The following is a 144179-nucleotide window of genomic DNA, read 5'->3' on the forward strand; positions in this document are numbered from 1 at the left end:
AGGCCTACCTTTGTTAAACTGAGATAAGGAAGCATATCTCCCCTGCCTGAGGGATGTCTTCCCTCTTCCTTCAGATTACCTCCCAGATCAGTCATTTGACAAAGTCTGAAATCCTCTGTCATTCTGCAACTGAGAGCCAATTACATACAAGTTCTACCTGGATGTCTCCAGAATGTGTGCAGGGGCCGATATCAGGAACCCAGCACAGAGTGTGGATGCACTGAACTCCAAGCAAAGGACAGCAAGAAATTCTTTTAACAAGACTAAGAGAATGAAGGCAATGAATTAATGAAATAAATGGATGTAATTAAGGAATAAGGAATCAGGTGGGCAAAAACTCATTCTTGTCCAAATGGACATAGAATAAGAGTTATTTCTCTGTTCTGCAAACATTTCAGAAGCGCTTAAGTGGAATGAGATAGCTAAGTAAAACAAAAGCAAAAGAAATGCAGAAAATGTACAGCTGGTGGGAAAGATTTCCACATTGCTTTTGCCAGGAAAAAGATGTGTTCTCATGTGAAGACCAGGGGACAGAGTTAACACTGAGGCACAAAGATTGCAATGCATATTGTACAAAAGACAGTGCTACAGTCTGTGGGTAGTGGGGACAGAGCATGACTTGTGAGCTCCTGCGTACCAGGTCCATAGCAGAGTCAAACTTGACTTCTGTCTGCTTTCTGTAGACAGAGACTTAGAATCATACAGCACCAGGGTGCAGGTTTTGTCATTCAAAAGCTTGACACAGAGCCATCTCTAGCAGGATAAAGAGCCACAAATGATGTGGATGAAGATGAATCTCCACAGCACGGTGGAAAGGAGAAAGCCCCTCACAGCTGCCAGAAGGGGACTCCCAGCCCTAAACCCACACCAAATGTCACAACTGAATGCTTCTTCCCTGAACCAGTTCTCCCAAACCCAGAGCATTTTCCCCATTCTCCACCGCAGACATTTCCCCATTCTGAGAGTCTGCTTCTGTTCAGCACATTTCACTTGAATGCAACACCTTCTGGCACGAGCCTTGGTGTGTGTGTGTGCATGGATCTGTACCCTCACTTCATTTGCTAGCTGTGAGTCACAGAGAAATAGAGCACCCTCTGGTTTTAATGAAAACAAAAGGTCACACAAAACCCAGGAAGATGTCAGGAAAGGCTCGAAACAGCAAAGCTATTAACAAACGCAACTGGATTAGTAGTTCTTTTCCCAAGGACCACACAATAAGAATTAAAACTACCGCAACAACAGAAAACCCCAACACACTGCTCTGCTTCACTTCTGTCTTCACACTGACTCACAGCTGGCTCCCACTGCCAGTGGAGTTCCGGGATGCATGTTAATCAAAACTTCTGTTGGTAATCGGCTGAAGGTTACATCACTTTCTACAGACACCACTGATTGTGCCAGGTTACCGGCAGGTTGACAGATGGCTGCTTGGGAACAGCCTTATAAAATACCCCAACCCTGGCAGTTTGCTTTGACAGAGCATTATGGGGTGCAGAAGGCAGATTCATCCCGGTCTCTGAATATCAGAGCAGAGATATCAGATTTCCATATTGATTTTGCCATCTCTGATCCTCGAAGGTCAGACCACCCATATGCCAAAAAAAAACATCCATTTTGTCAGCACTGAAGTGGCCAGTAGAACCAAGGCGACTGCTCTAGCCTTTCCATCCCTAGTAGCCTGGGTGATGAGCCTGATGTTAGATACAGGAGTTAACAGTCAGCTCTCACAGATATTTATCCTGCACAGAACTCAAGAACTGGAAGCCCCCAGCAATGTACTGTATGTATTACTCAAGAGGGCTATTGAATAAAGTCATATAAAAATGCAAAGGGTTACAGCTGGACTGCAGCTCATTTCCCCTAACCCCTGCAAACCAGGAAAAAACTCTCTGTGCAACTGGAAAGTAAAAAGAGGGGAAAAAAAAATTATCAGAGATTTATACTGGCACTGAGAGGCTCATGGACATCGTTCAACAATATGAAAAATAATGTGCAAAATTCACACAGAGGCAAAAGGGACCCTGTCTTAACCATAAAAAATGTCCGTGCAATTCCACAATTGCAATGTATACAAAGTGAAGAGGATGAAGAGGACACTCTGGGAAACCGAAGAGGCCACTGAGTGGGGATGGGAGAGCTGGCTCCAGAAAGCATCTAAAATTTATACAGCTGATGAGAGAGGAACCTTCAGCACTTTGCTTATCCATCTTGTCACATCTCAGAGGTGCATGGACACTCAATAGAAGCACCGGGAGCTCCTGGTTGATGAGTCATGCATCAAACCTCTGGGCAGATAGCTCCAGTGGAAATTTACCTTTGAAATGTACATTTAAATTACCCTGGATTGAGTCACTGAAATGCCCTCACGTTGATGAGCCATCAGACTGCTAGACGACACATCCACAGACACAAGGATGTTCAGTAACCATCTCACAGTACACTGTGGCACATGGAAGACTTATTTCCTCGGGTAAAGAAGGGTATTTGAGAAGAAAAAAGAAGAGTTAAGGAAGAAGCCATATCCTCACTATTCTTTCCTCACTGGGAAGTCATGGAAATCCCCTAAACTTGTCCCTTCTCAGTCACCCTCTTGCCAGGAAGGCTGCTCTCGCTGCCTGGGAGTCCCGCAGGAAATCACGATCATGTCCCAGGGCAACTGCCAGTCTGGGCAAGGGATAAATTAGGCTAAACAAGCTCAAAGCAAGAATCCGTGACCGCATTACATTTCCAGATTGACTGCCAACGTGTTCCCAGAAAGGTGCAAACGAGTGAATCGCCCATCCCTTGTGGGTTTTTTTTAAGTGCATCTGAAGACAAGTACCAGTATTATCTGCTGCTCACTTAAGATGGATGTTACAAAAAACTTTCCGTTGTGAATTTCTTTTCTTTCCAAGAGTAAAAATATGTTTTTGATAGAAAACAAAGCTTCCAAACTAAGATTTCACCCTGGACAGAGCTAATTCAAGTGCTTTCCGACTGTGAATTCACAGTGGGAGAGAGAAAACTGCTGAGCACAAAACTACAAGAGCTGTTTAGCTGAGACCTCTTCAGATTGCTAAGAAGTGAGTCATAGAGGCAACACCACTAAGCTGGTCATTCATCAAAACCAATCTGGCCACAGACACCACAAGCCCTGTTATCTCGCTGCCAGACACTACATTTTCCCATATCAGTCTGCCTTGCAGCCTGGTCTCCTTGCGGTCTTGCAGTCTTCATCATTTTGCCTTTGTATGGATTTCTTTCCTTTTTTCAAACACTTTAATTTTGCCCCCAGGTAAGAGGGAGAGGCTCAAACAGAGCATTGCCATATATATGTGTGTGTGTGTGTGTGTGTGTATGTATATGTATATATACATATATATGTATACATACAATATCTGGTAGGCATAAAGAAAGAAATATTCTGCCTACAAATAGCAATGAGGTTTGTGTTACTAACTTTTCTCCTCATCTATTAGAGAAAAATACAAGGCAGAGGGGAAAAAAAGGAAGAATAAAAAGCATCTTTTAGCCAGATCTCTCATCTGAAAGCGAGCAACGTATGAATTTGGGGAAAGAAGTCACACTAAAATTAAAGCAGTAAGCAGATAGTTGCCCCCAGATGAGAAACACATCAGATTGATATCAGCCATGTCACTTAGTGCATGATTAGTGAGTATTACAGTGACGAGACAACTGCAATAACATACAATCAGGAAGTGAGTGTATTTTTTCCCCTGAAACAGACCTAAATTATATAAGTGCCTTCAGAAAGAACCTTTGCAGAGCATCCTGGATTTTAAGCTGGCCAGTAACATGTGGGCAAGCCATTATTTGCTTGCACTGTGCAAAAATCAGACATCCTGAATGGCAGCTTTGTTTCTCCATTTTTAGATTTAGGAACCAGTTCTGCATTAACTTCTCATGCATGACAAAGCCAAAGTTGCTCTGTGCACACATTAGGCTGCCACTCATCCAAGATGGCTCAGCAGCTCCAGGCACATGTCTTCACTGCACCCCATGATGTGCAACACATTTAGGGTACCTGCTCACTTTGAAACCTCACACTTGGAACAACCACAGTTTCTAAACACTGCTTTTGCTGAATGCAATAGAAATCAAATAGCTCCCTAAACATTTGTACCAGTGCTCCTACTCAATTTGTCTTGAATGCATGAGCACCTGTTATACAAACATGCCATCTTCAGCTGGGGAATGTGAACATGGCTCCAGTGACAGCACCGTGCTGAAACCATCTCACACCCACCAATACCCAGACCCAGTGCATTTTCCACCATGTTACAGAAATTGATTCAACTTCCACTCCTCTTTATGGCATCTATGCTTGTCTGATTAATTCTACTTTCTTACAGGAAGTCCAGCAGCTGTCGACTACCATTCTATTTGGTAGAGAACACACAGATGATTTCAATAAAACACTTTAAAAAAAGGAGTCTAGTTTCCTGGTATTACAATAAAAAATTACTCGGAAGGAATAATTTCAGATGATAAATCTGCTGCCATTCATCAACTTTTGTATAGCTGATTAGAAACAGTCCATTGTCCAGAGCGTGCCCTCTCCACCTCCTCAGTGCTGCAATGCCCATAAGTATAGACATGGAACATATGTCTGTGGGGTGGATATAACACTGCTGATAAAATGGGAACACCTACAGCTTTGCACTAGGCTTCCTTGCTTGTTTGCACATATCCATTTTTACATATAATATTTAGGTCCCAATATGTTGGGAAACCTCCTAACATCTTTTTTTTTTTTTTCTTTGTGAGTTTTTATGAATCAATACATCAAATCTGGAGACATTAGAACTACCCACTGCCTACATGGAAACCATCAAAAACCAACAGATTACATTGAGGACAATGACAATAGTGTCAGTGGTGCACACAATAGAACCCAATTGCATCCACTATAAATAGCATATTCTGGCCTGGGTCTAACTTTTCATTACGCACTGAAGTACCATTCTGCCACAGCAGTACACAGGAAGGCACACAGGCAGTAAAAAGAAGAGCATGAATAAGGAAGAGGAGGAAAATGAGCAACAAAACCCGACCAGTTTCCTGCTTTGACCCCCTTACAGCACAGCTGATGCCTCTATAACCACACATTCAACATCCAGACCCCAAATATGAGTTAAACTGATGAGAACTGGGTGATTGAAACCTCATCGTAAGACTAAGCACAAATTTGGAGTCAGAAGTCTGTGATTAAGTTCAAAAAGACTTTTAAATGCTTATTACAGAAGTTATTTGTACGGCAAGAAGAAGACAATCTGTCTGCCCATAGATGTGCTTAGAAGAGAAAACAGAATAGATTCTGAAATAGGAATCTCTGCCTAGCTAACATAATAAAGGCTAAATTAATGGGCAAACAATTGACATAAGTCAGCTTCCTGGTTATCCAAAAGCCTGTAACTTTTGAAAGAACACCCGGACACCATAATCTATAATCAGCCTGCAGTAAATGCATCTCTCTGGGCAGAAGCCTACACATCATCCAATCTCATTTTAGCATCAATAACTGCAGCTAACAGTCAGAGTGAAATCACAACAATGATTTTCTATCATATCTTGGAAAGCACTGCTTTAATTAAGACCTGAACTAGATCACTGTGTTTGTGTAGGTTGCAGCTCTGGGCCATCCCTGTAGTGTTGAATGTTTGTGGTCTGTTCAGCTTCCTGACTCTCAGTTGCTTCTTGCTTGGTGTTTGCCATGAGACGTGTTGGATGCAACATCTGTGCACGTAACATCAAAGATCCGCTCTAGTTTACATTCTGGTGAGATGAAGTAAATGCAAGTTGTTTGAGTCACTTTTTAATTTATTTTTCCTCCAATTTTTTGCTCTTTAGATAAAAAAAAAAAAAAAAGCATGTCACTGATGGGTCTGAGTCCAGCTCCAGACAAACACAGCAAAACGTTATGGTTGCCTGCCAAGGTTCTTGCATGTTCTCCCCATGATATGGGGGGAAAAAAGAAAGTGAATATACAGAAACACACACACACACACACACATATATATATGTCATACATTCTGGTATAGGGGGCATTACAGGAAAACATCATCTATTCCAACTCAAAAATGAGAACTAGATTAGCTGTAGCACTTCTACTGTTGTCCTTAATTAGGGACTAGAATATTTTGATGAATCTGGATGCGACTCCCAATTTGATACTCTACTGTTAGAAAGAAAACAGTACTATTTTACTAATACACGCATAGAAAAAGCGTTCATACTAGGATATGCTTTCCCAAGGGCAATTTCTGGCTATTTCCATATCACCATGCACTGAAAAGTAAGAACTGCAACTCCTAAGCTTGGTAAGGCTCATGTCCACATGGGCAAAACCCCTCGTTTCACAGTAAGGAAAAAAAAAAGCCACAACACCCTTAACATCTGTTTTTTCTTCTTTGAAATGTGCATATCTCTGCACTTCTTCATCATTCATACATACATGCATTTATTTCTATATCCAGTTATAACCATCCCTGAAATAGTCTTTTGAAACTTAAGGCAGGAAAAAGCCACTGATTCAACACAGAATATTGACATTTTATTCTTGCTGGCCTGGATATCTGCCCAAACAAAGGGCTGGTTAAAGGCAAAATACAAAGAACTCTTTTGTGAAGGGCTAAGTTCACCTGGGAGAAGTATTAATGAAGCCCCACAGGGGTGGGGACTCAAACTTCCTAGCTTTTAAGTAGAATAGAAACCAGGCAGAGAACACCAGACTCCCCTACCTTTCTCACCTCTCTCTTTAAATGGCGAGAAGGAGGGTTAATGTAATTGAGAATTAGGGGCCTTTCTGCCATTAATCTACAGGGTTTGTGGTGAAAGACGCTGGATTTTCAGATGACATGCCAACTACATCATAGCAGCAGACAGCCTAAAATAAAGTTCATCAGCCGGTCACGACAAGATGGCTGTTAGCTCAGACAGAAAGACCTTTTGAGAAATCAATACCATAAGCAATAATTACACGCAATAGCGGTACGAATGACTGAACTCGGAATATGGATGTTCTGGGGTATATTAGGTCATTGGATCAATTTTCCTGCTGTTACAGAAGACAAGAGTGTTGCTCTGTCAGATGAACATCTACTCCAGCCAAATATAATCTACAGCATCACTGTGCAAAATAACCCTCCTAATTAAGTGAAAAATAGGATAAGAGACTGCTCTTTTTTTGTGCAGTACAGTGAGATTTATGCAGTGCACAAAGAGAAGCCTACAGAAAATAAGATGCTTGCAAAAGATGATAGAGGTTAATTAATTCCAAGAGCTGAAGATTTACATGCCTCTTGGACTGGAAGAAGTGGTTTTCAAACACAGCCATTCTTATCATCGCCATCCCTATTCTATGGGCTTTCTCAAGAGCTTTCAGATACAAAGGCACTACACTAGAAATACCATCTCGCAAGGCTGCAAGGCCAAGTCCTCGACAGGTTGGATACCAGGAAGAAATTCACCTCAAAAGGAGTGACAGTGCTTTGGGTACAGGCTGCCCAGGGAGGTGGTGGAGGTGTTCAATAACTGTGCAGATGTGGCACTGTGGGATGTCATGGGGATAAAGTGACAGACAGACTTAGTGATCTAAGTGGTATTTTTCAGCCATTCTACTTCTATGATTCTAAGACTTGGCTACGGGAATAGCAGAGCAGCCCTGGGAAGAGGGGCTGATACACCCTTCTTTGCTGAGGCTGAATATATCGGTTTCAGCTGTGACAGAGTTAATTTTTTTTTCCTTTGTGGTGTCTGTTATGATGCTATGTTTTGGCTCTAGGAGAAAAACACCGTTGATAACAACAGTTTTTTAGCTGTGCTATACCAAGCCAAGGCTGCTTCAATTCCTCAGCCTCTCATACTGTTCTGCCTCCCAGAGGGCTGAGGGGACAAACTGAGCTGGGAGGGAATAGTGGACGTAAACTGGTCCAAGGGATAACCCATGCTATTTGACATCATGCAAATAAAACTTGAAAACAGTGGCAAGCTGGCAGGGCTGGGTTCAATCACAACAAAGAGCCGGGCTTTCAGCTGTTGGTGTACCCACAGGAAGAAACCATCCCTTCAAAAGAGAAAGGAAGAGATCTCCATACAATGTTGTCACTTCAGAAATGGCACAAGAGGACAGCCAGGCTGATAAGTTTTTCCTTGGAAACAATAGACTGTGGTGTCTGAGCTACCAGAAAGCTTTGAACCAGCTTCACCCACCTGTGGGACAACCATACCACCTACTGTGCATGAACGCAGCCCAGCTCTCAGAGACACAACCCACTTCCAAAGGCCTTTTGTAGCATAAGTTCAGCTCCTTAACAGGAGCATCAAAACCACTCCCTGCAGCTCTTCACCTGTGCAAAGCATAAAGAAATCCATACAAGGCTTGAGGATTCAGCTACTTCTGCAGCAGACACAGCTTTAATGAGAAGGGCACGTTTCCAGGTCATCTCCTTCATTCTGAAATCCACCACTTCAAACTGCCCATCTCTGGAAGTACACTCACATCACAATGCACTGAGGAGGGCTACAAGACAGCCCTGACAGAGTCAGGCATGGCTCTTACTGAAGCTTTACACACACACTCCTCTGCTGAGCACAAGCTGAAGATACAATCGCACATCTTTTTCATAATGGCTAAGTATCACAACTGAATGTTGTTAAGGACACGTATTTTGAATGAATAAGTCAAAGCTAGGAACAATTAAGACAGGCTGCCAAAGCAGAAAGATTTATGGCATTCAGGAAACCACTATTTTGCAGCAGACATTTTTTAGACTTGCACTAGAAAATAAAGCAAAATGGTTTTGATGAGCCAATTTCCTTTTCTCTTTCCATACATTCAGACCATACACTACTGAGTTTTTTCTATTATTTAACTTCTAGCAAACTCAGAAATACCAAGAACATAGCAGCACTTGACACTGATGCACTGTCATTTCAAGTAACCCTCATCACTCAAGAGAAATACTACAGCAATGAGCTTGTAACGTGCTATTAAGTGAGACTCTCACTGAAGAAGCACCATAAAGGAGTTCCGACTGGACTTCAAAAAGTGAAAATTCCATAGCTGGTAAAATGCTTTTGTTCTGGGTAGCTTATTTCATTCTGACTGCAGACCTGAATCAAAATGAATCTGGTTATTGTTCCTAGATAAATTATTCTGTCATTTAAAAAACAAGTCTGCAAAGGTAACTACTTTTTGAAATTTGATAGAGGTTACAATGACACCATTCTAGCTACACTAAACAGGCAGCCTGTTACAGTAAGTCAATATAACATTAAACAGGATGCAGTATGCTGCCTTTGTTATAAAAAACCTATTACGAGGAAAAAAGAGGATTTTCCCTTCCCCCCCCCCAAGCACAATCCAAGACATGCTGCAAAGAATCCATGGATATCACACAATCTTCCAATTCCATCAATATTCTAGGCTAAATTGTGAGCACAAATTCCTTACCATAGATGCACACTCACATGCAGATCTCCCATCTTCACACGAAAAAGGGCACAAGGTAGATTTTCGTTTAAACCGTGGCACCTAGAGATAAGCTTTGCTTCTGGGAACACAGAAATCCCTTTTCCACTCCAACCCCAAAGGACTCACCACAAGACCAACTAGTTTCCCCCCTCCTCCCCTTAGAGAAGAATGATGGATATGTACTTATCCCCAGAAGAAAACACCTTGACTTCCTTTGAACCTGCAAAGTTCACACTTGCTCTATTAGAGCTAGATTGCATAGAGAGCTGAGGGGCTACAGGTGGGCAGTGTTACCACCATGACTAACAACCCCACCACCACCTGCAAGCACAACTTGAATGATGACACTTTAGCTACCATATATAACGCTGTCCTCAAAATTCTTACAAAACCAACCTGCATAGATGCATAAATATATATTAGGAAAAAAAAAAACAAACACACCACACTGACCAGATTGGAGATACATGAATGAGAAGCTCTACGTGTATCAAAGTTAACAGGCATCCTACTTATATTGTCTAATGGGATTTGTCTCACAACCGCTTCTTAAAAATTTCACTGTGTAACTGTTGTAAGTAATAACAGTATCAGTACAAGTTTGGCTTTCTTGGTTTAATCTAAAGACTGATGGATATTCTCTGGACTCTTGTTGAAAGACTTTATTTGATTAGGTCATTTGCAGAACTGTCTTGCTGGAGAATGATAGAAATTCATCTCCTTGGTGATAGCATGCATGACTGACATGATGCATTCACCAACATCTTGCAGACAGCTGTGAACATTTGCAGTGGTGCCAATTAATCTATGATAGCATCAGTGAAGAGAGTGAAACAAAGGGGCAAACACAAAACAGCTCTATTGGATAACATAATAAATGAGCGATGCAGGTGTTCTGTGACTTGGTTTAATTTTTTCCATCTTACCAAAAGATAATGAGTCAGCACTGGTTGTGGTGTTTCCCAGTCATTGCCTTCTATCAAACAGCAATATACAGCCTGTGGGTTTTACATACATGTACAAAGGTTGTAGCTATAAACACTGTTTTATTCATGGCACAACTGGATGTACATTGGTTTCCTGAGCAGCCCCCACGGCTCTGACTTTGATGATTTTCAAAGGATATATAGTAACATTAAAAAAAAAGTAATCTGCACTAACCATTAGAAACAGCTAAAATGTCCAATTAAAAAAATAAAAGGCAAAATGCAAAAAGATGAACCTAAAACTCACTGAATATAATGGGACATAATGGGATGTACTTTTTGCTTTGCTGAGTGGGGACCTTACGGTCATAGCATAATGAGTTGCTTTGTAAGCTCAAAGCTAAATGGAGCTTGGAATCTTTAATGACCAATCTGTGTAAACAGCAGCTACTAAATAACATTTTAATGCCCTAATGATCTTTTAATTCAATAGACAAATGATGAGACAATTTTAACTAGCATCATAGCATTAGTGCAATAGGGAATGCACACTGGGAAGAGCAAACAGACTAAGAAAGCACAAAGGATGAACAGTATCTGATACAACTTAAGTACTCTGATCTGCTTCCCAGAAATCAGATATCCAACATTTGTCCCAGTTCAGAATGCTCATATATTCTAGCAGAATTGCGGTAAGGTGGTACTTTAATCATGATGAACACTGGGTCAAGGTTTTAGAGCCATGTTTCCACTAATGCTAAAGGATACAACATGATTAAAGCACAGCATTGAGAAACCTCTTGGCATGCTCACAGTGAAAACTGAGATGCAGACTGGTAATATCACAACTGTGTCAGGCAGGGCTGTGCAAATGAGGAGTAATAGAGCAAGGTCATGATGATCGGCACAGTCATTTACAGCTCCAAGTGCCTCTGCCACAAGGACTGGGTTAGTTGTCAGTCAAGCAGTGAAATAAACTCTTCAGGAAAAAGGTGTGGTTGAGTCCACAATGAAAGCAAGGCTCTATGCTTACAGTGTATTGCAATGTCTTTAAAGAAATGCTGACCATTCACCTGGAGTGCCTGAGCCAAGAGTACACCTAATGTCTGCATTTAATCTGCTTATGTGCAAACGGAGACTGCATGTGAAATAAGCAGACTGCAGGTGCAAGTGCTTTGTCAACCTACGCTTCTGAAACCTGGCTGCAGCTCTTTTCTCTTTAAAATCCATTATGGTCTGATCCTATGGAAGATGCCAGCTACCTACGGGGTCACTTGGGTTGGATCAGATAGGAGAAAACACTTCCAATACATACTGGAACGGCCTCTCAGCTCAGGCTGTTCCTTTTTTCTTCCCAGTTCTGCTCCCTCTCCCCAAACTCTTTGAACCCCATTAGACTCCCTGGTGCCCATCAGAGTGGTCTCATGGGCTGGTGCTGACAAAGAAGGCTCTAGATTCATGGAAAATACACTTTCAGGCTTTTCAATGGAGCTTTTCCTTTGGAGAGCCTCTCCCCAAGCTGTCCACATTGCTCCCATCTGGCTTAGGATATCAGCATCTACCTGGATCTCCCAGCTGCAGGATGCTTGTGCTCCAGGTAGATGAGCTGGCCTGACCCAAAGCACAGACAGTGGTGAGAAATTTCTTTCCAAAACTCAGCTAAACAAGTAGATAAGCTGTTCTTTTACATTTCCATTTTGTGGCTGCTGATCCATTCTATGTTAGTTTTTATGGGTACATAAATCCTCTTCTTTGAAGGCTTGCCAGTTCATTATTTAATGGCTCCATCAAGACTAAAATTCCCTCTCTGCAGAATAAGGTCTGGCAAAGCCTTTTGCCCCAGACAACATGCAAAGGGATGGTCATCCTGTACTTAAGCCAAATGTGCTGTCACATCACTCTATGGCCATGCCTACGCCTTATCTGTACTGCTGGAGGTGGCAAATCTCTGTGCCAGCAGCCAAGGCAGCTGTCCTGGGGGCTTCTTATCTCCAGCCTACATTTCCTCATTGCCCTCAGGATGTATTTCTGAAGCCTTATTTTTTCTACTTATCAGATGACAGCCCAGCTGGAAGGGAAGAGCCTGTTGATTCCATAATGCAAGTGAAAAAGCAGCTGAATGATTGGCAGTCCTTTCCTACCTCTTGACTTACTGAGTTCATATCTGACAAAATCACACTGCAACATCTTCCTTTGCATTGGTTTCCTCTTTAGTTTTTGCAGTTACTAAAGCTTTGGGACAAAGAAAAGGTGCTTTCCATGCATGCTCTTTGCACTGCAGCTCAGAGATTTTCCATTCCCTTCAAGATAGGGTTATTTACGGAGTGAGGGACTTCATCAATAGTTAACAAAACTTCCTGTCTCCAAACTTGCGGTTCTAGACCTTATTTCTCCTTGACTGAAAATGAGAACATCACTCACCTCCTCTTTAAGACTGATGTGCTTATCAATCACAAATGATCATGGACAGCAGATCTGGACAATAAGGCTCTCCTTATCTTCTTGTTATGAGATAAATGCAAGACAATAGCTAGGACTTTTCTACCACCCCAGGCTCCATTGACAGTTCTGGATACAAACTCACCTCTTACACAAAGCTCACACAACACTAGTCTCGCTGTCTCTAGAGGCCGAATCCCACCAGACTGCCTGTTTCCTTCCCATCCTGCCTTTTCCCATTCTCCAAGCCTCCAGGCGCTGCTCTGTGTTTTGACATCTCTCTTAGCTGGGGATGTGCTGACTATTAGTCTTCAATAGTCTCTGATGGACAACACCAGCGACTGTCTCTAAATTCTCTCCCTCCCCCATATTAATCCACATGTGTATAAATATGTTCTTACTTACATCCTGGCCTCAGGAAAGATTCGCTTCCTAAAGCTATTCAGTCTGCCAAAAATCATCCCCAAATTTAAGTGCTGCTGCTTAAAATGTTTTGTTATTCATCAAAGGCTACTTATGACAGCGCATGATAGAAGAAAATTATGTGTCACATTCAGAATTATCATGTAAAACCCTCTGTAAACCATCATGTGGATGTTTTTTAAACTGCTGGCAGACTCCATCAGAACAGCTGTCTATCGACAAATCCCCCACCAGCAGAGCAACAACTAGGGGCCACCACACCACGTGCTCTTCATGAATTCTGCTGCTGGGAACACAGTACTATTTCTACTTCTAAATACAAAAAGCATTCTAAGAGGACATAAGCTCGTTTTACCTGGCCATATGTACACACAACTAGTATGCACAAAGAAGAATGGAGGACTGGCAGTCAGCATAGGACAACACTATGATTTAATTTTGTCAGAATCTGTCTAGTCTGCTGACTGCAGTACAGAGAGCTGGGAGCTTTCCAGGACTTCACGTGTGACAGAATTATCATAAAGCAGACAAGCACTGAAAGTGAAATGCTCTGGGAGGCTGATCAAACCAAAGGCAACATTAATAGCCATCTCTTTCACTGCGATCAGCATTCAGATTGAAGGTTTTGTTACAGGATGCTTTAGATATTTTCAAACAAAGACAGCGATACTTCTTGGATGTTAAGTAACCAGTTCCTGTGCCTCACCACCATTATTGTAAAAAAAACCTTTGTCTTAAGCCCAACCTAAATCTACTTTTTGTTGTTGCTATAATATAGGTCCAAAGCTTTTAAAGCAAAATCCTGAGCTCTTTCCATTCCTCCTGATACCCATAGCAGGCAAGGATGCTAGACCTGCACTTACATACCCATCACAGAGACTCTGGGCATCACAACTCCCCCTGCAGCACCTCCTAAGGTCCAGGTCTCTCCTGGACACTGAGGTCAAAGCAGAAGGTTCTCCCATTTCTTGCTTGACCAATCTGGGTTCATCTCTGATATAACAGTAGCTAGCAAGAGAAAAAGCACACTTGTATTTTTAATGACTGTATGTGGCCAGGGAGTTTGGACTTTGGAACTCAGTTTTCATTTTCCAAAAAGCCATATGTTTTTTTCTGCACTTTAAGCAGCCTTATTTAATATGGAAAGTAGAATATCTTTTAAAACAGAAACCAGCTGTGCAGTTTATGGGTATCATCACATGGCTCTGCTTTTTGTTTCTTTACTTAACCGGAGTTTGGGGTTTCCAAGTTGCCAAGCTGCTAACACTAGTAAATGGAGTTTATTAGAGACAGTGTTTGTTGAACAATAACATTTTATATAGTCTGTCACTGTCTAGTACCTTAGATGAGTTACACATTTCTGGTCTCTATTTTTGCCTTGATTGTTTTGGCGCTTTAGATTCCATTTTCAGCTGTGCTCACTGAAAAGCAAAATGAAAGTCCTGATCTCGTGCTTAAAGCCGTTCCCAATGGAGTCACCCAAATGACTGAAGAGAATCAGGCCTGCAAGGGTTAACCCTGCAGCGCCTTTTGGCTGAGCTCAGCCAGCAGGAAGGGATTGGATGGCAGAAGAAATACCTCCCCGGGAGATCTCTTCCAGGAGAGGGGCCCCATTGCCCAGTTGTAAAAGATAATGGGTCCATCAAAAGGCTGTGGGCTGGGGCGGGTGGGAAGTCTGGGAGAGATGGGGACTGTCCCCACTGCTGCTGTCCCCTCCAGGGCCCTCCCAAACACTGTGAGGGTGCAGCGTGTGGCCAGCATGCAGAACAGGGTTACACAAAGTTCCTCCCGCTCAGGAATTATGGCTTCTTTGACTACTGCTAACTCAGCTCTAAAGGAGGTGATTTATCTTCATGGTTCATAAAAATACTTCTTGAGACATTTCCCTTTTCCTGTCTCCTTTGGAATAACCAGACTGCAGCATGCCTCAGATTTAAAAACAAATATGGCCTGAAAAATTGTATCTTTGGATTTCCCCTGCTCATACTACACGATGGCTTCGCTCCCAGCTTCGAATTAGATGAGTCCTATGTTAGCAATATACTTCACATAAGGACTGAGAGCAAGGCATAAATAATCCCAGCAAATGGGCTCAGCAGACATTTGTTTGCCAAGGGTAAGTTGTCACTAAAAGGTAATTTTGATTCCCAATTTTTAAGAGGCCCTTACCAAGAATAACAATAAAAGAAGTTTTACAGCTTTAGTTTCTTTGAATTATCTTTAAAGAAATAGAAAAATTACTTGTACTGAGAGGAAGCTCTGACATCTGGTGAAGTCTGTTGAACTGATTCAATGTATTTATTTTATCCCATGTACCTTAATCGTGGTCTGTGCAGGGATTGGAGTTAGTCACTCTGTTAAAGGAGCTCTGGATCCTTGTGCACATGGAGCGTGCATCCTTGGGTGCTCTGTTGCTTTTCTATGTTGCCATTTAGTACAGAATTCATGGGTCAGGAATTCATCACTGTTCAGGCACAGCACAAAAGGGATGTCTCTGTCCTAAAGTTATGGGAGAGGTTTTGTTTTTGCTTTTTACTTTTTTGGAAAGATCAGAATACGTTTCTGATCCTTTCAAAACCAGACATGCCTTTACACCATGCTGTGCACAGTCCAGTGAGACGCATAAAGGCAGTATCCATACAAAAAGTGGAACATATAAACACACTTCTGCAAGTCTGAGGAATAGCAAATGTATCCCCCTGAGTTTTAGCAATCAGATAGCATACATATTAGTGATGTGCAATACCCTGTGTGGTGCATGGAAATCCACAAAAATGTGGACCGCTGGAGATGAGTTCCTGCAGACAGAATTCCCATGCTCTCAGAGGTATATCCATTGATATCTACACACAAATCAACTGCAACAGTAAGAATTTGTTTGGCACAGGCTTCCAGCAACTAATGGATAACACAGACCACAGCACTTCCCTGGCCTTTTGTTTGCCCTGGAATGTTGCTGTCACTGGAGACATCCACAGCAGAAACATACCCTGGGGCTAAACTGGGAGGGTAGCTACAGTTAGCCCATCTTTGTCTATAGAAACCTTCGAGCCACATAAATGTGTTTTACAGATGTCCAGTGGTAATTCACTCAGCTCAGAAGAATACACTCCACAGCACAAAGAGGGATGCTGGGTTTAATGCGCAGCCAGCGAGCTGCATGTCACCACCACCTGCAGCTACAGCAGACGCTGGAGACTATTTTATAGCCAAGGGGCCTGATCCACTCCTATTGGCACAAGGTGGTGCCAGCTCCCCGTTCCCATGGAGCCGAACATCAAGGGGTGACCCTGCCTTCTGTCCTGCACTGCAGGTGCTGCTGCTGGAGCCATCACCCCCTTCCACTCTGCTTTGAAGCAAACAGAGCAAAAGCGATTTGGACTAGCATGTTCCTAGCAAAGAGGATGGAAAAAAAGAAAAATAGATATAACCATACTGGGAACTAGAGAAACAAATCTCCCACTTTGTTCTTCTGCATCTAGTTCAGCTCATGTTGACACACACATTTGAGCCTTGCAATTGATCCTGTGCAAGCATTTGTATCCTCAATCTGGCACTGAACATGGAAAAGGAAATTACTAGTCCTTTCCTGAAAGTTAATTACTGCTGGTTAAATCTCAGGTAAACTGGAGATCTCTCAAGTGGCCATCAGTACATCCAAGGCCAAGTTTCTACAGGTGTCCATGCATTTACAGTCAACTCGAACTTCTATGAACTTTGTGTCATCACAAAGATGCAGAGATTTAAAAATAAAGAAATAAATATTAAAAAAGTATTAAGGAAGCCATTATTTTCTTGTCAATTTCCTGAAAACACTGAATGTGATTTGTGAAAACATCCTTGATACCAGTTGGAGCATAAGGGGTATTTCAGATACATGCTGAGAAGTTGGATGAGTATCTTAACTTCCCCTCAGTTTCTGATGTGGTTTACAGATCTTTCTTGTAAAGGACCCAGAGTCATCTGATGGGGAGTAAAAAAAGACCTCTGTAAAGGTTGAAGAAATCACTGAGCCTACCAAAGCTGACAGGAGGACTCAGAGCTCAGCTGCTCCCCATAGGAAGGACAGATCAGACCCCAAGTTCTGCTTAATAAAGGAGTTCACTTACAGAACCCTCCCTTCAGCAGCTGAGCCAAAATCCTCTGCAGGAAGGAGATACCAACAAACAACAATTTAGAAAGGAAAAAGGAACAGCTTAATGGGCAAAGCTCCCTTTGCCAAGGCATGCCCCCACGCTCACCCACCAGAGCTCTGCCATTGTATCCAGCAGGGCTGGTCCCCCACACACAGTCACAGGGTGGGACACACAACCACAGCAGCCTAAAGGGCTCCAAAAACGTTCCAGTATTGGCAGCTTTCATTTCCTTTGCCCATTCCTATTCAAAGCATCTCAGAGAAAGATTTTCCATCCTCAGGCTGGCTTACATCACCCCCTGCAGCATCAGACATTGCACTGAGTGCCTTTATGGTGATACATGTAAATACAACCTTGTCCACTCTTCATTTTTTACAGCATTAACACACTTAGGACCAGCAGATTTATTTTTTCATAGAGAGCCTTGAAGATCATGTTGAAACTCGAACCTAACCGTAAAGATTAAAAATTGCATATTGGAAATGAGATGCAAAGGTTTTTAAGGGAAGCATGAACACATTGCAGAGGTTGAAGTTATGAGCAAGAACAGCATTGAAATTGCATGTTAACAGCACAGTTCTGATAATGCTGCAGGAATCATTAGTTTATAATGGAGCTTATTTCAACCTTATGTGAAAAGATTCAGCAGCAGAGTAAGTGCAGCCATACGTTTCTAAAAGAGCTACAGGAGTTCCTTTGAGAAACTTATCTATTGGTGAGCTGCTCTTCCAGAGCTGCTATCTGGCTGAATAAATTCACTGGACGCACTGTGCGTGGTACAGACGCATGAGGCAGAGCTGAATGAGGGTATTGGAGCAAGCAGGTTTCTGTCTTAATGTATCTCTCAATTAGATACAAACCTTAATGCACTGCAATCAGTAACTGTAGGTGGTAAAAAGCTCAAGCAGCACAACAGCAATCTGCTATTTTGCTTTATAGGATACCATGGAAGCATCACTAGTGCTTGTGAAACAATATTAGAATAGTTGTTTGGACATCATTCATCAGAGAAGGCTTTAAACTGCTGCTAAACACCTGACAGTCTTTTATTTAGAGGAGGCTGGGAATCTGCCAGAGAAACATCTACACTGCAAAACGTCAGCTCAACAAAAACCTTTGGGACAACACATTGATGCCAGTGTGACTTAGATCAGGAAAGGTTTCTCAGCTCCTGGCCAGTATTCTACAGCAAAAAGCCAAGAGAGACTCACTGCAGAGCAAGGAACTTCCTACTCATTGGGCAGCTCCTCAGGAACGTGGGAGAACCAAACTCAAGATCCTGCACTGTGACTCAGAGTAAGCTGCACCTCCCCAATCCCACGCAGCTGGCCCTGCCCTCGGGCCCTCCCTTGCTCCTCAATAGGCCTCTTTCAAACTTTTTGTTTTCTGCAGAATCATTCGGGATGCCTTGACTTTGTGTTGAATCAGAACGGGAAAAAAGAAATAAATAAATCTAAAGAGTAGAAAAACTTTGTGCACAGATCACATGTTTCTCTCCCTCCTCTTCACACCAGCTTCTTTATCCTTAAGCTATTGATTCAGTAAGCGGAGTCTGCAGAGAACATCATCACTCCTCAGCTGCAGTCATTGCCAGCATCTCAACCAGATCAGAGCTCTAGAGCAACTGCTTGATTCTCAGTTCTACATTCACTCACCATCTTAGGATTGTTAGAATTATTAAGGTTGGAAAAGACCACTAAAATCATCTAGTCCAACCATCAATGTCAGATTCATTTTCTTCCACCCCAGCCTTCCTGAAGGAACGGCTCAAAGCTGCTCAGGGTACACTGCCTGCAGCCCACTCATCAGCCAGCCCTGACTGGGTCACTCTGCACATTTGCAGCCCCTGGCTTGGTGCTCTGTCAGCAGCTAACAGCTTGGCACACAGACCCAAACCTCCTCCTGTTTATCACTGTAGTTGCCAAGATACACTTTAGACATGCCTGGCTTCTCTGTGGAGCAGGGCATGACCAGACGTCGCAGCCATAGAAAGACAGGCGTGGGGGAAGGCAGGAGAGGGCTTGTTGCACATCAACAGAGGGTAAAACTTTGTAATTCATTAAAAATCTCTCTGGAGGACTCTACTTGGATAATTCCTTTCAGCACAAAACCAGCATCCAAACTCCTCGTTCTCTCACCTGCTGAAAAGATCATGGAGGGATAAAATATAACTAAGAAGCCAGCTTTCACTTCATTTTCCACTTGAACTTCAACAATAAACTAACAATGTTTGCAGGAAATGTACCTTTACAGCTGCAGTATCTGCAGGTATGCAGCGTCTAGACCTGTAAAAGCATCTTGGGTTTGTGCATTGCCATGGGAGCTGAACTACCAAAGAGTTCTTGTGGCTCTGCCTTGGTATTAATAAAGAGCCGTGATCATTTTAGGAAGCTCAAACGAAATAGTTAAATATATATCTAAATAAATATAATATATATATTAATACACTTTATTGGCTGTTTTCCCCTCAGCAAGTGGGTTTTGATCTCTAGGAAGTTTTATCCATTTCAGAGGTTGTTTCAGCTCAAATCCTTGGCTCTGTTAATGCTTCACTGGCATGTACAATTGCAGCACTTGCAGACATGATTGATGGAGCTTTCCACTTGTACAGTCCCACAGAGAGCCCAGACTCAGACTTAGAGGAGGTATTAGCTCAGATACCTAAACCACATGCTTACCACCTAAATCTGGTGTCCCGTTGCCATTTGGGCACTATTTCAGGACAGTGTTTTGGCTCACTTCAGCTCAGATCCTACCTGCCACACCTTAGATTAACAGATTTTCTCCTCTATGGATGGAAGGGCAGCAGCATTAAACCAACCACAGTAGCACACAGCCTTCTGCCACACCTCCTACCACATGTCTGTTACCAGCTTGCCATCCATCCCACTTGCATCCCATGAAGAGGGGAATGCATGCCTTGAGCCTCTTGCATCTTCCTCCCTGTGAAAAACCCTACGCCTCTTTTCTAGACACTACAACTTTCTTGGTAGCTCCCCACATCCATACACACATTTCATTGCACTACTCCTGACACAGGGAAGGAATGAGAACGGGTGATAGTAAGATATCCACGTTTTCTTTTGCTGACTCAGAAACTGGAGAACAACAAGAAGCAGCAGCAGACAGCATAACCGTATAATGCTGGAATCCAGTTGTGTGGCTCGCACGGAGAATTTCCAAGGCAGGCCATCACTCTTACTGTTTACATTGCATCACAGAAACAGCTGGAAAAACTGTAAACTCCTTCGTTTTCCTAACTGTATAGGATACTGGTTGTTTCACTTCAGAGTATTACACAACGGTGGCAAATATTCTTCTTTATATTTTTTAAGGAGGGAGAAGAGGTGGAGAAAACTGTTTTTGTTGTTGCAACTGCTGCAAAGGTTCAGACTTGTTTAAAAAAAAAAGAAAGAACTCTGATGACTGCCAACTATAATTGCCAAAAATGTGCTTTCAGTTATTAAAGTCCTAATGAAGTAAGTAGGGGAAAGGACAGTTTCTTATTTTTTGTTTAGGAAAAAAAAAAAAGAAAAAAAAAGAAAAAAAAAAAAGAAGAGAAAGAAAAGCAATAAATAGCTGAAGAACTTTGGGGTGCAGATAAGGCCATGACCTATTGGTCAAAGCCATAGGCCCATTGGTGCTGCAGTGCCAGCCAAGCCATTTTTTTCCTAAGGATATATCTCTACTACCTAATAGCAGTAGTGAGGTATTGCCCCACCTCCAGAGAGCAGAACCATTTTTCTGAGGCCACTGATTACCTCCTGACATGTTGGGAGAGACTGGAGCATAGAAGGGGGGAAAGCAGTGAGAACACAGGTGAAGGACAGACACATTTTCTCATTTCTGGCCAAAACTCATTCCCAGCAGCTCCAGTGAAATAAGTAACCTCTTCTCCTATGTGACTAATGCAGCCACAGCTCAAATCAAACGGCAAGGAGACTAGACAGCAAATCTTAAATCTCTACAGCCAGGGAGCCCCCATGATGAAATAGGATGTAGTCTTCCCCTTAACATCTGTAACACTTGTGCAGCAATAGGAGTGGGGGTGAGAAATGCTGCTGAACATCTTTGTGTGGAAATAACGCTGTTCTGGAGACCGTGTTAGCTTTTAAGAGTCAATGAAAGGACAAGGATTGTTTGGTTCAAAACAGAAACAAAAAAATCATCAAGGTCCACACAGTTCATCTCTACCTATTGTTTTCCTGATCCAAACATTTGCTCCACTGAAAACCCTAATCCATTACCTGCCATGGACAGCCCTCTTGTAATGCCCTCAACCATACTGCAATGCTTTGCTAAGCTTTGATATTTTGGAAAGACCACGAGGCTCTGAGATTTGGGATTCACAAACACCCACCAGGCACAGTGCAGACAGCCCAGCATGAGCTCATGTTCCAGCATCTGAATCTAATAATATCGTGCCAACATTTGCAAGAGGCAGCAGGGTGATTCCTCTATTTTGGGTGGCCAGGAGCACTACTTGAAGCCAAGGCAGGCTGGAAACATGCAGTGTTATCTGCAGCTGCTCTGCCAGAGGGATGTCATGCACCCTGCCATCATCCATGAGCCTCCATCCTAGGGATGCTCAACATGGTTAAACACTGAAATTGATTCTGAAGAGAAAGACATTGAGCCTTGGGCAATGCTGCCCCAAAGAGGCAACACTTTGCGTGTGTGTGTCTGCAATGGTGTTTCTTAATCCCTGTGCACATACTATTCTTAAAAAAAAAAAACTAAAAAAAACCACCAAACTACAGTATTTCCAAATGGTGGCTTACGTGTCTCAGCCATAGGCTAAGAAGACATACTTTCAGCACAGCAGGCTTTGAGTTTAGCTAGCTGTTTGCACCAGACGAAGCAATAGCTCCAGCAGGAACAGAATCTAGCTTGCATATACAGCTAGGTTGAACAGCAGTATCAAAGACATGGAAAAAAAAAAATACATATCACACTAATCCCTTAAACAAAGCATTCAGCATCCTTTGCACTAAAAGGAAACCCTGGAGATCCAGACAAGAAATCATAGATTACTATTTCTCTCTTAGCTGAGAAGGTGCCCTAACTGAGCTCTAAGGCTGGCATCAGATATGTTGCCTCATACCAGGATAGGGTCTGTTTATAATGTTCAGAAAGAGCAGGAGTAGGTAGCGTTCCAATTTTGGGATAAACAGCTGCAAACTAAACAAAAATCAGTTTTGGTTTTTACTAATATGTATTTTCTGAGAGCATGGGGCTCATTCCTGTTGTTGCAGCTGGAAATATCAAGGCAGCTGCAAGGTAAAAAAAATTAAAAACCAACAACAAAAAAAACCAGAAACAACTGAAATTGTACAAGCAATTAGTTCACGGTAATGTCTAATCACTGCTGGCATCTAGAAAATACGAAGCAGCAGGGATAGTTAACATTGAAAGCCAACTACTACACAGATGCAGGAACTTTGTTCAGGAAGTTTTACTTGGCGTATTGATGCGAGCTGTAAGAATTGGCTCAAAACACAGTGATATAAAGGCCACAGATCTGTAGAAGAAAGTATCATGGCTAATCGCATCAGCATTTCAGGGCAGCTCCCAGGAAAACTATTCCCAAGGATCAAACTGTTCCTAAGGGTCATCAGCTTCCACCACATCAGTCAAATTATTCCCAGCTGTTGTGAATAAGCCTTAACTTTGTGCTCTTCTGAGCCATGAAGATCAAAGGTGTGACCCTGCATTTGTCCCTTCCAGGGACAGGTCCCTTTGCACAAGCTCTGCAGCAGCCTCCAGGGGAGATGAAGTTCACACCATGGCAGCAGTCACTCTGACCCATGGGCACGAGTCCTGTTGCAGTGGTGCTGACTGGGAGAACCAAAACATCCCTACATTTTTAACGTGGCAGAAGGCCAGTTTGTTTTCACTCATTCAGTACTTCATGACTGCTGTGTGATCTCCCAGTGAGCAGTGGGGTGGGTGTTGAGCTCACCACATGAGGATGCTGCTATTGTTTTTACTCCTATAGTTACTGCTGTGGTTTATTGCTGTTTCCAGAAATGTGTGTCCTAGAAGGATGGGCTGCAGGATTCAGAGGTGCAGCAGTTGATACCTTATTTCTCCAAATTAACTCAACTACTAGAAAACACTGGAAGAAACAAGGATTTTCTAATTCCAGACCCAGAAAACACTACATCAATATTTCATTCTCACATAACCCACACAAAGCACAAGAAAGATCTACATAGCTCTAGTGACTGCACAAGAACCATCTTCAAGAAGAGAGACTTATCAGTCCTTTCCTCTTGTGATCCAACCCAACACCAGCACCCAGCTGTATCAGAGCATGTCATCTTACATATCACACTAAATCCATCCTGGCTATATTATTATTCGTTAAAAACCTTCCCTGCTTTGAGTTAAATCAGTACAAACTAATGAAGTCAGTGGGAGTGTTATAACACAACTACACCAACTACTAACCCCACATTTTCAGCCGAAGCAAGAAAAAAAAAGCATCACACAAAGCCACTTAGAATTACATTAGAAAGTAGAGAAGCAGTTAAATACACTCCACAAATCTCCTACCTGATGCAGCCACTTTGGTCAAAGCATGTGGTACAAGTCATCTGAAGTGTATCTCCTTCCTCCCCACGTGGGACCATGTGGTACAATGGAGGACCTGCTCCTGCACTCTGGAATCCTCAAAAGTAGAGAAAGGAAAGGACCAGCAAGTAAGGCAAGCTCAGGCCTTAAAGCTTTTAAAGGATTTTTGTGAATCCCTAATGCTCTACCATGAGTGGCTGAGCTTCAGGCTGCTCCCCAGCTGCATTGTTCATCAGGCACAGGTGTACATCATTTGAGCAGGTGCAACATCTTAGTAATTGGGTTTAGAAGGCACATTCATTTGTTTTCTAGTTAGAGGTTTATTTTCCTCTTATTAACTCCCATAGTTTTCATGACCCAGTAAAGATGAAACTGGTATTTAACTTGTGTATTTTATGTGTCCATCAGAAAAATATATTGGTAGTATGTGGACAGCTAGACTAGATGATCTTAGAGTTCTTTTCCAACCTTAACAATTCTATGATATTATGAGTCTATGAAAACAAAACTGGAGAACCATCTTGCAAAAACTGCATAAAGAGCCACTGTGTATATAGTATTAACTTTCTTTAATCCACAGCTGGGCATGCTTTCAAGGCAGAGAAAAGGAGATGAAGACTTAAGTACTTTTAACATAATCCTCTAACATCACATAAATCATGGAATTAAAAACCAACTCCCACAAAACACCAACCTGAAAATGTACATAGGTAAATCTGGTGGTTCTACAGATCTGATGGAATTTTGCTGAACAAGTCAAATAAGCAGGTTCAAGGCTGGCTGAGCATCAGTATTATGTTCAAGTCTAGCCCCACCATCATATATTTAATCTTCAGTAATTAAACTTCTAAGTGAATCCATTTCACTGTGCATATAGTGAATTGGTGAGTAAATGTTTGTAACCCCCTGTTTGACCCCAGGTTGGGCTGGAGCTGCTCTCTGCAACAGTCTATGGAAGAGATTAAGTGGTAATTGGCAAAATAAAGGCAAAAGAAACAATACAAAGAACTCTCGTGTCTCAACATTTTCAAGTTCTTCCAGAAAGGGCACAGCCTTCTTTAGGTGTGTGTGAGCAGCAATGCGATGCTACCAACAGTGCTGGTGTTTGTCTTCTGAAGGATGCAGAAAAGCAGGAGGTGCATTTTAGTGACCTGAGCACCAGGGAAATACTTGTTCAGTCCGTTCTTAGAGAGCTTGTTCTTTGCAATAAGAATAGGACAGAAAAAACCTTTGGGAGAAAATACTAGGCACTGAAAGGCTATTCAATAATGAGGGAAGACAGTGAGAATGACTGGGCAGGGACTGAAGCCAGAGAGATTCAGATGAGAAATAAGGTATCGCATGTTCAGAGTGAGAAGGATTAACCTTTGAAATGAAATACTCGATGAAGTGATGGATCATCTGTCTCTTGGTATCTTTAAACCCGGACTGGATGCCTTCCTGGAAGACATGTGCAAGCCAAATTTGGATTTCTTGCTTTACACAGCGATAGATGGGTGAAGTTATACATCCTGAGACACAAGGAGGCTAGTTTGAGTAATCTAGTGGTCCCATCTAGTCTTTAAATTCTCCTAATGTGTGGCTCAATGAAACATGATGCAATGCAGAAAGGCCCTCAGGTCTTTGGATTACTGTTTGCTACAGGTTGCTGTAAATTGTCCCTTGCACAACAAGCAGTCCTACAAATCTTCATGGCACTGCTTACAAAAGAAGCTGCTGTGCCACATGGACAATGATGGTTCCATCTGGACATACGAGATCATAAAAATTAGTCGATTCTCATCTCTGCAGGACAAAAAGAGCTAATGAACTGCACAGGTCATCAAAACTTAATCTTACTGTCCTTACCTTCTGGCCTATTAGGCTCAGAAATACTTAAAGCAGAATATTAACAGTCTCATTTTAAACACATCATTTCTAACAGGGAAAAGATTCTTTCCCCCACTCCTTATAAAGCATGCCCTGATTCCAGCAGACACCTAAGCCTCATTGATCCCAAGGGGTCACATACCTGTCAGCTCCCCCACAAACTTCCCTACCTGCTGTACAGGTGCTAACAACTCCCTGTAGACATTCCTACTAAGAAACAAATTCATCCATAACAACACTGGTAGGAACTCCCAGGACTTCAAGCAAAGTTCAAACTTCAATGAGAGAATAATAAGGAGACACATGAAACATGAGGCTGGCAGCATGCCCCAAGTGTCAGACCTCTAGGCTGGCCCAGGAGCAGAAGGGATAATGCTTCCATCAGCGATGAAGGATGGCAAATCCAGAAACTCTTCCCCAGAATCAGCAACATGTGGCAAACAAGGCCACGCAGTGCTACCCTTCTATGTTTCACCTCAGTTTTTATCCATTCCATGTGTTGCTTTCTTGCCATTTAGAGGCTTAGTTCTCATTTGTCAGCATTTTCACATTTCACTCCTGGGCGCTGCAATCCATACATTAACCATCCTTTTTATCTCGCTGTTTGAACTGTGTTCTGCAGCTCTGTTTCAGTTTTACTATTCATTCATCAGCATGAAGTTAAACAATTACTAAATGACTTGGGTAGCTGGCAAGCAGCGAGGAAGCAAGATCCATTTCTGCCCAGAGGGAAGAAAGATTTTATACAATAGCATGGCCTTTGTTTTGCATCTCATGGGCGACGCTATTGATGTGAAGGTTATATCGCATTATGTGCCAAACCGCTTGAGCTAGTTTCAGATTGCAGTTCCCCTTGGGGTATTTCCACTTGATATATAAGAAGATAACCAGATCTGTTCTCTGTCCACTCCTAGCCTGGACAGTGCTTAGTCAGCTCCCCCAGTCTTGGCAAGACAAAGCAAGAAAGTGGAGCTGCACTCCCCCAGTTATTACCGTTTTATCAATGATCATTCCTCTTAATGCTTTGGAGCACAACACAAAACAATGAGCAAATTGCCTGTTCTCTTGCGGTGAACAGAAAGCAGTTATGTGACCGTAAAATACAATACCCCATACGTGTCAACTTTTTCTGCTTATGTCTGCAGAACAGTAATACTTTGTTTCAGCTTTAATTTTTGACCACAAAACTGTTTATTTTCTTGCTGTGAAGAAATGGATTTCGGGTGCACAGCAGAGATGCAATTCTGCTTCCCACGCATTGAGAACATTAGGATTTGGAGAGCTGATCTGTGTCACTTTTTATTTTTCTTATTTTTTTTTTTTAATAGAATTACATCAGTTAGTATTTCCCACTATCAGGATATACAATATAGATAATAGCAATATTCGCTTTGTTTTGTAGACCTTGATATATTTTTTTCCCCCCTGAACCTTTCTTTCATATTGTAATTGCTGTTTTGCTTTGTTCTTTCACTGTGCTACAGTGAAATATCAAAGAGATTTTTGCAGAGTTTAATACCTCGTGGAATAACTGCCACTGGCTTGCTTGGAGTGAACCATCACTCCAGAAATGAAGCATGAAGAGAGGCCACCCAGCTAAGGGCACCCTATGGCTCCAAAGAGCTGCAGTGCAGGAGATGGGATGTGTGCTTCAGCCCAGGGACGCTGTCCAGACCATGTGCTTGGAAGGAGAGGGGAATGGGGTTGAGATTTTTGCTGATTTAACCCTCTCAAGCTGTTTAAAAATAACATTTCCTGCACTTAAAACATATCTCTGCTAATCCGGCGTCCCTTGGTCTTTTATCACATTTTTTCTTTTTTTGGGTTAATGAGCTCTGGAGGCACGTAGCTGCTCTAGCAAAAAAGCTTTGGGCTTAACGGTCTGCACCTTGGGGCCCATCTGTCCAGGAAAGATGCCAGATATGGGACTTTGCCTTGAAGGGTGTGCAGAGGTAGTTACAGGATCAATAACTAGAGGGGGTTTCTCCAGCATGAGGGACTGGGCCAAGGTTAAGCAGTGCTGGAAACAGCCAGCATATCTAGTCAGAGTCTGGTGGCAGTCTTAATGTCAAACAAACACCATGAGCACAAGGGCAGTGGGTCTGCAAAGGTCTTATTCTAGTGCCCTGAGTCTGGAAATTTAATAGGTCATTGGGAGACTACAAAGGGAAATGCCTTAAAACTTGAAGCCATTACTAAAAGGCTGAACTAAAAACCTCCCTAAAGAGCCTGAAAGCACTGACAAATCCATCATCTGAATACCGTGGGCTGGGCTTCTTAATGGTCAAAAGCAAAACCTCCTCTTTCATTTGAAAAATATGCATGCAAGTACTCATCTCAGAGCAGGAGGCTCAGGTTCACTTCCTATTTTTGCTCATTACAGGCTTTTTTTTTTTTTTTTGCTCCATCCTGTTGAAACTGCTTAATTTGTCTGAACAGTGAAGCATTCACCGGATTAGAGCGCCTGCCAGCATAATCTGGTAGTCAGGACAACACCAGGGAGATGGAAACCCCCATGCAGGTCTCCAAACCAAGCACAACAAGGCCTCTTGCATTGCAGGGAAGCATTGTAGCTCTTTCTGAACCCCCAAACCATCCCAACCAAATGTTTCCCACCATCCCATTATTGAGCCTGGCACATTTCCATCGATCAGCCTCACGCAAAGCAACTCCAGTGCAGGAGGACATTTCTCACTGGCTCTAATCAAGGTCAGCAGAAAGGGGATGGTGATTTCATCCCATTACAAGTGCGAGTTCAAAGGCACCTTTCACTTTGAGTATTTGCTACATGTAGACGTGGCCAACATTTGTTAACAGTTAAGCTGTGTTGCTTATCAGAAAATAGAACAAAACAGATTCACTCTGTTTTCTCGCCTCACCTAATACAAATCTATTGTTTATTTTGAGTTGAGAGAAGAAACAGCAGAGGAAAGTTCACTAAAAAGTTCGCTGACATTTTTTTACAGAAATATTTTCCACTGGAGGTCAACTCCACATTTCCAGCAGTAATTTAATAACCCAAGGCCATCGTATTGAAAATCCCTCTGGACTCGTAACAAACTAGACAGACATCCATAGGTCATTTTCGAAACACTTTGAAGACGACTCCAGAATCCATGCTGCACTATGGATCCATGTTGGACAAATTGTCCCTGAATCTATTTATATTTGTTTTGTATTGTTATGAGGAAGCATTGGCTTATCCAGTTAGAAGGGTCTAGCACTGGTCGCACAACTTAGCTAAAGTCTGGCAGAGCACAGCAATGGTGATCGAGAAAATGAAGGAACATATAGGAAGGCACCGAGGAAAGATTTCTTTACTCATTTTTTTTTTAGCAGAACTACACAGTTTAAAGTCACTCAGAAAGTGAAAGAGATACTGACAGTGGCTTAACCGAGTCCCACTGCTTGTCCTTCCTGAAATGAAGATCCATTCATTATGTCAGTGTTTTTTGAATCTTCAACATGCATACTTCTGTGGTGGATTTCCTTCTTTTTTATTAAAAACAATATAAGGGAATTCAGGTTTACTCAAAAACATGATGTACTCAAACCTGAAAAAAAGCCCTGCTCAAGGCTGGATTTGCCAACCTACAGATTACACTGAGCAGCAGCAGGCAGAAGCTGGAGTCGATCTGTGCTTTCCATCAAGCAGCCCTATGCCATGGAATGCTTCTTGCTGTGTCGGCCAGGCAGAGCATCCCAGGTCACTGAGCCACAAAGGACAGCACAAAGTCCAGCTCCAGCCTTTTACTCTGTGACATGGAAAGAACATGAGTGAGAAAAACCCTGATCTAACCCATTTTGTTTTTCAATCAGAGGATTCAGGCAGGAGTCAAGCACTGGCCAAAAAGGAGATGAGCAGCTTTCCTCCTCCCTCATACCTGCACCATGAGTAAGAGTCACAGTTAATATTCTTTGTCTGCTCCTGGAGCAGCACACGCATCTAATATATTTTTTCCTAGACCAGAGGGGACCCTATAAAACAAGCATTTCCTCTAAAAAACAGCTCCTTCCATGGCTCCGGATAATACGCAGCTGATGTGAGATGATCTGGCTGCAGAGCTTGGCTGGAATAACACTAACAAACCCAGAGTGCAGGCATCCTCCGGCTGCCCCAGGAAAGCTGTCAGCAGCCAGAGGAAAATCCGGCACCTTCAGATGCTGCCTGACCAGTGTCTGCGGTGGTCTGTCCATTCATCTACCCATCCACACATCTGTCCATCCATCCACACATACATCAGTCCCTGACTGGTGAGGAGATCCATGCAGGGTGCATCTCGGTGTCTCTGCTAAGCAGGCAAGGACACACTGGGTTTCTCCAGAGGAAAAACTGGAAGTGTTTGTGTCCCTGGACAGAGTCTGGAAGAGCGTGGGTGTTTCTGCTGGCTCTGAGGGCCTGGCCCCACAAAATACTTAGGCACATGTGTAACTAGAAGTGACGTCCAACAGAGTGCTGCAGACACAGGCGCTTCCAGATCCAGCAGGATCCAAGCAGTTTCCAGGATCCCAACTTTCCAAGAAGTTTTAATTTGCTGGGTTTTTTGTTTGTTTGTTTTTTGTCCAAGACTTCTTTCTGCCTGCCCATGCAGCAGCCAGATTGGACTCCCTGCAGGGTATGGCAGGTCTTACCCCTCATGAGGAAATACATCCACAGAACAAGGTACAAGACTTTGCACTGCTGAACACTAGTTATTAATGAGAAAACCAGAATTAATTCTGGACCAGAAAGCTGGGAGGAAAGCAACAACAATGATGGGCACCATCTCATACCACAGCTATTTTACAGCAATTCCACTTTACATTTTCTGGCCAGCAGAGCTGCTTGAATAATGACATAGCCACATGACACACAAGCAGAAAAGGCTTGAATGTGAATGAATATCAGTTTTCCAGTTCTGAAAGGAATTTAATCATGCAAACTTTCTACCATATTCCAGAGAGCCAAAAAGCAGTGATAGCCCTGAGCTCATCTTTGTGGCGCTTTCTCCAGCACCAGAGGAAACCAGAACTGTTGCCTTGTGGGGAACCTGTCCATGGGGTACAGCTCCTGAAGACCTGGGGGGAAAACCCCTCATGAAGATCTAAGGGGAGACTTCTTTATAAAGGAGATACCAATCACAATCCTGATACAAGAAATATTGTTTCACCTAACAGTATCCAGCATGCATTGCATTGCAAATGCTGTCTGCTAATCATCTTATTTGAAGACACAGCATTTCTCAGCATATAAAACATCTAATTGCGATACTGACTCACATTTGAACTGCAAAGTTAGGCATGCATGTTTTCTGAATGTGCCAAATAGGCCAAACACCATCTAGCCTCCGTATGTAGTTAGAACATGCTTACACCACACGCTGAAGGAAACATGAAAGCCGAACTATTTCTCTGTGTGTGCCCTAACATTTTCAAATGGAATCAGACAAGTATGAAAGTGAAACCATGGAAGATCTCCCATTTTGTTTTGAAAGCTGTCAGAAGGGGAGCTGCACAGAAACAGTTTGTGATCTGCACTGACTTAAACTACACAGTGTTTATGGGAACCCCACTTCTCATCCACAGCATTAATTGTTATCTGCCAAGTTTTTAAACTGAGCACATTAAAACTTTCCTTGCTGGATCTGCATTTTTGTTCATGTAGGACAAAATTCACTGTATTCATTCAACTGTATCACATCTGATAAACATACTTTTCCATCATACCTTCTGGGTCCTCCTTAAAGAAACTACTGAATCAATGCCCAGACCTGTGAGTCACTGCATGAAAGCTGTTGGCGAAAGGGCAGTAGGAAAAGAATTTACAGCAGCTGAATCTTGTGGCAGATCAGTGACTGCATTACGATGGTGTGACATAAACAGAAAAGGTATTTCCAGTCTTGGATTATAAGGCAAAGGATGGGAGATCTGACTTATGAAGGGAGAATAAAATGGTAAAGCCCCCAGTTACATATAACTGCAAGAGCATAAGCTCTGGTTAGAAGTGCACATGGGGATCCAAACTTCTAATGAGTCACTTCAAAAAGAGCAGTTTGCACATTTGTTGCCATACAGCCTGGGACGGCCTGCAGAACAATAGCTGTCTTCCAGCCCTTCCAGGCATCAAACACAGGGCTTCAGGTGGGTGTTAGCCAGTGGTGCATCTGCACCCACCTGCCAGCTGCCTCTGTTTTGAGAAGATCTGCTCCTGTCAAACATGATGTGGTGGTGCTGCTGTTACACATCTTGGGTTAGCAAAGCCAGCATGAGCCTTTCCTGCCTCTCCATCACTCATGCCTGTCAGAACACCTTCATCTGTTAGCCCAACTGATGCCTGTTAACCTGCTGCCCCAAGTCCAGATGCACCAGTGCAATCCACAGGTGAATCCTTGCAAGTCTTCCTAACGTGTTCTGACCAGCACCATAGAAAAGACCTGGCAGGAGCCTTGTGAAGATAATATCCAGGCTTCTGGCTGTGAAAAGGCTTGCAGAGAAAGACCAAGGAAGAGGATGGTGGTCAAAACCTTCCCAACTACATTTCTGCATAAGGAGGCAGAAGCATGAGACAGGTCCACAATAGGGTATGTGGGATCCCTGCACAAAAGCTCGTTGGCCTGAGCTATTCAGTACTGTGAGGATCTTCATTGCTGGGATCTGGTCTGAAGCCTGCCTCTAGGATTCCACTTAAAAAATCTGTTTGATTCTCATTTTGTAGATGTAGCATCTGTCCCGCTTTTTCTACTGGGAGGAGGGAAGGAGTTGTGTAATTAAGTGCAAATAGGGTTCTCATGATGCAATACAGACCCATATAATACTTCCCAGGTGCCACTGTCTCAAGCAACTTGGCAGGAGTTTCCCAGTTGTGAGGCTCGGCTTAAGAATAGCAGCAAACTTGTGTGGTCCTGCAGAAGTGCTCCTTACGTGCGGTGCTCTGATAGTGCACTTGGGAACAGCTGTGCAAGTCCTTGCGTATGGCTGGGATGGTGTTTGGAAGGGAAATCTGGGTTACTTCTTGTGCTTTCCCATCTCCCTCTTCCCTTACAGCCAGCCTTCACTGTAAAACCAAATCGTGTAAGTTTATCACAGGGTGATGGTGCTGTGCAGCTGCTGCAAGTGGCTGGTTGATGTGGTGTTCAAAAAACAGCCAAGGACTTAAAAAAAAACCACCCAACAACAGTAGAAAGAAATCAATGCAATCGCTTTATATAAATAATCCTTACAGGAAGCAAAGTGTGGTGGAGTACAGTAAGTTGCATCCAAATACAGGATGGCAATTTAGGAGACCTGACTGGTTTGCCAGTTGCAGACATGAAAGAAGATGGGGAGTGGACTGGCACCAGTGCTGTAAGTGTTGTGATTCCTGTGCCCACAGAGACTCTGTAGGGCCATGCTGAGATTTCCATCTCCCTCAGCACCACCATTTCCTCTCTACTGTGACCATGCTGGTTGAAATAGCCTTATTTTTCTGGCAAATTCTCTGCTGATGGATTTCAGCTGCTTACCACATTCTTTGCCTTTTGGCTGGATCCCAGAAGCATTTAAACTTTTGGCAATGGAAATAGACAGGTACTATTTTATTTATTTATTTTATTAAGTAAAAGTACGAGCCGTTATTTTTTCTCCAAAGTGATGGCTCATCCCAGCTTATGTTCTCACTGCTGCTGCTCCTGTCTCAGGCATGGCAGGTGGCACAATAAATAGATAATACACTGCACAATCTGACATGGAGCTTTATCAATCAAAACAAGCCTTGCTTTTTTGCTCAGCAGGAAAGTTCAATCGCTCTCCTCTGGTGGAATCAGTCAACACATAATGCTTTCAGCCCAAGATAATGTCAGACTGCAGATTTGGATCTGCTCTCTTGCTGCTTCAGGGCTATTTATATCTTTGTGCCTTGAGGGCTTACTAATTAGCAGCCTCCTTCCACACCCTTTGATATCATTAACGTAATCTCAGTGTAAGTGACTGCTCTCTGATGATATCTCTGGGGGAGTGGAGAACAGCTGGAACCGTTCTACATAGCAGAGCTGGAGCATTTCTCCCAGAGCGGTGGTTGAAAGACGGCAATAATTTTTCCTGTGCAAGCAAAGCCAGCAAAGCACCCTGCCCTGCTCAGAGCGGCTGTGGCCAATGGGCTATCACAGAATCATTACGGTTGGAAAGGCCATTAAAATCATCTAGAAAGACTATCACTCTATGGCAGATGTCATCTCAAATTGAGTCCAGAACTGGGAGGTACTGAGGAGGCCAGTGTGGGTTTTTCAGGCCGTTGCCAACATTATCAGGTAAGTGCCTTTCAATACAATTGTTCTTCTTCTCTTGCTCTCCCTCACCTGCTTGTCTTGTCTTGTTCGTTCTTTTATAGTCAAAAGACCCATCGTGTATTAGAGGCAAAGTAACAATGGAACCAAGACGTGAAAATGAGGAATTTGAGACAGCAGCTGAGAGCTCAGTGCTGGAATTACTCAGCATTTCCCAAACTGTTCAACCCTGTGGGGCCCAGATTCTCACTTGGGAGAGCTGAGGACAAATGTAACACCGCTGAAATCTCAGCTCAGGTAGTTTCTAATAATGCAGTGGATAAGGTTTATTTAAACCATAATTGCTTCCATTCTTTTTTTCCATATTACTCGCTCTGCTGCTCCATAACATTAGTTAATTTAAAGGCCTGTCATTAACTTAGCAACTCGTCCTACAAAGAACAAAACTGGAGATGGGAAAAAGTTTTCTCCCTGTTACAAATGCACTTCAGACCAGAGCAACATTGCTGCCTTCTGATAGCAGCTCCTCCTCAATAAATGAGCCCTTGTAGGAAAACATGCGGTTTCCAATAGCTGCTTTGATATCTGCCATTAATTCCCTACTCTTGCTTGCATGGTCTCTTAGCAACTTCCTGCCCTTTGCTCCTTTTTATTCTTGTTCCTGTTCAAGCACTTCCTTTTGTCGCCAGTCTTTTGCTCCTCTTCAGACTGCTTTAGAGAAAGATAATAAAATCCTTGTGCAGATACAGAGAACCAGCTACAAATGGCTGTGCTAGTGTATTTATGTTTATAGTACGACGCAAAAGAACAGGCTGTCCTGGGTTCTGGTTTCCAACTACAGCGTAAATCCATCAGCAAATATGTTACAACTCTGAAGAAGGGAGCAGAAGCATAACAGCAGACACTGAAGGACTCCAGCAGAGTCGTGTCTTCCAGGACTCCGTATCTCTTAACTCCTCACAAGTGTGAAAAACTGAGACTTTCACCCCAAATTAAAAGAGCAGCCATCTTCTGTTCTCTCATCCTAAAGCAGTTGTTAATTCAGTAATGTCAGCCCTCCCGGTCACTCAGGTAGCAGCATCCATTTGGTGACTCCCCTTTGCCAGGCTTCATGCCCACTCTGTTTACTGCTCCGTGACTCTGTCCCAGGATGACAATAAAATAGGGAGAACTGGTACAGATGGGTTTGAAGGCTCAGAGTAAAGACATGGCAATGCTTTATAATTTTTTACTTCCTTCAAATGTTTCGTATGCAGAGCCATGCTAAGCACAAACCCAGTGACAAGGTAAGAGCATATTAGCGAGTCTGCCTCAGGAGTACATCCCTGTTCTGATGCAGGGAGATGACAGCAACATGTGCAAGAAAGGCTGGCTGAACTGGAGCTTTAATGCAGGGTCTCCACATCTTAATAGACTTTGAGATAAATGGCCTTTTCTTGTCTCCCATATGGTTTTGCTTTCCATGTAACGGGGGAATCATTACTCTGGCTGAAGGAAAGGAGCTGTCTGGAGATGGAGCTGTGTGTGGAGGGAAGAGGAGGTGAAAGAAAAGGAAAATCTGAAAAGGAAGAGAGACCACGTCTGGAGAAGTCATTGTGCAGATGGGGAGTAACAAGATGAGAATGATGCAGAAACTACAAGCAGCCGAGTAGAGGAGAGCCAGCAGTTTGGGTACAGAGTGGTGACTCTGGCTGTGTCCCTGTAGTGCTTCACTCAGAAGGGTTTGCACCAAACACCCTCACACTGAGGAGCAGAGAACAGTGGCTTTCCAGTCCCTATTCTTACCCTACACTTTTCTATTTTCTCTGCTTTCCCCTAAACTTCTGGTTAAGGAAAGAATTTAAATACTGGCTTTCTTAGCTCTAAGTATATACATAAATCCTGAAGTGCTCAGTGTGCTTCAGGCAAAGTCCTTGCTTAAGCACTTTGCTGGTTTGTGCTCTCAGAAAAACAGTTGAGAGGATCTTATTGCCACCAACAGCATTACAGGTTTTTCTGTGCATGTCACTGGTACCATGATCTTGCTGATGCTCTTGAAGAGATGGTAGAAGCAAAGTATGAGTGGACTACGCTCCAAGGCTGTGCTTACACCATTAGCACCTCATGCACAGTGTAAGTTGGGAGCTCCAAACACAGTCTTTTACCCTAGCAATATTTTATGCTTTAACACATTATTTGTCGACATTAAAAAGACATAAAACATATTAAAAGTCAAAGCTAATGCACTCAGTGAGAGGGCAGATCCATGCTTCAAGAAGTCTTCAGTTTTATAAACCAATTTAGCCTGGGTCTATTAAGAGCTTTTCCTGGTGACAGAGTGAGAGCATTTTCTCCACTATAATCATATCAGCCTATATTCTGGGTTAATGGAGATGAATATTACTGCCAGATTTTGTTCTTTCCCTGCATGTAATCTAATGCCAGATGGTTCTGAAGGGGTATTAAATCTCCCATGTGCATGACCTCCCCGAGGTTTTTATCATTACAACCTTAAAATAATTCAAGGAAAGCTTTCCCAAAGCCTGATCATAAACCTCCTAATGAGGTACTGAAGTCACAAAGAAAATCCTCTTGTTAATTCCTGTTTGGTGTTTTTTCCCCTTTATGACAAATAAGCAAAAATCACAGCAGCAGAGATGCTTTTAAACAGTTTCAGCAGAAAACATATTAAAATGAGCATTCAGGTTAACAGTTCAGGTTCCCAGCAGGGTTGGGAGCTGCAGGAATGGATCAGCTATCTCCAGCCTTCAACACAGGGCCCAGCAATGCCACCATCCCTCACTGTGAGTACAGCTTAACTCTGTCAGCAAGTGTCTGCTTTATTCCTAGTGCAACATAACGCCTGGTGTCAGAATGAATATGACCCTATGTCAGACAAGCAGCTGAACTCAGACCTCATCTATGCAAAAGTACAAGGATGTGCACGAGCACTGTAACTTCAGTTCAGCAACAGCAGTCAAGTTTCTAAGAAATTCCTTAGAGTTTTCCTAAGAATTTTCTGCTCCTCATCTGCACGGAGCAGATGGCACATTTTTAATGACTTTATGTTTGGTTTTCTATTTCATGTTTACTGCATGACACCATGCCTTATTTCTGAGATCAAGTAACAGCAAGACAGGACTGTACAGAGCCTCGTGGGCTTTCTGTACTTCTCATTAACGGGTCATCCAAAAACCAACATAAGTTTTCCTGCAGTCATATCACATGTTCTGAGAATAGGGACAGATGAAATATAATCAGATTAAAATAAAAAAGTTCTTCCAGTCTTGGGGTATCCAGACTGGCCAGAAATCTTGTTTCTCAGAGACATATATGTTTTGCTTGTAAAACCCTAATCTCATGAATAACTACTGTGACTGGGAACACTCGATGCCTTTGAAAAGCAATCCTTTTCTCAAAAATACAAAAGTAAGCTTCAGGTAGCTGAAGAAACTAAACCCAGTTCATCAGGATGACATTCATGTGCATGGGAACACCCTGCCTTGCCCTGAAGCCCCAGACTCACCTCTCAGCACGTAGGAAGTATTGGTCACTACTTAGTACTTGACTTTCAAGGTCAGACTGGATGGGGCTTCAAGCACCTGATTAGAGCACTGCAGGGCAGTTGGACTAGATGAGCTTTAAGGGTCCTTTCTAAGTCAAACAATTCTCTGACTATCACTAAGGCTTGACTCACTGAGCAGTATATGGTTCCCTACATCAGAGATGTTCTTGCTTGCTTGTTATCACCTCCTCTATCCACATGGTGCATGTGTGCAGATATCTGACATGTCTGCTGGCAGACACAGGTAACCTTTGGGAAGGTTAGATCTGAACCATAGGTGCTGAGCTCTGTACAGGTACTGGAGAAAGCACCATCTCAGTAGACAGCAGCTCAGTTCCTTAAACATCTCAATGGGAGTCTATCCCAAATACCTCAACTTGACCCTTTCCCAACCATGACTTCTCCACCCTAAGTCTGTCCCTGTCACATTCATTAACATCCAAGCGGACCTGAAACCACTTCCTTCCCTCTCACAAGTTCCTTATTAGCCTCATTAGCAGCACTTTAGATCCCAGCACCACCACTGAGCCCTAAGCTCACTTTGTATGGCTCCACCACACCTCATTTTCCCTCTGCCTTGCTAACACATCTCCATCGAGTGCAACATGATAGCAGCCTGCCCCATACAAAGCATCATCTCACCTGGAGGGGAAACATCTTGATTTGTAGGGATGACTCCTGGCAAAGGTTTTAGGGCCAAAACCTTCTCTGAGGCTGGAAAAGGCCAGAGCATGCAGGGCCAGTAGCAGATTGGCATCATTTCTCTGGGTCTGTCTGTACCCCAGTGGCAGCAGCACAGAAAAGGCAAAACTGAGTATGGAAGAAACTGATGACAGAACACAGAGCCTGCAGCCTGTGACATCCTGCCCTGAGCTCAGTCTTTTACAGCTGCGTGTGTTATTTGCTATCCCGTGCCAAAAACCAACCAAATAAATAAATAAATAGTCTATGCTTTCTGTCTGCTGAACCTTCAAATGAATCTACGAGCAGTGCTGCCACCAGCCCTGGCTGGGAGGGACCTGATGGGCTGGGTGGACTGGGGCTCGGGCAGGGCCACGGGCTGCGCGTCCCAAAGGACCGCGGGTATTTCTGGCACATGGTGGGGCCAGCAGCACTTGGACAAGGAGTGATTTTACTAAAAAAGGAACTTGGTGAGCACTGCGGTCCTGCTCTGCCTACATCAGGAGGGACATGGAGGCAGATGCCTTTCTGCATCCCCCTGCGCTGCACAGAGCCCAGCACTCAGCAGCAAACTTCTACATGGAAACTATTAGCAAATAATAACACTTCCCTTTATAGCTGTGCATTTCCACATTGCTGCTTTCATTTTCTTTCTTTTTTTTTCTTTTTGTGTTTGGTTTTTCTTTCTTTTTCTCCTTAACACTTGGGTTTGTTTTGTGTCACCGTGCACTAGCAAGGACGGAGAGACTTTTAAATTGCAGTAATCTGAATTCTATAAATAACAAAGCGACAAAGGTCTGTGATGAAACACAGCGTACGCCGTATCCACAAAAAATAAGTACTCTGTGTTCCTTAAGAGATCATTGAGATAACAGTGACACAACTGAGTACCTGCTCGCGTCCACTTAAATCAGCTAATATGCTCCCAGAGCAGAACTATCTACCTTAGGAAAAGAAGCAGCAGAAAAGAAGCAGCAGAAAAGCCCCTACCAGTAGGAGAAATTATTGCATTCCACTTCGACAGAGATTGATTATTATGAATCAGTCTAAAAATACGCTTGTCCCGTGTGGGAGTAAGCGCTCTTCTATTCATCAAGTTGCTTTCAAATAATCATTAAACATCTTAAGGCAGAAGACAATTTTGCTCATGCAAAATAAATGCTGCTTATAGTTATATGACAAAGACCATCTATTTTTTTTTTTTCTCTTTTTATATTTTAAAGCATCTGCAGCATTTTTGATCAGGAGAAAAATGTACAGGGGGCTCTGATAACTGCAGTGCTGTCTTTTCCAGTTGCATATCACAGCTGATTTTTCCCAGTAACTTTTATTGAATTAAATTAATATTTGGTAATAATCTTCTAGTCTCAGCTATAGTCTCGGTGGCTTCTCAAATGGAAACAGATCAGATTTAAAGGCCAAAAGTCACTTTTGTGGTGTTTTGGGGAAAAGAGCATGAGTAGGTTGATGTTTTTTTTTTGGCTTGGTGGGACAAGTACTTGCAGGTATGAAATGATTTATTAACAGAGGTGCTGGCTCCCCTGCACCGCTGCTTTCTGGCACTTGATTTTCCAGGTGTCTCTGGGCGGACCCTGCAGATTCATCTTGGTGGCAATGCTCTGGGAGAAGGTTCCTGGCTGAGGAAATGTGGATGAACAAGAAGTTAGGCAAAATAAAAGGGCTTAACCATTAAAAATGATGATAATACAAAGATGGAAGGACATCAGGAAGCAACAAGAGACTATTAAACTAAATTCATGTATACAGAAAATTTATCCTGTGAATCATTCCCCAAAACTTTGCTCTGCATTTAGAGCTCAACATTTCTGGTAGAAGAGGAACAATAAACCTTTTCCCACCTGCTCTGCAGGGCAGGTGAAGCACAGAGTGGGCAGATACTGCCCAGTACTTAGCCAGCAGATCTGGTGTTACTGCTGAGGCTGATTCCACAGATACCTTTATTTGGAAGAGTGAGAGATAGGCCTCTTAGCTGCAGCATTTCCAGCAGTCCTCCTTTTCTTCAGCAGTACAGTCATAATTTAAGGCTTAGCACTCATCCAACCCAAGCAGCACTGAGAGGCGGTGCTTCCACTGATGCTTTTTCCATTACAAAATAGCATTCTACCCAAACATACTTTGTTTGACACCAATAAATCAGGGCAGCTCTTTTAATCAGATCTGAGACTGAACGAGGCTAAAGTTGGTTTTTGTTTTTTGCTTGCTTGGGTTTTTTTTTTGTTTGTTTTTTTTTTAAGCTTATAAAATTTGGTGACTTTTCAAAGAAAACTCTTTCTGTTATTGTTGAAGTGGCACAGCCCAGCACTCCCTGTTCCTGGCAGCAGCTTAGAAGGTCTCTGAGAAATGCATCTCTTGTGGCAGCTCTGACCCAAATGAAATCAAGAAACCTTGGAAATCTCCCAGGAGATGGATTTCTGTGGGTTTTCCAATTTAAACAGGTGCAGATAAGCGAAGATAAGTGTCTGAGAGAGATCTGCAACATATGGAAGGTTAATCTCTAACAGAAATGTCTATTTTTGTGATCTTCTCCTCCTTTTGAGATGTGCCTACAGACACCTGATTCACGGTGGAGAGAGTTATGTAAATTAATGAATGGGTAAAATAGATACAGTAGAGTGGAGCTTTCATTCTCAGCTGCAGTTAATGCTTTCCAAAGGAGATATTATTTTAATTGACCAGTCAGTGCTTCAGGATGACAGGGAGAAGATCTTCAAAAGCTCAGCACTTCTGATGCTTTTCCCAGGAAACAAGGACAAAGGGAAATAACGCTCTTGTTCTGTTAGTTATGTATTTTAAATGTGCTGCTTCAGATCAGATCTCAAGTTCTTCTACCATGCTTTCTATGCCAAAAAGAGAAACAGACAGCTTTATTTGCAGAACAGCTTTCACAAGTTGTACCACAGTTTATTTTATGATTTCAATATCTTCTGTATTTCTTTAACTCCATTTCTTCATGACTAACTCAACGACACCAAGTGTTGCTAAGTAACATCCTGTAGGCATCTATAATTTTCCTACATGACTGCACTATAACTGAATGTTAATACTTTGCAAGGCAGTAACTACCAGCAATAGCCAATGTCTTACTTCAAGGCCAGGTTGTACGGGGTTCTGGGCAGCCTGGTCTAGTATTAAATGGGGAGATGGTGGCCCTGCCTGTGGCAGGAGATTGGAGATTCATGACCCTTGAGGTCCCTTCCAACCCAGGCCATTCCGCAATACTTTAAGGTGAACCATGGTACATTCTTATTACAACAGTATTATGCCTCCAAATAGCACCCATCACCAGGGTAATTAACCATTCACCTCCTGGAGCTTGATGTCCTAGAATGTCCAACACCAGAGGAATGCACTTTTCTTGAAGAAGGAGCTGAAAAAGACATAGACCAAGACATATTTTAGCTTAACTCCTGCCTGGAATGATTTGCTGGTGTTAACCAGCATGGACAGAGTGAAAAATCCATGTCTCAGACAATAGGTGATGATGGCACTGTGGTGATGTAAAGCGAGATGCTATGGTGTGGGTCCCAACACACACTGAGTTAAGAGGGAGTTTTCTGCCCACATAAAATTTGAGAAGTCAGCTACATAATTAATTACTGGGGAAATACATCATTTTTCACCCTTTTCATTCTGTGGTAAAAGAAATTAAAGGAAAAAAAAATTACCTTTAATAATTTCAAAATGTGTTTTCTCATCAATCTCCATTTGGTGTAACCAGACTTGCAGGAAGTTCTAAAGCTGCAGTGGAACAGAGGAGGGCTTTGGGAATTCAGAGCATTTCAGAAACATAGCTCAGATTGTGCCAGGTGATGTCTGCCTGTCTCAATCTTAATGATACTTTACAGTAAAACTTATGCTAGAGTAGAGACGCTTTGCATGCATGAGAACCTGTGTGTTCAGACACGCACAGGCTGTACATGCACAGGCCGTACATGCATGTGTGTGCTGCTGCATACATGTTCACACATGCACAACCTCATCTAACAGCAAAGGGAATGGAGTTCATCAATAATTGTACAAATTGTACTTTCCCCCTTTTCTCGGTTGAAGGTCTACCATCGACATGTTTTGTTATAGAAATCAGATTCATTCCATCTCAAGAAACTGTTTGCTTTGCCATGCAATGAGGTAATGAAAAAGTGAATAAATCTTTCCAGTGGAGTAACTGCATGATACTAAACCAATGTTTTATCTTATCCTCACCGTGTACTTCGGTTTCTTTAAACGCATCTTTGCAGCAACCAAACGAGCCATAAATTAGTCATGATGATATTACAGCTGAATTTAATTTAAAGTCTCTCAGCAAGTTGCTAAGGGTTTCTTGCCTAGGTCACTCCTAAGGAAATTTGAAAACTCTGGTATGATTTATGAATATTGCTATATTACTAGAGTATAAAGGACTATGGGGAATACAAGCACATAAACCTCTGTTTAATTCAGCTCCAATAAAAATTTCATTCCTTATAGCAAAATAAACACGTAAATCAATGTTTAATGATTCTGTTGTTTTATTATGTAACTTATTATTTGCCTTTAAACATCCAAGCCAAATAAAATCTGGGACCCTGCTCATTTCTGTTGAAACATAATTAGTTAACAATTGGATCTGTTCTGCAGAGGTTGCTTTCTTCAGTGGAAATCATAACACAAAATAAGAGAAGACAGACCAGGAAAAAAAGGCCTGGCTTCTCTTTTTCCCCCATGTATAAACACATTAGCTCTGTTATTAGCCAGTTCCTCAGTGTAAACATCTTTTTTTTCCCCCCCTGGAATTTACTCATCTGTCTAGGGGATAATTACTTCTCTAAAATTACCATGCATTCAGTATTCAAGTTCAGAGGTGCTTTTACCTCGAGACTCCTGCAGGTTCTCTGGACATGCAACTTCTTTTGCTCCTCTCATCTTGCAGTCTCTCCTTGTATATGGGAAATAGCCCCATTGGTATTAATCTCCTTCAGGTAATGGGACAGCGGCTGGCTGCAGGTGACAACGGGAGAGAAAGGGTTAATTTCTGGATAAAGGACTTGAAGCTTTAGCCACTTTTTCCCCCAGACTTCAGGATATACCTGAATAATGTATAATTCCTTCCGAAAGAAGTCAAAGTCACAAAACAGCTCATCACAAATTTAGACTCATTTTGGTCACCTGCTGATGTTCTAGATCTCCTTTAAAGAAGTAAGGACCATGGGACTTCCACAGGCAGTAACGTGGGGATGTTTTTCATCACCTACCCATTGCCATCCATAAGCACAAGGATCCGCTGCCTTTTGCAGTACTGTGCCATCTCTGTGTACTTGCCCTGGTGAGTATGTAACTTTGCAAGCTAGTGTCATTTCTGACTTACCATAGGGACATGCACCTTAGTTTCTCTGAAATACTGCACACAATCCCACAATCCTTGGTGACTGGGACACAATAATTCCCCAGGATAAACCAGATTTTGTCTTGGCAACGTTGCTTGACCTTAGATGAGCCACTTAATCTGCCTCTTTCCCTATTTAAGTTGGATAATATTGGCACAACTAACCTGCTGAAGAAGGTGACAGTCTACACAAATAGTTGATGTAGGTTTAATATTTCTCAAGTACCAAACTGCTGAAAAATACTGTCAGTCCCAAGCGTACGCTGCTGTAATTACAGTATATGATGGAAATGGGGCAGCTAGGCAAATCACTTTGTGCCAGCCTTTTTCTTTCCTGCTCAGCTTCGCATGTACATGTTCAATGGAAAGGAAATTTGAAAATTTAAGTGCCCTTGAAACTAGATCAGAAACTTTCAACCAATGGAAGATATCTATTAACCACGTCTATCAACATCGACCTGGCTGTTTCTTCTAGCTGACTGTGTCTGATCCTCTTGCTACATGTGCCAAAATCCTCTATTCTTACTGGTAAGGGGAGAACATTTGGAGGAAAGGATTATGCTAGCTCAGGGGTCACCCCATCTCTTCCCAACACTTTGCTCTGCAACCTGCTTGTCAATGAATTCAGATGTCATTATCCCATTTGGTTGGAAATTCCCAGCAGAAGAGTGCCAGCCCCATATTTCTTCCATCCTCAGAATAACAATCCAGTTTTCTGAGGTTAGTATTACATTACTTGTACAAACCTTAATGCAGTATATTCTGTTTCTTCTGCAGGAGGAGCAGGAAGGTTTTCAGTACTCTGAAAGAAAAATGCTTCTTTTAGTGTATAAAGTTATCAGAAAGGGCTGAAGTTTTCTGTGAAGACTGTGCACCCACTAAATACATGCTGTCTTGAATCCCTTCCCTCCCTCTCCCATATCTTCAATTGTAACTTTCTTCTGTTTGCAAAACACCTGGCCCATTTTTGGGCACCACCAGGAACAAGAACAACCTTTGTACATTTCAGTCACAGCCAGTTGGAGGCATTTTAGATAAACAATCTACTTTGTCCTCACTTTGGGCACAAGTTTGACTGGGAAGCAAAGAGGGCCTTCTCATTTTCTCAGTGCCACATTCCCACAGGGAATTCCTGGGATTTCTCAGTATCCACCTGAATGATTCACAGTGCAGCTATACCACATTATGTCAACCAAGTGTTCCACTGCCCATCAGGTTTGTGCATCTTCAAGCAGAATAAAGCATGGAATAATTTGATTGCATGCTATTTTGTTATGAAGATGAAAAAACTGGGGCTATTCTCTGGTAAAATTGCCAAGAAAAGAAAAAGCAAACAAAACAATAGCCTAGAGATAAAAAACCCCAAAGTCCCAGAAAATGTCAACTCCAAGAAATGTGGTGGGTGTAAAAACCACAAATTAAGCTTTACATTCATATACAGCATCAACACTTGTTCCAAACAATGCTCAATGGTGAGAGCTGGGAACACCGCAAGTGCTGCCTCCCACTGCGGACATGCCTCCCATTCCTTGCTCTGTGTGTCCCACGGCTGCTCCTTCCCACAGATCCTTCCCATGGTCAGCCCTGCACAGCCACCATCTGTTCTGCACTATGCCTGGAGCAGTTCTGATTCCTCCTTGTGACACCCTTTCCAGTAGGATGGAAGTGGGGTTGCTCCAATAGCTGGGGTAATACCTCATGGCACTGTGCAAACAGGGATTAGAACAAGTCACTGGATACAGATCTACCTTTTCCTCTGCATAAATTTTTGGGGATCTGTAAGCAGTATTTATAAAACTGTAGAATGGCCTGTGTTGAAAACGATGTCAAAAATCATACAGTTTTAACCCCCTGATATGTGAAGGGTCCAAACACCAGACCACACTGCCCAGAGCCACATCCAGTCTGGCCTTGAATCCCTCCAGGGATGGGGCATCCACAGCCTCCTTGGGCAACCTGTTCCAGTGCATCACCACCCTCTGTATGAAAAACCTCCTCCTGTCTTAGTTTCATACCATTCCCCCTTGTCCTTTCTCTATCTACCCTCATGGATTTCTGGACTAAAAAATAAATCACATCAGAATATTCTTTTTTTCCCCAGCAAAATCTCCAAAATTTGACCAGTGTTGTTTTCTCTTTGTTTGCTGAGCAAATACTTACTGTTATACTCACAGAACAAATACACTAAATCTGTACAGCATGAACATCCTCAGCTCTGCAAGACCTCAGTAATTACTAACGATATTATGGAAGCTATAACACAAACTGCTTCGGTGGAAAAAAAAAGTACATTTCAACAGGCTGTGTTTTATTATGTACAGCCAAAGCATCAGAAACTATTTTAAAAGTCTTTATAAATATTTGTTTTAATGCAGTTGGCATAAGTTCTCACTGAGTGGAAAAGAATATTCTTATATAAATCTACATTTTCTCTGACCTATACATTTTTTGGAAGTTAATCTAGATGCTGTTACATCATGCAGAGAAAGCAAATACACAGTAGGACTTAAAATCTTCAATCAAACTCACTTGTGCTGTGGTATTTGTCAAAAATAAATGCTTGCCCACCTTCAAGACATTCCCAGAGAGTTTGCTTGGTAGGTGTGCTCAAATTTTTCGAGCGTGAAGGAGCTGCTGAATTGCTGGCAAAGTGAGCTAACGTTGAACTAACATGAACTTCATGCAAATTTTTGAGATTGCCAGAGCTGCTGGTTGGGGTGAACTTGTAGTAACAGGCTTGTCGGAGAGCTGCCTGTCTGGCAGGCTGCATGCTGCAGCTGGAGCTGTCTTGGCTTGATTCTGCTCTGAAGCTGGGACAAGCTTGTCCAGCCCAGCCATAAACATCGAGCTACAGAGCAACTCAATAGCCCCAGAGCAGCTGAATGTCAGGGCAATTCCAGAGCCAAGTTGAACCTTCAGAGAAGCTCCGAAGTGGAAAGTTTTTTGAGACCAGATTGGGTCAAAGCCCATTTCAGCTGTGCTTAGGAAGCTGTGGTCTTGGGAGAGATGACTATCTGGGATGCCTATAGCTGTAAAGGCATCTCCGTATTGAAGCCATGGAGCTGGACAAGTGGAAATTAGCTCCATTCAGCACAGCAGCGAGGCAAGATTTCCAGGGAGAAATGATACCTTAAATAAAACCCAGTATAAAAAATGAAACAAAAGCCAAAATGGATAAAGGGGATAAGACAAGGGGGAATGGCTTTAAACTTAAGGAAGGGAAATGTAGGCTAGATGTTAGGAAGAAATTCTGTACTCAGAGGGCAGTGAAGTAGTGGCACAGCTGCCCAGAGCTGTGGGTTCCCATCCCTGGGGGTGCTCAAGGCCATGGGGCTCCTGGGCAGCCTGAGCTGGTGGAGGCAGCCAGCCCACGGCACAGGGTTGGAGCTGGGTGGGCTTTAAGGACCTTTCCAACCCAAGCCTTTCTATGATTCTCTATGGACAACCTTCACCAGCTTCTGTTGTTCTTTTCCCAGCTCATTGTCAGAATGACTTCGCTGATATTTCGCCAAATGACATATAACAAATGGCCAACAAAGCAAACAGTAAGACCAGGCCAAAAAGAAAAGAGGAAACATCTAAAAGGAGGAAAGGGACAAATGAGTCTTCAGAGAATACGAGAAGCATAGAATGCACTGACTTTGTGTCTGGTACATTTTGCTTCATTTCCAGTAATTCACGCCATGTAAGATTTCTAGAAACAAATAGATCAAACATTTACAAAAAAGAAAAAAGAAAAAAAAACAGAAAACCAGCCCAAAAAACAAGTTGAGCCACTGCAGCCAATGAAAAAGTGGATCCAAGATGAGCAGGGAGAAAAATACAAGATTTCCAACAGTTCTGACAGTCAAAACTGACTGTCATCAGGTCAGCAACTCAGAATTCTTCCACTTCTAATTTCAGACGGAAGAAGTAAATAAACAAGATCATTTCTTCTGTCCCTGAACTCTGTCATTAGGATTCCTCCCACCCCTACTGCTTTGCACTAGATGGACTGCAGACCTCAGACAACTTTGGGCCAAGGTCTGTGTTTCCTTTTTGGAGCTGACCACTGTTTAGCACACTGCTGGAGCTAACCAAGCCTCCAGTGACAAAGCCAGTGCTATGAAGGCAGCAAACCTTCCAATATCACCACTAGGTACCTCAGTGAGTCGCTGCTGTCACCAGTGCTGGGTGTTTTAATATACCCTTCAGGTGTGACACTGGAAAGAACTTTGGAGATCTGAAACAGGAAACAAAGTGGGCACAAGGTTGAAAAAGACAACAACAACAACAAAAAAACTGTAAAATTTGTATATAAACACAAATACACAAATATAAACATATATATGTATATATATATATATGGAAATAAAAATAAAATATAAAAATATGGTTAAATAAAAATATAAATGAGAAATGTGCTGGAACAGGCTGCCCAGTGAGGCTGTGGATGCTCCATCCCTGGAGGTGCTCAAGACTAGGCTGGATGGGGCTCTGGGCAGCCTGGTCTAGTAGCAGATCTGGAGGTTGGTGGCCCTGCCTGTGGCAGGGGGGGTTAGAATCTGATGATCCTTGAGGTCCCTTATAACTCAAGCCATTCTATGATGAATTACAATAACAAAATAAAGCTCGTTCATATCCTCATTGTGAACAAGCAGTAGCTTCTTATGGGCAGAATCTTCATAGGACCACTTTCCACATCTTTATTTTCCATTAGGACAGAGGAGGTGTCTCTGAAGCACACACTGTTTATGTCTCTCTCTACCCAGTGAATGTGAAAATCAAAACTGTGTCTGTTACACAAATATTGGGAAATAACTCCCTAGATAAGCTGTGCATGTATTTGCAAGTAAAATATGCAGCCATACCAGTCTGCGCACACAAAGCACACAATCTGAACGTGCAAATAGGAGCTCCTGGCAGGTTAATGCTTTACAGGAGACCAAACTCCCAACCAGAAACACAAATCCAGAGGAACTGTCACTACAGCCACGCCACCAAATGACAGCAGAACAATTACCCCTAATAGCTGTGTCTTCATTTCTGTTTGAGCTTCTTGCATGATCCTCCCTCAATTCCCTTATCCATGATTATAGCTCAGATAAGAACTCTCCTAACCTCACCATCTAATATCTGTACAATCTTACAGGCATGGATCAGACCGAGAGCACTTGGCTACTAGACAGAAAATTGCATTTGACTTCTGGTTTTCCATTTCTCCTCTGGTTTTGTTTTCTCTTAAGCTTAAAAACATTTTCCATTAAAGAAATCATTTCCTTTCTCTGGGAGGCTGAACGAAAAGCTACTAAAATCTCTGACAGTCTTTTCATTAGGGTACCAGGGCTTTACATTAGAATTTCAATTAGAAGTAGTGAATGTAGAAGCATAAAGAAGTGAAAGATAAAGGAGGGGAAGGTAGGAAGTTGAAAAGTCCCACCAACATTTACAAACCTCTAGGGTTTCATTTGGCTTTACCTTAAGTTTAGGTCAAAGGTTTGGGACAGCTTTTATTCTCCTCATTCCCCATTTGCTCTGATCTTTTCCAGAGGGAGAATCCTGACAGATGAGCTGTGAAAAGGGAAGAATCGATCTGATAAAGTGGGACTCAGAGCTAAGTAATGGAGCAACCATCACAAAACCAGGGCTTTGCATTGCTCTGAGCTGAGAGCACAAGATGAGGTTGCTACTGGGAAACAGTTTGCTTGGGGACAGTATTTTATAAAGCCTCAGCCAAGGGAATAGGTATTTTATCCTCCAGAAGTGGAGGGATCCAGGGTGACCCTGCCGCTGTCTTGCCAGCCTTGGCTTCATAAGAGGGACAAGGCAGAGAGAAATGGATTTTGGTGGTCAAGACAAGGAGATATGAATGATACAGGTCTGTAAGGAGAGACTGTATCTTCAGGTTAACTTACTGGTTTCAATTTTCAGCTGATACAGTGTGAAAATCAGAGCAGATTCTGGCTTGTCTCCTAGCTAGCTTCAAAGTAAGTACAAATGAATTTAACCAAATTAAGCTAACCTATTGGATTTAGAAAAGAAAATATAGCAGGAACATGGGAGGAGTGAAGGATGTTCACAAAAGGAGCTGATAAAAACCTGTCAATAAGGGGGTGCAGTGAGGGAAACAGGGACCTTTCAGACCATTTTCTAACTATCAATACTATCTAATAGTCCATCTTCTGAGAAACTTTTAATATTTTGGGAGCTGATTCTTTTCAGACGCCTGGTTTACAACCTGATGGAAGCAATGCTGACTCCACGGGACAGACAGCCCTGAACACCTGCACCTTCAGCTCTTGTTTTCTCCTTGAGTTTGCTTGTACAAGTGTGGTGAAGCCCCTCTTGGAGCAGAGGGACCAGATGCTGCTCACACACACATGCAAGCAGCTCCATTATAACCAACCATTAAGATGAGATAATTTAAAAACAAGCCTTCCTTTGTCCCGAACAAATAATATTTTCATTATTCACGTTCAAGTAGCTAAGCAGCAAAAATGTGACTTTCTTCTTAATAAAAAGCTTATGCTTTAAAATCAAACAACACCAAACTGGGGCTGCTGGAATTTTGCTCACTGGGGAAGGCACAGCAGAACTGATGGGGAGCATTGCATGGTAACACACCCTCAAATCTCTTTGGAATAATTAAAAACACCATTTAACACAATACTTTCAATTTGTTCCCATTCATACCTAGGATGGCATTTCCCTAGGAGTGAGCCTCTGGGCACTGCATTATCTCACCTCGATGCGCCAAATCCCAGTAGGTTTCTCTTCATTGGGGCGCTGTGCTGCTCCGTACACCCACTCTGTAAGCAAACAGGTCATTGCAGCAAACCATAAGATACCTGAAGCCCCACTTGCACAACCCAAGTGGGATCTTTTTTGCATTAGGGGTAATCAGAGAAAGAAGCCTCACCCTTCCTTTGGCTGAGAATCGCAGTTCTTATATGTCCTACAGACACGGCTGTTTAGGGTATGCAGGAAAGACCCTGGTATGTCCTTAATGCATTTCCTGAGCCTTTTTACCTTTAAAAATTTGCACACTGCCACTGATATTGATGCCACTTAAGCTCTGATTTGTGAAATATATATAGATATGTATATATTTTCTTTTCCATTAAATAAGTACCTACCTGTACATACTCACACTTCTCCAGAGGTTTGGGAGAATTACATGTAAATGGCTGCTGCTGAAACACGAGCACTATGTGCTGGTGCAGGAATTCAGAGCCAGCTTTCGGGGATTAGATGTCCCTGGCTAACCTCAGCTGTTAGGAATTACTTTGGAGCTTGGCCCTAACAGGTGAGGGGGAACCACCAGGAAGAGAACAAAAGGGTTTCTCTCCCTTCTGCCCCTGCCTCCTCCCTTCCAGGCCTTGGGCAAATGTGGTTTTAATTCAGAAATACAAATGTCACCTCCAAAATCACTCCAGGGAGGAAGGAGAGCTAAAGAAAATTCATTTGGATTGTAATTTATCAAGCTTTTTTTCTTGTGAAATTGAACTGGAGAGTCTTAACATCTGCAGCAATGAGAAACAGGGGAAGCTGGAGCTGGGCTGTTCCACACTGGCAAAGCAAAGAACTTCTCTGCTATCCAAAACAGCCTCTAATTCTTGGTTTTCTTCAAGGGCAACCCTTTCCTAATGTAAATAAACTTGTCATCCTATGTAGCATAGGGAAAACAGCTCTACCTTAAGTGCTGCTTTTGGAACACTTTGAGCTACAGGTGGCACTGAAAGCCGTTTGGGAGAGTAAAGCAGTAAAGAGCCACATTCTTTTTTCCTACATTATCCCCCACCTTGTGCTTTCAGAGCTCTCCAGGCTGGGAGCTATTTTTGTTTCCTGCAGGTTTGGACAGCCACAAAGCTGGGGCTGTGTACGTGCTGCAGCTCTGACAGCAGATGTGAATAATAGAAACGGGCTCTGAGCATAAGAAGCCATTCGGCGCGCTCGCTGTACTTTCCTAATGGATATGACATTGACATAATACACCCCAGGGCGTTTTGGATCAGACGGCATTTTCCTGTTCCACGTGCTGGTTTTATGAACAGCCATCAGGTTGCGGAACACATGTCGCAGCGTGGGTGGCGGGCGGCTCTCCATCCCGTGTGCAGGGCGTGGAGCTGCAGCATCACTCCACCTGAAATCCTTCTGGCATTAGGGCTCTGACTCCATGGCAGGGCTCGTGGTGGATGCTGCTACAGGCTGATGGGTAGATGGGGCCATACTAAATGACCATACCTAGAAACACAGAAGTGTAACCAAACACACCCCAGTGGGGCTGACCTGTGAGTTGAATTTGCTCCTCATTGCTATAAAATTATTTCCCAAGCACACAGGCTGGGCAGGAGCATCACAGTTCAGCAACGATCAGCCCAAACCCCTCATCTCCAGGCTGTGAGGCAGCATTCCCCCAATTAGATATGGAGCTGCAGTGGTGAATCACCAGCATGGAAAAACCTCTCCCCTTCCACACCCCCACTGTTTGGAAGGAAATATCCATTTCTGCACAGGCAGGAAGCAGGACTAATCCCTTTGTGATTTCCTTCTCTAGCCCCTTCTCCCTGACACCCCATTCCAGCTTTCATCCTCCTATCTGGGCTATTTAGTCTAGAGCAAGGGAGGCAGAGAGGAGTTGTGATAACGGTCCTCAGTTATGTAAAAGTCTTCTCCAAAGAGATAGGCAATAAATTGCCGTCCATAGGGAAAACACAAAAAGTAATGGGCTTAAATGCAGCAAGGGAGACTTAAAAAGTATATAAGTATATAAGTATATATATATATATATATATATACACACTTATATATATGTCTATATATATATATACATATACTTATATATATGTCTATGAAAATCTTCCTTGTTGCAAAGACCATTGAAAATTACCTGGGAGGCTGGGGGGACTCACTGCTGCTGGGAAGGTTAGGGAAACATGTCAAATAAACAAGTGTCAAGAACTGTTTGCATAGGGTCAGACGAGATTACCTCCTTGGGTATCTTCAAGCCCTGTTTTTTTCCATTCTGTGGTAATAACAGTCCCAGCCTTGTTCTTCGTTAGCCACAACACAGCCAAAGAGATGTCCGTGATGGAGGAAGGAGTGAATACCCTACCATGGCAGGCAATGGGCTTCCTTCCCCCTCATTGTCTCCTGATGCTCTTTGTGCTTTTCAGCATAGGATAGCACTGATGCACGTGGTTCAAGGTACTCCAAAGCCAGAAGATCTGATGAAGTGTCCAGATGTCACACAGCGAACACAGCTGCTGGGTCCTGCAGGACTCAGAAGATTCCTCTGCCCACTCCTAGATTATTTTGTTGTCTCTTTGATAGTCAGCAAAAGAAACTCAAACGTACTAAGAGGTGTGCAGTCACAAATGTGCACTTATGAAGAAGTCACAGTTCACCAGCCTCCCCTGAGGCATGGAGCCATCACTGCAAGCAATACTGTTGAGCAGAGTTGCTTTGATGAGTGCAAGACAACCAGACAATTTGGACTGAGATTGCATTTGGTGCTGGTGAACCTTGGTCTTACACAGCCCTTCCAAGAAGCAGCGTCTTCCGAGATGCTCCACTCCAAAAAGCACTTCTTGCTAAATCCTGCTAAAAATGGGGCTCATCATATGTTTACTTGAGGATATCCTTAAGTACTTTGCTGGACTGGGTCCTTATCCAGCTACATTTCAGATTCTTGGAGATCAGTAGGGACTGATTAAACTCTCTGCATGACTGGGGCCTGGACATCTGCGTGTGTCAAAATAAAGACATTATCCTGAAGATATTTTTTCCCCGTGTTTCAGCTATCCCAGTCAGAAAAGATGGTCAGAATCAGAAAACAGTCATTGCCTTCTGATCAGAAAAAAGATGCAAGTGAGCCTTAACAGATGTAATTTATATCATTACTGCTGATGAAGTTAGTAACCTTTAGCAAGGAGACATGGATCAATAGTTATTTGAGAAGATGCAGCTGCAGATATCTAAATAGGCATGGACCAGGGAGCGAGGTGTAAAAGGTAATAGCAGAATATTTAAACCAGATGAGAGCTATAAGGTAGGTTAGTGACCTTGAAAGAACCAGATAAGTAAAAAAGTAGAGAAGGGCAACTATGATTTATATACTTGCCCTGCACAAATATTACAATGCTTATTGAATGGTATAGTAAATTATGAACAAAGTAGTGTCTTATTAGATTAATGACAAGGGAATTAATATAATAAGGTATGTTCTTTTGAAAGTAGGCAAGAGAAACGAGTTTTTTATTAACTTATGTGTTTCCAGGCTTGAACATTTCTCTTTCTGCCACGGAGTAATATGACTTACACTTGGCCATTGCACATCCATTTTCAGATCCTTGTAACACCGATAGAGCTCAAGGCACAAAGAGAAGTACAACACCAGGAGGGGACACATGGAGATAGGAAGTGTCACAATCCAGAGGCTCACCAGAGACCTGTTTCTGCCACTGCGGAATCAGGAGAGTGTAGGGCTTGCCCAAAGGCTCCCATTAACTCCCAAACCATTCTGATGATTACTATAGTGATGTCCTGACTCATCTTGGTCTTGTATCGTACCTGTATCTAAAAAAGACAACAGAAAGCATCCACCCCCCATAAATATTTACATCTAGGAAGGTAGGGTAAAGCTTAGTAGGAGACACCACAGCACAATCACACATAAAGATGGGTCAGCATCCCCAAATCCCACTTTTCCCTATGAACCCTGAGTGAAACTGGTGGCCAAATTCTTGCTGCTGTCACCAGGATCAGGCCTGAGGAGATGGCACCAAGTGGTTTGCTGCTCATTATTCACTCCTTACTTTGTATGGGTGACCCAAAAACCTGACCCACAACGCAGAGAGCCCACTTTGGGTTTCACTGCACTCTGGATCAAGCCTCAAGAGGACAATTAGAATGTATGAGCTCAAGTAAAAATGGATTATTGTGCAAGTATTCTTATCATTTCCATATGCTTCTCTTTGCTCTCAGTAAGAGCTGTTGCCCAGGTATAATGCAGTCAAAGTAAGGTTTAGCTAAGAGGGGTTAATATTCATTCCCTAACAAGCTGCTTACAAGGGAAAAATAGGATAGCTAAGAAATAAAAATATTCAACAGCATCGCCACCAGCAGAGAATTATTTTCACAGGTAGGATAGGACAGACGCAGCTATTATGGAAACATGGATCTTCAGCTCCATTACGTTATTCTGCTTTTCCTTCCTTGTGAAGTGCATTGAGAAAGTGGAATATGCTAATAATCCATTCTAATTCATCTCCCCTGAAGTTTTGTGTGAGCAGAATAAGTCATTCTGCTTGAACTCCTTAATTCCTATATAATTATTTTCAGTTCTATTGTCTTTAACACTCTGCAGGCTTCTAACAAATCTAAGAAAACTTATGGTCTCCTGGAATTACATGCTGTAATTTCCCACTGCTGACAGCTTGTGTTTAGCTGGTGGTTGCTTTCTGTTTCAAAAACTGTTATTAAAACCCTTAGTAGTCCATGAGGGGGATCTGGACAAGGAGTGTTACCCACTGCCCTCTCATGTCTCATCCTCAGCCATTCCAGGCTCTGGGATATAAAAACTGAAGTATTTCAACCCTCTTTTTCCTCTGAATTAAGCAAAGGGTAAATATGCATTTATCAGTCCCCAGCAACTACAGTCACTCCTGAAAATCACATCCCATAACGCATAACTGTGTGTCTGCAGAGAAAGTGGTCTCATGGGACTGGGGCTGGACAACTTGAATCCATCTGGGAATGGGAAATGCTGGGACAGGGCCCACCACTTCCGCACAGCAGTGACACAGCCTGCAAACGCACCCTTCTGCCATGAGAAAAGGCAAACAGGAGGCATGAGAAAAGGGAGGACAACTCCACTCACCCCACGCTCACTCCATCCCTCCTGCAGCTCCATGAGAAACGGGAAGCTTTGGCCTTGCAAACAAGGAGTCCCTCACACCTGCAAGTTCCACCGGTGGCCTCATTTCCTCTCTCCTCCAAGTCCTCCCACTCAAACGGCTTTATCTGTTCAACAGAAATAACACTGTGGGCTTTTTCAGTGGAATATTTCAAGATCATCCATCCCTGTATCTGGAAGCTGGGGACTGCTTTTACTAAGGAATCTGCATTTTCTGAAGATTACAGGAAACTCTTTTAAAAGGAAATTTGTTATTCTTTGAGAAATCTTTGCCCTCACAGTCTCTTCTTCGTTAAAAGCAAGCCTCATCCAGATGGATTAGTTGGAAGTTCAATATTCCTGATTTAAGCAATCATTAAAAGCCAATCAAGCAAACCTCACTGTTGTTTAGAATAAAACATTTTAGCCCGATGTTGCAAAAAGTGTCATGATTGCAATGCACTGAAAAGTAGAGCTAAACCTGAAATGGTAAAAAACACAGAACACAAAATAAATAAATGATTATTGGAACCCATTGCAATGAAATACAACATTCAATAACGCTTTAACATAGAATAGTAAAAATGTCAAACTAACTGTGAAGTACTTGATTCTGATGAAATTGCTTCCTATGGAAAATAGTCCCCACAGAACTTTTTAACCCTACTTAATCAGTGGAAAATAATAATAATAACAACAATAAAAAGGAAAAAAAAATCAAAGAAGAACATTCTCATTTCCTTTTCTAAATGAAAAATGTCCATTTCATGAAGGAAAGGTCAGCTGTTCTTCAATGGAGTGCTGGGGCACTTTAAAGAACTTGAAATCTGCACCTGGACTTCCTCACATCCTTAATATTCCCCTCCTTCAGCACAGCTGGGAATCTCTGTTTAAACCAAGTTTTTCGTTCTTTGTGCCTTCATTATGCTGCTGGTTGCAACACTTTTTCTTAAAATTTATTCCTCCTGTAGTATTTGCTGGATTGCATACAATAAATACTGCCTGATGTCATAATCCCAGCTAGACAGCTATAGATGTGTTAAATATATACTGTGACAAGTCCAACAAATAGCCATCCATTCAAATTACAAACAACCTCAATTTCAGTCCAATGAATATTGCAATAAATTTGTTCTTACTGGGGCATCTGTATAAATATCAGTAATAAGATAGATCAGAAAGGCTCACTGTGCCAAGTAGGTTTTATTTTGGTAAAGAGACTATAAGAACTACTTAATTCCCCTTTGTGGAAAAAAGAAACCCAGCAAGGAGTGCAGGATAAGGGAAGGGAGAGTTTACTGAGCAAACTGCAGTTTATTTAGATGAGAAAAACGAGGTATGCAAAGCAAGACGTGTTTAACTAAGTGTCTACAGATGTTGCTCAATTTTTTGCATGCACTGAAAGAGAAATCACTTTGTTTACTTGTCTGGCTCTTGTTCCTAGTGCCATTACCAGTAGCTGAAAACATCTACTGAACACAGGTGGTGGTTGTTTTTTTTTTTCACCTGTGGTGGTGATGGGGTGGGGATTGCAACCAAGGGCTGTCTGCCAAAACTGATGGAAAATATTCCAAGCATTTGGCTGGCTGTTCAGCAGCCTTATCAATACCTGCTGCATCAGCTTTTCTTCACCTGCCATCCACTATTTGAGATCCTTTGACAGACACCACAAGCACCTCACAACCCCAGCAGGAAGGGCAGGGCAGTCTGTACTTCTCACACCTGAAATACTATTAACTCGCTGTCAGTTGCAATGCCAATACATGCCACAGTTCTGTGTTTCTTCAGTCTGCTTAGTTTAATACCACTGTTGGTTCCCTCTTTGGACCCCCCTGAGTCCTGAGATCAGGAGATAACATTACTGATTTCCTCTCAATGTCTGTTGACCCACAGAAGAAATACAAGAGCTCTATTGTTGCACAAGGTGTGTTCATAACCTAACATTTTCCACAGGGCCAAACTAATGGGTCACATTGGCTTCTAACTGCTCAAGACTTTTAAGGACTGCAGAGCGAAATTAAATGAGGAAAAATAAGGAATTTTTCTTCCACATTCCTCTTCCCTCATCAGAAGTGCACACTGGAGCTACTAAAGGCTGTCTATAGGAACTGAAGCCATGGGCAGAGCACCAGTGATGTGAAAACAACAGTTTTTCAGAAGCCTGTAGACAAGGGCAGTAGAAAAAACCATACGTGCTTATGCAGAAAGCTCTGTTACCTTGTCTTTTGTTCCTTGGGACAGTACTGCATGGTGAGTTTGAAGTCGTCATCAGTTGTGTCATTTGTCAAAACCTTCCTGGAAGTTGACGTATCTACAAGAGAAGAGGCCAAAACTGTTTGCAGTGTTTGCTCCTTTCTTCCCTCTGAAGTCATCCATGCACATCCCTCCATGAGGGACTGCAATTGTTGCTTTCATTTGAGAGCATCTCCATTTTTCTCAGTGTTTGGGCATGATGTGGTGCACTCAGAACTGACAGAGCACTGTAGGATTCTCAACAAAGCATGGAACTGGCAGATTTTAAGCAGATTATCAAGTGGGGAAGGAAGAGCCTTTCTCTACTGATAGCTTTAGAGTGGCACCTTGTTGAATGTGGGGTATAGTTACAGGGAAGTATGAGCTTCAATTAATAGGTCAGAGCCTGTGTGCATCTAATTATAAACCCATCTGGCCCTAGCCTAAACATATTAATCTTAGTCCCAAAATACAAATTTGCCTGCAGAGACACAAAGTACCATCAGCCCATGCAGTGACTTGCCAGCCTCAGACTGTCCATGTTGTTCTCTCTGTTATCAGAGTTTATTTTTTGGACAGATAGACTCCAGAGGCTGCCTGATGCAGAGCAGGAAAGCAGCACGGAGGATATGCTGGTCTGTGACAAATCACAGCAAGGACAAGGGGAACCTTTCCAGAGATTTCACTGTCTGTCTGTCTCCACATGACGTGCTGCAAAGGTTAATTTGTTTTGAAATCCTCATTTTTTATTTGCGTTACTGATCAACTTAGCAATTATAAATGTTAATATATTCTTCAGTGGCCTTAACTTCAGATATTGAGACTGTTGCACTAAATAAGGATTCCACACCTTGCTGTGATTTATTAAGACTGGAGTTATTCTGAAAACTCATTGAGTTACAGCATTGAAAGAAGCATGTTTTCAAGTTACATCCTTAATTATCTTTAAAGTGAGGCAGACCCATTTATAACACTGTGGTTTAAATCAATTCGGTTAATTGTCATTTAAATCAGAACCAAGAAAACCCAATTCAGGTAACTTGGTCTGTGTTGAATTTGTGTCTTCTAAGGGATATTCATAAGAAAGTGTTATTCTCAAGGACTAACAATGAATAGAAATATTTAATTACAAAAAAATAAAAGGCAGCTTTGATGTTGTGAGCAATTGCTTTTGTTCACTGTGAAAACACATTGTAACTGTGTGTACATCACTGTATACATCAGCATTTATTTCGTCCTGATTTTTACATCTGACGTGCAAAAAAAGAACAGGCCGTGACAGTTTTAGTCATCCAATTACCTTTTAAAAGTGTTCTGTGTCACGCCTCTTCTAAACAAAAACATGCACGAGACTAAAATCATTTAATTGTGTCCTGAATATTTTGGGAAGTATTACCAAAACATTCATTGCATGCCAAAGCAGCTGATGTATCTAACATCAGAAATATTATTGATGATTAATGACCTGGGCTATATTTTCCTTGCTTCTATGTTTTCTGAGATCAGAATTTGTTGATCACAGACTCCTACACACACCTCTTACTCATAAGACAGGAGTGGGTAAACTGATTTTCCTCTTGTTTCAACTCCCGGCTGTTTTCACGACTAGGAAGATTTTAACTAATGGAAAGTGGATAAAATAAAAAGATGCTCCTTTTGCACCTGCAAGAGGCTACAGCTGTCAAGAGCTGCTTATTACTCACGGAGCTCCTATTCCAGGTGTCTAAGCTAGTCATTTCTCCAGATTAGTCATTTGACATTCTTTACAAATTCAGCAGTGAATGTGTGCTCTCAACTGCTGTTTTTGTGTAAGGTACGTTAATGTGAAAACAGGATTATTTTTTTAAAGGCATTTGTACTGAATTTAGGCTGTCACCATTCCAGACATGTGCACCTTCAAGTTTAATTTTTAGGAAACTTATTAATTTAAAAATTAGAAGAAGAAATTATGCATGTTGTGAAAATTCTCAGAGCTAATCACAGAGCAACTGACAGATGGACACAAACCTGAATGGATCAATTCACATCTGCTTTAGAGGGAAACGCAACAGAAATACCCTGGGTTGCAACTGAGACTGTACAAGCCTCAGGCTTCCTGGAAATGACAGATCAAATGTGCAGGATGGATAAAAGTAATCAGTAAATATCTCAGTCCTGTTTTTGGAAGGATGCAAGATAAGATACAAGACCAATGAAATCATTTTAAAGCTGAGAGAGTAGCTGGAAGAGTTATATCTGCTGAAATCATCACGACTGCAAGGCTTGCATAGGAGAATCATAGCAGAATTTAGCAAAGGAGGCTTGGCACAAGTGTAACTATTAATGTTTAGAAAACACAGGAAATTCCAGCAATCATTGAATCAACCTTGAATGCCTTTCTGAAAGATGTGCATTAGTCAAATACAAACCACTAAGTAAATGCGTGGAAAAAGTAATGTCCTGGAAGAAATAAACTAGTGATATATACCGCATCAGACTAAACAAGCTGGCTGTTCTTTCTTGGCCTTGTACTAACTTTTAAAATTGCTGGAAAATAATCACAAGGAAAAGCTTGAAAAAATAGAGTAGAAAACAGTTTGTTTTCCCTACCTCTTACATCTTCTCACTGTGCACTGAATAAATGCACAGCAGCCTAGAGCCTGATGTACCACCTTGCTTTAATCCCTTCCTGTTGACAGTGAAAAATGTTATACAAGTGTTCTACACAAGATATACAATATCTGTTCATCAGGAAATCACCTCCCTGTGCAAAGATTCCTCACTGTACCCTGCTAAGGACGTCAGGCAGGGATGCCTGGAGAGCTATCCTGCAGTGGGGCAGATACTCTGTTTGGGAACAAACAGGCATGCACTGAAACAGCTAATGCTAAATGACAATGAGTACGTGCATCTCATCCCAATCAGAACCAATATTCAAGTTGGATCTTCTGACAATGGCACTGTTAAGAAATCAGCTAAGTGGTAGAACTACCCAAGATATCTATGCCATCTGGATACTTGCCCTCTTGCGTGGGGAGGGAAGGTGAATAGGAGAAAAACTAGCTGACAGCAGGAAAACTGAGAAGCAGCAAATCATGCAGAATTCGCCAAGAAATAACCATTTATTTGTACCTGGACTGGATCCATTCTGACTAGTTAAGCTCCTCCTCAGCACAATTCAGAGATTTGCATGTTGATGTAATGAAGTGATGGGTCATACTGCTGCTGTCACATCTGGGATTTATGAGGAGAATTTTTCAGCTGAAATCAGAGAATGGAGGGGGTAGAGACATTTTGATTCTGCTACGCAGACAGGTTTGTAAGGCAGATTTAAATGGGTGGGATGGAACCAGTCTTATTAAGGTGTTCTGTGTAGATGTAGCTGCACTTACCCCAGAGATACCAGCGTGCATCAGGAAAGGATCTGACCAGTCAGGCATTCATTCACGAAGCAGCAACATCTGTTAGCAAAAGCAGGCACACCTCCTACAGGTAACGCAGCATATTTCCTCCCTTTCCTTAAAAAGAAAATGTTCAGTGCAGACACGAAAGCTGCCCTCCCTGTTGATCACCTCTTGTCTCTCCCTTTGGCATGTTATGTGCAATATTCATGCAGCAACAGATGTGCACAGAGAGTAAAACACTCAGAGATGTTTGTCAAACATTTCCTAAGGCTTTTCATGTCCTTGCTTTCCTGTGAGGTGCCCAAACATAAGTCATCTCTGTTGGCTTTAGAGTAGATTAATTCAGAGCACAGCCTCAGAACAGCGTGTGTGAGGGGAAGGGGGGAGGGTAATTTTGGAGCATTTTTCCTAAGAAGGACAATTAAAGGGTAGGAAAAGCATTTTTGAATTAGCACATTTTCATCCAGGTAATACAGCTCCCTGCAGAGCTGTACCTCTAATGCAAGCTCATGGACAGTCCTTTCATTGGACACAATCTGAGAAGCCACTGGAGGTGGAGAAAAGCAAATTAAAACAGAAGTATGATTTAGCATTTCTCAAAAGCTCAACAGGATATTAAACAGGAGACTCAAGCATTTGGCCCTGAAATACACTGCATTTTCCTGATCCATGGGGATGGAAGGAGGAAACCTCCCAGTAATGTCACTTCCCTACCTATTGGAGATGCCATGAGGCAAGGTTTTCACCAAGAGAGGCTATGAGCCACCAAGTGTCAGGGTTAGGGACATGGAAACTCTGCAGCAATCCTCAGGCAAACAGCAGAATAATACAGAACGAAGGGCCTTGGTGGCCCAGCCATGCACAAATTTTGCCATGCAGTGAAGCGGGAAATGGGCCATATCTGCAGCATCTTGGAGCTCTGATCTAAAGCTAGTCAAATAGAAATAGGAATCTTCTGTAAAGAAAAGGAACCTGCCTTCAATTTTCACTTCATGAGTCCTTATACCAAATTTATGCCCAAATTGCATCATGTAATGTCAGGCCAAGTAGGTTTACAGGTTTTTGAGTTGGGTGAAGGATTAAATTTCACCCCCCTGTCTTCAAGTCCCCAAAAGATTAAGGATGTGACAAAGTTCCTCACCTTAATCAATGGGAGTATTCACATGAATGGAGTTTGATGGGTACAATCAGGATCTGACTCCAGAGAAATGAAATGGCATAAGTGCAATTATTTATTGCAACCATTCTGTTTCTGTGGAAAGGGAAAATGGAGGGGGGAAGGGAGAAAATGAAGGGAAGTTTGAATGATAGATGTTGGATAGATAGCACTGCAGAAGACAGGCTAATCCTTGTAATCCACCATCAGAAAAGGACTAAATCAAAAGATGTTGTTATCCATCTTGTATATCCATTAATACAATCCGCTGCAATGGTTATTCAATATTTATGCCGTCTCTGTGAATTACTGCATATTTCATTCTCCTTTGAAAACTGAGATAGTTGAAATAGCAGAGCATTTCTTTTTAACCGACTGAGCTTTAATCTTTTGCTCATCATGGTTTTACCTGAACCCTGGCTTAAAAATAAATAAATATAAAATAAAAAAAAATACACACATGATTTTTTTTGCAAGATAAGGAATTCCCAAATTACAACTCTATAGTCATCATTCTGAGTCATGATACATCCGCCACTCCTTATAAATAATATATATATGTAGATCTGTTTTTTCTCAAAATAAGAGTCAGTGAAAATGGCATCCACCACACTGAACAACATTCAGTAGGGTTCGTATTGTAGCCAAGGAAGGCACATTTGACCTTGTAGGAAGTAAGAAAATTACTTGCAGTAGTCAAGAAAGACCTTCTATTCTACTTATGGGAATAAACATAACTTTTGACTCCTCTCAGCAAAACACAAGGATCCAGCCTGGCACTCGATACAGAGCAAAATATCCCTGAGAAAAATAGACCACATTTCTCTACATCTTTAGAATATAGCTTGTCCCACACTCCACCCTTTCATCATTTGACCCAAAGAAGATTCACCTGAATGTTAGGACTGGAGGAGAACAACTGCAAACACAGACCTTGGAAAGAAAATCACCCACCTTATTCTAGGTGCCCATCAGGGCATGGGTGTAAGGTCTGAATCAAACATAGCTGAAATTTCTGATATTAGCTCCTGAATGGTCTTTGTTGTATGTTTGAGGCTGGCTCCAGGCTGAGGAAGACAAGAGAGACCCTGAGAAGCCATCAGGAAGGTCCAGCACGACCCACAATGGAGGTTGTAGAATCAGTCAGCAGGTCACATTTCTCTTAATTCCTGTGGGAGGATTCAAATGAAGATCTAATCATGATCTTAAAAACTGGAAACAAAAACAGGAGACAGCACTGCTGTGTCATAATCCATGCTACCCCAAACTATCCTCTGAGGCAAGAAACTGAAAAACCCCATCAAGGAACCAGCTCCATAAAACAAAAATAAAGCATAAACAGAAAAATAAAACCAGACGCCCATGTGTACCCAAAGGAACTATTAAAAGCAAAATGTTTGTCAGTATAGGATGCTCCACCGCACACATCTGGTGCTCTCAGCAATACAGAACATTTCTTTAATTGCTACACCTGAGACCAAGAGCAAGAAATAGATCTAGGTACTGATCTCAATGTATTTTGAGGCAGGTGGAGATGAGTAGTGGCATGAGGATTCCATTGTCAGTAACCAAGCAGTTATATATTACTGCGTTAAGCAGATACTTTCAGGATATAGCTATGTGTCTATAATTTGATGTCTGTTTTTCAGATCCTCCTGGTAAAAGACCATGGGGTCTTTGATAACAAAGCCTCTTCTTTGGTATATATCGCTCAATACTTCTTAAACAATCCAAGAGGTCAGTACGGCAATGTCCAGTGAAAAGGCGACTGGGGAGACTCCAGGCTGCTGCTTCCTCTCGTGGGGTTATTGCACCTCACTGAACTTCTCCGTTCCCTATTTATGTGCTCAGACTGTAAGCTCTGACTACACCCATAGGGAACACCTCGCAGAATGGTCCCTTAAAATGCGCCGCAATTTAGCGCTATCCATTCAAATTCATGACTTCTGTGAATGAGGCTTCAGTGCAACAAACACACAGTGAAGACGATAATGCACCCATTGAGACAAAAGGATCAAAACGCAGACAAAAAAGCAACAAAGGAGATAACTACCACTCACCTCACTCATTGTCTGATATTTCCAAAGAGGAAAATGAGCTCCTGCTTCTCTTGTTCAGCATGGTTAAGTGAGTGGTGAGTCTATACAAAGGGAACTTTAGACATCTCTTGACCTGCGACTGCCTGGGATTATCCTCATTCTTTGTAAAGTTGGAAGTTTATGTGTTGTATTATGGTAATTTTGAGGTCTGGAAAAGGTACCATGATGTTCCCAAGCCTCATAGTTCAGGTTGGTACCCAAGCGTATGCTCAAAGTAAAGCACACATCCTTGTACCCTATGCATTCTAAGTGCATGACCAGGAGGTATCCTTAAAACACTCGCTACCTTTGAGCAAACTCGAGGCAGTTCACATAGCCTTTCCCACCCACTTTGCCCTACTCTGTCACAATTCATTAAAAAGAAAAACCTTTGATCTTAAAAGCACATCGGACACTTTAATTTTATTATTTTTTTCCTTAAATGATGGAAAATGTTCCCAGATATGACGGCCCATCACTGTGATTAATCACAGCGCAGCCAGAGCAGAGGACTGAGCAGGGCGTTCAGCAATCAAAGCCATCAGTCCTGCCTGTTGGGATCAGATTGCAATTTCTGGCGAGTGTGGGAATCAGTTTCCTGATTTCATCTTCTGCAGAGAACAAGCAGAATAGGAGATCAACAGCTCCTTTGGTGAGTGCCTGTGGCTCATTCCATCTGCATCTGTGGGATGTCTATCCCTGTGGAACGATGCTCCACAGACCTTACCACGTTTGTATTGGCAACGTCAAAGAAAATGTACTTTAAAATTGTCAAATCAGGGCGAGCATGAGGCTTGCTGAGCATTCCCTTTGATGTTCAGGGGAACTGAATGCATTTTGAATGTCTGATGGGATTTGCAAGGAATACTGTGCTTTTCATTTTGTTTTGAACAAAGCTCGAATTTTCCACCCTGAAAATAAAATCAAGGATCCTGATATGTGCTCTTGTGCTGATTCAGAAGGAAAAAAAGAACCACGCAAACAAGAACACACACAAAAAAACATCAACCAAATCAATACCAGAGCTGGAGAAAAACCCACCAAAATAGCAACAACAAAAACACCCCCCTCCCCAAAACAGCAAGAAAAAATCACCATCAACAACCTAAAAAGCCCATACAAGAAACAAACAAAAAAACAACAACCTGAAACCCCACCTAGGCTAGTCCTCTGTTTTTTTCTTGTAATACAGTCATCACAAACTATTACACAATAGTTACGTTTTTGCATACTAAATATTGAGCATAGACATGCTTTGCCATTACAGACAAAATTAATAAAGACTTTATACATGCTGGAGTTACCAAACAATATCAGAATGAAACATTTCACTTCTCCCCATCATCTAGGTTCAGAGCACTTCTAGACTATATTCCCTTCCCTTTCTAATGTAAGCTTCTCCTATCCAGAGTTTTGCAACAAGTTCAATGACACGGTAATTGTTCCTTTCCTGTTTAGAAATATCCCAAAATAGGATGAAGTTCAATTTCTGGCTGCAGATACCTCTACATAATTATTTTGTAACTGGCTACCCTAAAGAACGATGTTAAAACTATTTTAGGCATTTATTTCAGTTTTATTTAAAATAGATTTCTTGAAGCTGAAGAACCTTTGCATTTGCTTTTGGCTTTCTCCTCATTACTGTTTCCCTTGTAATGATGCCATAATGATTCACTATTTGATGTTCTCCAGTTTCAAACTTATTTATTGTAATTGCCCAATTTCTTATGAGAATGACAGATAAGGAAATATTTCAAGAGGCTTGTAAATAAATGCCAAGGACCACAAGACTGCAGTTATTCTTGATTTATATCTGGACTGTTTTGCTGTGCTAGCTGAAATAATGTGTTTATATAATTTTTCAGTGCAGTTTGTGGTATTCATCACTCAGCAACCAGTATGAACTATGCATCTTGTTTTAAAACTTCAAGGTATTTTTCAGGTTATCACTACTGTGATGTATTCTTCTAGAAAACCACCATAGGGTACTAAAGTGACTTTAAAAGAACAGGACAGTCTTTAATACAACTCCAGGAAGTCTTACCATGAGAAGAAAACTATCCCAGGTCCTGCAAGTTGTGTGGTTGCTTGGCTTCCCAGTGCAAAAGGAGTCAGAATTCAATCTTCCTTAGAATTCAGCTCTGAAAGAGTTTGTTTTATAAAATATATAAAAATATGCATATTTTAATATATTTTTATTATATGTATTTACTTTGAATGCATATATATGTTACTGCACCCCTTACAAATACTTAAGGAGAAAATACCTATCCTGAAAGCATGACCTTGCAATATTCTTCTATTCTGCCTACGAAGGAAATTGGCGAGCTAATAAGTGCAGCTTCCAGCCTCATGCTGCTAATGTGATTGATGTTGCAGGTGGTGGTGCTTATGATAATACGGAAGTTAATGAGAAAAGCCAGGATGGTTCATGTTTCATAAGAAACAGAATAAAACCCAGCATTTCTTAATGGGGAAAAGATAAACACTGAAAAGAAAAGAAAGGTTGCAGCCCAAAACCCCCCCTAAAGACCTAAATAAAGGAGAATGAAAGTACTGTAGCTAGAAATATCAATGAATAGTGCTGTATATCAAAGCAATGATGTTTTGTTTACATGGTTTATATTAATATTGTTAGTTACTTCCTGAACAAAGACTGGGGATCTGTTGAAGAAAGGATATTTAAAAATAGAGAGAAGGGACAAAAGAATGTTCAGGAGTCCAGAATAAATACTGTTGAATCTGGATGGTGCTCTTCAGATCTCTAGCTTACTCATAGACTAAAACTGCAAAACATACAAAAAGAGTTATAAGCCAGAACCAACCATCAACAAAAAACACACCACCAAGATAAAACACGACTAAAATTTTTGCCATAGGTGCTTGGTAAATCTGGAAGAAACATCACAGAAATGATAAAACTGGGAAATTAAAATTCTGCCCAGCCTGCCTTTATTTCTGCATCTACTGAGCTTTGCAGCGATCAATACACAAAGACCAGACACAGTCAGGTAAGGTCTTTCTCTTCCACTGCCTTTGTGCACAGCTTTCCAGAAGTGAAATGAAGTGGTGTACACCTTTTACAACAGAACCCAATGGGAAATAATGGCTCTGGGGTGATGCCATTCACTCCTCTTTCTGTAGGCAGAGGTATGTTACACCTCTAGACAGGACAAGAGGTACTTAAGTTGTCGTAAGGAAAGTTCAGGTTGGATATTAGGAAACTTTTCTTCTCCAAAAGAGGAGTGAGGTATTGGAAGGGACTGCCTAGAGAAGTGATGGAGCCACCATCCCAGGAGATTTTCAAGATAAGGGTGGATGTCATGCTGAGGAACATTATCTAGAGCAGATTGAGGTATAGGTTGATAGTTGGATTAGATGATCTTATTGATCTTTAAAACCTTCATGATTCTATGATTCTATATACATTATTTAACTGGAGCTATGGCTAAAATTCATCTTAACATCATAACAACAGATTTTGTTATGATATATGTGACTGTGTGCTGTATTTGAACCTCCCTTTGACTAAATCTGATTGTCAGACACTTGACATTCTTCTTTGTGAGAGAATCTCAGTTTTGGCAGAAGTTCTGTGAAAGATAAAGAACCGCATCCAGAAATAATTCTAATATGGAAAGAAGAAAAAAAAAAAGAAAAAAAAGAAGAGAGGATGGGTGAGCAAGTTGAAAGATATGGATTAGGTTATACTAAAGTGCACTAGTGTAAGTAGTGGTGAGAATAAAGGGAAGGGTTTGTCAACACAGATAGGCCTTGAATTGTTCTAAGATAATCCTAGGGGCTGACCTCAGTGCATGCTGAGACAGGCTAACAGCAGCAGCAGATGCAGGTTTGGACAGCAGAGCATCAGGACCTCATTTTGTTTAGTAACACTTTTCACCACTCTCCTTGAGAAGAGTGTAGAATGAGACTCAAATAACGTCAAGAGTTCTTGCTCCACTAGTCAGTGTTTTGGTCCACAAGCATCTTACAAACAGTTCTGGCATCAATTCCAAGGTGCTGAGTAAAGATACCAGCACACGATCCCCAAAGGAGGACCTTTGTACTGTTACGATCTGACACAGCCTTTGGGGATCTCTAAAGGATGCTAACTCCCTGAGAAAAAGGAACAAAGCTCATAGCCTTTTCCACTTAAAAACAAATCTGTTAAATGAGAGGAAGCAGGGCAGGTGTCTGGCTTCCTGAGGGCTGAGGGCTGATTGCAGGGCGAGCCCAAGCGTTGATTCACAGCCAGCTTGGAGCCATTGTCCCTATCCGCCCGCGCACAGGATGGAGTCTGGTCCTGGCCAGCCACCGCCCCATACACCACAATGCCCTGGGCACCCAAAACCTCTGTGGGACTTAAAAATGTGGTGACAGAGCAAGGCACCTTACCTCAGTTAACCACCAGCTCACTGCTTGAGGAGAGCACAGTGCCGCCATGTTAAATGGGATCCAGTATTCCCAGGAAACAGAACAATGATAGCATGTGCACGCAATGCATGTCAGAGAACTCATTGATATTTCCCTCTTCCTTGGTTCTGGTCAAAAGAACAAGCGTCAGACTCGGTGACAAAGCACTTCCTATCTCTGCTGCTCTGTTTCAGGACGTGCTCACCCAGCAGCCACAGCATGGACATTCTGTGAACATCTCTCACTAAAAATAGGAGTGGGAAAGCACTGATTTACAAGCAAGCCCCTCCTCCTAGTTTAAAATATGTTTTACAGCCTCATGGGTGCTTCTTTAGGATAGCTTTCCCCTTCAGTCAGGGTTATTCTACATGGCAGGGGGGAATGAATGAAAGAGAACAATGTGGGCTGCTCAGCCTGGCCTTTTTCTCTGCTCCATGCTACCCAGTTCAACCAGACTGCTGCCCCACACAAGGCCAAGGAACAGTCTGCACTGCCATAAATCCAGGCATTCCCAGCAAGATCAAGGGGGAAGAGGGCTGTGGGAGGCCTTGGAGGAGGCAAGGGAAGCAGTAACAAATGTGTGAAAATTAACTGGATGCGTGTTTACATTGATATATCCATTCATGTGGGCAAGGGCAGCGATACACCCGCTTAGCCCTGCTTGGGTCCCACCAGATGTGAGCTGCTTACAGCTGGGAAGTGCCTTTTAAGTTTTCCTTTCATTACGGGGTCTCCGTTAAGCTGCCTCAGCACATAAAGCCCTGCTGCAGTCCCAGCCTGGACTGCTTCGTATCCAGATGGAGATGATAAAGCAAACGTTTGCACCTGCTTGTGTGGATGGAATTCCAGAGGTTTTGCTGACCATGCCAAAGTAAAGCCTGACTCCAACACAGAGTGAATGAGAAATAAGAAGATAAAAACTCTGTGACCACTTTAAACTTGGAGTTTGAGTTGACGATGAGCATACAAAGAGAGGCATTCATTTTCACTGTTGTTATTTTTCATAGTACTTCTGAGAAAAATGTCTAAAGTAATGACAGTGCAATCTACTTTGTTAGCAACAACCTCACATCTACTATTTTCTGTAAATAAAAAGGGGAGGGAAAGGTTCAGATTTGATATTCTTCAAAACTGAATACATCACTATGCAGCTATTTGCAAAAACAGACCCAATCTTTAATCAGCTTTTCTCTCCTCTTCTGGAGGATTAATAATGCATCATGCAAGAGCTATAGTCCTGTTAGCAACATCTTATTAGGAAAAAAAGTGTTGTTTTTTGTTTGTTTTGCCAGTTCATTACTTAAATAGTGAGTAGTCACAGCATAAAAGGACAAAAATGGGAAAGGACATTCACTTGCAGATCACCTCCTGTACACCCACCTGATAAGAGATCAAATGAAGCACAGCTTTATTGCTCCCTGGGAGAAGATTATCATGTTGGCTTGCCAGCTTCATTATGAATGACCATTCCTCCCCCCCATGCTTTTCTATGAACTATAACAGTTATTGTCCAGTAGAACAAAGTCGACCCAAAGGGACAGAGCTGATGGCTCAAGGGGGCTGTGGCAGCTGTGGGAGGGGTGGCATGGAATCTGCTCACCTGCTGGATCCACCCAAGGACAATAACTGCAGAGCTCACAGAGTGCAATCAAGTGCATTCTTTTCTTGGGTGATTAAAGAAATATTCAATTTGATGCAACTGAGGTACAAAAGCTCTCTGTATCCTTCTTCTGCCAAGCGCAGAAGAATGCTTTGCTTTAAGCAATCTACAACAAGTGTGGTATGCCAAAGACATATCACTTACATGGAATCCAGGTAGCTTCATGCAATCACTGCTTATGCATAATTATACCAAAAGTAATGGGGAAAAAAATCTAAATGGAGTAAGTCAGCTTAGCAATGGTCAAGCTTCATTGTACTTCTCCAAAGGGGAAGCTGTGGAGGTTAACCAGGAAACCCTCTTTTATACTAATGCTAATTAATACTAATCAATCTAACATTAACAAAGAAAGATATTCCTTCATGCTGGTTTTGTAACTACATCCAGTTCAAAATCTGAAAACAATATAAAACTAATACAAAGACTCTTTCAATTATCCAAGACAAGATGTAAAGACAACGAGTGAAAAATTCAAGTGAGTTATGAGAGTTTTCCCTATTTCTCTAAGGTTTCTGTCCTCCACAGTCTCTAGCAACAGTATAAATCACATCTCTGTCTCTTCAAAGTGTGATTAAATGTACAACATTATATTCTGCTGTTAACAGCAGTTGTGCCCTAACGTATTCAAAATCAATTACCTTTCACACATCATGCTGTCTCAACTTTTAGCAGTTGTTTGTGGTGCTAATTCAAGTTGTCCTGGATAATTAGAGGATCTGCATCTCCATCATTATAAAAGATTATGTTTGGTAGGGTTTGTGCAGAGGTACTAACAACGCTACAGTCACAGGAATTTTAATAAGGGCCAGCTTGTGTCCCACACTAACACTCCAAATCTTTAATGACTTTAGCCCACAGAATCCACAGAAGACAATTAAATACCTATATCAAATTTGCTGTCAGCAAGAAACAGAAGCTCAGAGGTAACGTGGCTAGATGCTTACAGAATAAGCACCCCTGCTTACCTACATCTCTAAAGCACATACTCTGGGGAGAAACCACAACACAAGTGTACTGATGGTAGAAGAAGAAAGAGTTTGGATCCATTCAGACTTGAGCTTTTGGCACCAATATACCCATGTCTTAAAGTACTGCAATAGTCCCAGGCCAGCCTAGCTTAATTAGGGAGGATTCACAGGCAGGAGTCCTAACTAAGCTATAGTACGTGAGGATGGGGAAGAATTAAAATAAAAAAACCATTGGAGTTTTGCCTGCAGCAGGGGAAGGAAGTTTCCCAAGGAGGGTTATTGTTTCAGAACTGTTTGATGAAATAATAAACAAAGTATGGCATTGCTAATAATTTCTGTAGACCCATGATGCCTTGCAACACAGAGGAGTAGGTATACTCCCTGCATAGGAAGGGCTTCCTCACAGTTTCAGTCTGAAGAAACACACTCATGTATCAATGACAAAAGGGTAGAAGGTAATTTCTTAGAGTTAGTGCTTTCTCTTGAGCAGAAATGGTCCTATCAACGTTCAAGGTGTGTGAGAGAGTCAAATGGGTTTAACGCTCAGGCTTCTTTCCCAAATCAAATTGAACTGCCCTGAACAAATATTGCAAAGGACAAAGGTCAAGGCTTTATTTATATAATACAAGGATGTAATGCAATAACCGGCTGTTTGATACACGTAACTAAAAGTCAGGGACAAAGCTGCAGACAGGATGTCAGCACTGCACAGGGAATTAGCTACACAACTCCCTCCCATTAATTACAAATACGCGCATCCGAATCACCATACATCATTATGAAAATGTACTAAGTGATAACTATGATTCATACTTTACCATTAACAGTGCAGCAAAAGGTGAAAGAAGATGGTGCTCTTCCATCACCGTTAGGTAACTACAGCTGCATGTTCTTCCTATGTCCAAGAGCAGTCATGGAATAACATGGTAGTTGTCCCTTTCATTATGTTTTGCAAAATGTTACTTCTATACAAAGGGTAAATATTCCCATGCCAGTTGTCAGGCACCAATAAAAAATTTTTCTACAAATCCCTAACAAAAGTTAAATTTTGTTACAGCTTGCAAGATCACCAAAAGCCCATTGTGTATCCTCACATCCGCCAGAGGCAAAAGGGATTTATAAGCCCAGAAACACTTTGAAAAGTTTAATTTCCAAATCCTTTGTGTAAAGTAACTTCCTTTCTTAACATGGGGCATATGCTGCAACTCACAGTGAGTAGATCTACAATTTGGAGCTCGCTATATGTTTTGGGTAAAGGAGTACATCTTAGTTTTGTGACATACATTCTCTTAGCATTGTTCCTGTCCAAAATAAATAAGTAAATAAATAAATAAATAACACAAAGAGAATTTCCCTACATATTATCAACATATGTAAGGGATAAATTATCATGCTTATTACCAGGATCAATTGTGCTCAAATATTCTTGCACATTTGTCACTGATGTGAATAAGAGGATGAGTGCATTAAACAGCCTGAACTTGATCCCTGAAAATCCCAGTGACCAGATTCAGACAGCAAGGAGCTATTTCTCAAGAGCTGGTATCTCTTGCAACAAAGCTCCTTGGGTGTACAGAGTCTGTTTGATCTTGGTTCTTATAGTAAAACTGAGTTCAAAAGATAATGAAAAATGCTCAAAACATAGAAAAGGAATTTATGAAAAATGGATTGAAATATCTCTAACAACATAGAAATGCAATTGATTTGGTTGGGCCTGCTGTAAATGCCGGTTTTCTCTTTCCTTCTGTAATGGGATTACTGCATCTAATACAAATGTTGACTTTCTGATTTATGCAGGACCGCCACAAAAACAAAACCCATCAAACGTTAACAGGACGTCTCTAAAGCTTTGCTGCATTATTCCACAAATCTGTTGACATTTGGCTTTGTCCTCATCACATCTGTAACTAATGCAAAATTGGAGCCCTTAGAAGGGCTTTAAAATAATGTTTATCAGCATTTGTTTAGGCGAGGTCACGTATTTTCAGATGTTTTCTATATGCTTTCTATTCTTGCTTTGGAAACCATGGCTCTTCATGCAGTCTCTAAGTGATGGAAAAGACCCATCAAAGCTTTTCTGGTAACCAGGTGTATCCCATTTTCCCAGGAGCAGTGTTTCTCTGGCAGCAAAAGATAACTTTACCTCAAATGAACTGCACCCTGTAGGCCAGAAGAAAACTGAGCCAAGAATCTGCTCCTCAGCTGAGCTGTTCTACAGGTGAAGTCACTGGTTATGGCTCACATTCACCAAACTGAGCCTTGAAGGGGTCTGTGCTTGGAAATGGGAACCCTTTAATTACCCCTTGTTCCTGCTTGTCTCCACATAGGTCCAATATTCACTATCTGTAGGCTTTGCTCATCTTTCTCAGGGCACCCTCCTTCACAGGACCCCTCTCACAGTACCCATAAACATGGCAGTGCCTGTAGTCACCGCTTCTGGAGTAGCACAGCCAGTGACAAAGAACATGGGGAACAGCTTTCTGCTTTGCTCTCTCTCCTTGTCACAGTAAACAACAATCAGACAGCATTCCTAACGACATTATTTACTGACGTTTCTATAGCATAGCAATCAATACATATATCTCTACAGAGTACTTAAAAAACTTCAGTTCCAAGTTCTTTTTGTTTTGTTATTGTTTTTTAAACTCAAAACTTATCTTCAGACATGAAAAATGATTGTGACCCTTTATGCTTTACCGGTCTTTGCCAAGCTGACAACAGATATCCAAATTACCAATTGAACTACAAAGTTTTTGGTCACTGCTGCTATTTCATTATAATTACATCACACTCCAGCTTTGAGATGTAAAGGCCTTAAATTAAGGCACAGAAGATGAATAATATAAGAAAGGTGAAACGTGTGTTAGGAATATTGATTTTTGACATTAGAACTCAGTTCCTCAGGATGGGAACATGCTCAGTCTCCAGGGTTTTTGACAGCTGAAGATGCAGAGTGTGCAGTAGAGGCTGACTAGCACCCAATTAAACCTGCCCTTTAATTTCTATAACTAATCTCCTGTCTAAATCTACTAAAAGAGATTCTCAACAAAGATGAAAGCTTACCTCAATTTACCATCTCTCTTGACCTGCTCCAGTGAACTACAGCTCTGCCGTTTGCAGCCTGAAGTACTTATGTGAAACTTTGCTGAACACCTTTTTGTAGACATAAAACTCGTGAGTCCAAGTTATCATTTTTGTCAGCTTCAGGCTGCCCTGAGTCCTGCACTACATACATTAACCCACGCTCAAGAAAAGAGCCCCATAGCCTAGCTCAATGTGAAGGGCAAAACCTTTCCACATGAGGAGAATACACTTCTCTAAGGTTTGTTCCTCTATATCAAATAGGGAGGTAACTCACAAGTTTCTGACCGCAAGTTGAAAGGCATTTTAGCCAGCTGCTCATCCATTTATCTAAATGTGAGCTATCACAGATTTCAGAGTCTTTAATGGGCTTGATGACATTGTTATGCCTATACATGATTGCTTATAGGAAAGAATAAAAGTGGACTGGGGTTCTGGAACCTATGCTTAATCAAAAAGGAGAGATGAGAAGAAAGTGAATGTATAGAAATATGGTGCCTCAGAGAGAAGGGAATATAAATGTTCTTTATCCCTGCTCAGCGTCAAAAATAGCTGAACATTTCACGTATGACACAAATTTAAGCACAGCATTGAGAGACGATATTATTATTCTAGGTCTGCAGAGAGAAACCCGATCCCAGAATAAGGCTGCCTAAGTAGTGGGAAACTCCCAGAGACTGGGCATTCCCTAATTCAATGCCTGTCTTGTGCATTTTGACATTTGCACGATGGAAAGTACAAAGGGTCTTGTGTTTACTTTTTGCCTCTGGCTGCTATTGTAAAACACAGGAACATAAATATTGTTCATGTTATTTCAGCAATACTCTACAGCAAATCTAGAAAATGAAATGCTAAATTCTGTGCTAAGAGTCCAGCATGTCCCAACCAACAGTTCATCTGTCCTCCTTACAAAGGAAGAAGAAACAGCAGTGGGAGCAGAAGGAAGATGGGAACAGACAGAACTTCTCACAGATCCATCTCTGCAGGATGCCTTCTACTGCCCCAGGCACCCAACTGCTGGAATAAAAAGAAAGGTCAAAAAGCAAGCCAAGCCTCCACAAATCAAACTGCATCCAGAAACTCATTCCTAGAGAATACAGATGGATGCAGCAGAAAAATATTGATGCAAACATCTGAAATGAATGCAACTGAACCTGAACCATGCAAACTCAAGGGGATTTAAAGAAAAGCCATTGAAGAGACGTTCAAGGCCTTAGAAGAATAGGGAAGGCTCCAGAGATGACATTGTAACTACAAATAGGGACAAAGTTTCTTGAAGGCCTTCAGAAAGGAATTAACATCTCCATGCTGACACACACACATAGTGCATAACCAGGTACCCCAAAACTGCCTTGTTCTGCAATTTCAGCACAGATGTATGAGTAAGAACTACAAGTACAGGGGAGCATGATTATATGCTCCCACAGCACCCACTGCGCCTTTGTGCAGGTATAAAATCAAGCAAAGTGGGAGATTACTTCTCCTTGCTACATTCACATGAGAGGTTCTAATCACAACTGGTTTGGATCTGCCCAAGGACTGAATCAGCCCTTGGACCAACTAATTACCCAACACTGTTTCTGTATACTGGAGATACATATTCATGCTGAGGGGAACACAGTGGGGTCATCACTACGCAGCACCAAGCCAGGTTAGCTGGGATGGGGAGCAGCCACGGACCAGAGGCAGTATGGTGGCCTAATGAGGCAGCAGGCTCAGTCCCCAGCACAGCATCTCACCTCATGCAGAACTGTCACCGCAATTGGAAGTAATTGGAGGTCTTTTTGCCAGGCTCAGCAGGGAGCACAAGGAGCAAAAGGGCAGAGGTGAGCAGCTGCTGGGGCCCGGCTTCTGTCCTTGGGGTGGGGGCAGGCTGGTGGCAGTGTGCGGAGAAGGTCGCGGTGCCACTGGGCTACCCTGGAAGACAGGGTGCAAGCCCTGGGGCTGTCAGCCACAACCATGAAGGAACTTAAAAATAAACCTGAGCTAAAGTGTTGCTGACATCTTCAGTTATATAAAGGGCTGGCTTTAGAAAACAGCCTTTCCGCTGTGTCGTTATGGACTCCCTTCCACCTTTCTTGCTCCATTTCTCATCTGTGGCTATAGCTCAGCCTCAGAATAGAAAGTCCCATGCTTGTGCTGGTCTCCTCACCACACACAGAGCAGGAATTTGGAGCAGGGTTATTGTTTGGGGTACTTCAGGACTCAATGTTCTCCTGAAGTGGGCTTTGTTTCTTTTAAAAGCATTATTATTTAACAGTTTGAATAAAAATAATACTGAAGTGTGAGAAGGGGCACTTGTGCTACACCAACCTGACCTATTAAATTCCAAAGTATTCCAGTGCACCACCCATCAAATGGAAGATGTTTTGTAATTGTATTTGCTACAGCCATGTGGAATGGTATTCATCTCAGGCCAAATCTTTTGTTTTTAATACAGCTGAGGTTCTCCAGAGCATCCTCTACCCTCAGGCTGCAGCGTAGCTGAGGTGCAAAAGCAGAAGCTACAGGCAGGGCCTACTCTGGGTTGGTTCTACTGTGTTCCATGTTAGAAAACACAGTTATTCATTAGAAAACAGCATTCAAATTGGCTTTCAGAGGAAACAGGAGCAAGACATTTTCTGTAAACACCGAAAGAAGAGCCAAAGCAATGACAAAATAATTGTAATCTGCTATTCCAGTGCCACATTCTTGGATTTTGTTGCTCTGTCTCAATCTTTAGACTATATACATTTACTGAGGATATCTTTTTAAGTCTTACATTCGCTGCTATAGGATATAGCTGCTTTGTGCCCAAAGAACATCCTGAGGCAAAATATTATGGTAAAACTTAATATTCTGGAAGGCTGCATAGGATTTCTGATCCCAAGTGAGTCTTCGAGTTTGCTTTATTGATTTGTTTTGGCTGTACGTGAACAAAGAGCTGAACTTTATCTTATGTTGACACTGTATTACAGAAATGGGAGCTTTTGCTCTGGTCAGAATCAGGCCTTCAGTCCTAGAGCAAACAACAGCAAAAGACCCAAATATGACCTCTGCATGAAAGAGCTGTCTGAAGAATGAGCTGTGCTAAAACCCAGCCTCGCATCTCCTCTTAAAGTGGTGCACACTCCCACTCCCTTTCTGGAGCTCTGCTCATAACTTGTTCCTGGAAACTCAAAAGGCAAAAGATGAGAGCTGCGATTGATTTTTCATGAGATACTCTGCTTTCTCTTTTGTCACAAGGAAATCTCCTTTTGCCAGATTTCATCATCCTCCGCTTGCCTCCCATGTGTCCATTTTAGCCAGTCTCCACTCTTCCCTCTCGTGCCCAACACTGCTGTCTTTGTCAGACAAGGTGCACAGAGTTCAGGTTTTCCCCTCTTCATTTCTCTTTGGACCTGACATCACTGCTGACCCCTGCTCAGCCTTCTCTTTGAAGTGTTTTCTTTGCTCTCGGCGTTCCCACTGGATCGCGTTAACCCTCCTCCTCTCCCCACTCCATCAGTTGGCTTCAATAAGGGAGAGGAGCTCACTGGAACCCCCGTTTTTGTCTTATCAGCTCTCTTTCACTTCTCATAAAATCCTACCCACCTTCCACATAAAACAGTCTGGCAAAGAAACAACCACTGGGGAGGCCTGGAAGCCTCTGCTAAATGTCTCACCAGGAACACTGCCCGCTGCATGACATAAGCTGACTGAGCAGGTCTCCATTTGACCCACTCTCCAAGAAACCCACTCTCCAAGTTTTACATGTTATTTTGGCTGCGTGCTCTAAATGATGCTGCTCTTGCAGTTCTGAATAATTGTTCAGCTCTACTGCAATTTTAATAGTAAAATAAACCAGTAAACTTGGCTTAAGTATAGATGGCTGATTTAATTCAATGACATTGGTGCTACAGCTACTAACTGATGGATGTTCGGGCCTAAACAAAAAATGGTATCAGCACAAAGAGAATGGTTTTTCTCTCACTCATTAAAGACTCCTGAAAGCTTTCCAGATCTATAAATATTCACATTATTCCCACAGAGGGGCAGAAAGAGAATGATTTGTATCCTTCTGGCTTGTTGTGTTAACACATTCCCATTTTTCAGAGTTTCCCAGTTGGATAAATACCATGACAAACAGAGGAAACCCCTGTGAGAGAAAATACGTTTTAAAGTAAATTGCGCTGATGTGTCATTTATAAATATTTGCAATGGTAGAGGGAAAAATATCTCTATTCATCACACTAATGTATGCTGAATACAAAGATGACCGTCTCCATTGATGCTCCCCCTTCCCCCACCACCACCACTACGAAGAGAATTTCCAGCATAGGAAAAGAACTGTAGATTCGTGCATGTCGTGTAAACATCTATAAACTTACACACAAACCAAAACACTTCAAAATAAAAAATACACTTTAAGTACAACAGCAAAGCTTGATTTGTTTCCTATACCTCTTCTGCCAGAAAGCAGAAGATATCACAAAACCTAAATCATATCGCCTGAGGATCAAAAACAGAAAAGAAATTTCAGAGCTCAACAAATATAACCTCTTAATTACTCCACTAATAAGAATGGATGGTGACATTTAAACAAGCATGCACAAACATTGTTTGATCAAAAATCACATTGCAAGGATAAACGGTAGGGGCTTGCGATTACTCCACTTAACAGAGCAGGACACGTATGGACCCCTCTCCCCATCTCTTCAGCATTTATCATGATTGCTTTCCAGATCACTTACTGATTTAAAGGATTATCATAGCTACTAATCCTGCCTCTGATTTCTTCAGCCACCACCTGAGAATAGCCTCAACTGTGGCTTGTTTGCAGAGAGCGAACACATTTCCACACATAGATGTGACGTACGTACACACGTGGCTCTCCAGGTACAGCATATGTATGTAGAGAAGAGCATTCAGACACCCCATGTGTAAGACTGGGCTTAAGTGTTCCTTGCCATCACTGGACAAGTTAATCCCTTTGTGCCATACAAACGTACCCATGGAGAGACAAAAACAACCCCACCTTGCTCCCACCTTTTCACTACCTTGCCCATTTCGTGCGAGCACTACCTCCTACTACTCAGGCAATCACGTATTCCTCCCAGTTGCTCATTCTCTAGTTCCCATCATCATCATGCAATTAAAGGATTTCTGACGCAACTCATTAAAAATCTGCCCCATTAGCCTGTCCAAATTACAAACTGTTCAAAAGGCACCAGGCACTGCACACAGCCTGCTCCTGTGCAGCAACTTCCCACCTCCAACAATAAAAAATAAATAGAAACCAAGACAACTTCCCCAGCCTTGATTACCCCATGCTCCCCATGAGCACCAAGGTAGCCGAGGCCACTGGAACAGCTCTCCCTAGAGCAGATGCCTGAGGGCTGCAGGAGCCTTTCCATCTCCTTCAAGGATTTTAGCAAGGTGAACTCTTGCTGTTCCAGAGCTGGCTAAAAGCCATCAGTCATTTTGCACTGGCCATTAAGCAGCCTGCAGGCAACCAGCATAGATCCAAAGTTGTCTCATATGTTTGTTTTGCTGCGGGGAAAGCAGGTAGGGAAGGGAAACGCTGGCACAACCCATGCCTCAATTCCTTACACAAATACCATCTCACATCCTTCCTTTCTGGCTTATAAATTTCATTACATGTGTTCTTAAGGTCTCAGCACTGTCCCAGATAGTGTCAAAGCAGCATCTCTCCACCACACAGCTTGTGGGCAGAGACAGCCATGTCCACATTGGTGAGTTCAGGGCATCACAGGAGGGCAGAAACCTGCAGCCATGAGCAGAGGGAGTAGTCATGGGCCATGCCCTGAGCTGTTCCTCCACAGCACGGGGAAAACCACTTCAGAAACAACAAAGAACACATACATTTTGTACCACGCTAAAGAGGGAAAATAACAGCAAGGAGAAGAAAGCCTGGGTTGTGAGGGATGTTCCAGCAGAGGTGATTAATGGTGTTGAAAGAAACCCCAACTGTTGTTTCAGATTTCTTTCCAGTTAGCCACAAATTTACTCCCTCTCCTTTTCTTTTTGTTTTTATTTATATTTCTTCTTCCTTTTACCTGTGTTTGATTTAGAGTTAAGTTTGCTGATTTGTATGTATTATGACCGCAAAAATAAAGGATCTGCATACTGTATGCATGTGGGTTTAAAGCATTGCCTTTGATGGCTCATTAGCTGCATGTGGCTACATGCAACACTGCTTGGCTGAGATATATTGCCCAGCATTTAATTCCAGAATAATTTCAAAGGCATTAAATTGAATGCTTGCCCTTTTCACCATGGTATTTAAATGGTACTTTGTATGCCAAGCTGAAAAAAAAAAAAAAAAAGAAGCAGAGGAAACACAGATGCAGTACTGTTGGAGCATATAGTGAACTTTGTTTAAATGTTAAACATTTATTAGATTTTTTTAATTAATTTATTTATTTTTTAACCAGATAGTGTTGAATCACTTGTTACTTCAATTAACTTTCTTTGCTACAAGGGAAAAAGGAGGGGGTTTGTACTAACAAGCACCACTCAGAACTAGTGAACAGCATCTTGTTTGTTCAAGGAGGCTTAAAGACAAGAATGGTTTCAGGCTGGAGAGAAGGAAAAGGAAGAAAAAACAGTCCATGCACACGTTTCTGTGCTGACTGAGTAGAATCAGTCAGACAAAGCTTCTCCCACAGTAGATGGGATATCAAGACCCAGAATGAGATGAAGATCCCAAACCACGTGGCTTGGCAGACATGGCCATGGCTGCCCTGGTACATGCAGGCAGAGCTGAGGGGAGCACTCAGCTGGCAGCCCCACAGGGAAGGGCCGGGTTGGAGGCCTGCCCCATGCTCAACAGCAGTCCTAAGTCAGGCTGCACCCTCAGTCCATGCTAATCTACAGACCTTGTGTTTTCTCGTTTTCCCTCCACTTGCCTCAATCCCTGCAGCTCCATAAATGACTTCTGGTGAAACATGATAAATCTCACCTTATTGATTTTTAAGGTCAACCTTTCACTTTTGAAATGAAACGAACTCTAAAGCACAGCACTGCTTGAACTTACAGCAATGTGTCACACTGGTACAGTTAAACATGCAGCCACAGCAGCCCAACACTTTGTCCTCATGCCTCATCTCTTCATCGGCATCCCTGCACAACCAGCACTTTGACATCCCAACACTGACATGGAAATCTGGTTACAGTGATTTAGAAACAGAGTAGCTGCTTTCACCGCTTTATCTTACATGTGGTTACAGCCAGGATGAATGCCCAAACACCAGAGCTGGTGGGTCATGTGGAGCCTGAATGACAGCAGGCATCACATCAGTCCAGATATATCCAGAAGTCACATTAACCTCTTGAATTCCAAGATCATTTAAGTCTCCTAACAAAATTTCATTAACAGAGAGTCCAAACTTCTTCCCATGCCTGAAAGCACACTCATGCAAACAGCAGTCCTTTCCATTTCTGCCCTGCACTAAAGGAAGTATGAAAAGCAAATTTGCACACATGACACTGGCTCTCTGCCCTGTCAGCAGCAGCGCAAATGCTGGGGGCAGAGAGGCTGCACAGACTGCTGAATTCCCTCACGTCTACTGCTAATTGGGAACTTTGTGTTACCTGTAACCAGCATATATCAATGATTCTATCAGCCATTTAGTAACTAATGAGAGCTTTCCTCTATTGGACCATTCTATCATGTACAAAGGTTGGAAAAGAGACCTTGCATTGCTTGACTTGTACAAAGATGCAGAACTGCAGCTGATCCTAAAAGGATGGAGCTATCCAGTTATGATTTAAATGTAACATACAGCCAGCTAAAAGTATACCTTCAATGTCATGTCAACAGTATATCCTACTTTCATCCAGCCATGGGATGTTTCAACATAAGGGCCCTGCAGAGTCTTCCCTAAGATCTATTTCATATGCTTAAGAAAAGCTTCAGCTTCAAATAAGAAGGGTTTAAAGTCTTGCTTTTACATGATTTCATGGCATGTTGAAGCACCAAGGACTAGGGTTTAGGACAAGTGATTTACTGACATGGGGTTATCCAGAGGTTTAATTCGTCATGCATCTCCCACACACAATTTGTTTCCCTCTTCCCTTCCTTAGGAGGCAGTACGCTGCGCACCACCAGCAGTCAATGCAGTGAACGAGCCTCCCTTTGCACAGGAGCAATTCATTTTTCTCAGCTTCCCTCCAGCTAGATATCAATGATTCCCCAGGATCTGCAAAACCTTTAAGAGCCTGTCAGAAATATGGGAGCCTCCTTTTTTCCTGCTGCTCAGTTCAACACAGCCTCTGCACTTACATTACCCAGCTTTGTGCATCAATCTCATTCCTTCCACGTTTATAAAATATGAGGTGTCAGTGTTTTAATCCCATGATCTGCCAGCCATAGTCCCATTCATCTACCAGGATGAAGGCAGCCCTGCTGAGAGCAGGCTGAAAGTTACGCCTGATCCATCACTGCCTTTACTTTTGGAAGCTGGATTATTCCAGTGCCTAAAGACAAGATCCTGTCCCATGCCTTGCACCAGTCACCACAGCTGGGGAAGTTAGATTTTGCCATAGCAGCATGCAGAGAGGCAGTCAGAACTGACATTTCCTTGCTTTCTCTGTCTATCTCATGCCTGCAGGTTAGAGATTTGCATCACAATGACTCCAGCCACAAAGAAAACCATCACACATTCTCCACCTTGGTTCTTGTACAAGGCTTATATCACACACACGAGTCACTACATAGGGATGTCCTCAAGGAGTTAAGGCTCCACAGAACAGACCTATTTCTGGTTGATACTGCCTCAAATCTTCTGAGTGACCAGCTGCTCCAGACTCTGCTCTTAACTCATGTAGAAGCTCCAGTCTCTTTCTGCAATTCATTTAAGTCATTGAATGAATGGAAATTGATGGAAAATGTGTTAGTAGAAATGACTACTTATTTTACAAGGATATGCCAACTGTTGGGACAAACTGTCACATCACAAATATACTGTCGCATGCACTAACATGAACCTTAAATGAAATTAATTAGTGAGGCTAACTTAAAACTGATTAAAGTCTACTAAACCAGGCATAATTTCCTCCACAACCTGCTCAGTTTCAATGTGACATATTCTATAATAGTGTTTTTCATTGGGTTTGTGCTTTACCCTTCTGTATCCTTCTCCAAAGAACTCCTCCAAAGTTACCTCTATGGAACAGCCCAAGGGGTTCTGCTGAGGACCTTTGTGGCAATAATCATGCGAAGGAGAGAATAAATGTGTACTTATTGAATCTAATAAGGGCCTTTGAAACACACAGATGGGATTAGTACTCATCTCTTGCTGACACCTGAAGTCATGCATCTTCCTCAATTAACCTGCAGACTTAATTTAACCACAAATTCAATGGATCCCAGAAATAAATGGTGAACACTCACAAGGCTGCAGCGCCACAACACATGCAGGCAGATGCCTGCAACCAAACCTGAAAGAACATATCTACAGAACCCTCCATCTGCAACAGTTAGGATTGTATTACAGTAATACCTTAAAAATCCCCACTGAGATACAGAGCTGTCAGCTACCATAAAGCCACAGAAGCAGCAGAACTGTCTGAAGGCTACATCCCTTGGGTGCAGGGCATGATTACCTCCACGTGCTGCTATCCCCTGGGTGCACCAGTTACCTCAGGATGCCTTTGTTGCTTGCCTTGTATGCCCAGCACACCATTGTGCAGAAAGAGAGGCAATGAAACTGTTTCCACACTTTCTATTACAGAGAATTTCTCTGCATTCATCCGTACTTTATATCCTATGGCCCTCTGCCACAGATTTGTGATAAGCAGAGAAGTATCTCTCCCTTACAGTTTAACATCTTTAATGTGAAATAGAGATAATACAGTCCACCTCAGTTCCAAATCCAGCCAGAACATTTTTCTTTTAAAAGCAGTCCAGTAATTTTAAGGGTTTTTTTTTTTCTTTTTTTTTTCTTTTTTTTTCCCTTGGGGCAGTGAAAATATGAAATAGAGCAGTCTCCAATTTTAAAATAGACTTTGTTCTAGGTTTCAGGGTATTTTACTGAGCAGTGTGCCCTCAGTATAGACCAATAAAAAGGGAACTCAATTTTCTGTCACAATGAAGCTGGCCAATAACATTTTAGACATGGACAATACCTGTACAGCTCTATAAAACCTGAGCAGATTCATAAAGCTCCCTTTAAAAGCCTAGAGACCCTCACAGAATGTATTCTATAGGAGTATAAATTCTCCCATTTTACTGTAGAAGAGATACACTGCCCATCACAATACACTCCTCAGCATTGCCTGAATTTCTATCCTGAAAGGTTAGGGTTTGTTCTTTAGTACCAGGGGGCTGCTGGGCAATAGCAATCAGCCAGCAATATGGAACGCCTTCAGAGCAGAACGCAATGCACCAAGAGAATACAGGCTGCTAATTAAATTAAAGCAAATGTGACTCTGCATTACACAGCTGCCTGCAAGGTTCATCTGAAATCATGAACCTCTTGGAAAAGAGAGTGGATCGCTGGCCCGCAGTCCAAATAGAAAAGACAGATACAGAAATGTGGGGAAAAGTGCTGCTTAGAAGTAAAGTCAATGTGGTGACTGCTTGCAGATGTTTTGAGTCCTGTATATGCTTTCTGAGGTTCACTTCTTGAATGTGAGCGGGTGCGATTCTTCCAATCCAATCAGGTGGAAAAGGAAACAAGCCAAAATGGAGCAGGCAGAGAGGCAGCAAGAGGTTTGGGAAGGTTCAGGCATCCCCAAATGGCAAAATCCAACATGCTTGGAGCTTGCTTGTCTGCAGCAAGACAAGGCTACCCCAGAGTCCACCAGAAACCAGTCTGGCACCAAATAAAAAGGGAGATGTTGCAGAACAAGGGAGGGGTCACTACTGGCTGGTACTTCATAAGAGGATGCTGGGAACCAAACTTAAGGCAGTAGAATAGCAATCAAACATTTGACAGAACTTTTACAGTTACATGGAAACCAAAGCAGAGATATTCAGAAACGACCTTTAGCCTTGGAAGGGAAGGTTGGTGGCTGGGAGGTATTTATTAGGTTCTGCCCCTCTGTAGAAGGCAGACGTGTGTTTGGTGCAGCCAAGGGTCAGATGCTGATACTGAAGTGCTCTCAGCTCTGGAGCAGCAACATCAGACTACAGTGAAGGGTCTGTCCTGATGGTACCTACACAGCACAGCAGATTTATTGCCTGTGTGCTTAGAGACAAGGAGCCAAAATGCCTTTAAGCACTGATAAGAAATTTGTGAGGCATGCCAAGGAGAAAAAAAGAAAAGCAAAAAAGTCAGCACACACTTGGCTTCTGCCTAGAAAAGCAGAAATTCTCCCCAGATCATCAAGGAAAGGTCTCTGGGAACATCTGAATTAGAACGTGAGGATTTGATTAAGCAAAGCACTTTAACATACTTAAAAATCTTTGCTGCGTTAAGGCCCAAATCAAGCAAGGTACAGATGTAAGGTAATTAGAGAAAGAGGATTAGAGGGTCAGATTCTCTCTTCATTATGGAAAAAGGATGCACAGAGTTTACCATTTTGCAGGGCACACAGAAAATAGAGGCCATTGGTCTGGGCAACCCAAGGATTTTTCTTCCTGATTTCCTTCCTCGTGCTGATTGGAGCTGTCACGTCAAATGCTTGGATGCCTGTACCAGGCTGAGCTGTGTTTGCTTCAAAGCAGTCTTCACTGCAGTGCAAATATTAGAGGACTATGCTACAATAGTAATCATATATATTAAAAAAAAAACCAAAACACACCACATTTCCCTATTTTTAGTTTAGATGCATCAAATATAAACACCCTTTTGAAAGCCCACCAGACTACAGAACATGCATGCTCTATTTTTGCCTGCTGAAATGACTGAAGCCTTGCTATGCAAGCAGTTGGTGCTGTGCTTCACCTCAAAATGACTCGATGTGGTCCTTGCAATACTGGAACAAGACTGCATCATTGGCAGGATGCTGATTCACTTCAAGTGGCTAATGATGGCCTGAAGAATAATGAAATCTGGGAACATATGAAATTCTTATCCTTTTGCATTAGCCAATCAAGAACTGTTACTCCTTAACTGCACTCTTACCTACTTCTTTTCCTTTAATGTCATATTTTCCTGTCAGGGAAGATAAAATATATCTGAATTTGGGGATTTATGCTTTGAGTCGCTACTGAAATGTTCTTGTTCCCTTCTTTTGCATCCCTAGGCACTGAATTTTCAACACAGAGAATGGCTCAGAAAAAAAATTAAAAGGTAATGATGGAAAAATATTCAAGAACATGTGCAAGAGCACAGATGCCTCAGAAACAGGTTCACAGAGGAGAGCTTAGACAGAGAAGCAACATAGGGATCAAGAAACACATACAATAATCACATCTCCAGATTGGTAAGGATGCAGTGAGCACACAGCCCGGTGAATACCTGGTAATGCTGCTGGCCATGGACACGAGGTGGCAGGAACATGATACACCTGGTTGGCACAGGGGGTCCCCAGGAAATAATGCTTGTCACCATCAAGGTAAACTATGATTGCAAGCTCAGCCTTGTTACTGCTGAAGGGATGCCAGCACCCGGCTCATTCAACATAATATATTGACACTAAACAGCCTTAAATCCAGGATGCAGCAAGTGTTCACAAGCACCAGTGACCACTGATAAAAGATTCTGATAAGAGAAAGATATGGACCATACTTTGTCATAGGTATTTGTGTGTTATTAGGAGGAAAGGAAAATAAAATACCAGGAAAAGTTTACCAATGGCTTAAAAACTGAAGATTAAACATTTGCTGTTACACTAGGTCTGCTGTAGAGTACCATAAAGAAAAATCCCGCTAAGAATTCAAAATATGCCTTCCAAAAAGAACAGAAAACAAAGATCTAAGTCTGATGTGAAGCATTCACAAAGAGTATTTGCAAGCAAAGAAAAAAAAATGAAACCCTCTCAACTGGAAACATAGGCCCTGAGAAGGAATCATCCCCTGAGAAGCTCTATTGGTTATAGCTCTCATGAAGTCCTTACAAATTCCCACTCAACCTATGAATGCAAATGGGTCTGGAGGGTACTTTCACAAAGGGCATCCCACCCGCCCAAGCGATGCTGCCCTGCATGGTGACGTGTGTGTGCCGCTTTGCCTGGGGAAGGCTGGCATTGTGCTGGAACAAGGATTCTCAGCATGGGCTTCATGAGCAGTGCTGAGGAGCTGGGTCATTCCTTTGCTGCTGAGGACAAAGTCTTCTTGGTAAAGCGCAGCTGAGACGGAGGAAGTCTCAATCAAAGCATGGGAAAGAGGAGCTTTGCTGTGCAAGAAGCTGGGATGTGTTGAATAGAGGAGGCGAGGGGAATAACGGATGGCTAAACCAGCAGAAACAAGAGGATGAATTCAGTTTCTGCAGACACAGTGTTTCACCAGCAAGATAAGGCTGAAGGACTGCATTTTAACTGGCTTGGTCCCCGACCAAAGAGCTATAAATCTAAAGCCCCAGCCCCAGCCAACATGAAATAAGTTTGTGTTTCCCAGTTTATTGAGCCTCTCACTAGAAAAATGAAAACACCAGGAGAGACCCAGGCACCCAAGCAGAACTCCTTGCGATAATGAATGCAGTGTTCAGCACAGAGGATCGGTTGCCAAGGAAGGTTATCAAAACCACTGGATAAAGACAGTTTTAAAGAAACATCTGGACACTGTTATGACAAGAGCCATTTGAAGCACACGGGGATAAAGTTTTAATGAAATATTCTTAATGGGACAAACTTGCTTGGCTTAGTCAGATGAGAAAAGGCCACAGCTCCTATAAGAGCAATTCATCACCAAAGGTAAAACCCCACTTAAGAAACACCAGCGTAAAAAAGGTGCTGGCAGGGACATTTCTCTGGCATCAGAGAGAAAAAGAAATAATAAATAAATTTCCATTTATTTAAGAGGTGTTTATCCACCCTGAGGGGTTGGCTCTTCCTCAGAAAATGGGCTAGCTCCAGTGAAGTGCTAGTGCACATACATTAAGGGGAATGGATTTTGTGGAAAGAGAAGGAGAGGTCTTATCAGAAAAGCAAGGTGAAAGAAACTACCAAACAACAACATAAGTAATCAATATGTAACATCTCTTTGTGACCCTAAGCAGTCTACAGAAGCCCCAAACTATTCAATCCAGCAGCCAGGAGCAAAGCTACCTGCAGGTCACTCATGGACATGAGAAAATTTCTGGTTTTTATCCACATATGTGTGGTATAAAATGCAGGCCAGAGCATGAGCAGAGCTTTTTGTCTGACCCAAGCAAGACCTGCAGCTTCCATAGGCAGTGGCCAGACCAAATTCACAATGGAATCACAGAATATCCTGAGTTGGAAAGGACCTGCAAGGGTCATCGAGTCCAACCCCGGCTCCACACAGCACCACCCAGAATTCAAACCCTTTATCTGAGAGCACTGTCCAAACACAACTCCGACTCCAGCAGTTTGGGGCTGCAACCACTGCCCTGGATGACCACATACCCACCACACTGGTGCAGAACCTTTCCCTAACCCCCCACTCCTTCCAAATCCAAAAGAACAAACCCAGACCTCCTAAGCCTTTCCACAAGCACTCACAGATTGAAGCTTTGGGCGTTGTCAAGATAGCCTCGAATATAAAAGACAGACTGAGCTTCCCACTGCACACACACATTTATTAAACGAGCACTTGGGAAATCATTGCTGTTGGCTGAATACAGTTATGAATCCCATATCACTATTTTTCACAAGGAACCATTACAAATCCAGTCCCTGTTGTAGAGGTGAGAAGTAGTGCAGCACTCCACACCATACAAAAAGACTATGGATCCCAGCACACCTATGAACTTCAGAGATAAATTTATGTTCCTGGGGAATGTTTTTCCACCGAGGACAGCAAGATATCCAGCTGCCCTTTCTGTGGGTGTCCTGAGACACAGGGTGCAGGAGTACAGCAGGCAGCTGGTTCTTCAGGGGAAATGCTGGAGGACATTTCTCATTAAGGAAATGTTCCTGTAAATAAAGGAGACTACTGTATATCATCTCCCACCCGAGGCAGATGCTCTAACACAAGCCTGGGAGGCAGGACTGCTCAAGATCAGAATGAGAGTTAAGTCCTCAAAAGGGATCTGGAAAATGCCACAGCTGACAGCAGAGGGGAGGCAGAGGAAGCTGATTTAAAAAAAAAAAAAAAAAAAAAAATCACATAAAGAGCAGGCTGCATGTGGACAACAACACACAGGGGCAGAAGGAAGTGAGGGGTGCAGGTATTCAGTCTTAATCACCAAATACTGGTTTGCCTCTCCATTGTGTGCCTGCTCTAAGGAAAGTCTAGCTCAAGTTGTGCCATCAGTTTGCTCTGAGTCCCATTTATTGTACGTTTATTCAAAATAACAAACTTTTTCCTCCACTTCAGAGCACAATTCCCCTTCCACAGACAGATCTCCTGGCTGAAAATTGACCTGGGTAGGCTCAGATGGAGTTAGCTGGTCTTAAAAGGAGAACATTATCTTATTAAAATCACCAGAAGTTTATCCCTGTGGCTTTCAATAATCAGTCTAGGAGATACTTTAGGCCTTAATGCTACCCTTCTTAATTCTGTTGAGCAGCATTCTTGCTTTGCAATTGAAATCCTTCTTCCACACAGAAGCAGCAGAGCCAGAGATGAATCCCTCCTAACTTCAGCCATGCACATTCAAGGCACTTAAGTAAAACTGTAATCTATGCTCCTAATTCAGCCAGGCAGCGTAGAGAGAAGTCTTGACTATAGATTTTCAAAGATAAGAAATCCCACCACAGAAACACCTCTTTCTGCCCTTGCTTGCAGAAGATACTGGAAGCTTATGGTTGCATTACTGTAACACATAATAAAACACTCAAACCACTATTTCCACATATACTGATGTTCAGCACACACTTAGCTGCTTTGTTAATCTGAAGCCCTAAAAAACAGAAATATAAATCACTTCAGCTGCAAAAACCCCTCCCAAAGGCCAACTGACTCTGTTTTATTCCAGAAGAACAGTTTGTACAAATCTAATTAGATAATTTACAAGTTTTACAGCAAAGCACTGACTCATCTGTACAACAAACTCAGAACAGCGTTAGCAAGAAAGTCACAGAAGCTTTTCATTACAGAGAACTTAATCACAGTATCACAGAACTAATTCCTTGCTTGGAAAACAGACCAGAATTATTCACAAATTTCCCTAAGATGACCAGTGAAATTGGTCAGATCTCAATGACAAAGACTTGCCATACAGACGCAAGGTAGTAACAACTCAAGAAGTCAGAGAAGTGCTGGGAACAAATACCCACAAAGCATTAGTGGTAGTATACAAACCAGAAAACCACACAATGCCAAGCAGACAAACTATATGCAAGTGACACAAAAGCAATGCACACAAGAAGGGAAAGAATGGAAAAAATCCTGATACCACATTTCAGGCAGAGATTGCTCCAGGAGCATTAGAAGGTCTGTCCAGACAGCGATGACCATTTCAAAGAAGGTCAAACATTCCAATTTTCCCATGCTTCCCTTATAACTGCTCCATAGTCAGGGTTACTCAAACCTTGCCATTATTGAATCAAGTATGAGCCCAGGAAACATAGTTCTAATAAAAGTTAACTTTCTTCCTGCAGATGGGGTGGGAAGGGAGGAAACTCCATTCTTAGATGCTTCAGTTGCCTGAAGATTTAATAGTTTCCACTTGCAAGAAGAATTTAAAAAAAAAAAAAAGAAAGAAAAAATGAAAAAGAATTTGAGTAGGACCAGAGTTTCCAGAGTAAGAATTTAAATACATGGTTGTTGTGGGTGTTCCCTTTTTGAAGAAGTGATTTGCATAGTTGTGTTTTGTCACTTCTCCAAGATATTTGCTTCTCTTAGGACAGAGAATCAGCAAAGCAGATGGTGGTGTGTCCCTACGGTAGTTCAGGCATTCCTCTGGAGCAGGGAGCACAGCTCAGCGTCACCCTGGCCAACCTTCTCCAGAGAGAACAGAGTAAAGACGCGTCCTACAAATCCCACTCTATGTAAACAGCTGGGCTTTGCTCCCCTGCCAAGCTGCGGACTGTCTCAGCCACACTGCTTTCTGCATCTGAACCAGTAAACTTTCTCCCTCCCTCCCCCCACCCCCCCTGCTTTCTATTTCTATTGTCACTCTCAGGTCATTCTTCTAAAATTGAACACACACCATTTATTTTCTGCAGTACCTACAGTGTTAGTTAGTTGTTATTACAAGTAGCAGATAAAACAACACCTAGCTTATGTTGAAAGCTTGGGTATGACCTTTCGTTTATTCACTACTCCTAGGAACTAACTAAAAATAAAAGGAATCTGCAGGGAGGTAAATTAAAAGGCTTTCCATAAGTAAATTTAGGTAATTCACTGCCACCAAGTGTTTTGAAGTTTTGTTTTTCAAGGGTGATTTGTGTGTGCATGTGTGTTAATGTTTAAAACAGCATCAAGCACAGATTAACCTCAAATATGAAGGTGTCAAAACTCATCTTACATCCAGTTCTTCCGCACCTTTGGTGATCTGAAACATCCATTTGCCCTATTTCCTGTGCATGCATCCCTACTGCATGTGCTCAGCCCCATCAGGCTGGCAAACCCCTTCCCATCTACACTACATGGGACAAATCCAGACATTTTAATCTGCTTAACAATATGTATAAGTCAACACTTGCTGGTGATTCTACTGACATGCAGTTGCTTTTGTTCCCATCAGCAAGAAGGAAGAAGAGACCATTTCCTGTACTTTGAAAGGCACTAAGAAAAAATAGGCATTAAAAATAACTATGTAACAGTTTCTAGCAGAAACATATCTGATAGCAAACAAATCACACCACCAGAACTGCTGAAAACCCTGTTTTTCCCCACCTTGTAAGCACGCAGATGCAGAGCAACAATCAATGTGTGCTGGATTCAGCAATAAGATGTTTCCTACCAGCGCAATTTCCCACAACACAGAGAGTTCAACCCCATCCCTACATCATTCTTAAGCCTCTGAGACAAACGAGGGCAAATTCCACCTTAAAAGATCACAGGCACTCTCAGGTCTAATCATAGGTTACACAGAGGTAAACACATACTGTGGATACCCTGCATTCACTTAATATCAAGGCAAGGACACTCACTATGTCTCAGCTGTGAAGAGTAAAAAGCTAGATGGTTTCTCTGCTGCTTTTCCTACCATGCCACAATACAATGCCTGTTCCACAACCTTAGTGTTTTCAGCACTAACAAAGCAATTCAGTTACTCTTCTGTTCCGCACATAGCATGACTTTTCTATCAGACTTCAGTGATGATCACCTTGCTTTCCAGGGACATCATATCATCTGTGCTCCACAGGGAATAAGAGGGCACATTAGGCACCTATGCACATTAGCTAAAAGTAGATCCTCCACTTGATGCAAAAATGTAGTAGCCAATGCACAGCATGCTATTCTGCTTAGAAACTTTCCCAGACCTACTTCCTCCAGTAGTAGGAACACTTGAAACTACAGTGAGAGGTGTACATTTTATCAGAGCTGAACTCCAAATAAGATCAAGTCCTATTTCTGACAGAGCTGGAACGGGTGGCAAGGGTCAGTAAGATTCACTCAGGGATTTCATATAACATAATAGGCATAAAACAACATAGTTCTGGCTGATAAAAATCTTGGTACAAGGTCATACAGCAAAGAGCAATAGATTCTGATCACTGTAGAGGAGATGGATGTTTCTGCAGGAGCCTGTGAAATTCGGTCATGCACAAAGCGTATCAGATCAGCTGAATCGTTGGAATGAGCATCCATGACAAAGTGACTCAGATTCTACCTCAAAACTGAAGTTTCAAAGTAAACACAGCAGAATTTTTTCTGCTTTTGTGAGCGGATGAATGAAAAACAAAATATATTGGCTGAAAACTTTGGGTGCAACATTCCAACAGAAATAATATTTTCCTAAAACTCTTACGAACATCTAATTCTGAAGATGAAAGGAGGGAAGAAGCCAGCTACCAAAGAACACCACAAAGTATGGCTAAAGCCTCCGTTACACAAAGCCATAGAGCTCCACTTGCACTTGGTCGTAACTGTCAGCCATACTCCTCTATGTTTGTCAAATACAGTCTGGATTTAACTTCGGCTCTCAAGTTTCTGCCAAGCCTTGTACAAAACTTGAACCTCAAATGTAATGAAAGAAGGTTGAAAGAAGAGATCTGGCAACAACCTTTCAGGTTTTATTCAAGTAGTGCTTTAATTATGGAGGAAAGTGGACCTGGACATCTGTCAGCACATTAATATAGTGTCTTCCAGTGCAAACATACCATTTAACTCCTTCAAATCAAATGGAAAAGTTTATTTTGTAGTATCACTCAAAAGAATTAGTCTAATTGTTTCTGCTGGGCACTGATATCAAATGACAGATTAATCAGAAATTAAATCTAATTTGAAATAATTTAAGATCAATCATCTCTTCAAATTTTGACTTCAAGCAGATAATTGAGATCTTCAACAGCTTTTCTATCTTCCTAAGTGTCTTCCTGCCTTCTGTCTCCACAAACCTTTTTCCTCACATCCCATTTGTCCTTTCTAAACACTTGGAAATCAGTATCTTACAGATACCTACAGGAACAAACGCAGTATAACGTTTTATTCAAGCTGGAGTCATTGGTTAACCCTGCACATGCTGCCTTGCACAAGAGCAGCTCTATTAAGTCATAGAAAGAGATCCTATAATTTACAGAGGTTAGGAGAGAGCCTTCCAAAGTCGTCATTTATTGAACACTGGAGAAAGTCACATGACCACTGAGGACTAAAGGAGGATGGAAAAGAGTTCACAGTCAGTACCATTTCTTTGCCCATACTCAAACACAAAAACAGTTATCTGCCATAATGTGGAAAACAAGTACCTACATTTCACTTAGAAAAATCTGTGTGAGCAGAAATACTCTTTCATACAGCAGTGGTGGCATCTTGATCCACCTCACCAGTGTCTGTTCTTGGTGATTTGACTAAGTCTTGACTGGAAGGAGAGCTGTGCCTCCCTTATTTCATTTTTAATTGTTTCTTTTCCATACAATGAAAGCCTTGGTCTTGCAATTCATTCCCCTCACTCCTCAGAGATTTTTATGTCGTAATCTGATTTTTGCAGGCAAAAGAAAATTTGTAGGCAAATTCCCAGTGGAACTAATTTTCATCACCTTTAGCACTTCTGTAATTGATTGCAGCTCTCATTCCATCACTTTAATGAGGGGGTTGGGAGTTCTTTGTCAGCAGATGGGTTAGGAGATCCTCAGGTTTCTTGATTATGCACTCTGTTAGGAGGACTGTGCAAGCGAGCAACAGAATCCTTCCTGCTCATCTAGTAATGCCCAGGATATTCAGATGAGTTTTACCTCTTTCAGCACTCATTCCTATAGGTTTCAGATAAGCCAGCCTTCATGGCTGGCGAGAACAGAGAGGATACTAAGCATCCCTGAGCCATGCAATTGCACACTCTCCTTCAACTGCTGGAAATGCTGTCATGATCCTCTGGGAATTGCCCCAGATCCTATTCTTGGTTGAAAAGCAATGGCCTCACCAAAGAGGCCTTTCCTTGGCAGAGCTGAGCTCCTTCACACCTGGCTGTCATCCAGCCTTCCAATTCTTGCTTTCTTCCCACTGCACAGGAGCTATGATAATGGATGATGGGGGAAGAAAGCCCATTCTTACCACCTGGCAGGCTCAGATGATACTGTTTCCATGGTTATTTCACACCGTAGTTTCTGTATGAAACGTGCCATGTTTTCTCTCATTGACACCTCAGAGGGACATCCCAGCCAGTAACTCTGCCTCCAACTTTCACTTACCAAAAGCAGTCACACAAAGTCTCTGCCACTATTGCCTCCATAACACAGACTACTGTTTGACTGAACATCTAATCTGAGGGATGCAATGGCTCCTAACATTCCCCCAACAGATTTGGCACACTTCCAAACCAGTAAGTGATGGAGGTGACACAAAGCATGGCATGGTCGGCAATGCCAGGCTCTGATATACAGCATACAAACAGCTGCACCTCACACCCATTTTCTGCAGAACATTTCTTCCCTTGTTTAGTGCACAGACCATCCCTGAGAAGCCTCACAACACTATAGTCAGAGAAGAAAGTGAAACAGAGGAAAAAACTATGGAAAATAGCTTGTACCAAGCAAGAGGAAAATAAGTAACTAATTCTGGATTAAAAACTCTGAGGATCCTGCCCTCTAATGGATGATATGCATCCCTATGTGATTTATTGGATAGATTTCATAAATTATAGAACAGTGTGTTACTTTGAGATGCGTCCTTTTGTTATTCATTGCACGTGTTTCAGACTACGAGAAAGGATTTCAGTTTCCAATGCACTAAGTCTGTAAGTATATAATACAAGTTGTTATCATCAGAAAAAAAAAGATACAGTTCTCCACATGCTTGATCTTTTCTTGGAGAAAAAAAAACAACCTCAGAGTCCTTGTGTGCAGCCCTATCCCCAGCCTGATCTCCACAGTAGCTAAAGAGCATGTAAACCAATTTGGCACTACACTGCATTTTTCAGTACATTATGTTTAATTCACAAATACATTGCACTTGTTAATACCTTGAACTGCTTGAGCAAATGTTTCATCTGCATTTGATGTAATCACAAGGAGCATTTTACAGTGATGGACTGATGAAATAGCAAGACTATTTTGTAATCTTCACAAGGCGTCACTAGCATCTGAAAAATCACCAGAAGGATATCTTGCATTCTAAAATTCACTCAGAACCATTAAAATGTCTGTACAAATCACTGGCAAAATGCTCATGTAAGAGAAAGAAGAAAAAACACACAAAAAACCCCAATGGTTCCTAACGTTAGCTCTGCTCTAAATTATTAAGAGCAGCCAGCAGGACAGAGAGGACTGGCGGTGCAGATGTTTCTCAGTGTTAGTGCAGCCAATGGACTGCAGATTTCCCAACTCTCTGAGCACTTCAGCTGCTTTCAGCAACTTCACATTCACATTCCAGTAATGGGAGACAGTTAATTCAGTCCGTTGCGCTGCTTTGAAAATTTCCACCCTTGACTTGCAAACAAACAAAAACACCAACCTTTAAGCTAATGCCTTTCCCTGTGTGAATATAATAACTTCTCCCGGTGACAGAAATTCTGCTGTGAGTAGTGGCAAGCGTTGCTTTGTTGAAGCCTCCTGCAAACCCGCATTGTTTGATGTCATTACACACAGAGAAGCTGAAGCCTGGTGTTGGTAAGTCGTACATTTTTGCTGAAATTGCTACAGCTGAACATCAGCATAAAAAAGGGGGGGAAAAATGCAGAACTTGATTAAAGATGCACATGTTTTCTTCTTGCACGGACAGATCCTGTTTAAATTTGTATCAGCACAAGCCAGCAACTACAACAGTTGTGTGGATCTTCTGGTTTGTGTGCTGAGACTTATGCATAAAGCTACCCATAGCTGAACAGGCTCATTGCTATAGAGGCACAAAAATAGCATACATAAGATCTACAGCGTATTTAACATTACATCCTGATTTGTCTTCTGGGCAGACACATCTCTGCAGAACAATGCAGCCATGCAATTTAATTCTTTTAAGAATACACACATGGCACAGTTAGGAGTGCTCCCACTCCCTGTGCAGTAGTAAAGGGTGCTATTATTTTCTCAAGACAAGTAAAACATGCGCACACACTACTGTAATTTTACTATTAAATTATTTGCATCCTGTCTAATGATTACACCCCAAAAAGTCACTGCTAGAAGCAGCAAAAAGCCACTGTAGTACTCACAGGTTAGGAAGCACCCCAGGCTCATGCTTATTCAGCTGCAGCACTGCCAGAGCTGTTGACTGCTGTGTACCACGCTCTCCTGGGATGAATCCTGCCTTGGAAAGGCAAGCCCTTGTCACCAGCCCTGCTGGCTTTACATCACTACTCAGAAAAGCAGGTTCTCTGGCAGCTAGTGATCCTTATCTACTGAGATTGTTAAGGGTAAAGAGCCATTTCCTTCTTGCAACACAGCAAGATCCTCTAGAAGTGTAAACCAACTTCAAGGGACCCAGTAGGAGCTTGTAGGAGGACCCAGAGTCTCCCAGCACAGCAGTGACAGCAGATTTTCCTATTCCCCAGTTGCTGGTTGCTCTGCATCTATTGCTATTGCAATAATCTGCAGAGAAGGTGACCAGACCAGACCCCGGCTTCAGACCTCTCAATGGGGCCAAAACTTATTTGAGATTTAGAATGTAAGAACTCTTCTACTTCCTCAACATCAACAACAAAGAGAGACAGATATTTTTAGTTTTAAAAGTAAGGCATTTTAAAGTTTATGCTTAAATGAAAAAGAATCAGAACAAATATCCCAGTGCAGTATTGTGTATAAACATTGAACTCCTAGATCATATCCTGCTAATCACAGCCCCAGGTTGAGTAACATAAATTGTGTTTGCCAAGTTAACACGGCACATATAAAAGTAGCCATTACAGTTTCACTGCCATTTGTCGCCTGGTGTGATGGGTACAACTACTGCACCAGATCTTTCAGATAGGAAGAATCTCAGTCTGCTTAGAAGACTAGGATCTCATTTATTCTTGCTGAAAGAACATTAGTCTGAATAGCTGCCCTATTTTGAAGAAGAGCTGCTCCTACTGCATCAAAAACCAGAGCCAGAAATGCAGAGTGGAGATGATATGTGGGAAAGTAACAGTGAGATATATTCATCTTGTAGTTTAGCCCAGGCCCTACCAAGAAGCCAAGGAAACTACCAGAACCTGTGTCCTGAATGGCTTTGTCCTGGATGTACCCAAGACACCTCTCCCAACAGATACATGTCAATAGGAAATTAATAGCATTCCATCCAGCCCGCACTTTAAGTCTCAGAAGGAAGCCATAATCCATGCAGAGAGGGGAGCAAACTAGCAGCAATTTTAGAGTCAGAATAACTTATTAGAAATGCCCAGAAAAAAAAATGCCAGAAGCAGTAACGAAAGACAGAGGCTTGGGTCAACGTACCCTTCTTGCAAGTAGTCCATGTCATTTAATATTATTTAGAGTCCCAGGAATGACTGTAACCAGATACAGCCATGATTCATCCTCTTTGAAGTCATAACATATCTCCTGATGTTTCAGAGGTAGAGAAGGACCAAAGATGGAAGAACAGAAACAAAACCAAAGTCCAACCCCTAGATAATTTGTTTTTCCACAAGTCTCTTATGTTCTTTGAGAAAACAAATCTTTGACTTTCAGTGCTTAATACAAAAAAAAAAAAAAAATACGAGATGAGCAAGAAGGCATGTCGCACTCTCCCATAACTTAAACTAAAGTTATACCCATAAAAATAGCCTGACTCTTTGTTTCCAAGAGTCATGTTTCAGTCTTAGGTTGTTTTTTGGTGTCTTTTTTCCCCCGTGATCTAACATACCTTTCTGCAGCTTGAGAAGTAAATACAGAATTATTATTTTGTTAGGAAATTTCTGTTAAAAATAAAAACAAGAACAACAACAACAAAAAACATTTCTCACAACACTCCAGTAACAAGGCAGGAGTTGAAATGTCAACCATTTACAACAGCTCCAAATAACCTTTGACATCTGGTCAGTAGAGCCCACAACAGAGAAATGGCACTGGGGAAGCGTTAAATACTCCATCAGCAAGGAGAGCCTTGAGAAACCTGCCAGTTCCTTTTTTGGATAATAACAGAAGATAGAGCTTCAAGGCAAAGGAACAGCAATGGTAAAAGGAAGAGTCAGAATGACAACTCATAGCATTTCTCAATCCTCAGCTCCTCTCCACGAAAATCATGCCTTGACAAGAGGCAGTCATTTCTGTCATAAGCTATGAATGAGGTAGTTCATTATCAGCAATTTTGCTACTTCCTCTGCTTGGGAAGTAAAAAGAATTGGGAAGTGTAAAAAAAGAATTGCTGTGCTAGTTCTCTCTCTCTTCCAAACTGCCACTCAGAGTACAAATAGATATTAGAGATTTTAAGTTGGATGAAGGAAAAAAAACATTCAGGTGGAAGTAGCAATGAAAAGGACAACAGAGGTAAGAACAATCTCCAGTCAATAGAGGGGGCATGGGGAATGCTCCTCACCTGCTTGAGGGCATTGTTAGCAGAGCCAGAATGGTCTGTTCTACCTCAACCAGACCCAGGAGTCTTCAACACAGGGTAAGAAGTGAAGCTAACTGCAGATACTGCATTATTTCTCAGCTTGGGCATCATTATTTCCAAAATAACCAAGTGCAAAGACAGAAATATCCAAATATTCAGGACATTATCTATGAGCATTTACACAGTAGAAGGGCTTTCATTTCCAAACCATTTTCTCAACTAGGAACAGCAGTAGAGCTCCCACTTGAGGTAGATATTTAACCCTTGAGAGCAAAGAGCCCACCTCACCTACACCTTAAAACAGCTTCATCTTTGTCACATCTTCCACGAAGTTGATAGAGGAAGATTCTGAGCTAGCATCTGTGCAAAAGCCTAGCTCCTAGACTTCTTTTCATGGTCCCCACAATTGAATCCTGGCATAAACCATCTAAGTTAACCATCTTAACATCAAGAAAAAGGCAGAAACAGGAAGAGAGAGAATCATAAAATGGCTTGGGTTGGAAGTTACCTCAAAGACCATCCATTTTCAGTCCCCCTGCTGCAGGTTGTATTGCTAACCACCATATTGGACACTGATCAGGCTGCCCAAAACCCCATCCAACCTGGCCTTTAAGAGATCTGCAAGGATAGATGCTGCAGGAGCCCTGCTTTAAAGCACTCTGCCTGTCATCAAGTCTGGTTGTGGAGACCAGCTGGTCCCTAATGCTTGAGCTGATCACTTCTATCAAAGCAGCTCAATACATATAGGGACTGGTGAACAAATAGCTAGATGGCAATGCAATAGACCTGAAGCCAAACAGGATGCAGTAGTTTTCATCCTGGTACAATCCTCTGCACAGGAAGCAGGTTGTTCCAGCAAAGCAAGGAGACTGATCTCAGAGCAGCAAAACAATCAGTTTCTGTCTAAATTCAGGAATTCCTTAAAAAAAATCCAAAACTGTGCTTTCTCCATTAAAAACACCAATATCAGGTTCAGTAACAGCACAGGAAAAACTCCAGAAGCCAGCCAGAAAAATGGAAGGAGGAGAGCAGAAATTACATTTGCAGATCAGGAAGCAGATGCTTCTGGCAATGGTTCTGCTCAGCCACCAGAATGCCTTGAGGAGGATTACGCAAGAAATAAACTCTCCGTTTAAAATATGTAAACTGATAAAACAGCCTTACTTTGATGCTTGCTCTGCAAGAAGCATTTCAGCTGAATCGATAACACAGTGTTGTTCTCTCACTGCAGCAACACTGCAGCGTCTGCAGAAATAGTATCACGTTTCAGCTGTACTGTTTATTCCAGAAAGTGAAAAGTTTGCAGTGATTACATTCAGGAGATGTAATCTGTGGTGGTACATTGCTGTAACCACTCAGACTTTGTCATGGGATGGATGATAGAAGATTTAGCCTTCTCTAACAAACAGCACGCCAGATTTATGTGTGTATTGTATTTCTCAGTAGGAATGTCTGACTTATTACAGAAACCCACAGACAGATCCAGGTGGAGAAGCATTCAGGATATGACAACCACCTATTGCAGATTAGATCAGAAAAAGGGAGGCAGCAGCTGAGCTTAATATACAGAGAAAAAGTCTGTTTTACTTTATAGTCTTTTCAGAGTATCTAAGAAAACAGCCATTCATCTTAAACAGTCCTAGCACATCACTGGTAGCCTTGCCATGCCAAAGCTGTTATTTTCAATAATGTGAAATCAATGAGGAATGCAGATCTGAAGATCAGTATCAAAAAGGGGAAGATAAGCAAACACAGGATGTGCTGAGTTTGAGTGCTCTGGGTTTCAATCAGACAGAGTTTCTGCTGAAGCCCATCTCCTGTTCAGCACATCTTCCTCCTCCAGTACAATTACTTTGCTGTGTCCAAGGTGCAGTAGGTGAGCAGCTTTCCCAGTGGCAGAGTAAATGAGTTTGCACTGTCTTCATGAAAATATTCCTCACTAAAAATGAGTTTTACTTAGGCATCAAGGAAAGGGGATCTGAACACCTGCATTTATCACAGTACATAGTTAGATTTATTGTCAGGATGACCGTATCCTACCAGGGATGTAACAGCCTGACCGCCCCAGCAGATCAGCTGGGGAGCACAGGCTGCAGCATCCCTTTGTGCTGGCACAGCCAGGCCTCCTTCAGTCCCTGCAGTGATCTCAGCCCTCAGGACTGCTTGTTCAGCTGGATCCCTGTGAAACGCTGTCAGATTTTCCATAGCACCATAACAAAGGCTTATTTATTTATCTATTAAAAAGGAGCGTTAAGAGGTGCAAATATTTGAATTGGCTCCTAAAATTGTCTCTGGACTGGAATTCAGACTACTGGGCAAGAAGGCTAGCAAATACCCAGTTAACATCTCAGGGTGCTCCAAGCCATTTTATTCTCCATTTTTGATTATTACCTTTTTTTCCCCCCCAATGGTTTCTGTGCTGAAGGAGCTGATGTGATTTATCAAAAAGCAGCGGCAGATGTCAGCTGAGGAGAAACATCCTTTTTCAAGCACTGAGGGCAGTAACAGCAGCAGCAGAGTTCTGAGAGCAAGCTGTTATTTCTGTGCATCAAAACAAAGCTGTGACTGGTGCACGGTGTTCCCACTTTGACTTTCGTAGAGATTCTCCACATTACTTAGGTTAAAATCATTTGAAATAGAGATTGAAGCGTGCCACTGTGACATTCTGTAGTGCTCTGCTTGGGGAGCAGTGAATGAAAAGTTTCAGTTGTACCACTGCAATTGCTTTTCCATTTAAAGTTGCCTATAACTTCCAGCTAGAAAAATAAACAACAAACATTCAGAAGTGCTGCCTTCTGTGCTAATATGCACCAGAGCTACAGCTCACCTCTTTTTTTTTCTTCCCCCTCCCCATATCTATTTTAATCAGTGCTCCAGCGACTGAAGGAGCAACACAACGCTGCAGAAATGAGATGGAGAAAAGGAGATGCTGATGACAGTCCAGGCAATAATTTTTTTCTGGTTTTTCTATGGGATTAAGTGCCCTTTTGGAGTTTTTCTTTCAGCTGTTTCCAGCTTTACTGATTACCTTCATTTTCAGACATCTTACTTTTAATTTTGAACTAAGCTTCCAACTGCAAAAGGAATGTGCCACTATTCAATTTTTGTTTCTTGTTCAATCATATTCTTCACTATTCTTTCTGAGCTCTGTTTTCTTTCTCCTTTCCACAACTTATTTTCCCTTTATTTTTGTTTCCATATTTCATGGATTTGTTCCCCCTCTCCCTCAGTAGTTTTGATTTGGACATTTGGCAAGACAGCAGTTAAATGCTGCTCTCACCCACTGACCCCTCACTGCTGATGCACACTTCAAAAACACTTGCTCTCCTACTTTCATTCAGTTGGTAGGAAAGGATTGCTGTGAGTGCTGCCTCCATTTATTTACAATTCAACATTACTTCTCTGATCCCAGCCAGGTTGTTTAGGATGGCTTTTCATGGCAAGAGGCAACACCTCCGTCTATTGATCTCATAGGTCCTTTCCAACCTTGTGATTCTACAAGTCTATAATTCTCGCTGTTCTATTTTGACTTATTCTCCTTGCATCTCTCTTAGCTCCAGCCTATGAGGTAGAAGTCAAGGCATCACGATAAACTCTGAGACAAGCGGCACAACTCCACAGCATGACATCGCACACTGAATGTGGAGTCATGGGCTCCCTCCAAAGAGATGTGCCAAATCGTTTTGCACAGGAATAAAGTAAATCAACATTAATGACCTCAGCAAGCCATCAGAAAGTACATGGTCAAACTGGAACAGGGTCACTGAATTCCAAGAGGGACTATTTTCTGTTCACAGTGACGAAAAGGTCAGCTCCCTTGGGGTGGGATGTAACTCAAGTACTGCCAAGACAACCATGGGAATCGCATCAGTTGGACGAGCGTACTGCACTTGTAACAGATGATGACAAAAGCACTTGGGAACAGATTTTGAACATCAATTCTACATTGTCCTTATGGGTTTAAATCACGCAATTGCTGCTCCATATTTTATGTGTATTTTTCCAGCAGTTTGTCAGTCCATTTGTTGATGCTGTTAAATGATATTACTTTGGAGGTCAGCTACAGAGTCTGTTTTCTGACACAACTCGTATTTCAGCATGCCTCTCTGCTTCAGTTAGAAATAGAAGCCCACTACACCGCTGCACTCAAAACAGCAAAAAGTCTATCCCAGCTATGAAAGGTTTGCATCCAGCAGCACAACACTGGGAACTCAAGGTGGTGGTCATCTCCCATGTATGCATGAATGTCCTCTCATCTCTTTTGATGTGCTTCTGTCCTACAGGATCTGCCAACTCCTCTTCTCCCCCCAGGGTTCAGCAGCAGGTAGCTTCCCAACTGCAAGTCATTGCAGTAAAAGCATTGGGTCCCATGCCAACTCACTTATTCACTACAGCTCCTTATTACTACACCAGTGGTTCTGCAAGAAGTGGCTCATAATGCAGTGCCTCTGAGGAAGTGAGTTCTCTGCTCTGTCCCTATGTCACATTGAGGCATGGGTACTAGAAAACTAGGGCAGCTTACATTAGACCATCATGTAAATTAAAAATAGCTCTCACTATAGTACTGACAGTAGCATTACTTGCCCTTGAATGCACAACATGCATGTAGTGGTATTGCAGGAGAGGAAGGCAGTGCACTTTACTGTTCAACTTGCTTCCATGCAGCTGACTCAGGCAGGTAAGTAAGTGGCATCCTGCCATGTACAACCATCTCCTGAGATTTGCAGGAGTTTCCTCTGCTATTGCTACATTACTGCAAGGAGCAGAAGAAACACACTACCCTTTGCTGAAGGAGTTCTTCAGCAACTTGCTCTTGTTTTGATTGGCTCCAAACCTGAGAGGACTGGGAATTTGGAATCTCAAGAGAATTTGCTTCTTAAACATTACTGACACAGTTAACACAGCCTCCAAGTCCCATAACAAGCCCTCCTTCCCACGTCATGTTTTCGCAAACATTTAGCGATCCTGAAGACCCTACTTGGATCTCTGCAAATGTTTATCATGCTGCTACGTCACTGCTCTGTGCTGCTGTCCAAGTGCTTGCCTAACGTCTGGTTTCTGGGAGAGCGTGGCTGTTTATAAAAGCTTTAAATGATGCGCGTAGTGATGAGACACATCACATCCAGCACACTATGTCCAAAGCACTACTATTAAAAATAGCCTGGACTGCATCAGTGCATTTGTTCTGATCTAGAGAATTCATGTGCTCTCCGGTGCCACTAATAAATAATTGACTGTTTAATATAACGTGCCAGAATAATTTAATGTTTAATCTACCTAAAGTTTGATGGAGTTTTTAACTCCTTGCTGCTTTGGGCGAGCTTCTTCATTATAACACATTATCCCTGTGCAGAGGAGAGGGGAAAGGGTGAGGGGAAAAAGCACAGCAACATCTGGTCATCTTTCTAGGTCTGCATATCCAGCAAGCTCGTTCCCATGATGATTTAAAGCCACACAGCAGCTTCAGTGCTGCCCTAGAACAGTATCTCCATGCCTTCCATCACCTTCAAGGATCCTCAGAGATCCAGCTTGGAACAACCCACCAACTCTTGCCTCTCTCACCATAAGGCTTTTCCCTTTGGTCTGCTACATTTCCAGGAATTTCACATTGGCAGACATCCCTTCCTCAAATTACAGTAAAACAGCCAATTCTCCTTCTTTATAAAAATGTTCAGCTAGTTTTTCACAACTCTCCTGAATACTTTCCACTGAGCAATGAAAAAACAGAACAAAAACATTAAAAGATATAAAGTCTCCAACAAAGATCATCCCATGCTGAAAGTTTCCTCTGCAGATCTTGTTTCCTCCTTCCTTTTCCTTCATGTTGTTACCCTCTATAAGTCTCCTTTTCTACCTTCTCCGGAAAGGTTTCTGTTCTCTTGACTTCCTTTAATCTCCCTGCATCTCAGTGCTTTCAGGAAACATTGTGCTCTTGTCATTTCTAGAGCTTTACAGCTCAAACTAACTCACCACATCAAGCCAATGCAAATCCTACAGCAAAGTTATGTCACCGCTACCAGGTTATACCAGGTTACATGATAGGAATTGGTCCCAAACTCCGTATCTTATTCATGAGCTGTATCAACATACTTTTGGGCTTATGTAAGATCATCTACTCTTACATCTGGCTAAGAAAAGTAGTAGAAAACATGTCTTATACCTCTAAGAACCCCTGACTACTCCTTACATCTTAACAACAAACTCAAGCTTTTACACTTCAGCCATGCTCCAATAACTTCTATTTGCTATCTATTTTCTCATTTTCAGCTGTCCTTCCAAAGAAATGAAGGGGACAAAAAAAAAAAAAACAAACAAAACTCACAACCCAAAGCAGTGGATTTTATAAGTCCTCTGTGACACAGTGCTCTGTGATACTATCACCATTAGACACATGGTACCAAGATATTGGCTCTGTTTGGACTTGTTGCAGTCCCAGTACAGAGAACATATCCATTTTCTCCTTTCAAAGGTGTCCTTCATAATAGGCTCCTGCAGGTATCACATCAAAGATTCACAGGGAACTTCAGTCATCAGTGCACAACAGAGCTGCCGGTAAAAGAAGCCCTGAGAGGTCAGGGATCCCATTTGAAACTAAAGACAGTAGGGCTTTTACTGCAATATTGCAGTATTTCATATTGCAAGAAAAGAACAATAAACACACTCTTTCCTCCTCTTCAAGAAATGCCATGCCACATTCGTGTGGTATTTATTTTTTCCCCAGACCATATGGAATTCCTTTCCTTATTTATGTATATTAGATGAATCTGCTGGCAATAGCTGTTCAGTAGCTACAGTTCTAAGACAGCAGTCACATAATTTCATTTCCAGATTTGTAGGAAACCAGCACGGATGTAGAAAGAGCACAATTCACTATTTATGAAGTGCTGCTGTTCCATAAAGAGTGAGATCCTGGTTATCATCATAACTGTTCATTAAATCCAAAACACAGTTACAGGCAAGCAGCAACTAATCCAGAACAGTGAGGTTTTAAGTCTAACACTTGTTGGGCCAGACCTACCTCCTCACAGCTTCTGAAACACACTGAAGTCACCAGAAATGCTGAGAGATGCAGGATTACACCTTAACAGAATGGATAGCAAAAGCCCTAGAAAGCTACTGGAGATACGGTCTTCAGCAGCACAAAGCTCATTGATGCTGGGACCTATCGCTGTGCAAGTCATCACATTGCCACAAGAAGACTTCTTGTATCTCAAAGAGATACAAGAGAAAGAGAATCACACCGCTGGTCTAAAGCAAGCATAACCAGAGATGCTACCAAGACTATAACTCATACATAACATTTCAAAGAGAAATGAGCACTCACTGAGCAACATTTTGAGGACTGATCGTTTTGGACATCATCACCTCTACTGCTGGTATCCCACATTCAAATGAAATTGGACTGCTGGCTGACTTGATACAGCAGTTGCCCTTTGCTGTTTGGCTATAACTCCTTTTCTAAAAGGGAGTTTTTCCTCTCTGACCCCCCAACATCACTCCTGCAGTCTATCCATTAAAAGAAAAATCCTCAGAAAAAGCAAACCTTTGGTTCCTGTCAGTGCTGATTTGGCACAGGAAACAAGGTGATCTGTGAAAGATATCCTCATGAACAACTTCAGGCTCCCTGGGACTGTCAGAGCTGCTCATGCAGTGTTCAAACCCACAAGGCAGGAGATGACTGCAAAGTGTCAGCCCTCCTTCCTGCTCAGGGCCCTGAGGTGGGTGAGGAAAGCTGTGATTTATGAAATGCTCTAATTAAGTTCCATGAATCAGACTATAGCCAACTATTTGCATAACAGGCCATAAGGCATCCTGTACATTTCAGGGCAAGGAAAAGAAACCAGTGACTGGGATTGAAATTAATTCCAACACGTAGAAGATTTCTTACAGTTTAGCACTCTCAGTATATGGAACCAACAGATGGTCCCATCTCCTGCATGCTAAATGTTTAGTTTCTGAACAGAATGAGGAACACAATGCAAATAAAACCCAGTTTTTGATCCTCCGCCCACTTTCTCTGTAGCTGTGCCAGTGGGACCAGTTTGATGTGTCCTCCAGGAAGTCCCATCATCTTCTCCTGTCTAAATAGCCAACACATTCATCCTGGTTAGGCAAACGCTGATATGGATAAGAGGGAAAAGAAACACATCCAGAGGGGTCCATTAGCAGAGCTGCATACGTAACTCTCTGAGACAAGCTCACTAATTCCAGACTGAGCTGGTAGTCTGGAGATTCCGATCCATCATCATAAGGTATAAGAAACATAAGTTCCCAGAGCTGTGTTACTTGCAGAAATGGGAGAAGATGTGGAAGCAGGACAACACCTTGAGATATCGTGCACCGGAGCCCAGCCCCCTTTGAAAAATACACACTCATGTCCAGCTAGCATGAATCTGCAGTTGCTGCCATTGTGCATACAATGTGGCAAGAACCATATTTACAGAGATTAACATTGTAAACACGTTGTATCACAGCCAACTTCCTCAATACAGCAGTCTGATGGAGATTTTCAGAAAAGCCCAGCTGCCACAAGCAATAATCCAGCGGCTACTTTGTGCCTGTGAAAATCTCATCTCCCTCCTTCATGCCTGCAAAGCACCATTTTGCACTAGATTCCTAAATAGGAGCAATTACTCTTGCCTTGGCAGTAATACAGCTCTTAGAGAGCTAGGACTGCTTTGTCTCCTCACTCCTGTTTCCTCCCATGGAGCTATTTCTTTAATACAAGTCTCTGTACAATGCTTCCAGAACTTGTGCTGCTATAAAAATCTTACTTCAAACCATCTGACTCTTATTTCCCTCTCACTAAATCTGAAAAAATTACTTTATGATATCTGGGGCTTATAATAGATGGGATACATGCCAGAGGGAACAATAGGAGGAAATGAAAGATGAAATTATTAGCCAGGAGTTAAACAGGAGATGAAATTACTCTGAAGTGCTTTAGATATGAGAAGTCCTTTGTTTTTGGAAAAAGCAGGAAGATTCTTAAGACCAGTTCTGGATGGGGAAAACCAGTAAAGAGACAATTGCTATCCTCTGGTAATCGTTTCTATTCCACCCCAACATACTTCAAGGACAATTTCTGCTCTCACACACCTACTGTGTCGCTTCTTCCCCCATGCCCCCCTGCTGGCTATGATTCAACAGTCTATGACAAAAATGATAGCAACAGAATGAGCAAAGCCATACTCCATAACACAGAAGAAAAGAGTATTTGGAATGGAACCTCAAAGCAGCAGCCACAAACTCCCCTGATTTAATCCTGACCCAGGCTTCACACAGTTCAACCTGGTCTAGCACAGCCAGCAGGCTTCACTCACCACTGGGATGAGAAGATGGTGCTCTCAGTCTTGGACACTCCTCTTCCATGGATCAGCTTCCTCCCATTGGGAAAACACAGCTTTTCCTCCCATTTAAAACCTGCTTAGCAGGCTGGAGAACACCTGTGGCCATTGGGCACTCATGAGAACCTCCTGTAGCTGAGGATGTTTTATCAGCACCATGCCCAGCTGGTGGGATTGGAAGAGAAGTCAATGCAGAAAGCTTATCTTCAGCTGGGGGACCAGCTCTGACTCATGCTGCAAATATGCACAGTTTCATAACAAACTAAGGCACAAACCACAAAGTTTTGGCTTGTAAGTTTGCATGTACAAGGAGAAGAGAAACTACCCTAAAATCTTTCATGAGTGTTAATGTGAGAATCCACACCAGCTGAGCTCCACTTGCTGGAGCTGCTTTAGAAGGTGCTTGCACCACACTTGTAGAAGCAAAATGCTTTCTGACCACAAATATCACACTTGTGCCATGACATTGGCCTCTGGAGCAGCCCAGGCTGAACAAGGCAGGGCACAGAGAGAACAAGAAACAGAAGTAGGGGAGCTGGGTGTTCTTCAGTGAGGCTGGAGCTCATTAGAACAATGAACACAAAACCTGTATTTCCCTTAGCTGAAGCTTCAGGTCAGGGCAAAGTATTTCTAAATGAGCCAGCAGATGAGCTATTTTACTTCCTATGCCATTTTTCATGGTGTGCTATTGATTTCTTATTTGGATTTTGCAGATATTTTTGTACTCTGGATTCTTAAGGCTGTTTTCCCCCTTGCTCATTAATGATACTACACAAAGTTGAGCTACAGCAGCAGTTCCGCTAAAGTTTCCCTGGAACAAGCAGTGGTCAGGGTGACCTTCATTTGACACAGCAAGTAAAACTCATTTCCCTTACAACCTGCTATAAAAATAATAAAATATAGCTGTTACTATCAATGTTCTCAGCGTGATGAAGGCTGTTAAAAAAGTTAAAGTTATTGTGCATCTGCTGAAAGGTAGAATTCCAAGAAAAATGCATATTGCTCACTATTCAAAAGTGAAAAACTTTCCCAGATATAAATTTCTATCCGTGCAGAGAGGTGGGAGTTGAGGATAACAAGGCATGCTCCATAAGGTTTGTGTTTACAGCTGCTGTGTCATGTATGGCTCTGCCATGCTGGGCGCTTAGCACCAGCCCTGCCCCTTCCACGAGCTTATGAATCGCAATTGCTTTTCTGCAACCACTCTTCCTGAATTGCCCCAGCAGCATCTGCTCTATGTCCTGCAGTGACAGATCTATTAACACTTCAGTGCCTTCCCATTGGTGGCTGGGCACCATTGGCAGCAAGCAGGACCTCTGGGTGTTGTCTGGCCTTTGGTGGCTTTACAAAGCCATGCTGTGAGCCCAGTTCCTCTTCACAACCTGAGAATGAACCTGTTTTTACAAAATTTCCATGTAATATATCCTCAGTGGGCTTCTGACATAATGTTATGCAAATCTTTGCTCCCCTAGAGAAGAACTGAAGAAAATAAGCTGAGAACTATTCCAGACAGGAACGTTACGTGTGAAAAATACATTAGAGTAGTTTAAGAGATGATATTAAGGATGAATCTGAAGCAGAGCATTATTTCACATTAAGTAAATAGACCATCTCCGATGCGTACTTAGTTTACCTGTTGAAGCTAGAAAGCACATATTCTTGTATTTCTTAGCATTGCTCTTTGCTGCATAGCACACAGTTTTTGGCTCAGCCAGTGTCTGTGAGGGATATTCCATGAATGGTCACTGAGTACAGGAGAAAAACTGGGTAAAGGCTCAATGGCTGGGCTGATACACAACACAGTAGCTATCACAGACACTGTCAGATCCAATATGCTTGGAAATACGTGCAGTTCTCAAAATGGACTAAATCTCTATTCCAGCAGAGTTTATTTCTCCAGGTTTTGCTTGTCCCTCCTCTTAGTAAAGCTACAAATGGTGTTTGATCTCCCTGGGTAACCTTTTGCTATCTGTGCTCTTTGTATTTCTGCTGGTGTAAATCACTCTGTGCCACTTAATGCCACTGCAGAAGAGGTATGGGCATGATCACTGTGTCCAGTGTTATCACCTGTTGGAATTCATTGTGGAAGCCATGTCTTCTGTCTTGCAGGATCAGGAAGACTCAACCATGTACAATACTTGTGCACAATAAAACCTGAAAATCCATCCCAGTCACATTTCTTCAGTTCAGCCTCAGCCATCTCCTAGATTTATAAGCCACTTTTGAGCAGTTTTGTTCATCCTGGCTAACACTGCCTTCACATGCATCATGATGCTTTTGATTTAATCTCAATAATTATTTTTGTCCAGGAATTCAAAGCCCACTTGTCAGGGGCACTGATTTATAGCACAGGGCATGAAGTAGCCAGATTCTATTAGGAAGATTTGCAGTTACGAGACTGAAGCATTATTTATTGGGGTTTCAGTAGTAAATGGCAACTTTTCATCCAACACCTGTGAGTGGGCAAGCAGTCCATGTTATTCACATTCACTGTGATGCTTCCTTCTTTTATTAATATGTCTGTTCTCACCAGACTTAAATATGCAATAATTACAGGCAGCTAATGACATAAATTTAAAGACTTAAATACTCTCTAAATAGAAAGAAGACAAGAGGGGCAAGCACTTCTAGCACTGAGCATATCTAATACCTGAATCTATAGGCAAAAGGTCATAGGACTTATTAAATCTCAATTTAATCATCCAGATGCCCAGAAGTAGGTACGCTGAGCACTGACATCCAACATTTATTTTCATGGCACTTAAGAATATACACATCTGAACACAAATTGCCTCTCATACACCATACATTACTGCTTACCTGCCCCACTCATGGCTCCCGTGTATGGACACCACATTCAGCTGTGCTGCTTCACTTCCCTCTTGTCTCCTTTAAAATCCAGCCTCCCCTTTAAAATTCAGCCTGTAGTATATCTGCCTTTTCTCTCTGTTTCCACTAGGGTGTAAATGCCGCAGGAGAAATGGCTTATTGATTATTTGTCAATTGGAGTTACTAAACAAGGGAAGGCCCGTGTGTACAAGGGAGAGGTAGCAGAGGACCTGGTGAGTTTGAGGGGTCAAGAAACCCTCCAGGGCCCAGACAGCTGGGGAACAGGTCCAAACAGACGTTATGCAGACAATTATTTGCACTTTTGGGGCTGTGACACTGTTCTTCTCTGCTAACCAGCAAGCTGGAGATACCATCCTTCATTTACTGCCTCCACCAAGATGTGGAATTTCTGTTCTAGATTAAGAAGGATTTGGTTGTTTGAATGGATTCACGGTCTTTCATCAACTTGATCTGGATACAGGTCCATTCCCAGATTAAGGTTCTGATGGAAAAACGGAGGCTGTAAATCCATGCTGTTTACTCAGCAGCCCATCACTTACACCACAGACCAGGACCTGCCCTGATTCCATGGTTCTGGGCAGTCACATACTCAAGCCATTCCTTTCCCTCTCTAATACAAAGGCTTTTGTATAGCATGTTAAAGGAAAGCTCGGGTCTGAGATAAATATTGCCTTTTCCTCTGCACCTTACCCCGAGGTCCCATCATTTTTCACAATCTAAACAGGACTGGCCTCTTCCAGAGTGCACTCAGGATCACCAATGAGCAGCACATAGGAAATGAAGGGAAGGATGCTGGCAATTCCATGGCATCTTTTATAATAGATGGGGTCTTAACCCCAGTGTCCTGGATAAACTCCAGTTCTGGTAATTGCATTCTGCATAGTTAAAATCCCCCTGCAGTTTCAAATGAATCCATTATTCTTCACTTCCTTTCCTAAATTGCTGTGCAGCCTTGCTTTGTGCTGCTGAAGAGTTGCTTTGTTTCACCTGAGGGATGATGGCATTTCATGGCTGCATGAAACAGGCCTGAGTGCAGTTTGTACAACAGACAGGGAAACACTTTGGGATTATTCATAATTAAGTATCCGCTCCCTGCAAATGAATGGGTTTGGGTGAAGCAGCAGGAACACAAAGCACTGCTTCTCTTGGCACTTGGAAGTTGGTAATATAAAACGTACAGGGCAGCAAGAGACAGAAGTTCCTAAAATTCCCCTCAGTTAGCTAAGCATGCGAGCTTCAAGCGACTGTCTCAGTCTGTACTTTCCCATATTGTTATTGATTAATTGCCCTACTTCAATTTCCTTGTTCTAAATGGAAACATTACAATCATAACTCCAATCTCTGGCTGCGGTACAGACTGATTTTAAATCTTTAAATCGTGTCAGTGGGAGGAGGTGACGGGGGGTGGAAGGAAAGCTTTTTATTCTTATTATTAATCTTCATGTGTTCCAGGACTTACTAATTCCCCCCAGATGTAGAGAAACCATGAGGTATTTCTGCTCCAGCTGAACCCAGGAGATCCCTCAGCATCATAAGCTTGCTCTCGTCCCAGCAGTCTGTCCTGGTAAGCACCAAGAGGATATTCCACAAACATCAGAACATGCCAGGCTTTCTGGAGCAGAGCCAGTGGCCTTTCTCAGCTCCAGCTGGTTGAGTTATAACTTTGTTCCCCACCAGGATTTGGGCTCAGCCTTATTGTACTCAGTGTCTGCGGCTTTGCAAGAATGCAACAGTCATCTTCTGAGCTTCCAGCCTGCCCTGGAAGGAGTCGATACCACCTCATAGCTCTGCATCCCATGCAAGAGATGCTTTCTAGGAGAAAAGCAAGGGAGAAAATTGCCAGGACTCCCATCCTTAGAAAAAAAGCATCATTTAGATAGTATTCTTCCCCAGCCTGAAAGTATTACCCCAAAAGTAGAAAGCCAATAGAGCAGTGGAAGTAGATGGCTTCTGCTCCTTCTCTGCAGGGTAGGTCCTAGTTGCCTTTTTGGCATTATTTTGACAAAGGCTAGGAATGAAATCAAGAGTATGGGAAATGAAGTATGATGTGGCATCTTGAAGAGAAAAGTTTAAGCTGAGACAAAAAATGCCAGTTTAGGAGTCACATATGCATCTCATTTAGAAAAAAAATCTGTACTCTTATTAAAGTAGCCACAATGCGAATATTAGCTACAAATTAGGCATGTACTGGGGAGCAAGCTTTCTGTAGTGCATGGAGGAGGAGCAGTGTGCTTTACACTTGGAGGCAAATCAAATGAAAGCTGAAAGATTGGAGTGCTAGGCAAGGTCAGCTCAGGACCCAACTGAACTTCGATGGTATTTTATACACAAACAATATTTTATCCACAAACCACAGCGTTTTAAGAACAATCCTCCAGCAAAGAAAATGTCAAAGCATAAATAAGGTCTTTTCTTGAAGATCTTGAGGGGCAATGGACCTAGAACAATCACCAAACTGCAGCTGATGGTGTGTCTCCTGATGCCATGATGTGCACACACAGCACTGCTCCCGTGTGGCTGAAGGGGAACCCCAGCCGTGGGGTCTGTCTGCTCTCCCTGCCCCATCCATTCCTCTGCCTGCAGAATGGAGGGCTGTTTCAAGGATCCCTTCTCTCCCCTCCATCCAACTGTTGTAGCCTGGGTGCTCTGGAAGAGGAAACAAGCAATGATTTGCTACCCACAGGCTCCTTTGTCATGTCACCCAAACTTGCTCCACTTCCTCCTTCAGGAAGGAGGTAATATTCCATCCTTATTATATTAGTATATATACTGGCAAATACAATAGATTAAAATTAGCTTAAGAAAGATAACAGAATCCTTTCACATGGCTATGAGAACTGGCTGGAGGGTGTGCAGGACTTCTCCCCCAAGCCCAATTGCTGGTCTGATTGTAAAAGGTGGTATTTTCACCATTAGGACTTCAAGGATCTTGAAAGCTTTCCAATTATTATTATTATTATTTTAAACAAAACTAGGAAATGAGTAGTATAACTCATTTCCATGTTCCTCTCTGCCCTTTTTGCCTTCTCTTTTAGTATGAAAAGTTTTAAAAAATAAAGGGAAGCAGGAAGCATAAATGAGAAGCTATTCTGGAGTGCAGTATTCTGATTAAAAGTCCTGTTGGACCTTCAGGTGAAGGATGTCCTTTAACCAGCCATGCATTGGAGAGAGGAGTGTGGAAGACAAATCACAGGAACAACACCTGTGCTTCCAGCCTCAGCCTCACAGGGTTAATTCCATGAGTTGGTTAACCATCACAATAGCAGTATTTACACAACCACCCTCTGTGGGAATCACACAGTACCCTTTTACCCAGTATTTATTTTACACGGAAGTATGTAAACCCTGTGATTCATTTTAACCTGCAATCTCTTTCTGATAAGTTAAACAGATTGAACTCTATGAATCCCAAACCATAAGGTACGTTTTCCTGTGCTCATATGGCTCTTCCTGGCACCCTTTCCAGTTCTGCAGCATCCTCTCCAAGACGTGGAAACCAGAACTGAGTTCACTCCTCCAGTCATTCTGTAGAGGTGTTACCACTCTGTTCTCCTGCATCCCCACTCCCAGCAGAGACACAGCACTGCAGCATCCAACACCGGTGATATGTATGGATCCTTCCTGCTTTAATAAAGGAATTCACCTTGCAGTCATGGCAGCTGTTCACACCATACCAACTAATGTGCTGCTGAAAAGAGGTCACCTTTGCCTTCAAAAGAAGCTCCTTCAGGAATCTCCATTCTACCATCACCTGATTTCCTGGGAGGAAAAAAAAACCCACATTAAGAGACAAATTTACAACCCCCACTGATTCCGTTTCAAACCATTAGTTCCTCAACACTGTGGCCATAAAAGAGCTGTAAAAACAATTGCTTGTGAGAAGCCCTCATGCTGTCCCATGAGTACTCAGCTACTTATTTATGACTGAGACTGCAGAAGAGGGGAGCAGAGAAAAACATCCTAATGTAGGTTCCTTGGAGCAATCCTTTCTCTATAAGAAATGAGCATTAATTTGCTATGTAAATATTTTGTTGTTCTTTAGTCACAAGGATGGAAATAGAAGCTCTCATACAGGTTGAGCAGAAAAAAAATGATGTGTTCTCAGAATCAAATACAATCCATACTTTAATGCCCAAGTCAGGCCCAGGGATCTCAGCAAATGCAATTTAAGAGGTAATTGAAACATCAATATATATCTCTGTATTATTTTACTTGCAGTCAAGTAATTATTACAGCATATGTCATCTGAGCTGGCCAAGATATCTAACGTGACAGCATTCCATTATCCACATTGACAAAGTGGGTTCAGGCTTCACGTGCACAGCTCCCACTGTGGCCATATCAGTGGTGACTGAAATTACTACTGAAAATGCATCCCCTGAAACTTATATGGGGAACCTCAGGTACAGCTGGAGAAACAGAATAAAGTATCATACGTAACCTTGATATTGCTTTTGCTGCAAGTTTTTGGTGAAAATCCTATGACAGAAAGAATATAAGATTAATTTATAAACATTCATCAATTAGCTTTCCTATTCTCAATAAATATTCTATTTATCAAGAAAATAAGTCTCATTAGACTCTGCATAAACCAACTATCATCTCAGGCTCATCATCTTTCAACTTTCATAGATTCTTAATAACCGTGGAAGAGGAAATTGCTAAGTAGCAATTACTACATGATCCAGATATCATGACTGTTGCACCAGTAAAATCCAATCTATATTTGTTTCATTCCTCCTAAACTTCTTTTCCTCTTGTAGTAAAGAATCAACCTGCACAAACTCTCCAAATAGCAAAACAGACACAGCAAATGTATGTATATAGATGCGACACAGAAAATATATGTACATACATATGTAATTTTCTCGTGCATTCCTTTTCCACTCAGTAAAACCAGGGAAGATTCCAAAAGATGCACTGCAGCTTATAACTATAATTCTCCTGAACTAAACTGCTCCAGGCCCTAAAAATTCAAGAATTCATTAAAAACATCACGACATCTAAAAATAATAACTCTAACATTTTAAAGACTGCAGAGTCTTAACTTGTCTTCCGAATTCTAGCCCTGCAGCTCTGCATGTTCAACTTGCGTTCTGGAAACGTTTTAGTGCACTAAATATTTACTTCTTTTGTCTCCTTTAACCAAAGTGGAGATTCTCATGAAATACCACAATGAATTAACCTCAAATCACCCCACCAGTATCACCAGCAATAAGTCTTTTCAGATCGAATGAACAAGGAAGATCACCAGTAGCTTTCAGATAGGACACAGTAGCGGGGGGTTATTTGTGCAGACCCTGTAAGATGTCTATTATGGTGAGGTATCTAAAAAAGGACTAATAATTTTAGATAATGAATGGCATTTTCTATGGAGAAAACTGGATGTATAAATCACTTGGGAGAAAGGAAAACTGCAGTGTCATTTCAGGGACTGTTTTGAGGATCTGCCTTTGAAAGCTTGCTGCTTAACAGTGAGAGAATGTGACACAGTGAAGGGACTGAAGCTAAAGAATGGGCACCCAGGAACAGGAGAAAAGGAGCAGAAGGGCACCAAATAGCACGAAGCCAACTTGGAGAATCTGTCAGGCCTTGAAGGAAAAAACCACTGCTCCCAGCAGGCAAACGTCACCTTTTCCTACCTGAACAAATGACATTCACATCCCAGAGCATCAGAAAAAATGAACTGGTGAAGTGTAAAGAGTTGCCATAGCTGAAGGAATAAAAAGGCACCAAAGTGACTGTCAAAGAGCAGGAGTGGAAGACTGAAGGTGAGACAAAAAATTGCAGCCCCCAGGATACGTTTTACCACCCACTTGGGATGCTCCAGGCAGTAAACCCACAGGTGATTCTCAAACACTTCTGTCACACCTGGGGTATCAATCTACTCCACAGTGCTCCCTGTCCTCCTGTTACAGCCTCTGTTGGTCAGTACTTTATCTTGCATCTCAGGTTGTTGTGCAACGCTGCTCTCTAAACGGCACCTGTAGAGAGTGGAGTGAGTTGCTACCCCTGGATGCTTTGTAAAGCTCTGTGGGATGCCCGAGGATGCCAGTGGCTGTACACAAGCAAGAGCTTAATGTTGCTGGAACATCGCCTGCAAATGATGGTTGCTAGGAGGTAAATATGATGTTTAGAAAACTGAAAGGAAGCAACAATTTCAGGTCCAGTTTGAGGCTCATTGAAGTCTTTCTGTTGACTTTAAACAGGATGTAATCCATCCTGTAGCAAAGGTAGTGGAATTCTTTTAAAAGAAGTAAAAATAAATGTCACTCAGATGATTCCAGGTAGTAATGGCTGGCGACAATTGGCCATTGGGAAAGGAGAGTGAATAGGGAAAATGAAAGATGACAGCAAACAGCTTTAATGAACAAAACCCCACAAAACAAAGAATTTCGCTGGGAACAGCTAACAAAATAAGCAACACCAGACCTCAGGTGAGACTTCCCTAACACCCACACTCATTTTGGTGCCTTTGTTTCTTTTCATTTCACTTCTTCTGACTTGTTTCTTGGTCAACATCCTTGTGCAACACAACATGCAGTACACCCAGCTTTCCCTACTTGCCCCAAGCACAGCAGTGTTTGACAACCTGCGCTGGCATCTTAACTTGTTTTGTGTTTTGTTATTGTTTATTTTCATTAAGAAGAACACAGACAGAAAAATAAGATCAGTCTGAAGCATGGTATGTCTTCGCTTGTGATTGCTTTGACAGGAGTTTCACTGGGATGAAAAACATATTGCAAAACTATTTAGAACAGTATTTTCAGCACCTCAGAAACTCCCTGGTGGGATTTCAAAGTCTTTGCTCACTACAGAGATATTTACACCCACTCCAGTTCTCCAGAGAACAATCATTTCCTCAGGTTTTGACTGTGCTCAATAAAAAGAGAACCTCTCTTTGTTAGAGAAAGAAAAAACAAAACATTGCAATTTCCCCGGAAGAGAAGAGAATTGCTGTGATCCTCACCTACTGAATGCTGATGTGGCTCTAAACAATATCACATAACTTACCCATCACCAAGGAGCATTCCTCTCATCTCCAGAAACAATATGGTAATATGCCTAATTTTTCTTCACCAACAAAAAGATGGTCAAGGACAACTACTTAGAAAAGCACCAAAATGCAATTCCTTCTCTTAATAAAACCTTCCAAGCAGACATACCAATTTTTGTCTCACTAAGATGAGTAAAGTTGCAGGGTCCTCAAAAACTGAATCTGAACTGTGTGGGTGTGGAACTGAACCACAAAACGCAGCTCACCTGTGTAGGACTGAGAGCCACAGGTGTTACAAACTCATTGCACAGTTCCCAGCCCCCTGCAGACATACATTACAATGTATGTTGCCATGGGCTGCTCTGAAGCTCCTGTCCTTCACCTGGGGGTTGGCCAGGTGTGACAATCAGCTAGCAGAGCCCTTATCTTGCTAAATCAATACAGTGACAAACTTCAAACAAGCCGTTATAAATATTAGCAGATCATCGAGAATTTTTATGGATGTGAAAAAGAAAAGATAATTTTTAGTGATCTCAGATCCAAGGAATCCACTTCTGGAGACATCCAATGGCTCAGTGACAGAAGACACAAACCTGCCTCTAACAGTACAGTCTCATGATCATGATCCCTAACATATGATGGATGGGGATGTTGCAAGCTCCTTTGGGGCTCTGGGTGCCAAGCAAAGCCTGTTGTCCTCCAAACCAAACTGCTGCCAGCCAAAGAAAAGTTAGAAGTGACAAAGCAAAGGCTCCTAAATAAGAATTTAATTTAGATTGATTAAGATGGCAATTACATGTCAATTCATTTAAATACAAATGTATTATTTGGAATGTGATAATTGAAGATTAACAGCTCCTGCACACGATATAAATACATAGCTAATTATAAAGTCAAGCAGTCATTATTAATATTTCTAACGATCAATTTGTCTTCAAAACATAAAATCACCAATTCTAAGTCTTCTGCAGTCATGGTAATTGGGAAAAGAGACCATGATCTATGCAGAAATCAATGGGCTGATGAGTGCCTGGCTGAAGTCAGAGCTGTGGAGCTGAGTTTTCTGAAACACACAACAAAATTGGGAGTTCAGATCAAGCAGAAAAGAGTTATTTTGGTTATATTTTGGTTGTATTTGTCGTTTTTCTGTAAGCACAGCCAGACAGACTAAATTAAAAGATCACCAAAATGCTTGCTGCAATCGGTATGTAGACGGAGGTCTAAAAGGGCACATGCTCTGAGCACAAAGAGGCACTGTAATAAAACACCAAGCTATCAGACAGGTGATAGGACAAGCACTCCCTGTGTGCAGATGAGATTTTCTCAATTAGACATGCCTAAATGCAATAGACCTCCACAGAAAGACAGCTCAGTAATAATTTCCATTCTGAACGCCAGTTGAAAGAGCAGCAATGATTTAAGACAGCGCTGGCAATTCTGCACACTGTACCTTCTTGCTGTTGAGCCACCGCTACCAGGAAGAGACAGTTTGACCATACTGGCACATTCCATACAAGCATTTCACTTTCAACATGCTGCCTTCAAAAGGGAGCTAGCAAATCAGCTCATTTTCATAGACGTCCTCATCTCTGCTTTGACTTCTACATATGTGTATACAGATAACAATTCCTGCATTGGTTTTATATCCAAAACAGGGATTTTTTTTTTACTGTTTCATTTTTTTTTAAGGTAGAATATTTTGAGCAGACTTTTTCAGGACCTGGTGACAGCCTGGGTTCTCCATTGCCACAGTTTAATGTACAAACAGTAGTTTGCAATAGGATGCTCAGTCCAGCACATAAGCAAGGAAAAGCTTTCTGTTTTGCTGGTAAATCAGTTCAGCTTCTTCATCTGAAAGGAGCTGAATGCAGCATACAAAGAAGAATCATTTCTTGCAGCTGGCTGAGTGGACTTTTTGCTGCTCCTTGTAGGCACCGCTGGATTTGTGATGTAGGGACTTGTGAATCTCAGTTGTTTTGCAAGAAAAAAAAATACTTCTAAAAGTTGCCACCGCTTTCGGTTTTATTCCAAATCAAGAACTGGCATCTCCCCAACTCTAATTAACAGTGCCTATTTTTTGCCATCTCTAGCAAGAACACAACAATTGGCCCAGAAGTAGAGCAGAAACAGCTTCTGCCACGACCTGCTGGGCAGCCACCATTCCCCCACCCAACAGAAAAGAAAAAAAAGAGGAAAAATCACACTGACCTTAATATATTTCTTTTTCCAGTGCAAAATAAATGCTGTACTAAATCACCTGCTTATCACTCACCAGGCATTTGCAAATAAATCCAGCCTTAGGTTTCAGGCTTGTCAGAAATTTTCTGCCAGAAAACACTGATTAGATGCAATATGCTCTGTGGGAACATATTGATTCTGTCTGACCTTTGGGCATAAAGCATGTCTGGCTTTTTACATGCCCATCTACCCAACTTTTTGAGCTTCACTGTTGCCTGTTGTCCGAATGAAAAGAAGAGGGAATGGGACTGCCGGGATGGATATGCAGTTCCCAGCAGAAACAGTCTGAGGACATGGAGAACATGATTCCTTCATGGGCTCCCATGAAAGAGGGAGGTATGTTGGAATTCACAGGGCCAAAATGTTGGGAAGGACTTCAAATGACCATTTCAGGAGTCTAGCACACCCTTATCCCTAGGACCAGCTACACCCACACTTTCCCAAACTGACCCATCCTTCAAGCCCTGCAGGAGATGTCACGGTCCTCTCCAGGGAATCAATCTTCAGCCTTTCTAGCAGCTCCCAGTGCTCCCACTGCACTCCTTCCTCACACTGCGGGCAGTGAGCATTGGCTCAGCCCTGAGCTGCTCAGGGCAGGGCACACATCTGTCTTTGCTTTGTTTTGCCAGGACAGAGTGGAAGGAAACTCCATCCAGACCCACAGTCTCCCTTCACTCTTTAATCTCCAGCCAATGCAGACAGTGTCAGATAGTTTCCCAAATGTAAAAGGACAAGACCATTACTCAGAGAAAAGCTTTGTGGCAATTGCTTGATGTTTCACTCATTCGGAAACTAAGCCTCTACCAAAAAACTTCTTCTATTCTGGGCCACTGGCAGATCCCAGGGCAGGGTCGGAAGCTGTGGTGACAACACAGCACTCCAAGTGTAGTTTAGTCTTTTGCAAAATAGACTCAGAGTTCAGGAAAAAAACAAAAACAAAACAAAAAACAAAACAAAAAAAACAACACACATCAAAGCACCGTGCCTGGTTGAAACACCCCTGTGTTAACATCTGGCTGTCGGTGCCCAATCTCCCATGGCCAAGAAGGTGCAATTGCTATTGTCACTCCAGTGTAATCCTCGCCTGCTCTGCTTGCAATTGCAGGCAAATGGGTCCTGCAGCCACCCCAGAGCTCCCTGTGCATGGTCTGGCTCTGCATGTGTTAGCAATGAGCCCGGCAGCCCATTCTCAGTGCATGAGCTCACTGCACAAAATGGACCTCTCTCCCTTTTTATCCATTGGCAGGGCTACAGGCTGCTCCTGCAGCCAGGACAGAGTGCCTGCTGCTGCTTCAGGGCTGGTTTTCTGCTCAGGGACCTGCACAGGGAGTGATAGGGAGTTGGGGGGGGGGGGAGGGAGAAGGGCTGAAGAAGCCATTATCTGAAGTTAAAGTTACAGTGATTCCTCTGCTCAGGGAACTGAAAACTAAATAAGGAAGAGCACAGACTACCTTGCATTGAACTGTGTGGCTGCTGTCCTGTTTGCATTTGCATGTAGCATCACCTGCACAGCCCCTGGATCAAGTCAGGCATTTTGGAAGCAGATTGATAATGTGCCACTTGTCAGAACTATCTGGCACCTTTATCTTGCCATAACTGCCTCTGCATTTTGCCAGAATTCTGCTTTGGTGACATGAGAAACTGTTTGCTGCCCCATTCTGATAAGCCTTCTGTTGACTATCCAACCACTTCATCAAGTGACTCCAGTTGGTCTGTGTCTGCGCTAGTGCCAATGTTTTCCAGGCACAATACAGCAATTGTGAAGTGTAAATTCATACCAGCCTTCCTTTGCTTGACCCTTCTGTCAATATCCTACAGAAAAGAACGGAAGATTTCACTGCCATATGTATCTAAAGAAAAGTAATTAACCTCATGGTAGGAGTGCAAGACTCAGATGAACCAGCATCACACTTAAATGATGAGCAGAGCCTTGCTTCTCCACCTGGATACCCAGTGGAGGGGTCAGGTGACAACAGTCACCATGCAGTGATGCCTCCTGGGGACAGGAGGCAGTAACTACATTGCACCTAGCAGGTCCAGCTGCTAAATGCTCTCCATCCTGCACTCCTCATCCTTAGCTTCCCCCCATTCCAGTGCCCCAACAGCCAGACAAATGCTCTCAGCTGTTCCAAACATTGGTGAGCTGATCAGGGCCTAGATTCAGAGAGTAATTTGGGTCAGGAGAGATTATGGGAGGTCTTCGGGTTATCTCTAACTTCTTCCCTATCTGTCTGCTCTCAGCAGAGCTCATGTTGCTCAGGGCCCCAAGCTGAATACCTGAATATCACTGGGATTCTGTCTCTGTTCTAACATTTGAGTAAGTTTTTTCCATATATCCACTTGCAGACTCCCTTGCTGCTACTTATGCCCCTTTCTAGATACATTTGTGGCCTTAATGTGTTCTGCTATTGAAAGAGTAAATGCTCTGCTGGGATTTTCCTTTCAAAAGATAGGAACAAGTCATATTTATGCAAAAATGAGGGAATGTGGAACAGTCATAGAGGACTCATAGGAGATTTTTTCTTCCAGCAAAACATCATACACTGCAGCAATCCCAGCACCGTGAGCCATATACCATGCAGTGCCTGTGTCAGAGGACAGCCAGTTCACATTGCACGCATTGATTACTGCTGATGAGATAACCTGGCATTACTTACCTCTAATTGCTTCTATTTGTTGGCCACAGCCACTGCTGGTCTATGGTGACCACCGTCAGTCAAGGAAAACCAAATGCAATTCTTGTTTCATTCCGTCACCTCAGTTGTGTGAGCTTCTCAGTTTGCCAGGACTGCCCAGGCTGCAGTAAAATCACACTGTGGTTCAGCTGGGACTCCTCACGTTCACCCACTGCCCCAGCTGTGCTGCCACGCACTAAGGGGAGAGATGACCCCTTAGCAAAATGCCACAGAACCTATAACTCCTGAAGAGAATGGAATTCTTCTGCAGCATTTCATAGCCATTCACACGCAACGCAGCCCATCTGTCTGCAAAGGCAGCTCCGACAGCTGGACTTCTGCAATCACACTGAGATTCTGCCTGTTTATTCAAGGCACAAAGTTCCTAGAAATGGGTTAATTACCTTTTTATTTTTTCTTTCTTTCCATTTTTTAATTGCACAATCTCTTATTAAATGCCAATAATGAAAGGAAGTGTCTGCCCTGTAGATAAGATTATGCCACATTTGTAATTTGACTTTTTGAGGCAGCAGATAAACCTCTCAGCCATTTTGAAATACGAATTTGTCATTCATGAGAGCAATAAATAATGCAAAGAGAATGTGTGGCTATGCTGACATTATCACCTCGTCATCACTTAAAGGCACCCCGGGCATGAATATGTGCCACTATAACCTCAGCCTCTGTGATAAATTATTGCCCATCACAATCCTATCTAACACCAGGGAATGGATGAGCACTGAAAAGATATTACAGTTACAGCCACAGTTGTATTTGCACATTTGCAGCTGCAATGCAATTACTGCAGCTCTTGCTGAAGCAGTGAGGGATGCTGGAAAGCAAGGGAAAGTCTGCATCCTTTTGGGAGGTAATGTGTAAAGAAACCTTCATGAGTACACCCCATGGGAGATTTCCTACCCTGCAAGTATTTAAACTGCTAATTAATTCCTATTAAAACAAGGTCTTTTGTGTACATCAAGGAGTGGTGCCTGAGGCTTTGCGCCTGCAGTGGGATCTCCTAAGGCTTCACATCAGCTGAGGCTGCGAGCTTGGCTGACACAGCATGAAGCACTGAGGAGTCCATCAGTGGCCTTCACTGGCAGATTGGAGCTTCAAGCTCACGTCCACAGTTTAAGTTCATTCTCAAGCATCATCCAGCCACCAGAAAATGAGACAGCACAAAAGCAAGCAGCCTCCAGGCACAAATAAATTATGCATGTCTACGCTCAGCTCTTACTTAGCATGTGCAGTATGCATATTTCAAGATTCACCACCACAGTTACACATTACACAGTTACACAAGCATTGCTTTTAGAGTCTTTCTTCTCTGAAAACAGGGAAAAAGTTGGAGAGAACTCACACCCTCAGATCATCTGTGGAAAACCAAAGGCTGACAAAGGAGCCTCAAAGGCCTGAGGGTAAAAGAGGACCATGCTGTGAAGATGAGGTTGCTGGTACCCTGTGGGATGCAGTTCTGGCTTGGTGGAAGGGTTTCTACCCCCATCCCTCCTTCCTGGGATGAATACCTTTATCACTGCTCCCATTTAGGCACTCACAGCAGTTTCCATGCATATATTATGTTTTAACTTCTTCTCTTTTATTGCTCCATAAGAGGCACTGAGGAAAAACAAAGCTGTCTTTTACTGGCACATCTTGATTGCTCCAACACTGGGACTTGCCAATCCCGTGTCATTTATGGCAGCTGCTGGGTGGCACAAATGCTCCCACAGAGCTGGGACATCTTCAGTACATGATTGGTGCTCCTGCTCACTAAGCACAGATGCGGATGCTGAGCCCTCAGGCAGGTGTCACATGTGCATTCTAATGCCCAAGGTAGGAAAGGAAATCTCGACGGGTACAGAGAGATGAACAGCAGCTATCGTTTACAGCAGACTGCCATGGGATGAGGGTGGCTGCTGGGGCCCCGGAGCAATATTCATGCCCCACAGTGCCCCACAGCTCTGCCTAGGGCAGCAGCAGCAGCACCAGACCTGGAGATGAAGGTGCCTCCTTGCGAACAAACAAAATTGATCAGCCATGAAGTGTTCCCATGCTAATAGCACCCTTGCGTGACTCAATTCAACGTAACACTGCCCTCTTGTGCTCCATCACATGAGGGGCCCTTGCAGCTTAGATGACTTATTAATTTTTAATTGGATTTACAAAGCCAGGTGTTCATAAAGAGACAATGATGGTGTTTTATCCCAAGAACTCAAACATTTTCTATTTCTTGTCTTGAGAAGCCAGCACAGTCCAGACACCCCATCCACTCCAGGTGGGGAAATTAAAAAGACAGGTGAAGATAATAAAATCAAAAGGGAAATAATAACAAAATCCAAAGGAAAATAACAGTGAAATCACTACTGGAGGTGAAGGAACAATAAAAAACAGCAAATAGAAAATTGCACCATTATGAAAACACTTAACTCACACAGTCTGTGCTAAACAATTTGAAAGCACCAGGTAAAGCAGGAATCAGCACTTAATTAATGCTCTGTTAAAATTCATTTCTTTAGAAGTGCTTATGCCAAGCAGAAAAACAGAAAACTGTCCATCACAATTGATGTTTTACCTAGAAATAACTGCAACCACACAGTAATAATGAGCAATAGTGTGTGTGGCACTATGGGTTTTCCCTCCATGCTGTGTTGGGTGGGGAATACATTCTCAAGATCCACATTTAGTGGATGGGTATGAAAGCATTTCTGCAGAGTATAGGTGCTATGATAATAAAGCTAGACCTTTGAGCCTACCCAGTCCATGAAGGCACATCTCCTTTTGCTTCGTCCATCTAAAGGACACTGACTGCAACTCTTGGCTATTAGCTGCCCATTTATGGCAGCCACGAACCCCATACAAACTGTTGTTGCCAAGCCCCCAAAACAGAGCTAGAATCATTGGGACAGCAAGCAAAGCTGCAGAGAGAGGGTACAGAGGAGTTGGCACAGGAGCACAGTGTGAGCGGCAATATCTGTCTGCTGACATTTGTTTGCCAAGAAGTGCCCCGTGCTTTTATGACACCATCAAAACGGCTGCAAATATCACTTCTTCCTTCTGCAGGAGGGCTGAGGATCAGGTCTCATTTCCTTTCAATCTTTATCAGAACTGCTTGGACAGCACTCATTTCCTGACAGAGATAGGCAGTAAAATCTTCGTTTTTAAAAGCAGCAGTTGCAAAGCGGTAACCATAGCACTCAAGCAGAAAGTCATTAGAAGCTCACTGAAGGAGGAAGGAATGATGATCACAGAAAGAAGCGAGAATTGACAATGGCACGGAGGAAAAGGTGCTTTTCTGGCAGAATATTGAGTCTGTCCTAGGTATTGCCATTTAACATTTTGCATATGCCAAAAAAGAATGAGGAAAAAAAAAACACGGAAAGGAAACAAATTAAATGCCAAGATACAGGATGAATGTCAGCACCATTTTCAGAATGGTTTTGGAACAACCTGTGCTCACCCACTCGGCCACACATATAGCTGTGTGTTTGTGCTGTCCTCTCCAACGTGCTCAAGTACGTGCTTACCCTTCTGCAGAGCAGGGCTGCCTACATGGACCTGCACAAATGTTTTCTTTAGCAGGATCCTTTGTCCCTGAGCCCTTTGAAGAAGCCTCCAGGGGACCAATGTTCATTCAGAAGGGGAAGGATTGTAAGAGCACTTCAATCAATGGCCTATGAAATATGTAATCACCAAAGCTACTCCAGCTCACCCGGGCTGAAAGAAGATGGAGCTCATTTGCTACAGTATAAAGACAGGAAAAAAAACCCACCAGCGCTTGGTGGGCACCAAAGCCAACTTTTTACATCCAGGGGGTGGTCACACAGCTGTCCCTCTGCAGCCCAGGCAGGTCACTACTGCTGCTCATGGACAGGTAGCTGACATTAAGGGGAAAACATTCCTCCTTGGCATCACCTGAATTAAACATTGAAGATGTTTATGTCAGCAAGAGACCTGGCTGAGGACTTGGGAAGCTTTTCAGATGTTGCTAAATGCACTAAGTGGCTTGCTGGCAGTTACCTCGCATTGTCACCAGCTCAGGCCGGATCTGGTTTGTCAGAAACTCCTGAATGCATTTTTCTATATAAAACCTGGATAAAAGAAGATGACGTTTCTTTCTTTCTTTCTTTTATTTTGGCCAGGAAAGCTGACATTTCGGTGTTGACATCTCCTACTAAGTACTCATAATAAAACATCCCAGGAAAGACAGCCAAATTACGTCGTGAAGCTTTCATGGGGTGGACTTCAAGGCGCCCTTGTATGAACCAATACAAAACTTCTGCAATCTCCTTTTGGCATTAACCTGGAGATCTTCCTTCCAAAGTTACCACCACTCTATCAAAAAGTTTGATTCTTCTGATAAACTAGTTAAACAAAGTTGGATGAGAATACAATAGAGAATGACCCACCTGACTGAGATTTTCTCCCATTGAAACTGATGGCACATTGGAGAGCTGTTGAAGCTCTGGCTCATATTCCGTTTTCTTTTCCAGCTGAAGATATCTGGATGTCACAGCCTGTACTGTGGGGGCTCATGGATCCTCAGCTGTTTGAAAAGGTTTTTCAGCAGCAATGTTCTGGAACATTTCCACTTATTTCCTGCTGTCTTCAGCTAATGACAGCTCCAAGAGCGTGCTTCAGATCCTGAACGTACTGCCATAAGAGTAGCATCCTTCAGCTCAGGACTTGAGCCTGTAATGTACTTCTCCCGAGGCTGCACCTTAAGGCAATCTGAAAATGGAAGGCAGCAAAGATACTGATTTATTAAGAATGGTAGATTTGGGTTGCTTAAAAACATTAAAAAAGGAAAACCAGTCCATTGGAATCTGATTTGTACTCCATTGCCTTCACCAAGTGCTTACAGTATTTTCAAGTGCGCACCAGGATGCAGCCAACAGAGGGGACTGCCAGAAAGAAAAACAATTATTATCATTAGTCAGATTGCATTTAGTCTTAGAACAAGAAACACATTTATAACTGTCCTCGGCTAGACCCACTTCTGACTCAGCACTGCAGGTAGTTTTAATACAAAGATTGGTCCATTCACAAAGATATTTTCTGAAGTGCTTGCTGCTGGCAGCAGGGGACAGGATTTGCTGACCCCAGAGAGCCATCACTTACACAATGCTGTAACATTTTGCACCATTCTGGTTTCCATGTTCAGCTCTTGGTGAAGAAATACACACTAATCTCCAGTCTGCAAAGCACCAGTCTTTGCATTTGTCCCATCTTCTGGGATCCAACCTTGTTGTCAGAATAGGATGCATGCAAAGCATGTATCACTTCTTTCCCTGGGTGTGGAGAGAGAAACAGAAATAAAGCCAGCCAAATGAAGAGGTACAAAGTCCATTCCAAACTGAATCGCTATTCTCTGGAAATACATCCATACACACACACACATATATATATACATACACACACAACACATATGTAAGGAAGTAATTTCCTACAGACAGGTTTTACCAAGCAAGGTGAGGAATAACTAGCAAGAGAAATCCATCTGTAAAGCCACGATAACTAAGAAGAAAGATTTCTACACATGCTAACTACACTGTGACCACATTTGTAGAGATTTAAAATGTTGCTGTGTGACAACAGGAATAGATGTACGTTGGCAGACAGTTTTTTAATGTGTTATAGGGTCATAAGTCATTTCTTGGTGCTCCAACAGTCAAATGTACTTGATATCTTCATATACTTAGAGAGTTCACAACAGCTTCTCAGCTATCTTCATTTCCTTGGAAACAGCTGTTTTGTCTGCTAAGGAAAACTAAGTAATATGTATTAAAAAAAAATAAAAAAAAAAATGAGGGTGAGTGGAAATAGAATAAAGCCAAGCACAAAAACAGTGAGGTTCTCAGTAAATACAGACCTCGGTTACATACACGCAATCAGTAAGGTCACTTGTGTAGGAACTCATGCCAAAGTACAGTTGACAATGTGCTATTTTTCTGCTGGAGAATAGAATGTGAGGCTGAGCATGCTAATGACTTTTGGAAAGGGGCAATGACAAAGATTGATTAATATCAGTTGACAGCTTGTTCTGCAGCTCCCTAACTGGAATAGCAATGATTGATTTGCCAAAATGTGGGGCACAGACGTTAGATAATAGATAGGTTACATCTTAGCTCTATCTGGTTTCAAAATATGTTTTTAGGGCCATATGTTTGACAGAAGATAAATACTTAAAGCGCAGCAATATTTTCAAAAGGTACCTCTTGCTAACAATGCTTTTTCATTGTCTAAATGCCATTACAAACCTCAAGCAATAGACTGTGAAGTTCAGGAGCAGAAAGCATACCAAAAATGCAGAAACAAAACAGTGAAGAGTAGAGCATTAATAGTTGGCTTCTTAAGAAGAGCTGAAAGAGACATCAACACCTCACAACTGCAGGTATCACTGAGAGAAATCTCACCTAGCAGTACCTAGCAGAGAGTCAGTTGAAGAGTCAAATACCCACAGCAATCTGCAGTGCTGTATGCTCACTACACAAGCTGTAAAGGCAATGGACGACAAATAACATGCTCCAGGCCAAGAGAGAACACCAGATTTTAAGGAAATGTGCGTATGGGAGACACAATCCCATATTTACCTCACAAGAGATGAGGGGTGGGAGGTACTGTTGAAAACCTGACCCATCCTCCCTGTTATCTCTTACATTTCATGAGTTCATCTTTTTACTAAGCACAGCACAGCCCGAGTGCCCTGAACATTAGGAAAGCCAGACCAATAAGCTAATATCTATACTCATGCTCCATTTATAATGATTTTGTCTAACACAGCATGTAAGAGAAAGCAGGAGAGAAGGATGGAGAATTTCGTGACAGATGTCCACCAAAGGGCGAGTCTTCATTAGAGATGTGGTCATGTGTGAAGAGCTGAGCTAGCTGACACGATGCTGGCTGTTTTCCCTAGACCAGGCCAAATTGCAGCCAGCACCATATCAGCTAATTGTGATTAAATCCTGCTGCTAATCAAAGCAGAGCCTCTAAAGTGATTCCTCCAGACTGCTGCAGCCACTGCCATTGCAGTGTAAGGAGCTATCTCAGCTGCATCTCTCAATGTGACAGACTGTGATCTGCATGGTGCAGATCTAATTAGGAAGAGAAGGCACTGATATAAACAACAACAAATGTTTCCACAGAGCAGAGAATATGTTAAAGAAATGGACAAGCATTAGGCTGGGGAAGCTTGGAGCTTTCTTAGGCTTTGCTCCAAAATTCATATTTTAAATACAAATGGTGCAACATAATTATGTCATTTTTCATAGAGAAGCCCATGGAGAATTCAACAAGTCCTGAGGGACTGAGGAGGGAAGCTTCCCTTCCTACCCAGGCATTCCAGGGAAGGTCTGAGATAGGAGTTTTATGATCCTTCTGAACTATGTGACATTTATTAAGAAGCTTTCAAAAACAAATGCAAGACCCTCCTTTCTCTAAGGTCAGCTCATTGATTAATCAGACATGTCTACAACTGATAGATTTTCCTCAATAAAATACAGTGTTCATGGTATTTTAAGACAATTGTTCCCCTTGACTAGTGAAGTCTGCAAAGAGCCTCCATTCTGGGTAAGCTTTCCCTTAAATGGAGCTCTGCTGATCATGCTCTAAAGAATTGACATGCCTATGCCTGGAGATGGGTTGTTGACATAAATGACTAATTTGCAGTAGTGGCTTTGCAACAAATGAGGATTGGGGTCAACAGGCTCCAGCACAATGTCTTTATTGCTTGGTTGACACTCATCTCACCTCCTTTTGGTCCTCCCAGTGCTGGACAGGAGGGTCCAAGTAAGTAATCAGAAGTGTCCTCCTGTCACCTGGGTGTAAAGGCAGGTGTCCTCAAGGGGGTTCTGTTTCTTCTATCCCTTCTCTTACCTCTTGTAATTGTGCTAGTGGGCAGCAAAAGGAAGATTTGGATAAAAACATATCCACTGAGATAGACTTTTAGCACTCATGCCAAAAATGAACCCTTTTATAATGGATAACCCACAAAGCCAAACACAATTACCTGCTAAAAGGCCGAGAGTCTGAATGCTGAAAAAGAGTTCAATCAGGAGAGGGGGAGAACAACCCACAGAGACACAGGAGGTGATCGTTTTTACCCCAGAGTCCATCCAGAGGCCTCCTTGGCTCCAGTGCAGGCATTTGCAGGTGCATCCATGGTACAGAGCTTTCCCTTGTGTGCATCAGCAGTGGCTCTGATCCTGCCCCACCTGCATGGGAATTACGTGATGACATATTTTGTCTCCCTTGCTTTCTAATCTCTCTCCACAGGATCAGAGGCTTTGGTGACAGAGCAGGCAACATGATGGACAGGTACAGGGACAGAAGCCATCAATAGTGCATGTATTGCTGACCTGAGCAATTAGCCAAAATTCAGACCTAGGAGTTATTTCTTATAAGAGGAAGTGAATGGGTTGGGTAGATCTGCTGCAGCGGTGACTGCATGAAGCCCACCTTGCTTAGTGAAAAAGAAAACAACAAGCATCACATCACTACAAATTAAAACCTTCTCATAGCTCTAAGGCTGTTTCTGAGTTCCCGTCAATACACACCATTTTCACTCATACCCCACATTGCAAAAGGGCATCCACCATTTCCAGGCTTTCAAAGTCCCAAATAAGATTCATTTTCCCCACTTCTGGGGGGCAGGCAGGGCAGGTGCAGGCAGTCACTCTCTCTTACAACCATCATATGAAAGGTCATGGTTAAATTCTTCAGTCTTGACAAGGCACATATCATCACATAGTGCTTTAAAAAAAGAAAAGTAGGAACTGTAAGAACTTTCAGTATTGAAATCAGCTTTCAGGACTTTTTAAGCCAGCCCTCCAGTGAATATTCCCTCAGAAACTGAAGAAATTAACCTTGTTTATGCTGGACACTTCATAGGACTGCATCGTGGAAGCTGACATGTCCAAATCTGTATGGGGAGTTCAGACATAGATATCATAAAAGTTTATGTTTTTGGGCCAGAGAAGTGATTATAGGTTCTAGAAAGAGTAACACATTTTAATATTTGAGTTCACAACAGATAGGTACAGCACAAGTATCACTAATATCCCAGTACCATAAAGGTGCTCAAGGCTCAGATTCCCTACGCTGCACTAAGAAAAAGGGAAAGGTCAGGGAGAACAGAAACTGAGTTGTTTTTCTAAACCAGCTACAACTTTTAAGACTTTAGGGGAAGACCTTTGCCTTTATTTCCACTTCCCTTTGGGAGGAGTATTAGCGTGCTTTCGCTAGGAGTAGTGATTCAAGCAAAACACTTGTTATCTCTACTACCCATATCTAAACAAAGTCTACAGAGCAGTGAGGCTTTGGGATGCCTAATCAAAAAGTTTTTCAGCTTCTACAAAATGTACGAGAGCATTTTGTGTGGTAGAAACCAGTTGAGATCACAGATGAGAGTAACGCTGGGGTTTGCCTTCATGGAAAACAGGGCACAGAGTTCCTGTTAATAGAGAAGTAAGAATAATTACCTCTGGAATGAGTGAATCAAAGTTTGAAATACCTCAGAACTATACAAAAGTGATATTTTAGTGCCTTGTGTCCTTATGAGATGTCAGCGAGCCCAGACTCTGGCTTTCAAGATAAAAGCAAATTGCTGACCTCTGACAGCCTCTGGTGATGGTATCACATATGAGTGATTTAACTGTAACATTAACCAACATAATGAAGTGTTTCAACTCCCATGTAAGATACACTTATTGTGATGGAGGGTATACTTTGCACAAGCTTATGTGAGTAATGTCAGCCAGCCCCTTCAAGCAACAACTGTGCTTTCCTCCCTCATTAACTCAGAGGAAAAACCCAGCAATCTCCAGAGGATGAGGTAATGTGGTTATAACACTGAGGGGGTGAGGAAGATCCAATGGCACTGAATGCAAACCAGAAAAGATCCACAGGGACCTCAGTGGTTTCAGGATGAACTGAGTGATTGTTAATTCATTCTGTGGTCAGGACAACCAAGTAGATTCTTAAAATTCAACACACAAAGCTTAATCCTAGGGGAATGCTACAAGCAGCACACAAAAAAGGGCATAAAGCTTAAGCAGCAGTCAAGCGCAGCAGATATCACCAAGAGAAGCTGCGCAGTCAGAGGAAGCAGTTGATGGAATGATGCTGTAAACAGATCAGACTTTGATTAAACCAGCCTCTTCCTGTGGCCCTTCCCTACAACTTCCATATCTGCACTCTGAGAAGGTGTGAAGCACCACTACAGTCTAACTCATGATGAATGCCAAATGACATGCACTGAGGCTTGGAATTGGCTCAAGTGCTTCTGTAGAAGAGCTCCTGTAGGGACTCCTCCAGCAGAGAGATGGTCCCACTACGTGGGGTGCAGAGCTCCAGTGGTGAGAGAAGTTATCCTGAGGAATGAGTAAACAAGACAGCTCCTTTGTGAAAACAAACACATTTCTGTAGAGCAGCTTGGCATGCAGACTCACATATTTGTGTGTATAAATAGTCACTGCCTAAGCTTGTTTTGGACTCTGCTTTCTCTTGTGCATTTTTACAAAGTGGTTCTCAAGCTGGGAGGGTAGAAAGGGTGAGGATGAAGGGAGGGCATTTCCTGGGAACTGCCAGAAGCAGAGTTGAATATACAAATAAGGAAAGTCCAGGAGCTGAGGGGAGACAGCACAGTGCTGGGGCTGGAAACCTCTGTCCAGAGGGAGAAGAAGGAGGTAGGGAATAGACTGGGCAAAGACAATGGCTGCTAAAACCTCCTCAGCCCAAGTACCCACCTGATGGGGCCCTGGGCAGCCTGATCTGGTAGGTGGCAGCTAGCCCATAGCAGCAATTAGGTGGGCTTTACAGTCCCTTCCAACCCAACAATTCTGTGATACTATGATACATTAGTCTTAAAGGTCCAAAAGGCACAGAAAATGCACTCAAATTCAAAGCTGAGTTTTACCTCACGATGCCAAAGCTCTTCCCAGTTTCCTGAGATCACGCTCATGATTTTTGCAAGCTAGGAGCAGGGGTTTATTTTCTCTTGTTTCCTAGCCTCATGGAATTGCCTAAAGAAACTCTGTGATGACATTTCTATAACAGGGGACCATCCAGGGCTGGTCAGGGTAAGCAGCTGTGCCTCCCTGCTCCCCTACTATCTTCCACCTGGCTGAGTAATTACTGTTCTGCATTGCTTCTTGTTCAGAGGATGATGCTATTCTCCCTCCAGATAACAAGGTAAAATCAACTTTCCTCACAAATCCCATTATCTACTGTGATACCCTCTCAGAATGCAAATCAACAAGTTCAGCAAAAGACAGCCCAGCAGCAACCCGCAGCCTCCATTCAATTTGCCTCCTTGCTGCAGTATGAGACAATCCGGATTACAGAGAGTCACCTGAGCAGAGCCGTGGAGGAGGGATTCTGCATCTACTGAGCTCTTGTTCCTCACATCAAAGACGTTTGATGGGCAGTTAATTAAAAGATAAACTAGCCAGCCATAAAACACCAGAATAACCTTTCAAGTACACAAATCAAGTTGGAATTAAAGAATGATTGCAATTGCCAGACTTTCAGCCTTCACAGGTAATAGGTTCCATCGTTAAGGGGTAAACTGCTTGGTGAGAGCTGTGGCCACTTTGCCTTTAATGGTACTATAGGGAAAATTAGTTCAGGTGGTGTCTACACTAGATGAGATCACAGCTGCTCTTGTCTTCCAGAGTGCTGGTCCCAAAATAAGCCATCCTTACTCTTAGCATCAACATAATTCCTTGATGGGGCGTTCATTCCCCCATGCCCCAGGGAAAAACAGCCAAAGAGAAAAGCTCATTTTGAAGAGGTACATCTGGGTGTGCTGTTAAAAACGTGCTGTGAAAAGTGACAAAGAAATCAGCTTCACATAACAGAGCACAGAGCTGAACGCCTCACTAAGCAGAGCTGGAGGGGACACCAGCAGCTCCTATGCCACCCAGCCCTGTATTGATCCCTGATCCTGCATCTTGCTGCTCTCCTCAATTGCATTTTTTGCATATTTGGTACTAAGCAGTGCTTTTCTCCAGTGCATCCTCTCGCTCCAACCCTGTGTATATTTACAGCCTGCTCTGAGGATGATTTACATTAATACCCCAGTTTAACACAGTGGAGCCCATTTTGTGGACAGATCCAGAGTCATAAAACATTTACAACATAGCAAAAATGTTTTCCTAAATCTCTGGCTTACCTCAAGATATGGAAGAGTATGTTGTTCACTTTGCCCTCTGGATGTTTTTTGCTCCTTTTGTCTTGGAGGAATGAGTCATTAGCCAGCCTTGATAATAAGGGCAAAACAACTCCCCTAGCATGTAAAATTGAAGTCCCATTTGATACAGGAGCTGTGATTCTCTTTATACATTTGTTTCAGTAATGACATGTTTTAGAAATATTAAAGGAACTAGAGATGTTAAAACGTCTGGACGCTGGCAAGCTCTTTGATAAGTTAATTTTGCATTCAAAACCAATAAACTCCTGGTCAAAGTGACACAGGGTTTGGATTTACCCTGGATAATTCCTTTGCCATAATATATTTCAATTAAATCTGTTACAGCCTGACTGTGCTTAGTCATTGGGATGTCACTGCTAACACATTGTGTTAATTGAGGAAGCATTGAAAAGTAATTTGATGTTAGCTTAATAAAAGCTGTATAACCTTAATCATAACCAGCAAGCAATACAGTCACACTGTAAAAAAAAAGACACACATGAATTTCAGGGCTCATTCTGAAAAGCAACACCAGCTACAAGAAGGCTGCAGGTCAATGCAGCCAAACCCTACACCAGTTGCACAAATACAAAAATAACTATTTCCCTATTTGGTTGCACTCAGTCCAGGCCAGATTTGGCCCAGATGCTGAAGAAGGCAGCACTATAGCTGCAAAAGTGCATACAAACAGCATCCAGTGCTCAGCAAGCTGTTCACAGGAGAGAGTTTATGGATTGCATTAAAGAAAGTTATTTTTACAAGCATCCCAGTACTAAAAAAATAATGTATTTTTAACTTTCTGAGTAGGATGAAAGGTGATCAGATCCTAATAGCAACCATGAATTGTGAGTTCTGAAGCCTGTCAGTCCTGCAACTGTTAGCAGAGCTACAAGTAATCAATGGCTTGCTGCCTGGGTTTATGCAAGTAGAATTGACTGACAGCTCACTGCTAACATGATGGCCAGCACCACAAACAGTATTTTGTGAACAAATACCCCAGGCCTGAGGCTAACACATGTCCTGCTCATGGGAGGGTGTGGAAGCTGGGCAGCAATTTTTAGGTTGTTAATGGTGAGGCTCAAGCAGTCTGAGTCTCTTGAAGCACTCAGTGCCTTTGTATGGTGGAAGGCAGAGCTGAGGTCTTGTGCCCAACACCACATCTTCAGCAGGGAGGTTTTCAGGAGGTAAAAAAGGGAGCAGAGGGTAAATCCCCCTTCTCTCTCAGTTTAACTCTTCACATCCAAAATACTCCTCAGTAAGTTGTTTATAGTGCAGATTCTAGCAGTCCTGCAAAAATCCAGAGCTTCTTTATTCCTCATGATCTATCTCCTCTCTTTAGTATCCTCTTAGCATGTGAAGGCATACATCTCTCTCATTAATCTCTCCCATAAAATCCATACTTGTTTACAAATTGAGTGAGACAAGTTCACCTCTGGGCCATATGATGCTTGGTATGAATTGACATCCTTCTGACTGCCTCAGACAGAACGATGCAGAGGCTTTGACTGCAACTCCCTCCCCAGTCAGAGGAGTTTCCAGGCAGAGGTGAAGCCTGGGGCTACCACGTGTTTCTTGCTAAAGAGATAAATAGAGTATTTCCCCCAAAAAGCAGCTTTCAGGAAGCAGGAATCAACAAAAGCATCATTACTCTCCTTAACCAAATGTACCAAGTAATTAAGATAACTCTTTTATACCATCTTTTGAGCCATCTTCATGTTTACATTATGATCTGAAACACTGTCATGTTCTATGCTGTAATCTGAACTCTGGCAAACAAGTAAAACAACACAGAGTCTTTGTGGCAAATGACATAGACAACACAGCTGAGCTACTCCCAAGTGCCACAAGCTTTCTAGAACAGCTTTTCACAGGACACTATTAACACAGGTTGCAGAGAAAAGTATTGGCAGTTACTAACGATCAGAAAGTGTTATGGGCTTGATTTATTTGGATTCTTCCATTTGATTGAGACCAGTTTCATTTTAAGATTAGGTATCTTCCTCTTTGTTGTCCTTCTCAGTACTTCAAGCATCAGAAACATTACCAAAAAAACAGGAATATATTGAGCAAGGATAATGGTTAAACATTCACCAAAAGGCAGAGCACAACTAGCAAAATGCTTCCCCAAATGTATTCTCCTATCATTTATAGTACAGAAAATAAAGTACTAATTTCCCCAAAAATATTCTAATAGATACTATATTACTGATGCCTAACCTCATTTCTCAAAGAACGGGCCCTAACACTGCAAAATGCCAGGGATCCAGAAGGTGATGGCTGAACTCCCACCAGTTCTCATAGCCCTCCTGTTAAAGCTTGGACCATGGATGTTGCAATGTGCTCAGATTACCTAGCATTAAGAATCATGAAATCATTAAGGTTGGAAAAGATGTCCATGATCATCCAGCCCAACCCATGCCCATTAACCATGTTGTTCAGTACCACACTACAGTTCTTGAACATCTCCAGGGTCAGTGACCCAACCTCTTCCCTGGGCAGCCAGTTCCAAGAAGAAAGGTCCTTCTTCCAACCACGTAGCTTTTTTCCTTTAATAATAGTTTTCAAGTAGTAACACTCTTATTTTTAGTGTGAGCAAAAGTAATTGTACCTTCTATACAATATAATCTTGGAAACAGATAAAAACTAATAGCATCTCTAGCTGCAATGGAAGACAATGCATTAAGAGTAGTGATAGGAACCCAGGAATGTATGTGAAAAAGTACTCACAGACACCTCCAACTTTTCCCAAGTCTCTGGACATCACCAATTCTTTGTCTTTTCCTCTCCCCCCCTTCAAATTTGACCTTTCTTACTCCCACTTTTCCAAGTAGTGGCCCCACTGACTCCAAGTGACATTTCAGTTGCAGAGGTTTGTCTCCAGCACAATGCATTATTTAAGAAATGAAGCTCTAAATCAGAAGGTGCCATAAAACTTCAGACACAGCACTTCTGGTGTCACTGATCAGAAGAAGAGAATCCCTGCTACGCTGACTGAAGTTGTCTTCCTGAAAGATGCATGGGGAAGAAAAAGGGAAAGGAGTTTTAAAGATGAAAAGAATAAAAGAGGAAGTTCAGCAAGTCAAGAGTTCAGCTGAAATACATTTCCATTCATGTAAAAAGAAAAAACCCTATTCTTTCTTGCCTGATTTCTTCATATGCCGTTTCAGACTCCCATATTCCCATACACAATGCTGCAGACAATGAAAGCATGTGCACAGAGCATTACAAACATCACTGTATAAAGTTGTTTACTGAGTGGCAATGCACTGATGGGGCAGCTGTCTTGCAGATATTCCCCTTCTGATGACACAGCTGAAAATTTCTGTGTAAATAGAAATTTGCTGCCATTCATGTTGGGGAGAACTACAATTTCCACCATTGTTAATACTACTCTGAATATTCATGTAAACCTTTGCTGAATCATCTGCTTGGCTGTTTAGCAACAGCATTCTCAGTAACCATTTAATTTTGCAATCAGGTTTTTTTAATGAGTACCTGAAATACAAGCGGTTGCTGGAAGCCCTGACAACAATCAGCTCCTGAACTCCTACATGCCCTGCTTGGATTTGAGATGCATGACCACCAGGTCTCCAGCTGCAGGGAGATGTTGGCAGACGGCTCATGGGGTCCATAGGTGTGTCAGCCCCATCCCTCCATGGCACACAAGAGGAATGCATTACCTCTCTCTCATCAACCTTAGGGCCAAGGCAGAGGCACTACACTACCCATCCCAACTTCTGCAGCCCAGCATTACAGAGATTAAAGGCATGTTTCCAAAGCCACATGAATTTGAGGCACCAATCCTGTTGTCCTCCAGAGGACCAGAATTCACATTCTAAATCAATTCAAATTTCATCCACCTTGCAGTGCAATACTGCTGATTTCAACCATCCCAATAACTGCCAACATATACAGACATAGAAGCAAATCCTCCCTGCAATCACCCAGGGCATCCAAAACCAAGAGGCATCTTGGCAGGATGCACAGATGGCCTGATTGTGTCCATCTGAGAAGGAATACATATGTATAGTGCTGTGATCCAGCTCAGCCTGTATGAGACTCAGCTCAGTTTGATGAGCAATCAGCTTGCTGCAGGAACAAACACATGCTGGCTGCTTTCAGCTGCTAATGCCACTGCTTTTTCTGGAGCAATAGAGAGACCTAAACTGCAAATTCACATCTGGCCTCATAGGAAATTAACTAGGAATCAAGGCTGTTTGCAATCAGCTTTTAGGAAGATCAACACTCATTCACAACAACAGAACAGGACACCAGAGCCTGCAATGATATCTGGGGGAACCTGGGAGTGTACCCATAATAAGGCTCTTTGTGTATTTATTTTAGGGGAGGGCCATCTTCAGTTTGGCATCAGATTAGACTGGAAAGGATTGAGGAACAGAGATGCTCCAAACACACATTGATACTTATTTCCACAGCAAAATGCTATTTGATTGCAGCTTTCAACTGTGCACATTCATTTCTCATGAGTGTTACGAGGATTAAAATTTTCCACAGCTTTCTTTGCTTTAAATATGAAAACTAGTATTAATATTTGGACACCAATTTGATTCTTGAAATTTTATAGTTTCTTCTTTTGCTGAAACACTTCAACAGATTTAAAGTCTCCATGAAAATTCATTTCCCACCATTTCATTTATTAGAATTTCTTAGAGATCTTTCCTTCAGACTGTTAATCTCCCATAGACTGAATTCTTTATTGATCCAAAGTAACTACACCTGCCTTGGGCAGGAAGCACTAACCTCCAACATCCATCAGCCAGATGTTACTGGTGGCCAAGTGAGAATAAAAGCACAGCTTATCAGGAAGAAAATAAGACAAGTAGGGGAAAGAGATCTAAACTTTCTAGTATTGTTAATACAGGCTGCAAATCACTGTTCTTGGATGATAAAGTGAGGTGTTTGCAGGCTGCCCTGCCTATTGCTCTTCCCAGTGCTCAGCGCACACCACCCACATTTCTGCCTTTGGGTTGCACTTGGCATTGCACCTTGGCTCCCAATAACCATTATAGATTATAGACTGCTGGAAAATCTTTCTTGACAACAGCAGTGATGGGTTGGTTGGAAGAAGCCAGGGACAGGAAGAAAACCCCTCTCATTCAGATTTCTGCTAAGTTATTTTGGATCCGTTTGCTGATTCATTTTAGTTTTGCTTGCAGCAAACTCGAAGTTACTTTAGAATAATGATCATTAAGTGACTGAGATCACTTTATTTCTCTGAGCCTTAGCAACAGTGATTTCACTTGCCTGTTGCCATAACAACTGCAGCATGCACATCAAGGTCACTAAGCCCACTTTGCTTCTTGCCTGTAGCTATGTCTCTGATGGCTGATATGCCTCATTTCTATTGTAGATTCATATGCAACGAGTAGGAAGAAAAGGTACGCTTCATCTTAGGAGCAAACATGCAAAGGATGAGCATTTCTCAAGGTAAGGGTAAACGGACAAAAGATTACATTTATGGGAAAGGTTCATTTCATTCTTAATGGGTAAGAAAACCCTAAGTGGGTCTATATAGATAGATAGACACACATTATATATATAAGCGGTTATAAATGACCTAATATGCTGGGCTCAAATTCTCCCTTACAAAGGTGAAGAAAGACTCCCTGTACAGTAGGAACCAAGTCCCTTGACTTAAAAGAGGATATTCCAGCCTTTAGCACAGGGACACTGGGGGCCCTGAAGAGATACCTGAGGTGCTGAAGAAGTCTAAACTTAGTTCTTGAATAAACGTATCACAGTACAGCTTCAGTGCAAAAAGTCAGTTTATTGCTGACCTGCAAAGCTGTTCACATGGACACACTGCCTGAACTAAGCTGGATGGAGAAAGCAGGAGAGGACAACAGATCTGTCTGGGATGCTACAAAGCCCCAGGTCAGGCAGGAAACTGCAACACCATTTCCCTTAGTTATTTCTTCCACAAATTTTAACAGATGCAGTTTTTATTCCAGACCGTTTACACCACACGCATCATTTTCCTTGTATACCAGGGTTATAAAGCATTGTTTAATACTGGTAAACTGCACTCATTTGTCTCATAAGTCAAGTAGAAGCACTTTCAAAAGAAATGGTAAGATCCTCCATTACCAGAGCACTTCTTTTCTGCCACGTGCAAGCAGAGAAAAGAATTATTCTCTCTGAAAAATATAAATAACTTTGCCACCTCTTCTTATAGCAAGTTGATTACAGCAGTTGGGGAATGAAAGATTTTGCTGTTTATCTGTCAACTTTACACCAAAACTCTGATAAAAAAAAAGCAAAAAAATAAAAAATAAAAAATAAATGAAACATCCAGAATTGCAGAGGGATTTATGAGACACTAAATACTTCTATGAATCAGGGCTGAAATGTAATTTTATATATAAACGTGTAGAAACTGGCAGCAGGACAAGATAGATAGATGGGTAAATAAACACAAGCACATAGATTGATGGACAGCCAGGCTGGAGCTGGACCACAAAACATCAGATTACCATTTTGCTTTACTTTTACTGTGAAGTACATGTAGGTGGTTCCAGCAGAGACTCTGGCTTAGCTCACCTGGCATCATCACTAGATAAAGGCAAAGCAGTAATCTCATTTTCCAGATAGGAAAAAGAAGAACAAGAATTGTCAAAGCTCATATGAGCCCACCCAGACAAGACAAAGATTTTGTCACATTCACAGACTGCACATGCAGCCATGACACAGTCCTCCAAAGCATCGTCAGCCTTCTGGCTAAGGAGACACAAGTGATTTGGGGTTAATAGCAAGGAAAAGCAGCAAAATATTTGGCTGACTTGTTGGCATGCATTTGAGGGGGCTCTGGGCAGGTGGAAGGCTAAGGCTGAGGGATGAGCTGATCCTGCCAAAGGTATGTAAGGCTGGAGAGAAACTGCTTTTCAAGCACTTCATTTACTCATTAGATCCAACTTCATTCTTTTCAAGAGTGTTCTGATTTAGTGCATGCTCTAGACAACCAACTCTCGGCCAGTTTAATAATTCAAAGCTTTCTTGATGTCCTTTGTGTTCTCCATTTACTGGAAAGACCTGGCTGACTTCAGGTCCCAGCAGACACAAAAAATGAAATAGCTAAGGGAGAACCACAGGCTCAGTGGAAGTGCAAAATTAAATCAAGGGAGCTTACCCAGCTCATGTTTGGTGAGCTGCAGCCCATAAACCTCCACCTGACTGCAGGTAGTAATGCCTTTTGCCAGAAAATAAGCTGAGATGTATCTCAAGAAAACAGTGCATTCAATCGTTGTGGATTCAGTTGCTTTTCACAGAGTATCTTCTGTTATTACTTTAATAACTGGAGAGGAAATCCTGTTAATCAGAAGTTGCGAGGTTGTGTGAGTTGACAGCTGTGATATCACAACTGTTGATAGGTCTGCATGGACACAATGAGATAGCAGATAACACACACCGTGATTTTCAAGAGGGAATTGAATTGGTCACCTAATTTTCATCACACGCACAAACATGCACCCCCAAAATGTCACACGTCTTTCTTCTCCTGGTTATTACAAATGTATCGCTCCTATAGGCAGATGCCAACCTACAATTAAGGATATCCAGGTGTCATGCATTGATTATTGTGTCTTTAAGGTTAAAGCAAAAGTAAATGAACCAAACAAGTAAGCCAGAAAGAAAACAAATAAATGAATTAAATCCATCTCTACTGAAGTGAACTCAGCCTGATTTTTACAATTAAAACAACAGTCCCATCAGCTTGAGCTTGCCTACAACCTATACGCTTTTTCTTTAGATAAGTATTTAAAGCACACAGTTCACGTGACCTGAGAGAACCATCAGGGCAAGATTTGTCTGGTTTTGAGATTTCTTTGTGGGGGGAAAAAAAGCTTCCCAAAATGGTGGCTATTAGAAAGCTTTTACACTGAAATGCACATCCATTACTGCACACAGAAAGTAAAAAGTCGTCTTGCGCAAACTGACCAAAGCTCAGTGAATATTTTAAGCCCTTTATGGTTTTAAATGACACCCAGCGATCTCATGTTTTCACATCGTTTAGTGCTGCTGACACAGACAATTTGTTAGCACGCTCTGGGTCACAAGTCAACAGAGCAACACTGAATTACAGCGGACGGGGAGGTTTTTCTTCCTCTCACTTATTTATTCTGCGAGGCATTTAATCTGCAGTACAGGGAGGACATCACCTACAGCTCCTATAGGTGCTGTACAAATAGAGATGACACTGCCCCAGGACGGTGGTGACTAATGGACATGGACACATCCCTGTCCTTCTTCCAAGCCCTGAAAG

General features: G+C 42.3%; 2 long non-coding RNA genes across 33 annotated transcripts; one reads left to right on the plus strand and one right to left on the minus strand.

Annotated features, from left to right (window-relative positions):
• Positions 1-28727: 28727 nt before the first annotated feature.
• Positions 28728-109132, minus strand: LOC107319935. 32 transcript variants are annotated; one of them, XR_001558027.2, is made up of 17 exons: positions 97287-97549; positions 66461-66557; positions 63293-63507; positions 62324-62434; positions 61171-61296; positions 60911-61039; positions 57785-57878; positions 55553-55695; positions 50365-54249; positions 49150-49242; positions 47835-47914; positions 44439-44494; positions 43181-43307; positions 41996-42068; positions 41634-41697; positions 40169-41167; positions 28728-39946 (listed from the first exon to the last, which is right to left on the minus strand). It is a non-coding gene; the product is annotated as an uncharacterized LOC107319935 (long non-coding RNA). The 32 variants fall into 32 exon arrangements; XR_001558029.2 differs by having other exon boundaries at positions 40266-41167; positions 97287-97548; XR_001558024.2 differs by having other exon boundaries at positions 28728-41167; positions 97287-97544.
• LOC107319937 lies at positions 96640-104851 on the plus strand. Its single transcript, XR_001558044.2, has 2 exons — positions 96640-96744; positions 103159-104851. It is a non-coding gene; the product is annotated as an uncharacterized LOC107319937 (long non-coding RNA).
• Positions 109133-144179: the final 35047 nt, after the last annotated feature.

This window comes from Coturnix japonica, chromosome 12, assembly GCF_001577835.2.
Source record: "Coturnix japonica isolate 7356 chromosome 12, Coturnix japonica 2.1, whole genome shotgun sequence".
Classification (NCBI taxonomy): Eukaryota; Metazoa; Chordata; class Aves; order Galliformes; family Phasianidae; genus Coturnix; species Coturnix japonica.